Source organism: Taurulus bubalis (assembly GCF_910589615.1).
Source record: "Taurulus bubalis genome assembly, chromosome: 20".
Classification (NCBI taxonomy): Eukaryota; Metazoa; Chordata; class Actinopteri; order Perciformes; family Cottidae; genus Taurulus; species Taurulus bubalis.
In genome coordinates, this window is record NC_136608.1 from 6,650,842 (window position 1) to 6,795,020 (window position 144,179).

A 144,179-nucleotide genomic window follows, 5' to 3' on the forward strand; every position below is an offset into this window, starting at 1 on the left:
TACCTCACACCACTTTAGGAGTACTGCATCCATCTAGCATTGCACTCCCATATAATTGTTTGAGTTGCAATGTACCCTTTTAAAAAAAGGTATGAAAAATGAATGCAGCAGAAAATGTCTTTTCCCGCAATAGTTTACTGTCTCTGCATCAACTAATGAATCCCGAACAACATGTTCCGCACAGTTTTGTTAGTCCAGCACATTGGGCCTAATCGCCTCTCATTGGTTAGTTTGACAGCATGCAATTGGCTAAAAGTCTCACAGGGGCGGAGTCATCCTTTGGTAAAACAGTTCACACTCTAGCATTTCCCTGCTTCCGGTGTTTGAAGCCCTCACTCTGCCCTCCTGTGTAGCTAACAAAGTAGTCCCTGTAAAGGAATTGTTATACTGTCCTATCACGTCGGCATCCATTTGAAATACATTCCATGCATACCTGAACCACTAAATAATAAAAAACTAGCAGTGACTTTCTACTATGTTACTAATAAACTTTCATAAGGTTCGCTATAGTATTGCAATTTACACATAGACATTCTTTATTTAGTGTAAGTCATAATAAACTATTACAATGCTACAGCAACTAGTTTCAAGCAGCGGCGTAAAAAGGTCTCATCATTTCTATCCAACTCCACACCCCCAGACTTTTTTTGATTTTTATAGTCTTTAGCCCCAGCCGATGCTGACTCAAGTGATTTGTCAGATTCACATAGCTTTCTCTTTTTTTTCACATATGCAGCAGTACTCCACAGAACTATTTGTGTGTAACATTGGTGGAGTTCACCAACGGGATGTGACAGAGGAAAAGTGAGGGAAAAGTGAGGGCCTCGCCACCATCATTAGGATCTGGGAAGCAGGAATAGAAATTGTATGGCGATCAACCCAATAGTTGTTGAGATATTTCAGTCTGAACCACAGCGGTGGACTGACCAAAAGGCATTCAGAACTCATCATCTTCTCCAATGCCCATTTATTGCATTTATAATTAAAAAAAGAGTACAATCATGAAATACAGCAGCCTTATTACTCATTCCAATTTCAAAGTGGTTGGAAGGCATTAGAAGTATGAAAGCTGATTTATAATCTCAATAAACACCTGCAAAGCTACTTAGCTTCAAGGGAGTTCCACAATTATTCCATATTAGTAGTGTTGTCGTGACCGTGGCTTTGTCTCATGATATGATCAGCCGGAAGTATTGGTGGATCGTGTTTTGCTTGCTTTACTTCCTCGCATCGATTAAGGATAGACACGTTTCATAGGGCATGAATTAAGAATGTGAGGATCCCGAAGGAAAGACAAAAGAAGGCAGGTGGAAAGTGAGAGGAAAAAGGTATCGAACACCAATGTGCCTGTCGGTAAGGGTATGCATGCAGTGATGTCAACTCTGTAAGGAGAACACTATGGCACACACTCAACCCTGCAAACAGAACATATTTATTCATGCACACTTAGTGGGAGTCCACTATACATAAAGGTGATGATCTCAAAGTGAACCACAGCTTTGCTTATGTGTATTCCAAAACCCAAATATGCGATTCTCTCAAATATATTCTGAGATCAAAAACTATTTAACCATATTTTGAAGTTCCTTAATTTAAGTCTATAACAAAAGACTCTTGCAAAATCTCTGAAGGCAATTTTAGAGGGGGAGAGAGATCGACAAAGAGTGTGATGGGAATACTGCAAAAAAGGAAAACAAGTGACTGGATCAAACTTAACATTAACGCACGAGCACATTTATCAAAGGAAATGTCTGTGATCATCAGAGACATAGTCCTTTTATCATTTAAACTGAGGTTCAGTGCAAACCTCCACCCGTTCTAGTTTGCATTCACAACATCACATCTCCTGTAGTGAGCCTCTTACTACTAATTTAAAAAGCTTTTTTGTACCAGTTTCACAAAGTATCATTCTTTATTTTCTAATGGTAATTTAAGATTTTTTTTTTGCCAAAGCAGTAAAAACTACGGCCTGATTTAAAGCCACGGCAGTCAGGCATCAGCTTCACACCTTCCTTGTTTATAGACGATTAAACTACCACTGGGCCAGGGAGAGAAAATATACTTGAACTAAATGAGTGCTGAGAGAGAAAGAGGGGGATTTGGCTTTCCAGGAAGGTGGGCTTTCTTTGAATTCAGTCTGGGAAATGACAGTTGGCTTTAATGGGTTCATTAAGGAGTTTGCCAGCATTCTGCGCACTGGCATGGCTGCTCAAATTGTCTTCCTTTCAGTGAAATCCAGAGCTTTCCATTTTGGATGAGAGGTGAGGACACTTAGTACGTTTTAGAAGACTACCAGGTGGCATGAACAGGACAAACAGAATCTGCTGCATGATTGAATTGATTAGACACTCTTTGTGATGACAAAGGTGCTTATTAAATCGTGAAAAACGAGAGAGGGCAAGCTCAAATTGCGGCACCGGCATCTTGTACAGGCACTTCCTGTGGCACCGCTCAGTTGCCACAGTGCTGGAGGCACATGCCGCGGTGCCGGAGGGAGATGCCGCTGTTCCGGAAGCTGCCACTACTTTAGAGGCAGCATTTCCGGTGGCACGTCTCAGGTGGCGGGGCACTTACGAGTTGCCCCTTGTGTGCCACTAGTTTTTGAGGCATCTGCCTGTGTTAGAGAGAGCGGTGCCGCAACTTGCTTAAAGTCCTGGAAGGTATATATTATCAGAGCTACCAACTCTCACGGTTTCGCAGTGTGACACAAGCTTTTGCATGTTTTCACACGCACTCACGCCACACAACCAATTTCTCACGGCAAAAAAAAATTCTGATTTTGGACCGAGGTGCGTTCCTTCCAGGCGCGCGTTCGTTCCAGCGCGAGTTCCAGGCGCGCGTTCAACCCAGCTTTTGATCTCCTTCTAATACCTCATTTTTTTTAATTTTATTTATGTGTTGATCTATTGTTTTGCTTTAAAAGGTTACTGTTTAAGCACTTTATTTGTTGCACTTTTTTGTTTGATAATGAAAAATATTTTTCCCTAACTAATCTTGTGTCACTTTTTGCTGAACATAAATCATTAAGTGCTATTAATTAGGCTATATTGTGGTACATAGACAGTCATTGAGGCACAACAATAGTTTTCTGGTTGAATGTTTAGCTCAAGTCTAGAAGGCCGCTCTGGCAGGTATTTGTGGCCACAGCTGTCATTGCTGCAGAATAGATTCAGAAGATGTTTTGGCAACTGCCTGCCACTATTTGTGGCTTCTGGTGAGATGCACATATGCACAGTATAAGGATGTCGTTTTGCATTCATTTGCAAGGTTCTTTATCATTATTTTTAACAAGGCATCCAATACACGTACATTGTCCCTCTTGAACAAATAAAAAGAAAATAAATACAGTTTGTAACAGAAAGGGAAATTTAAGAGAACAGAACAGCCCTTTCCCCCCCTGACAGAGAAAAGAGGGTGGTGCCAAAGAGGCAATCTACACTTCCATAGACTGTATCAGATGATTCATAACAAGGCGATGTTATATTATGTACAGGCAATTTCTTTCACCAGGGCAACTCAAGGTTGTGATTCCATCCACACCGACTGTCCGCTGTACTGTTGAGAGTGTTGGAGGGAGACACTGAGCCCCATTAGAAGCCCATTGGTAGTAATGCGTAAGAAGATTAAAAAGCAAGGCCAATTAAAAAAATAACTTAATAATATCAGAGAAATATTTACTGTTGTTACAGTAAATATAAAAAAAAGTTGTTGTAAACAGTCATAAAAGACAATGACAAATAAGCATATTCAAATGTGGAACATAAACTAATAATGTTTGATTTCATATCATTTACAGGGTGGCAGTGCACATATCATTAATATTACTACTACTAATTATTATTTGTTCTGTTGCAGTAGGATATTATGGATTGTATTAATTATAATAATAAAAACAAGCTTGAAAGTCTTTGTCTGTTGAGTTTAAACCAATGAATAAAAACCTACCTAAAACGTTTATTTCTTCTGATCCAGAGAGATTAAATTAAAAAGAGAGATTACATTAATAAATGCATTATTTAAAGACCAATAAAGACTTTGTACATAACTTGTAAATGCATACCTGGCTTATTTCTCAATTACAGCACAGTCAATTATTTTTTTGGGTCTGATTTAGTAAGGAGTTAAAAAAAATGAATGGCTTGATTCAAATTGACAAAAGAATATCAATTATTATGAAGGCTGTATGACATTATTCACATTACAATACTTAAGTCTAACCAAAAAATGAATAGTCCTACATAATAAATATTAGATTTGGTTGGAGAAATATGAATCATGAGTTAAATTAGACAAAGAGGCAGATATTTGATTCAATAGATATTCAATAGCCAGAATACCAATCTTTAATTTATTTAACCAATATCAAAACAGAAAATGAATGAACGGCTATTCTAATGAATTACATTGCACAGTGGATTTATAAATTCAGAAAAAAAAACCTTTTAAAAGAGAAAAATGAAAGGGAAATGCTACTTACAGTACAACATTGACTACTGACATCCTTAAACTATGCATCTGGGCATCTCACCAGATGCCACAAATAGTTGTTTTTCTTTGTAGAGGTGCCACTAGTTTTTGTGGCAGCTTGCCATTACCATGTGAGGTGCCGGTGCCAGGATTAAGTTGTGGCAATGCCGCAAAGTTGTGGCAAGCTGCCACAAAAACTAGTGGCACCTCTAGTTGCCACTAGTTGTTGTGGCAAGCTGCCACAACAACTAGTGACAACTAGAGGTGCCACAGGAAGTGCCTATACGAGGTGCCGGTGCCACGATTTGAGCTTGCTCCTACTGTGAAAAACACAGAATTCAGTGAAAAATGTAAATAGATTTCATAGGGCCCGACAGAAGGGTCTGTTGTCAATGCGCTTGTGAGCGAGGAGGGGCTGAGTGAATCAATGTGCTGTGCACATCCCTACAATAAAATATGATTTTACCCATTTTCCATTCAACTGTAAAGCAAGGGTTGTGTGTGTGTGTGTGTGTGTGTGTGTGTGTGTGTGTGTGTGTGTGTGTGTGTGAATGTGTGCGTGTCCTTTGCATATCTCGAGAAACGTTCATACAATCTATTTAACCCTTGGTCGGTATATTGCCGGGGAATGAGACTCCAGTTTCGGAGGCTGTGGCGCCCAGAAGGTAACTGGAAACAAAACACTGTCTCATGTTTTGTTGACATAAGTCTTACATTCTGCAGCCGTTTGTGTTTTTTGTCTGTGAACACAAACATATGTTATATTTGGGCATGTTCCTGAAACAAATCCATGCGTTTTATTTTATTTTATTGGGGTGACATTCTCTTGTGGATATACAAAACAAGCATTGGACTAATTGCCTAAACTTTGCCTTACACTGTAGCTTGATTGGGTGCACACAGACAGGCCTCTTCTCTTTGCAAAGGGCAGGCAGAAGAACATGGTGACATTTTAGGGGGCCTTGCAGTCATTCACTCATCCCCGACTCCCTCTGTAAACCAATACTGATCCCAAGCCAGCGCAGTGGCTGACTGAGTGCCTGTCTGGTAGACATGCCGACTGTGTCCAGTGGTGGATTAATGTGGTTACTATTGAATACCCAGGTTAGGAATCGATCTGTCCGTTCGTGGCATGAATGAATAAGGAGGTAGGATTAGTGTGCAAGGGCTGTGTTTGGTGTGTGTGTGTGTGTGTGTGTGTGTGTGTGTGTGTGTGTGTGTGTGTGTGTGTGCGTGAGTAACTGTCTGCAAGTATGTGCTAGTATGTTTCTCGATTTTGTCACGACCTTTAAACCGTGCTTGTCTGTCTAGTTGTGATGTGTGTTGTACATTGATTTTTAATTCACTGCTCTTTCTAGTTTTCATTTGAAATGCACTTCTTCTGCGCTCCGGTTCTTTTTTCATGTCCGTCTCTGTGTTTGCAGCTTTGCCATTTGATTCTCCGTTAATTGTATCTGCGAGCCATGTCTTCGCTGATCACCTGCCTCCATTTGGACGATGGATGGAGGGCTGATTCCAGAACAGGTTTCTTCATTGCCCGATACAGCTCTATTAAATCTCCTCTAATTTCATTTTCCTTGGTGATTTGGCCACATGTCTCCAGCAACACAGGTCTTAAATGAGCTCCAGATTGAATTTGATCAAGGCATATCAGCCTCTGAAGAGATCAGACTTCAGTTCCATGGCAGCAGGTGTGTGTTTTTGATTTGATTGTGACTGTGTGTTGCGTGTTTAATCAGAATATGAAACTCTTCATACATACGGAAAAAATTGGGACATTTTAGAAAAAAAAAATGGAATTTGGTTTAATTCCAGTCCAAATGAGTTGGACTGGAATTAAACCAACAGGAAATATTAACATAATGTTAACATAACATAACTAATTATACTAGTAAATCCAATCATGACTGTGCTTTCCTGTCTTCGACAGGACACTTGTTTTGTGCTGTACCAGCTACTGTCATCTCAGAATGAATTTATTAAAATGTTGTGTTTTGTTTTATCGGGTGATCTGGGAATACGGGTCTCATTTTGTGGTTATATTTAATATTTTATGGATAGAATTGATCTGAAATCAAATGAGCCGTTTGAAAGTTTTGAAACCAAGAAGAACAAAAGTCCCACCTGTTCTATTGAAGTAGAATGTATTATTACTAGTTATTATGCATTTGTTTTCCATTATTGTTCACGACTGTGTTTATTATTTCATTCGAGTCCTTTGTTACTGCTGCTCTCAAGAATTCAATTATTTTATTACAACATTTATAAAGTAATCAGTGATATTGAGGATACGGTTTAATTTGGACTGGCATCATGTGGCTTACATAATTGACAGAGCACAACAAAAACATACTTATTTTAATAATACAACATTTTAAAAGCGATTTTTATTTATCTATTTTTATTTTAATCTATATGTATTTAATTCTTGACATGCACCATATACAGTTTAACTAATCACACACAAAGAATCAGAATCAGAAACATTTATTTGCCATCTATGTTACGCATAAGTGGAATTTGTCTTGGCGGGTGGTGCATACATTAAAACAAACAACAATCAACACAGTGCAATAGAAACATGTTACATTTACAATATAATATCAAATAAAGTGCACAGACAAACAGATAACAGTACAAACAAGTGTACAAGATACACAAAAGATACGGAAAATACACTCCCAGACTGGTCACTCATCAATTTTGGCATAAACGTCCTGCCACCGCCTCTTCCTCTTACTAGCCACTTATCACCTCTGGTCTCTAAATCGGTGCCTTGCGGTTGCTTTCTTCCAGCCTGCTGCCTCAGTGTCTCCATGGGTGGGTCTCTTTGACTAAGACCATGCAGCAGCATGCAGCCGCCGGTGATGGATTGTCCCATTACTCAGCGACTTCCCTGCTGTTTGCGTGTGGTCTAACACAGCATGATGTAGTGGATTGTATTGTATTTGTATGTATATGTGTGTGTGTAGGATATTTTGTATTGTATAGTATGGAATATTGCAACTACGGTAGCACTAATAAGCTATCATTAGCACAGTACATTATGTGTTATTACATTGAAAGACATTTACAAACAGATGGATTTTCTGCTTCTTGTTTTTTTTTTGCTGTATTGTTTGTGTTTGAGGAAGGATTCCAGTTACCCTCTCTTTGATTTTTCACCAAAACAACCCACACACATCGGATGCTCTCCTCCACCCACCTGCCTCCACAGCTCCTTGTATATCAAGTCCTCTCAGCAAACAGTATTCTGCAGCAATCCCCATCACATTTCATGTTAGCGTTCTTATTGAAGAGTCCTAAGAGACATCCCAAATGCTGTTGACTTTCCTGCTGTTCTCCATCTTTTTCCGGCACCATGACTGTGCATTATGATATGCCCTCCCATGAGCACATACGGCCGAGGATAAAGAGCGTGTCGGTCCTGCAAACCTGCGGCCCGGCCCGCCCACACAGAGCGCTTTTTCAAGCACCGTCAAGCAACAAGGCCCTGAGGCAATTATTCTCTTTGTTGCTCTTCCTCAGCATTAAAATCATATTGGGCTCATACCAGTTCACTTTGACTCTGACAGCATGTTGTAAATGTGAGATATATTACCTGATATGGAGCCTGATGTACTGTACTTCATTCATCTTATCCTTCATCCATCACCCTCTCCACCTCCTGACTTCTTTCCATTACAATATTTCCCTGCTTCCCATTATTATCTTATGAGCTTGAATCTAAGACGCAACTCACTCATGATTAATTTTATCCCATCAAGCCTCGATCTACCTTTCATCTCACACACTCACCCAGGAACCAATCACCAATCACCATCTTCTTTATCAATCCAATTAGCGGCACCTGTAGAACACGCTCTCGTCTCTCCTCGTGTGGGTGCAAACATCCAGCTGGGTTTGGATTCCTACCGCTGCCTTTTCTTCGTTCCTGCGGCACACATTAAGTGCTGTTTGCTGTGCTCTGTCATCTTTTGTGAAGCGGGGGAATGAATCTCCAGGGGCACCGCGTTCAGCCTCCATGTAAACCTGCTGCTGGATCCTGTTGGAACGCGCAACAAAGTGTGTTGATTCTGCCTCAAGATGGCATGTTAGAGAAAATAAACGTGCCGACACCACCCATCCTGCTGCTGTTGTTGGACTTGTTGCTGATGGTTTTGACAGATATCCAGCCAGCCAGCCAGTGTTGACATGTTTATGATCTCCACGATGACAATTTAGTTTTCTTCTGTTCACCATGTTCAAATTGGATGGCGTACAAAATGCCATCCAATTTGAACATGGTGAACAGAAGAAAACTAAATTGTCATCGTGGAGATCATAAACATGTCAACACTGTCATTTAAGAAAGAATTGATCCTTTAATAATTCCGTTGGGGAAATTGGTGTTACGGCCTGCCTAGGGGTACACAGGCCTAGCACACATTTAGAGGAAAAATAGCCATGGCAAAGGTGGAACAAGGAAGCGGAACAATAAGCTGGGTTAGGTTATTTAAGTGGCAATAAATATAATTTATTGGCAGCTTATCATTTAACAAAAAGGCACAACTAAAATGGAAGCAAAAGGCATCAGGGTCTCAAAGGCCAAAACAATAAACAAAAACCCCACACTAGCTAGAACACAAAGTCTTTCTTGCCTATTCTAGCCAAAAGGAAAAACAATAGTGGCCTCCCTGTCTCTGTTTAACCCAGCAGTGTGCTGACTTGAGACACCCGGGGAGCAACTAGGGTTCAGTGTCTTGCTCAAGGACGCTTCGACCTGCAAACTATGGGGAGACCGGGGATCGAACCGGCTACCTTGTGGTTTCTGGACGACCACTCTCCCCATAAGCTACAGCCACCATTCATTACCAGCTGTTGAATGTTGTAAGAGGACATTTATTTCATCACTAAACTAAACTAAAAAGATTGTTTCCTTTTTTAAAACAAAAACAAAAAGTATCAGTTGAGGATATTTTCCCAGAGACAAAGTGATCGGAATCCACCTTTAAAGCTTCTACAAGGAGCTTTCATGTTGTGTTGATTTTTATGGTCCCTGTGGACAAAGGCTGTAGTGTTTCCACGCACCAGATTCTCTTTAGAAAAGCTCTAATTGTACTGCAGCAGGATCTGACAGTCCTGGTTCAGATCTCCAGAGCCTCCCTCCGGGCCTCCAGCAGCGTGGTGTCTGTGTTGGCTCCGCGGGGACCGCTGGAGCAGCGAAGCAAAGCTTATCCCGATGCTGTTTAAGTTTGACAAATGCCATCTTTTACCGGCACCATGACTGTGCCAGGCCATGGTGAGTTTGGAAGCGAGGATGGTGGGAGGTTGAATAAAACCATAAATTGACTCTTAAAGATTGAGACCGTGGTCGGTGACTGAGAGCTGTGGAGTAATGATTTGGGAGCTTTTCTACCCATGAGCTGTGCCCAGGAGAATAATTACATTAAAATATAGGCTTTTTTTCTCCCATTCCCACTGTGGGATCCTGGCTCGGGAAAAGCTTCACAGAGTAAGCTCCTCAAGTATTTGGGCAGTGACACACTTTCTTATTATTCTGGATGTGAAATGACAGCATAGCTGCCGACTGCCAGCTTTAATTTCAGGGTATTTTTCTATCATACTGGTTGAAGAGCAGCGCTAAAGTCCTTATTCTCACGTCATCCCTTATTACACTGTGCTTAAAAAAATCAAACAGATTAGGATTGCAATGAATTATCAGGTCTTTTTTTTTTTACTTGGCGGAAATTCTTCATTTGCAGTTACTTATGGGAAAGAAGAGACATCTTTTGAGAGCCAGCACTCATTGCTGATCGAAGACAAGCAAGATGAGACATGGAGACAAAATTAGAGAGGGAGCAGAGAGGGGCAGAAAAGGACAGATAGGCAAAAAAGAGAAACACCTGACAGCTCCAGCTTTTCACTCCAGTTTACCAGCGCGAGGCTTTTGCACCTCGGCAATATTTGCCCCCCAACCCGCTCCCTCCGTGCGTTGTCAGCCTCGAGTCAGTCCCTCTTCACACCCAGAAGCTATTCACAGTCTGACAGGCATGCACAAAGCCAAACTAACACACAGACATACACAGCCACAAATCTAGTACACAAAGTATGCTGTCAGGTACACGTATACACATCCCCTGATGGGTTGCACATACGCATAAAAAACCCACGCAAGACACACTCATAAGGCCAATTGAGGTGGAAGAAGATTCCTATCCGCTGTCCACCCACAGATTGACAAAAGGCTCACCTTGGGACACAAAGCGCGCACACACACACACACACACACACACACACGCACGCACGCACGCACGCACGCACGCACGCACGCACACACACACACACACACAGATGCAGGCTTGTCACTTTAACTCGAATGGAGAAATGTGGATGACAGTCTTCACCTCAAGTCCTCTGCATCGGTATATAAACAAACAAGTGAAGTGAAGTAAGTGACGGTGTTGCATTACAGATAGCCGAGACCAAATCCTGCCTTTAGGAATCAGTATTGCAACGCCAGCTACATGATACAAATGTTTTTTTTTTCTTGCCCAACAATTTATGTTTGTAAATGTCTTGTCCTGATATTAATCTGATATTATCTAGCATATAGCATGATGCTTTTCAGATGCCCCCTGACTGAGCAAGAAGCATGAGAATGTGTTTTTCTGACTGTTTGACATTAAGTCCACTCGAGGAGGTTTTGGCATTTATAAATAAATAATGAACACCACGCCTAATCGATAACAATACATTTCTCAGTTCAGCCAAATCATGTGACGCAGGCGGTGTTATTGATGTAATTACGTCCTCCCATGCGCAGGTTGTGATTCTGTGTATTTTGCCACTCACCATCAAATTCCAAATGTGGACAGGAATAGAGACATTGTACAAATTCTGCATTCATGGTTTATTGTCTGCTTCCCCCTTCTCTCATTTTGCAAAAATAGAAAGAGGAAAGACTTACAGCTTGAAAGAATAATTTATTCTGGGGAAAAAGTAAATTAAAGAACAATGTAATTAAAGATAGGTAGCTAAGACTGATGTAGACCTGAGTGAAATTGAGAATGTGGGGCAGCTATCACCTATATTGGCTAAATACAAACTGAATCAGCCAACTACTAACTAACAGCAGGGCAAGAATACGTCAAATTAAGTGGTATTACATGAAAGTACGGGCCGATCTAGTCAGTTAATACTCATGCCAGTCGATATACCCGCAACACAATAGACATAACAACCACACTGTAACCATCCCATTCAAAAAAGTGTTATCAACAGAATATGTCACACATATTTTCTTAGTGTAGAAAAGGTGAAAATGCTCATTCTGCAGTAAATTTTTTGTAATATGTACTAATAACTAATGTCTATAGTATATTTGTTTACAGTATTATATATTATACTGTTGGAGTAATATTATAGGTGCATTACTGGGTTTGTTGCATTTCACTGCTGTAGACGTTTCAAGATTGTACTAATTTGAACTTGTTTATGGATAGTTTAATCAACAGCAATGCATCATATTATATAAGATCATCATATTTTTGGAGATGCATGGTTTTCACTTGGCAGGAAGGGTACAACACTTTGTAATCTGAAAGGAAAATAATAACTAACGCTGGCAGACAAATGCATTGGAGTAAAAAGTTCAATATCTCTTTCTGAGATGCCGTTGAGTAGAAGTGTAAAGTTGCTTGAATGATGGAAATACTCAAGTGGAAACAACTGAAAAGCATCGACAAGCAAAACTGTTTTTTTATACATTTTTGCTAGTCGTGCTGGTGATGAACTGATGCTGAGGACTTTTGCTGCTTTCTTTCTGATGTACCAGCTCACCTGTTGTATACCAACAAAAGGATAAGTGCCGGAACTGTTTCATTACCTTCTTAATGCTAAGCTTTGCTACCAGCTTTAATAACGCTTCCTGTTTTCGGTTCTTTGACAACAGATAACATGTACAGGAGCGAGATGTTCATGAGCAGACAGACAAGTGCAGCTCAATGACTCACCACAACACTCCATTTAACCAATTTAGCAGGAAGCAAACAGACTGTGTGTGGACAAGCAGTAGCATCCGAATTGTGCCCAAACAAAAAGTAGCTCATTTAACAACCTACCTCTCTGTGTGGAGCTATTATGCACAGACTCAGCACTTCCTCCCATCCGCAGTCATAAGGTCCTCAAAGTTATGACAGGATTGGGAATTTGTGGACGGACACAACATGAATGTCAATAACCCGGCCATGACAAAACTTAACAGCGGCTCCGACAAAACTTTACAGCTCCTGTAAGATCATCTCTCACGCAATGAAAACTCCTGATGGCGGCCATTAATCATTCCAGTAATTACGAGGCAGAAAATAAACAGTGGGGGATGTGCCGCTTCTTTTTTCTTCTGGCATTCACTTAATCTCTTGTCGTCCCTTTGAATATCACATTCACAGGTTTTTGCCTTGGTCACTTCTCCTTGATTCTCGGTCCCTGGTCTTTCTTGCTTTTTCGCTATCACTCACTTATTCCCTCCATCTCCCGCGGTCTCTGTCTCGCCCGTGCATTGTGTCGGTGTTTGAAAGACAGAGAAGACATTGGCAGGTAATTTGGGAGAAGACGGCGCTTCTGTTCTATAGACCGATATGCCAACAGCGATGCTCACCAACTCAACCTTCTCTAATTACTTCGCAGCCAGAAGTAGAGGCGTGTGTGTGTGTTGTGTGTGTGTGTATGTGTGTGTGTGTGAGGGAGTTTTTGTGTGCATCTCTGCCGCATTGTTTGCAGTATGGCATTTTTCATCAGAATAGGAATACGTCTCCGGAGCTCTCTGGCTAGCTTTGAGCTCAGGCAGTAAAACCTATTTGGGAGGTATTATGGACTGAGCAAGAAAGGTACTGTGAATGGTGGAGTAGATAATGGAGCGATTTCCTTGAGCTCTCCTCCGCGTCTTCACATTACATAGCTAATACACACACACACACACACACACACACACACACACACGGCTCTGTGGCATTGCTTGTCCCCTGGATCAAACCAGATTTCCATTCAGTCAGCTGGGAGCCGGCCAATTCCCGCCGCACTCCGCAGTGTGGCTCGGCAGACTGCTTCGCCGTGCATTTACATTTGTTTGGCTGTCAACACATTTTGGTGCAATATAGGAACAGATTGGGCAAGGTCAGGTTTCGTTGCGCTCCAACCGGAAATCACGACAACATAAATGATCACGCCTTTCCAATCTTTGCCACATGATCACATATAAAGCAAAAAAAACACCAAACTACCCATTCCTCCTCCAGGCTTTCATCCCCTGAGTTTACTGTATATTGCTATTCTAGCCGACTGAGATTGTTAGATAGTGCAGACACATATCCCATGTCCCTGGATCTCTTTCGGGGTTATTTTGTATTTAGCCTTCTAGTGGCTGGTCTCGCATGGCTGCACGAGGCTCTTGCTCAACGCCGCGCTGAGAATCCATAAAGCCACCCGGAGGATTCGGGTCTGTCAATTTGTGTTTGTTTTCCCCAAAATACAGATTCCTGCCCCTTATGCTTCTCTTCTACTGTTCTTCGGGTTGAGAGAAAAAGAAAGAGACAGAAAATGAAATGTGCAAAAGTCCGGGCCGAGGAGACTGGAGTTGTAAAGAAGGTCTGCGGAATGAAAGACAAGCTAGGGTGGAGTTTGGCCAAAAAAAAGAGATCCTGGGGTTCGACAGAAAATATGAAAGGGTGTGATGTGGAGGCCAGGGGCCGGGGGAGCGAGGAGAGACTGGGAAGATATTAAAACGCTGGAGGGGCAACAGAATGGAAACGGTCTGAAGGGAATGTACAGTGTTGAGTAACGTGTTGAGATAGTAGGGTTGGAAAAATATTAGGGATTGAAAAGGAATTAAAGGGATTGAAGGAATAGCCGAGCAGGGGAAGTCAGGGAAGTTAGAAGCGTGGTCTCAGATGGGAGATGAGGCCAGGTGGAAGGCTACAGCAGGGCTCTGACCGGAGGAGAGATTAGACCACTGCCTGACTGTCTGGGATTGATCGAATACCCAACAAGGTGGCTGTTTCTGATCGGACATAGACGATTGCCCAATAGCTGAAAGCATGATGGAAAAATGAAATCTTCCTCTACTCCGCATGTAAATCTTTCGCATGGTATTTGTTTATGATCTAATTCAGAAAGTTCTTAACCCATTTAGAAATCAATCATGTTTTCAAAAAGGGATTTGTTTTCTCCGAGACAAAGTGTTGTTACGGTGAAACAATGCCCGTCAGTTAAGCTTCTGTAAGGAGGCACAGTTCCCCTTCTATAAATGGCTTTTATACAAGCTTTAGAATGAGCGTGGCAGATTTAAACCAACGGGAAATTTGCACACAATGGCTTTGATTAGAGGCTGGCTTCACGCTCACCTCCTATTCCCTGACTTCTACATCCAAGCATCGTAAAGCATTGCTTCCAAAAAAAATCCCATATGGGATGATTTCAGATTCCCAGAGAAATATATTCATTACCATGCAAATTAGTTTGGGAGTCGTTGACTTAAAGAATTCGCCATACTTCATTTCAGAGTCTGTAAATGCAATTAATGGGACCTCGTTCACAAGAAAGAGAATTGCCTGCAGATAATTGTCATTGTCGGGATCCTATTAAAAGGTTCTCCCCCCAGTAAAACGTAGCATTGAGAGGAAACGGTAGCCATCGCGTCGCTGCGACAGAGCCCCTTAATGGGATAATAAAACCTCTTTCATCCGCCATGAATAGAGCGATACTCACAACAAAGCAACGCAAAATGATTTCCGTCATGATTTCTGAGAGCACCCCATTCAATTACCATTCTTGAACAATGTATGCAAATAGGTTACCTGCAGCACCCAGCTGCGACGGATGCAGCGTGAAATCCTAATTACCAGGGATTGGGGAGGAGACATGTTGAGGTGGGGGATAGACATAAGGAGACGTATGAAATTAGAGGATGGGAGATTGGCAAACAGAAGGATCCAAAATGTTCAGTGTACGCGAGGGTCGTTGAAACAAGAGGCCATTTTCTAAAAAATGCAGCTTAAAATCGTCGTAAAATAAGTAACAATGTTAAATCCCGAGGAAGAGGCAGCAGCGGAGGATGCGAAGGAGGCTCCATGTTTGAGTGGTCCAACCAGTCCATCACTATGGTGATAATCTGTGATCCGGCATGATAGGGGTCAGAGGCAGGTGATGGGCAAACAGCCCCGAGCAAATACAGATCGAGTCATTGGATGCATGTTGTGTGTGCTCAAGCTCAGCAAATCTTTGCTGTAGAGGGCAAACAACACATGCACTGTGTTTGAAAAAACAAAAAACTGTGGGTTGCAAAGTTGAAAATGCAGCATACAAGTTGAAGCCATGTGTAATGTTTAGGTTATCAACTTTTCTTTTTTTTCCCCACACACATCTTTTTCCATGTTTGTGTCAATCAGTGAGATTTTGTGGTGTTCTGCATATTTCGCCATAGTCGCAAACAGGCATTCTGGATGTATCAAAGAGGGTGGGGTTTGTTTTATTTAAAGGGCTATTTAGGTAGTCGACAAACAAACATGGATGGATGGATTGATCATTTTCTGGAGGTTTCAATAGTTGGGGTCAAGTTGACCCCGAGGATGAAAGATGTTTGTACATTCGAAGGTAACAGGAGGGTCAACAAAGAAAAAACACTAAAATTATGTATCTCATTTTCCTTCTTTTCAATTCGAGCATCATTCCTCTTTCGGAAAGATGACAGGCCGGAAGGCAACACAAGCAAACGCACCTGTTATCCATTTGTAAATAACAGCAGGGAGGCTGGTGCGGGGAACAGGTGGGTCACCATGTTCACCCTGTTTATATTTACCTGGGATCAGCATTCACCCCGGCTGCTGGAAGCAATATTATCCCTTAGATACGTTTCCATTTGTCGAAATGTTCATTTGCTGCAAGAAGAGAAAACAGGCTTGAGGGGTTCACCGGCTGCTGCATGAGGGTCAAGTTGACATTAGAGCGATGCGGGGTCAAGACATTAATCTCATGCGTATAATCATCACAGGCAGCATCATCACCTGAATTGTACATTTTTCTTCTTCTTCTTTCTTTTTTCCCACATGTGGGGGAAGATGCATGCACACCATCACACATGTGTGTACTCATTCCATGTGGGATCACAGGTAATGAGAGATGTCAGCTGAAGGTGCTGTAATAGAATATACTTTGATTGTAGTCACACATCTCCATTTGAGTGGAAATTACACTCTATTATTATTCCATCCCATAGCTGAATGTTCTGTCAGTGATGCTTCGGTTATGGCCAGCTGTCAGAAAATTGTTTCGATTCCACATCGTAAACACATCAAAACATAACATTTTTCACAGATTGAGTTGTGATATTAAATACTGGATTGAAAAATGTTGTTGTAATTAATTTATCACACAGCAATCACACAGCAACAGGGTAATGAATTGCAAATACAAATAAACAATATATAACACTGGTTTTTAACACATTAAGTATAAATAGTATATCAGAAGAGGTGGCTGATGTGAAATATTGGATTTTAATGAGAGTTCATCAATGATTTCATGTTTCTCATATACAAGTGGGGTTTATTTATGAAGATTATCTTTGCCGAACAAAACTTCATATCATAAGTGTTTGTTAGCCACAGAGGTTATTTTCTGCAACAATAAAAAACTACAATGGACAAGTTCAATTTTCGTTTTCAGAGAGAACTTACTTGTTAATTTGACCTTTCACACTTGAACAAACAATGTCAGCTAGTAGACAAAAAAGCCAAGGACATATTATACGTATCTGTAATCCAAACCGTTAATACCACATTGATATTGTTTTCAATGAAAGCCGAAATTACAAGATATCGTCATTGCTGAGAGCCAGAATGAGAAATGTTACTATTATGCTGAATTCCTCTCAGTGGTGAGCAACTGTCTCGCAGATATTCAGAGAGCTGAAAAGGCTTCTCGGTTTCCTCTCTTTCTCTTAATCCATGACAGTAAGAGGAAGCCTGCTGTGGTACCAGAAGAACACTCTGTTCACTTAAATCCCTGAGTGGCAAGCTCAGTTCAAAGCCCTCCTCGTGGCCCAATAACGAGGAAGTAGCTGGTGTCTGGACGGATCAAAGGGAAGACGCTCAGGGAAAGGTCAGGTCTCAGACGCTCCAACACTGAGAAGCTCAGTGCTGCTGCCGCTCCCGACCAGGTTGCTTTATATGTTGGGCCTTCAGTCATCATTGTTCAAAATGAAAGAAAAGAAACAGCAGTGTCTTGGCGCCAAATTGCCTCTTGATAAGATACGATCTGTTATGTAAAAATATACATCAGTCTAAAGGCAAAATGGAGAAAAAAAATCCTGTCCCACCTAATTAAGACCTCATGGAGTCACCTTGTTTGAACACGTGACCTTGTAGATACCGGACGCCCTGACTAATCCATCCTGCTGCTCGTGGACATACACTATTTTAATTAGAGGTGTATGCATTAGAGCAGATATGCTTTCTTAAGCAACTCCTCGGAAATCCTGTGACAGGATTTTAAGTGTATGTCCACTAAAGTAGTCAGTGACAGGGACACAGGCTGTTAGGCTCACTGCAGCCACACAAAGTGCACTTTTCAGATTCCTTACGCAAAGTGTTGTAAAGGAGCTCCTCTGTGTCAAAGCATCTTTTACATGAATCCTCTGGCTTGACTTCTAAGCGTTTAAAGGAAATGAGTGTTGCCAGAATCAGTCAGTTTCCTGCTTTGTTGCTGTAACGTTACACTATACAACTGTGTAAAGTTCTTCCTGTTCCTCCTCTTTTCCTTATTAAGGTTCTACTGACTTGTAATATCCATACGAAATCAATAAAACGTCTTGTTGGCTACTGCCAATAGAGCTGCAGCAGGAGGCTTATCAATGGGAGAGGCATAAACACAAAGATTGAATGAAGATTGAAGGGTTGTTTTAAGATGTTGAGACCCAAAGTGTCCAATATTATATAATAAAGAATACAATAATAAATTATATAATAAAGAATACATTATGAAATAAATAATATTATGAGTTTATAAATACATTGTGTAAAATAAATAAATGAACCAAGGCAATTAAAATGCACTTTCACAAAGTCTGTTTTTATTGGATTGTGGCATTATCTCCCTGTTTCACTTTTGAGAAGCTATTGTCTAGATGACGGGGTTTCAAATTCAGACTAAATTCACAGACCAAATCATAAACTTCAACTTCCTCTAGCTGCATTAATTTATTTATCTGTTCCTAGAGCATTACAGCCTGGCCAGTTGTACGGTTCGTAATTGAGGGTGGAGTGAAGTATAGAGTGAAGTTCAGGAGGTGATCAAAACTATTTTTCATCATCTGGGAAGCGAGAGTATCCTCAGTATTGAGATGTGCTCCTTGCCAACCTGTTGGACTGACAACCCTGTGACCAACAGAAGACCAGAGATGAATACATGGTGATATTACAATATGTTAACCCTGATATGCAAAATAAATAGAGTTACAGCTCTACGGCGGCTGTGGCTCACGGGTAGAGTCACCGGTTCGATCCCTGGTGTCTCCATACGTTTGCATGTCTTAGTGTCCTTGAGCGAGACTCTGAACCTCCAGTTGCTCCCCGGCGCTTCACAGCAGCCAACTGCTCCTAAATTGCTAAGGATGGGTTAAATGCAGAGGCCAAATTCCATGTATGTATGTATATGACGAATGTAATAGAGTTTAAAATATGCATTGCTTCTGCTCACAGCTGGTTAACTTTGCTTTGCATCAGGACTAGAAAAAGATTTTTTTTATAGTCTTGAGGTTGTTAAGTTGGTGGATCATTTCTCTACCAAAGGAATATGTTTATTAGTGAATTATTAAGTGAATAATTATTTTCCGAGCTCTTGCCCTTGGCAGCCTCATCTACATTTTAAAACACCACTTAAACTGCACAGATATTTTACAAATCCATTTGAACTTCAACAGAGGCCAGGCCTCAGCACTAAGCACCAGTGAACACAGAGAGTCAGGAGAACCAGTGCCACAATGCTGATCCATGTAGAGAGGGAATGAGATAATATTTTGTCATGGTTCACAGCCAAAGCTTTGAGTCACCCAGTATCTTTTTGTTCAACTTTGAAGCCACTGAAGGGAGGGGTAACATCCTCCAAAATAGCAATATCCCAGTCATTGTTTTCATGCCTTGTGTGCTTCATTCTCTTTGGAGTTTGAGAAATGTTATGTAAAAGTGAAGGAGGGGGGATAACATATGTAGGCCACAGCTCACGGGTTATATCCGAGCTGATAGCAAATGTCTGCTTTCACTACACATTCACTTTTGCTGTGAATGTGTGAGAGAAAAACAGAAAGACGGATGAATCCGATGCATGTATATATGCTTAATTGCACACTTTGCATTGGAAGAATGTGTGTAGTTGTGTGTGTGTGTGTGTGTCTGTGTGTGTATGTGTGTGTGTGTGCCCGCCAAGGAGGCTTTGGCCTTGCTGTACAGTTAGTGCCACAGTCACTGACACACCACCACGTAGGAGGCACCGTGCCAGTGCTTTCCCACCAGAGCTGTAATTGACTGTCTACAGCGAGTCCACTGCTCTTAAGATCAGCGCCGCAGCAAGGAAATGGTGAGAAGGCAACAAGGGGGAGGGGGAAAGGCACAGCTAATTGGGGGTATGTCCACTTTTCACATTGCTATAGACAAAAGTTACTGACGAGAGCAACAACATACAGATTTAGAGGTTTACAGGGACTGATAAGGACACAAGTGTCTATTTTACTACACCCAGTGGTTTACAAGAGCTCCAGTCTAGTGCACATTGCAACAGCAAGCCTAAGCAGGGGTGACTTGGAGTGTCTATAAAGGAACCGTTTGGAAACGATACCCAAGCTGAAAGGCCATCTCGATTAGCTCCAGTATAGAAGCTCCAGTTTTTGGCTTGATTATTTCGTTTTTTCATGCGTATTTTTTCACCAAAAGATGGTGCGGGCAGAGGCTTAGTGTTAGTATGCATGGCAGCGGGTGTTGAGGTGAATGCACAGAGGCCTCCAGAGCCTCACTGCCAGCAGCCTGAGCCAGCTTCACCTTGACAGGGGCAGCCAGAGCGGAGAGCCGCTCAGTGGCGCTGTCCGTGGTGCTGAGGGTTTAGGCACTGGCGCTGTCCGTGGTGCCACAGTTCCCACTTTGTGTGGGTGATGGGGTTGAGCATATGTACAAACTCTCCGTTAACTGGCGCTGTCCGTGGTGCTGAAAGTACATCGCACTGTTCATTGGGCGTTGTGTCCGTGGCACCAACTCTCCGTGGTCCTGTCTGCGTGGGTTTGTGCGTGGCGCTGTCCGTGGTGCTGAAAACCCAGTCGCTCCACCACTCTGTCCTTTTGGGCTGCTAATTAAGAGCGCTGTCCGTGGCACCAACTCCCCGATGTGCAGCTAATGCAGCTGTCATTCAGAAGTATACGTTTCACAGTACTAGTTAACACACAGTTGGTTATTTAAACATCTAGCTGTTACTGAACAACAGCATTAATTTGGAGTTGTGTATCAGGCCACCCGGTGAGTGCAAGTCCAATAGTTACTCTCTTTTTTGCTTTTTTTTGTTGGCCTCCACCAGCTCCCTAGGGGAATACCTAGCTGAATGCTCCACCTTGTTTTAGGCACCAACTTTGTTCGTCTGTCTAATTCTCTGTAGGTTCATCACTAAAAACCTATCTGAAAAGTTTCCAATGTAGCAAAACTGATCCTTGTGCAGAAACACAAGTTGTAATATGTGTATACCACAATAGCTGTGGATTTTGGTGTAGTGATCATTTTTAACTTTTGGTTTGCTCATTCTATGACGTGTCATGTTTTATGAGATCATCATACAGTATGCGTTTTTTCCAAAAATATTCTTATAAATGTATAGAAGTGAGTATTCCCCTCTGTTGAATGTAGTAGAGAAGGAGCATAGTGGCAAATAAGTAAAGTCAAAGCACCTCAAACCATTTAAGTCATTTTTAATTTTCGTGCAGCAATGGCAACACACACAATAAATACAATTGCTTTTCACACCATGTGTGAATAATGTGTCTCTAATTGAATAATGTCCCGTGTTTAAATATCACTATCAATATCAATTCAAACATCAAACCTGACATATAAAATCAATGAAGCACATTAAGCCGTCATTCACACTGCTTTTATGATGCAAGACGATGCATTTCCTGTACGGCATCTTGCTGTTGTGATATCACTAAAAACCGCGACGTCAACCGGCGTATTGCTGACGTAATATCGATTATTTGAATGTTTCAATTTGGAAGAGAGAAAAAAAAATCACTTGGAGTCGCACAGTGCGCACTTTTCCTCCCGCTCCTTTCTCCCACAGTCGCTCTCTCCATTCTCATCCTACGTTCCCTCACTGGAGCAAGCTGGGATCCCTCATCTACTTCGTTCCCAAACCGAGAGCCTAAATGACTTTTCCCCCTTTTACGATCAGCCCTCCTTCATCCGTCCAGGCGTCCATTGCGCGGATTCTATAGCGCCGCGTTCCTTTTTCTACCCGGACTTCGGGCTGCGCATTCCGGGCTGGTGATGCTGGAGAGAACCGAGGGAACCCACCACAGGTGAAAGGAGGTTTTCGACGCTGCGGTATAGTGATTGAACACTTTGAGAATTAACTCAACGCAGTCTTTTGGCACCAGCGGCGCACGCTTCATTTTACTGAAACATAGGACTAAAATTGAGGTTCACACACTTTTGGGACGACTAAAAAGGCACGTTTACTAACTTGAGTTTCTGGACGATAGAATAATAATAAAAAACACTGCGTTTGTTTCCTAACTGGGATTCCTAAGGAAGATGTGACCTTTTCTTTTGCGCACCGGCAACCCGACTGCACACCTAAGGAGCGAACCGCTGCTTTTCCATCAGTTGCTCCGTCTTGACATGTCTTTTTGTGGGATTACACGCGGAGATATGAGCATTGTGAGAGGCCGAGCTGGATTGTGAGATTATACCACCTTTGCTTTTTTATTCGTCTCCTCGAAGAGGAAGTGCTCCGTTTCTTCAATGGCTTCAGTGTCAAGGGTGGCGAGGCGCAGGGATGCCGGTCGCTGGCCGAGAATGTCGTCAACTTTCTGGGCTGTGGTGCTTCTGACAGCACTGCTGGTTCTCTACTGCGGTAAGTCCATTTTCTGACCACGCACATCGGCATTTGGGTACAAACCACCAGTGCGCAGTGGGTGACCGTGTCGTGGTGGGTGGGGATGTTGGGTGGGGGGTGTGGGGCTACCGTTGGATATCGCTCCCAGCGTATTGATCTCACTAGCATTTATTTTCTGTTTCTTATTAAACAGTTATTGGAGCACACGCACTTACAGCAGTGTGCCCACTCAAAAAAACAACGTACTTCCTTCATCTCCTTTCCTCCTGCCCTCACTCATGCAAACAGACAGGCACGAGAGAGAGAGAGAGAGAGAGAGAGAGAGAGAGAGAGAGAGAGAGAGAGAGAGAGAGAGAGAGAGAGAGAGAGCTTTGATAAGAGGAAAATGTGTCTCATTGTCTGGAGAAAACACTTTCTTTGGACAGGAGTTGGAACTCAAGTGCCCCAGAGGTCTAATTAAGGTCCTATAGTGGCTCCATTTAATTCTCTCTCTCTCTCTTTCTTTCTCTCTCTGTCTCACCAAAAAGGCACGTCTCTGTCCAGAGGGCTGTGCTTTACTGTCAGCATCACTTACTGAGGTCACACGGTCATGCCTCCGTCATATAGTCTCTGGACTAAACACTGCTTGTAAGAAATAAAGAATCCACATGAGACGTATAGTATAAAAAAAAACTGATTTTTAATAAATCTAGTAATAAGCCCCCTAGTTGAACAAACAGTGTCTTAATCCAGTATTCAACTATTGCCTAGGGATAACCTTATTAGGCTAATATATGCAAGCGCACACACACAGTCTCTCTCTCTCTCTCTCTCTCTCTCTCTCTCTGAGGCTACTTCTCTGGCCGAGGATCTCTTTTCATTTCTTGTTCCCTGGCACCCTCACACCTTCTCTCTCTCTCGCTTTCCTTCTCTGACTCACTTTTGAGGAGATATCCAGCTGGCACACTGTGCTCCAGTCTGCTATGTGTGAGAAAAAAAGAAGAAGAAAAAAGGGGAGGATATGTATGTGCAAGAGACATGATAAGCCCATTAAAAAAAAGAGAGAAGAAAACCTACTATTTCATTAGCCGCCGAGCTAATGATTAATATAATCGTCTTGTCTTCGAGCACATTAGCTATGCTGGTGTTGTAGAGAAATTAATAGATTCATTACACTCATTTTCTTTAGTTTTCCTCACAGCCTCTGCATTAGCCCCTGCTCTCTTTCCTTATTCTTTCTTCTCCAATGGACAGATGATTGAGTTTGCTTTGTAATCATACAAGCCACAGGTTAATCAATGGGAGGGGGGGGGGGGGGGGGGGGGGGGTCGGTTTATGAGAGTGATTAAACAGGATATCAACATGTGCAACACTGAGGCTCCAGTCACTAGTTCTTGTAAAGTATTTTCACTTTATTGAGAAACAGTCCAGTAACATTACATTTGTCTTACTATTATTTGTAAATGAGAACTAAGGCCCGAGAGCCTGTTTGGGTTCTCCTCTTTGCTTCTCTTTCGTATCTCTAGTCCCTTTTTCAGAGTTTTCTTTTGTCTCAGCTTGTGGTCTTTAAGGCAGATAAACCTCCAATCATCTGAAATTTCAGCCCAGAGTATTTCCTCTTTTTGCTTTGTCTTTCTTCTCATCCACTTCCAATTTGTTTGACCTTCTACATTTCGGCTGTCTTTCTGTTTTGTCCCTTTTCTTATATTTATCTCACCCTCTCCTCTACTTTGTTCTTGTGTCCTGTAGTGTCTCGGTCAACCATCTGGTCCAGTTTCCCCTTGTTATATTACATACACGTTCTTATTTTACTTAAATTCCAGTGTTTTTTCTTCCATATATCTCCATTAAATTATCAGTTTTCATATTTTATTCTCTTATTTCTCTGTGTTGAACATGTTCTCTCGTTCTCGTTCCCATTTCTTTCACATCCTTTCATTCGTGGGTCTCTTTTCTGGTGGAGGTCTGAGCTGTATGTTATTCTGTCTGAGGTCTCTGCTAGCTCAGCAGTTTTTATTTGCTGCCCCTCTCTCGTCATCTCTGGTCCTCTCTGCTGTTCTCTTCTCCTTTTGATTAGACTTGACATTTTTTTGACTTGTTGAAATAACGTTTACTTTGACATTTTTCTCCCTTTCCCATGAAGGAAATTGACACAGATATTAAACTATTCATGATGTACATCTGTATATGTTAGGGCTGTAACTTTGAGATTATTGATTAGTCTGCTGATCATTTTTTTGATTAATCAATTGGTCCATAAAACATCAAACACAATTGATGCCGCCTGTGATGGCCAGGGAAACATCTTCTAGAGCTCAAGGTGAAGTCATCAATTGTCTTGGTTATGAAACCCAACGACGTTCAGTTCTATAAATTAGGACAAGGACAAGCAGTCAATCCTCTCTTCTTGAGACTGGAATTGTCAAATGTGCCATTCATTTATTCTTCATGAAATGGTTCATTTATACAAAAGAGTACAAGGGATTATTTAAAACATATTGCATGTATATTTCGTATCAATAGAATGCATCATAAGTTGATCGTATCATTAGACAATTAACTCGGAACAGTCAGTTTTAATCAAACATTATTTCCCAATAAATGTCTCTATTTCCTGATGGTAAAATCAGATGACAGTAATCATAGATGATCGGAGAAAAGTTATGGCTATTTGATTGGTCGGGGGATCAGAAGGGGTCCGCCAGTGCAGTTCTACTAGATTTTACTGCATTTTCTTTTACAGTGTTTATAAGTTCATACGCTAATTGTAACCGTTTATTCACCGTTCAGTTAAGCTCCACCCTCTCGTGTCACTTCTCACCAAGATGGCAACAACCAAAATCCAGATTTATGGTTCTTTTTTGGCCATCAATACATCTTTTCTTCAATTCTAATAATATGTCGACACGGAGGAAAACCATAATGGCCAAACTGACTTTACAATGGCTATTTACAAATTCACATATACAGCATCTATACATACATATGCATCGGGAAATAGTCCAGAATATTTACAATATATTATGGGGCTTTTATGCAAATCTGGACTACTTACATGCATTCTTACTAATGTGCCATTATTGTTCTTTTAATGGACTGTAATATACTTTCACTAGTCTGAATGACTCCAGCTGCTGAAGTGAAGTCTGTGTGAGAGAAAAAATACTGCACAAATTAGAGCCATTTTGTACAGAAATGTATACAGCAAAAAATTGTGTACAATATAGCTATTATTTGTACCAAGAGCAGTGTTGCAGTGCTGCTGTGTTGTGTAGCCAAAAGGGGGTGGGGGGATGGAGGGGAGCTCTGTGATTATGGCTATGACTCATATGGTGCCTGTCACCTAGAATCAACATCCAACTTCACACAATCTGCCGTCCTCACTCAGGCCCCTCTGAGAGGGAGCGATTCAAGAGGAGCGATGTGGCGGAGGGAGGGATAGAAGTAGTGGCACAGGAAGAGGTGAGAGCAGGAGGTGGCTTGACATCCTCGCTGATGCCTTGATAAGAAAATGGAGAGGTGTGGGAACAAGAAAGGGAGGAGGCAAGAGGGGAGTAGAGGTAGGGGCGAATGAAACGCACATTTTAGAAGGATGGAAGAGAAAGAAAGCGGTAGTGAAAGGAGACGATCAAAGGAAAGAGAAGCCCCGCTGAGGGTGAGGCACGGTGAGGAGGGAGCAGAAGGGACAGATTGTGGAAGGAGACAAACACAGTGCAGAGAGAGAGAGAAAGCTAAATGGCAGAAGCTCGACAATTTAAGCGCTCAAACCGCGTTGGAAACTCTAATCACTCCAGAATGCCTCAGTACCCTCTGATTACATTACAAAAGACAACACAAATGAAAGCATTGTATTCTGTGCACTATAGCTCCCTCCTCTGGAAGCTCTCAGCCAAGCATTTGTTTGCCGATGTTGCTGTTATGTATTCATGAGACTGTAGCTCTGCATGTGAGCTCGGGGGAAGGCGAAGATAGAGCCACAATGCTAGCTAATCAGTATGCTAATCTAAGCTCGGGACAGCGAAGGAATGTAGCCACGGTCTGGGGTCCTGGTTTGAACCGCAAACAGACACAAAGGGGAACGACAGAGGCATGAGCACTAAGGGATAAGAGGAGAAGGAGGTGGTGGGAGTAATAGAGAAAAAGAGAAGAGGAGAGGTCATGCACCTTAAGTGTAAAAAAATGCTGATTCATTCCAGCCTTTAAAGTACTACAAGTGTATGCATGTACATGCACAGACAGATATAATCACTCAAGGGCAAATACATATTAGAGATATTAATGCACATAACAGAGCAGGCAAACAGGTTACACTGACGCTCACACACACTTATACACACACAAGCACAACTGCATCAAAGCAGTTATTCAGGGGTCGGACACACACACACACACACACATGCATGAGTACGCATCGCACTGCTGTCAGGGACAAAAAGCTCTCTTCCGCTGCTTTTAAGCGTCCCCGCTGTGGTCTCCTGTGTTTCCTTCTGCCCGTTTGTTTATGAATCGTTGTTGTTCTGCGGCTGAATCGATGGATTGTCGGCTGTTGACTGAACCGCAGTCCGGGGGCACGCATGGAGAAAAGATGGTGTGACACACGCCCAGGCATCTCACCTTGTCGCCAGTTGATGCTCCAAAGAAAAATATATGCAATACAGTAAGGTAGTGATATGGCTCAGCCTGATCTGCTTGCGTGCGTGCGCACACACACACACACACACACACACACACACACACGCACACACACACACACACACACACACACACACGATCCGAGATGTCCGATTCACCAGCCGAGAAAAGGGGACTCAGCTGACCTAAAAAAAGAACCAGAAGAACTTGTAGGTGAACACGCGGACACATTTAAATATCTTATCTTATTTTCAGCATAGCCTCGAGCCTCTTTCTCTGCAGGGAGGCTGCCGGAGAGCGTAGCCACTGTCAGGAAGCAGCAGAGAGGGCTGTCGATTGGCCCGGGGCCTTAAATTCATAAAGGGAGTCAACTTGTTGAGTTTTCCACCAAGAAAGCAAAAAGCCACTTTATAGACCCCCAGAAATGGGGCCAGAGCCCGCATACATATTTGAACAGCTTTTTAGAAGACGTCTTTGCAAAATTTAAAGACCATGATGAGTGTCATTTGGGGGGAGGAGGGAGGGTGGTGGTTTGCTGTTATCGCGTAATGAGTGTGCCACAGATGGAAAGCTTCAAGTTCGGTAAGGCAAGGAAGGAATATTAAGAATTGTGCGACTCACGCTATGAAATATTAAGCAGCAATGGGATCTTTTTTCAGTGTGCGCAGGGACCCATTGCCATTAAATGGGAGATGGCAGTATGACCACAGGCGGTGTGTGTTTCTTTGCTGCCTGCACACATGTGCACAACCCGTTGCTGCCTTTGTCCAGAAAATGAGTGAACAGTACAATTTAGAGTTAAGGGAATGCTTGTTGATAGGGATCTTCAAGCATATGGTTGCTGCTCTTGGCCCCTTGTGTGAGGCAGTGGGCATCCATCATCCCATAAGTTTAAAAAATGTGTCGATGTTTGCACACTTTGGACAGAAGAAAGGCAATTACATCAAACCAGGAAGCCGTTTTCATTTTTTTTTTACAGTGACATAGTGCTAAAGTTGACAAGTAGATTGCTTCCTTTCTGAACATGTCCCTTTTCTTACAGCGAACATCTGTTATGCTGCATAAAGAGTTTGCTGTTTCACCTTGAATTCTAGCAAGCCTCATGCTGGCGGTAAGGCTCTATGGATGGCGATGCCAGTCTGTCAGTCTGCTAAACAATCCAGACTGAAATATCTTAACAACTTTGCTGAGAAACAAAGTACAGACATTAACCGTGCCCAAAGAATGCATTTTACTGACTTTGGTTATCCCCTGTACTTTACACTTAACTTTGTGTTTGATGCTAATAAGCATTGGAAATCCCAAATTACTTAGTTCAGTTCACTTCAAAGATTCGTCACTGACTATATAGTGCTAAACGGTAGCGTCAACATCTAATGCACTTCAGTAAGCAAGTGAACACATCACTGCTCATACTGCCACTCCATTGGATTCAGGCTTCAGTACGCTAGCTGCTAGTCCAAGCTGTTAAGTTCTGTTTGATACAAAACTAGCTTAGACGCTGTACATAATAGCTCGGCAGTCTAGTATTTACGACGTCTAATTATTTCTGTGGCTTCCATGGTCTTTTAAAGAGGAAGTAACACACTGTGTATTGTGGCTGAGCTAACAACGATGTGCTTAGACCACAGTGAGGGGGACTTAACTGCTAAAAGCTACTGATTTAGTCACATACTAATTAAGTGTAGCTCATGTATCTTTGTACATGTACTGCACACTTCCAATTATTAGCTAAGCTAAGCTAACTAAGATGATGATTCGTCATGTTAGCATGTAGCTATGCTCAGAGCACTTCTGTGGCTACATATAGCCTCAAAGAGCAGCTAGCATGGTTGCAGACGCTTAGTTTTGTTCATTAATGGACCTACGTTTTATAGAAAATAAGCAGCTACCCGTCATTGTCTAAATCTGAAGAAACAAACAAACTGATTTACATCAAAACATAGAAATCAAACTGAATTATTTGCAACACTGCATTGTTCTCCGCAGCCTCTCACTGAATCAATGAATGCTGGCCTTTTATTTGACGAGCACTAATACACACAACACTTATAAAATGCAGGTTTGCAATCAATTACAGCCTCGGTGCTCTTTGTTTCGATATTACCACTTTGTTTGAGTGTGTTTGTTAAATCTATTGATTGGAGGTAAGCACACAAGGAAAAACTGCTTAATAAAAGAAGGATGTAATGCCATTCATTGTGGTGAAGCATGCGTGTGTGCACACATGTACAGGCCATTCAGTACACAAACACTCCTGGCGAAGAGACAGTGGCAAGTACAGTTTCCTGTATAGTGAATCCTACAAGTTAGCATCATGCCTTGGTTTTACAGTTGTGTTTGCATAGCTTCATCTGTAGTGAAACAGCACACAGCCTGTTTCTCCACAGCTGCTCCACTGTTTCAGGACAGTTAACAGCTACAACAGTTGGTGCACTTGTTTACACTAAGAGGCAGTAAAAGTTGCATTAAAGTCACTTCTCTGTCTCACTTCATCCTCTACCTTCTGTTTTTGCTTCACTCACCGATTCTGTGTTGTCGTCTCCACCTCCACCTCCACTTTGGTAACCAGACACTACTGTGTGAAAAACAACAACCCCTAGATGCCACAATAGCCTACTAATATGCTGTGACATTTACTTAATGTGAGAAAAATTGTGAAGTGTTTGGAGTTTGCAGTAAGGCGAAATATTGCCGTAGCGGCCTCCATGGCTAATTGCACCTTAAATGCACCATGTCCCATCGTGAATTAATTTGGTGTCAATGTGACTTTAATTACCGTTTAAAAGCTGCAAGTACAATATTTACATATCACATTGTTAGTGGTGTATGACTGCGGGACTCAACAGGTCACAGTCAAAGAAAAACATTGTTTGTGTATAACGGCTCGGGCCTTTTCTTATTAAAATGACAGTGCGAACGCATGAATTTCAGATCCAGGAGCCTCATTCGGAGCCTTTGTCAAGTGATAAATGCTACTTTCTTGAGACCAATCCTACAAATTATGAGGGATGACTTAATTAGGTCGGAATCCGGACAGAGTCCTGCGGTGTGCTCCCGCCTCGAGAGGATTCACGGATGTGCACTCGGTTTTGCCTTCGGCCAGTAAGTCCATTCAGAGAGAGATGCTAAAGCTACTCCCCCTTTATTACTGCAAAAAGCAATTGCTTGGAAGAAAATGCCAGAATGGTGCTTTGAATTCCTGGAGGGGCCCATCACTGAGACGCAGCCCACGGAGCTGAGACAGCTAGCATCTGGAGCAAAGACACGGCGGTAAAGTGGAGAGAGAGAGAAAAGGGGGAGGTGGAGAGAGGGGAAAGAGGGACTTGGATGGAAGAGAGGCAATGAGACCGAGAGAGCGGGAGACGGACGGGAGACGGACAGAGATCACAAGGGATGCAGAGAAATGGTGAGTGCGAGACAGAGCAAGGGGTTGACGGGGGAACAGTAGACAGAAAAAAAAGGACAGCGCAGGCAATGAGACAAAAGACAGACAGACGAGGAACACTCAGACGGTCCACCAATTGACAGCCGGTTGGGGAATAAAGTCAGCTAACACAATGAAGCAGTCGGCAGACAGACTCGCCGCGGAGTAGCCGAGAGGCTCTCAGAAGTAGAAACAAATATTACATTAGAAGAGACAGAAGCCATTTGTCACAGTGGGAGGCCTGAGAGGTAGTTAAGCTGCAGAATATCGGGACCGGTGGCCTGGTTGATACATGTCGCCACAAGGAGGAAATTGTGCTGAAGTCAACTCTGTTCAATCAATTGTCTGGTGTCCTTCAATGACTCCGGCACTTAACAAGATAATGCCGGGCGCAAAGTTTCACAAGCCCAACTCTCCAGAACTTGTTATGGGGCCTTGAGGGCCTCCCCTCGTTCCATCTCTCGATCTTTTCCCGCCTCTTTTCATCCTCCCTTCCTGCCAGCTTGTCAGCCGCACCACCTCCACACCAAGGCTCTGTGACACACACGCTGACAGCCACAATCCAATGTTAATGTTTCTGGAAGATAAATCTGCTGGACATTTATTATGGCCTAAATGACAGCTGCACTCTGCTTGCACCCGGATGTCAGAGACGGTTGACATTCGGAAACCGTTTCAAGGATTGTTAGAGGCGGTCGGCCAGTCACTTGGTCAGTCAGTCAGGCAGTATGGTCTTGGCTCTGTGCCACGAGGTGCATTACCTCGCTCTAAATATGAAATGTGCTTCATTAGATAATAGCAGGAGAAGAATGTTCATCGCAACAAAAGCATCTATTTTCTTGTTTTCTCCCTCCCTTTCTCTCTTTCTCCCTCTCTTTCCTTTCCCTTTGGTTCTCCCCAAGTTAAGCTGCTGACAATATCCGTGATTGATATGGAAATTACAATGCGCTTGCCCTCATTTATCTTGCACTAGTGCTTGGTGCTGCTCCAACAACCATTTTGGGATGCAGAAACGATGAACTGATTTGTGGCTGCTGTTGTAGGGAGCAAACAGGGATATACTGTAAAGATTTGATTTGAGACCCCATGTAGCCCAGAGGATGAGGAAGATTTCCTGTTTTAATGGAAAAACAACCACTGTGCCTGTGAACAAGCAGTAACCTCAGTATGTCTAGCGACACATACGGAGTCCCAGAAGCAACAAATGTCACTAATCGAATGAGTCAAATGTAGTATTGAATACATAAATGAATTATACAGTGCAGTTAAATAATGTATAAGTATGTATGTCAGCCTGGAAGATGGATCTTTACATTTCACTTTGTCTCTTTCACGCTTTGTTTGCCAACACAAGACTTTCCATTTTCATTGTTGTTGAAAACAACTGACATAACATAAACATCAGTTCAGTGGTTCCCAACATTCTCCTCTGACGGATGAGATACATTACCCCTTGATTGACACGTGTTCATTTGAACTAATGTTAAATTTTATTTAACGCTGTTAGTCATATGACGGAGGATGTTTTTATGATATTTGTCCTCAATTGTTTAGCTCAGTTTGGTCCATTTGGCATTTGTACGACCACTTTGAGTGGTAAAGCTGGATGTTTCCAGCATTTATCCATTAGTTGAGCTGACTATTTTAGCTATCTATTCATTAACTTCGTTGAACTATTACAACTGTTAATCTATCTAGTTTAGCCATTTATTAATTACTGTCATCTGATTACTTCAAATGTTTATATATTACATTTTGCTTATTTAAACTCTTTACTCTTTACTTTCACCAAACTATTTAAATTGTTTATTCATGACAGTGAGCTTATTATTTCAACCATGTATCCTTTGCTTTTAGCTAACTATTTTAACAATGTATCCATTACAGGTAGCTAACTATCTTCCTTTGATCTAGGATTGCTATTTAGAGTGTTTACTTCTAGCTAACTATTTTAACAAGTTATAAATAACTTTAACAAACTGTTTGATTAATATGTTGTACTATTTTGCTGTAGTTTACTCTCTGAACTCCACTATCTATTCCAACAGGTGGTGATGCAATATAAAGGTAAAAGAGAAAATGTCAGTGTGGTCTTTAGTTTATTACGTCATCACAGCTTGAAAACGAAAGTCCCTTGTGTAAAGTTTCTTTCGTGATGAGGATGTTGGAGGAGAAGTTAAGATTAAACATCCTTGAACTGGATAAGCCTGATCTCACACTGCAGCCGCAGAAAAGCTGAGGCAGAAAACACTGGAGGACGCCGCTGCCTGGAAGGAGACGAGGCAGTCGCAAGAAATAAGTAGCTGAGCTGAAATGTTACAGTTTTAGCTCCTTTCAGAGCTTAAACACACTCCCGCTACAATTTTCTATCTCTGTCTGATGGATGCAGTATGTTTGCTTTTTCTAAATTTAAACTGCACATGCAACAGATTTACAGAAGGAAACGAGTAAACGTTTTCCGCTCCTGTCAGTGGAAGTGTTTCGACAGATCTTGCGTGTAAGCAAACACCCTCAGTGCCTTTAGTCCCACATGTCATCCGACACCACTGGTTCTACTGCTGGCAAAAAAAAGTGACTTTTTGCTTCTTTAAAGTTCGGTATAACACTTTTACATTCTCCTGCCCACTTTTATGTGTTGCCAAACCATCTGGGATGGAAGCGACCTTGCAGTACAACAATCCGACTCAAGTACTGTGTGACCAAGTTTAGCTCGCTTTATGCAGTACAGGCAGCAGGACTACAAACCTGTATACTCTTCTTGACTTGACTTGACTCAGCTGCTGGTGATACAAGTTCCTGTACATAATCGCAGTCCTTGCCACTCCCCGCAAATGCCGAATTACTGCCTGTATGCGAGGGAATGACACAGAATAAAGAAGCTACAGCTTGGGGGATTTGGGGCTTGCCAGACTCTTTCATGTACTGGTACCAGACAGTAGCTCAGCGCTTGTTAGCCTGTTCCAGGCAGCCAGAGTTTAGACTCACTGCTGTAGTTTTGTAGTGTTCATTTTTCAAATTGCATTTTGTAATTGCTACTGTCGTGATGCAACTTACATACGTGTTGGGTTTGGGTCTTGTACGTGTTGTAGAATCAACATGATTGTCATCGTATGATTTGAGGTAACATTCAAATGCTTGAATGTTCCATGTATTCAAAGGTCTGGCGAGGCAACACAACACACACTTCTGGGCACTACAACTGGTTGTTGGTTGGGGGACTGTCATGTAAAAAGATGAAGATGTCCACTCTTTTGCTCATTACCCATCTGACACGAAGGGTTAGCAGTACTTAAAGGGACACAGGAGGAAATGTGAGAGTTGTCAGAGAGCTGCAGTACTGCCATTCCAGTTGATACTCGTGCTGAAACATGCTTCGGTTATGTATGCATGGCAGATCGGAGGCCCTTTTTTTTCTCACGCTCAAGCTATCTCAGTTTCTCTTTCTATACACTATTTCCCGGTCTCCCCAGCGCCTTCCCTTCACACTCTCTCCCCCGAGCCTTTGGCAGTGATAAACCCCTCCATTGTCACAGTGACAGCAGAACATGTGAGTTATGCTTGCTTTTCCAGGGTTGAAGAGCTCATTACTACTTCTCAGCAGGGACCCTATAGGCAACAATATATGTGATGTGCACACAATCAGTGAAATTCATGCAAATGCAGTTTGTTATGAATGACACAGATAACATAGCCTTTGTGTGACGTAACACAATATTTTTTGCTGGTTATCACCATATTTCAAGTGGAAACCTGCATTTTCACAAGACCAAGGAATACTCCTTTTAATAATACTGCCTTTTCCCACATGTTCTGCTCGGTTTCTTTCCATGCATGATATCATCTTGGAATAAAGATTGCATAATTGTTGGAACTTGGTTCCCTTTGTGAAAATGACCCGTGGGACCGATCCAGAAGCCAGACCTCGAGGGGAGAGAGTCCTATAATACGTGGTTTGGTTTAGGTTCCTTCAAAACATGGTGTCACATGCTCAAAGTTAGCGTACATATTTATACATATTTTAACCAAGACCCCTCATCTTTCCCAAAGTGTACAGAATGAAATTTGAGGTACTTTAATTTCATACTGCTTAATACTTCAACTGCATTTACCAGAAAGCTCTAGTTCCAAGTTACTTATTACTTAATTCTAAAAAGAATTTGCATACAATGGAAATGTTGCGGCTTTTGTTCGATATGAACATTTTGTGACTTTGCAGGTGTGTTGATAATAAATTTAATCCAGGCGGCAAAATGTGTGCTTCAAAATGTACTGCTGTTCCAAATTTGAGTATATCAGGAAGCTTGGTTGCACTATAATTGGAAAAATGTTTATACTTTGCGTTAATTGGTCCTTTAAACACTGAAACTCTCTCTGAAAATCTCAGAAATGCATTAAGAGTGTGCACATTTAGCATAAACAGCTGCATATTAACTATGAAGTATTTCCACAGAATATGTATCATGTATCACACACTAATCAACAATACTATTTCTTGTAACTCTCAAATTCTGAATAATTGCCAGAGATAGATTTGAACATAAACCAAATTGTATATCATCGACACACAGGGCTGTGGTGAATGAATCCTGTAGATACTATTGTGGGGGGGATTTCATTTCGATAAAAAATGATCTGTTATCACAGGAAGATGCATGTGTCACCAGCTCCCCAATTAAATCTGAAGCTCTTGGTAGCGAGGGTTGGTTGATGAATCAATCCTACACACTCACGTAAATGTAATTACTTCATTTGTCAACGTCTGGGGAGACCACGCTGAGCTCCCTGCACCCAGAGCCTCCGACGGAGAAACAAATGGAGATAACTCTTGGCCATTTTGCCTTTGTACCTTCATCACCTATAAGGTCTGTCCCGCACAACTTAATCACAGCTATAACCATTCTGAAAAAGGGAAGTTATCATTTCATCAATTACCTTTGGCCCGTGGAGGACATTACAAGCGGGATATGAGTTTCACATCAAAGTAGATACACACACACACACACACACACACACACACACACACACACACTCACACACACAAAAATGATTGCAGTATAGTACCCTCCTGAAGAAGGGCATGCATTATTCAACAACATGCTAACATCAATTAAAGGAGGATCACATAAAATATGAGTTTTTTTTATGTAGGTGGAGATGGGAGGTGGTTGACATCTGTTGTTATGGCTGCTGCTGCGGGAAAATCTTGATTAGGCGATGGGCTTTATTTTTTTGTATTCTAATCCCACACTGCATCGAGAGGACAGATGTTAGCGAGCTAATTAACAAATCCTTGGGCGATGTCGACGTTCGTCTTCGTACTCGGAGGCTGCAGGAGGGGAGGGAGATGCTCCGTTGGATCGCACACAGTCAGCATCCCAGTACGCGAGCATAAATATTACTAGTGCGTCCATGTGTCGCAGAACTAGCGTTCACTCCCTACCTGCTCTACGCCTCCCAATCCCCGGCTTCTGGAGTAACACGCGTGTGCATGTGCAACCGGAGTGAAAGACACAAGGCAGCGAGGAGGTGGGGTGACTGCTTTTCCTTTTCCTGTTGACACACTGTGTCATCACCAGCTATCAGCTGTTGCCATTTTATGTGAGACGAGACAGAGGCATCTGATAAACAAGATAACAGTAAATACTGAATGTTTCAATGTGTTTGCATCAGAGGAGTCTGTAATAATTATGAAGCCATTTTCTCAGCAGTTGTGATGCTACATTTTGACTCCGTTCAGAGAAACTAACCCTCTGACAGTGTTGCTGACGTCACTGGCCTATAGATGTATAACATTGTGTATACATCACCTTTAGATACACATCCAGCAGATACAGAACAACATTATCAATCATTTGGAATCGTGTTTCTGGCCACCTGAGGAATGCAAGTCCAATATTCATTCTTCTTTTAGCTCAGATTTTGGTCGCCACAATCTCCTGTGGGAAATACCTGGCTCTGAATCAGATGCTAGGGACGGGAAGATGGCATATCTGCCTCTGCGGCATCGATTTCGACTTTTAATTTGAATGTGTCTATTGCCAGCCTCCCAAGTGGAAAGGCAGTACTAAATTGCTGGAGTATCTCCCTGTCTCAATGCTTTCAGTTTCATAGTTATATCATTTTTCTTTTAAAGTTGTTTTGTTCTGTTTTTTTGCGAACTCTCCAAATGCGTTTTGAAATCGATTTAATTATTGCCCAAAAATTGATATTAGATTTCATGAAGAACCAGAGCAGAAACACATGTGATACTAGCTTCTACGCATTTCACTTGTTTAACCTACAAATCATGTAGCTTAAAGGGACAGTTCACCCCAAACTGTCCCTTTAACAAAAACAATTCTGTGTCGTTAATACCAACCCACTTATGTCATAAAACACATGTAAGCACACACATTTAAGGTTTTAAAACGGTTTTCTCCCTCTCTTTTAGTGCAGATGGCTTGATTTGCAGTGCCCTCTGGCCTCCAGGGTAAACGCTCGCTTTTAAGCTGCACTTTAGTTGACTCAGCTTTGAGCGTCTGATCGGAGGGCTGAATGTCCACTCGCCCTCACTGGGAAACTGGGGCGGCCCTCGTCAGGGCGGCCGCTCACAGGAGCTCACAAACGGTTAGATTAGTTTGAAGAGCGCTGGCTCGTGGGGCACAAGTACAACATCAACATGGTGTACACGCACAACCAGATGGGTTTGCTGACACCCACTTGCTCTCATGCGCTCTGTTTTTATTGCTGCCTTTTTTACTCTCCGTCCTCCACACAGAGGTGCATTCACACGTTGCCTATTCTTTTGAGGACATTATTCTAAATTGCATTAATATCCTGGAGGATACAATCCAATCCCTTGACCTGAGCCTAACCCCACTTTTCACCCCAGCTGCAGTCTTAATTGTTGTCCTCACAAGCACAGCTAAACGTGACTACAAAGATACACACATTCATGAATGCGGCGTATGCAAATTAGATCGCGGAGAGAGGGTACCAAATAATGAATCATCTCCCCACTATTGCAGGGAGATGAATGGCCAGGAGGGCGGAAATAGAATTTCTCAATTTCATAACCCTCGTTCTTTTGTTGTATTGTCATCTTCTGTAACGAGGTCACTTCAAATCACTCAACACCCGCTGGAAATCAGGGGAAAGCAGTATTTTCAGAGAGAAAAGAGGAGAGAAAAAAGGCAAAATGTAACGGCAGTAATGTCGGGTTCCTGGGGGCCAATCTTAACTGTGTAGATTTAGAAGCAGGCGTGTCGACGCCTTTTAAAAGACTCGTTTAAACCTGTGGAGTCGGGCTCGGATTGAGCTCATTTGAAGTGTGTGAAGGCAGTTCCCTTGTTCTCACTGTCCCGTGCCGACACCCTCCTCCTCCGCCCTCCACCTGCTGCCACGGGAAGGGGCACTAAGTTCTCATCTCTTGGGAAGCACAGAGGGAGATTAACGTGAAGTATTTCTCTCTCCACGGTGGTTCACTTCTGTGGCGCTGCTAATCTAATGCACACATTATTCAGCGAGGCCCCGCATCTATTAAGATAGAGAGAGCACGGGCAGATTTATCGCCCAGGTTTAACTGTATGGCAAAATAGCGCATTAAGCAGATGATATCACGGCGTACATGAAATGATTATGCAGGCTAGTAGGTAGAGGAAAAAAAATAAAAAAAGAGGCTGAGGGGACCTGCTTAATTAAATGCAAGGTCCACTGTTATACATCACTGGTTTTCTTGTGCACAGACCACTTAATGTAAACTGTGAGGAAGGAACCTGTTTTCCTTTTTGCTTCTCCTCTAGTAGTAAAGAACTGATCTGCAGTGTTTTATCCCTCCTCCGCCCACTTCCCCTCCTCCTTCTTCTTCTTCTTCTTCTTCTTCTTCTTCTTCTTCTTCTTCTTCTTCTTCTCTGCTGTATCATCTCCAGAAGCCACTGTGCCCAAAATATGCTTCAAATTTTCTCTCGCTTGCTGGGTTTTCACCAAAATGACTAATCTGTAATATCCTCCTCACCACAAGAGAACATTGCGCTTGAAGTTCATTATAACGTCAGAGAAACAGTCGCTTAATGTTGATAAGTTAACACAGCTCGACCTGGCACTTTATTGACTAAATAACTGGAAAGCCGTGACCTCTGCTTGAGGACACGCACTCGGCCGACCGCTGCAACACTTCTGACGTCCCATCCCGGCTCTAGTACGACAAGACATCTCAACACCGGATGTCACGCTGAACAATGTACCACGCTACTCGGTAAAGCGTACAAGAGGTTCCCTCACGGGCATGCAACATTTAGGCCCTGTTTGGGGAAAGACGGATTTGAGCATGATGCAGAAAGCTTTGAATAAGCCATAGGTTTCTCCTCTGTTCTTTTTTTTTTTTATCAGGGTAAGCACACAAACCCTGGGATAATTCAGGAAGAATTGAATGCTCACTCTGTTTTTCCGTCCTGCTCCTCTGAGCTCCCCGAAGCTTCTTTATTGAATAGCCTGAGATGTTGCAAAGAGGAAAAGTGGGAAGGGACCACCAGTGCTGCCAAAGACGGAACGGTGGCTCCTGGGTAAAGCAGTCAAAGGATCAGCGTCTGGTAGTGCTGGAAGTAATGGAGTCCATATTCACCATTATTATAGATACATGCTTTGCTCTTTATGTACATAGAGGTACATCCTTTCTCCTCGTTCCTTTTCGAATGTGAAATATGCCATTGGAAGTGTGTGCATTTCAAGAATTTCAGTGTTCAGACTTTATTAGCATTGTCCTCATGACTCGGTCCCACAAGACACAGTTACATATACAAACAACAAAAAAGCAAAAAATGAATACATTTTTACCACATTATATCATATTCTGTATTTGTTGAAATATCATATTCACTTTACACTCAAATGAAGCACTACCTACTAGCAGCACTATGTTTCCCTCAGCATTTTGAGAGACTGTGACGGGACCTCAGACCCTCCGGTGGGGGCTCTTCCCGAAAAGACACTATTCATGTAATGAGCAGAAATTGACATTTGTTGCTGGCTTTTGTAGGAAAACTATTTTTCTTAAGATGTTATACAAACCGGTGTATGAGGTGTATATGTATTCAGGTGAATATACACAAATTCTGCATACTTTATTCCATTTCTGCCAATAGAGCCCCGATACCTATACCATGGACCTTTATGTAGTGCTCAGATGTTAGTACTCACTTTAAAGCAGTTAGGGTTGGTTTAACAACGTGGTTTAGGAGAATACACCTACATCTTAGTGCTTCAGAAAGCTGTGGTGTGTGTGATGTTACTAAAATGTGAGCCACAATATTTTATTGGTTGCATCATAACAAAAAAAAGAAGCAAAATGAGAAGCCGATCTAAAGCAGACGCCCCAGCTGTGAAGAGCACTTTGAGCCAACGGGAGACCTTGTGTTTCCTTTTTCCGCTCGTACAAGTCAGCCACTTGTGAGTCCTTAGCTGGTCTATAGCTGCGTACACACACACACACACACACTTTTTATGCCTTCAAGAAACACGCACACTTGTGAACATAAAAATGCAAACACACTTGATTGTGTTGAATCAAAAACACATAACTGGCATCCTTGAGATAGTGTAGGTGGTATATATATATATATATATATATATATATATATATATATATATATATATATATATATATATTGTAGGGGTGTTTCTAAGTCACTGCATTCAGCTCCTCATAGGCTTTGCCTCAACTGAGTGGGAGTGAGGTTTTAAAAACAGGGTTATGATGAAACGCAAATTATCTAATGCACCCATGATGGTGCGTTGCCATGGGAATAAACAGGCCGACTTTGTTAAATTTGAAGCTGCAGTTTCATATGCGCTGCCCTCAGAGCTTTATATATGTGGAAGTGAACAACAGGAAGCCACTAAAGCTTGTTTTGTTTTTGTATTTGTTTTTTACTTGTTCATCCTCATTGCATCACCATACCAAGCATATCTCTTCTACTATACATTTCTTACCTCAAGTTTCTTCTATTTTCTTCACTTCCTTATTTCTGTGTCAACCTCTCTCCTGCTGCTTAACTGCAGCATTAACAGCAGCTGATAGCATCTTTGAAGTGCTTTATGTTCCCGCGAGGCTTCTGGCCCCAAACAACTTGGTCCATTTTGCTTAGTCATGCAGACACAATCTGTGTCCAAAATATGGGTTTCTGTGACAGGAAGCAATTTTGACGATTTAAATCGAGAGGAAATGTGCACAGAGGTCAATTACAGTTGTGTTTTTTGTCTATTCTTTCTCTATTTATCCCTTTGTTCAAATCAGTGGCGGCGAGTGAAGTGTAGAGGGAAGAGATGAAGGTGATGGTGAGGAAGATGAGAGAAGAGGAAAGTAGAGGATGGTGGAACATGTGAAAGACAGTGGACGTCTGCAATAGCTGCAATGTCTATGTTGTATTCGGAAAATGCCGATAATTGACGTTATAAAAATAATTTGGTCTACCATTTATACTCCTCATCAAAGTTTAATATTTTAATTGAAAACTGATGTAAATGAGCAGGTAGTCAGGAAGCATGTTGCTCAGGTGAGGAAAAGAGAAACTAAAAAATCTTCCTTAAACCCTTTGCATTTCCTTTTGAGACAGCCCCTAACATAGCCCTTTAAGAACCTCACCCTGACCCCTAATCCTATTTATTGTTTGAGTTGTGTTTAGAGGTTGTACATGGGGATTATATATTATTGTAGCCCTGGTTTTTATGTTTAATTTAATACCTAACATGTTTTTTTCTTGATTTGTACCTTGTGACCTGATATAAAAGTGTCCCCTAATTAGGGCCCTAAGGCTCAACAGGTTTAAGCGTCTCAGTTTCCCATCTACGTATTTCCAAGCTTTACAATCAGGCTTTGAGATAAAAAAAAAGAACCCCGTGAGCAACACCAGTGCAATGTAGGAACGGTAACTCAAATTCACCATCCCATTGGTCATAAATGGTACTGTTCTCCTTACGTATTCTGAGGTATCCATGGTGGACACATTAATATCTCGGCCATTGCGAGTCAGAGTTGGACTTGTGACCTTCCAAGTGGTGCAGTTTGACAAAGCCGGCCAAACACAAAGACCAGCATGGTCGATGTCAGTGTCCCCGAGATAATACAGGAGCTAAAGGTACGAGAGGGAAAGGACAGAGGAGGACGGGGCAGGAGAGGACAAGAAATGGAAAAAGGCTTCCTCTAATGGATTTCTACCTTGAAATTGTCATTGCCTGCTTTGCATATTCATGATTGTGAGAGGACAGGTAGAAAAGCAATAGACAGGATTCAGAATAATTCCCAATTGACCCCCCTGGCAGTGAAATTGTAATAATTCTGAAACAATCTAATATTCAAAGGTATATTAACTGAGTAGGTCTGCTGTCTCTCTTATGGTGGCTGATTATTGGAGTGAATGATCGACCCTGCTTAACTGCGGTCTTGCATAACTTTAATTAAATGGAATTGTAGTTTATTGTATATTATTTTGAGCATGCAGCTGGTTTTGTTTGCCAACAATACACTGACATACACATCTCACCGCCAACTCTAGGCAAGGCAATTTTACTGTTATAGCACCTTTCAACAACAAGGCCATTCAAAGTGCTTTACATAAGACAGAGAGGCATTAATAACTGATATAAAGGAAACACAAGGCAATATAAAAGTTGTATATGAATTCAATTTGAAAAAAAAGGACGTATGAAATGAATCAGAACATTTGAATTATACAAGCCGAGCAGTGCAGTGAAAGATATTCATCTTATTTTCAGAATTTTGGATGTTAGAGAAAGTGAAATAGGGCCCCTGTCCGGGGCGTCTTGTCTTCGTGGTGATTTAAATGTTGGAGATTCAAGCAGCGGCGGTGCCGTTTAGCTGCATCCATTAACATCACATCCAGTTCCTTAATCTCGGATCTCTGCTCGCTGGAGATGTCCCTAAGAGGGGAGGTGTGAGGAGACTGATGAGCCAAAATTTTGCCGACCTTGCCGGCCTTATCGGTCTCATCAGCCCGGGTGGGAGAGAGAGGTCTTTTCTCATTTTGTCATCTTGGTTATCAGTGAGGTTGGTGTTGTGGACTGTGCTCGCTTGGGGTGGAGGCGGACGACGTGGCAGTGACCAGCGGTGAATTTAATCCAAGCTGCCCGTTGGTGAACTTTATGAAAAATAACGTATCTTATATAATTCATCATATTTGTTCAAACTGCCACTATATCTGTACATTAGCACACGAGACACACGGTCTGTGAAAAAAAAAAAAACAGGTTCCTCTGCCTCCTTCCTTAGTGGCATTTGCAAGATTCTAGCGTGCTCCAAGAAAAACCACCAATCAGAGCAAAGGAGTCTCTAACGCAGCTGTCAATCACTGCTGGCGAAGCTCCTGAGCGCCAAACGAACTGTCAAAATAAGCAGCGCTGATCAAATATGAATCAAGATTCTGTAGAAGAGTGGTTGTTTTTCTTTGGGCGCGGGGCAATCTTGCAAATGCCATTCGGAGCACTAAAAGGAACCTTATTGTTATCCGTCGCACGTCCTATTGTCAGGATATACTGACAGTTTGAGAAAATATGACAAAGAAAGTTCATTTTATTAACATTACCAACTGCAGCTTTAACCAGTTTATCAATGAATGAGAGGGGGCAGTGAAGGGGAATAAGGATGAGATTGACCCATGAGCTGATTATCAAAACGCTGACACCACGGCCACCCGTGTCAGGGTGCATCATCTCAGGCCGGGCCCATCGGTGCCGCAGGCTGAAACCGTAATCAGTAAATCAGTACTCTTGTTTGCCTTTTACTCCCCATGAGAATGTGTCGATTCCCATGTCCACTCTTATTTGCAGCCATCTCCACGTGTGTCTCATTGAGATTTATTCATGTTATTAACCTTTTTTTTCTAGTGGTGATATTGGGGTCAACTGTGGTAGTTTATGCCAACCTTTGTGCTGTCCGGGGTCGATGTCGGCCGAGCTGAAACCATAAATTTCACCCTCCTTCGGAGTAAAGTCTCGCTCTTGCGTCTTTGGGTTTTCGACCCAGATTCTATCCGAGCAGCAGGACATCCCATTCACAGCAAATTACTTCACTGGTTTTGTTCCAGTGAGTATTGGGAAAGTATTATCCATTTAAGTCTGGTCGAGTTCTGATGCTCTAACTCAGCGATCCCCAACCTTTTTTTTGCGCGTGAGACAATATTTTCAAGGACCGGCCTTCACAGTGTAGGCGATAAATATGACGTAATTAAATTATACGACCGGCATAAAAACAAACATAAAGTGCATACAAATACAACTCATCATTACGCCGAATTAGTGGGAGGAGCCCTGAGCTTGTTTCTCTGCTACGAGCCGGTCCCATCTTGGGGTGACGGGAGACAACGACACCTGACGTGTGTTTGTGTCCAGTCTACTCCGTAACTTTAAACCCGCTTCACAAAGACAGGATGTTGGAAATGGAAGCAGGGATTCAGAGCTTGTTGGCGATCTCAGGATATTCTGCCTTGATTTTAATCCAGAACTCCGGCAGAATTGAAGCGTTGGGGTAACGTATCACGTGACCTCTTGACCTCTTGACGCACAGATGGATGTATCCTTTAATTTTTCAAAATAAAACATTATTCCGACCTTGATAATCATAAGGCCCGGTACCAAAGGACCCACAGACCGGTGGGGACCGCTGCTCTAAACTCAGCGGCAGACGACTTCTCCAGAACAAACGTCCTGGTCTCTTGTGCGACTCTGATCTAATAAGCAGGGAGGCATGATGCAGTCAGGGGCGCTGCTCTGCTCTTTAGTCCACTAAGTTACTGTTTGGAACGGCACTAAAGATTTGGGTAGCAGAAGGCAATTCAAAGTAGATAATCATAACTCAAGAGTGATTTAGCTGCTATAAGAAACCTCTTTAAATGGGTAGTTTGACATTACTGGGTCATATTATTAATATGCTCCACAGGGGGCCTCATTGCCTCATTGTATTCTTCTTTTCAAATACTTCTGTAATTCAATGCTGTTTCTTATTTGGTGGCAAAAAGCTGTTTATTAGTGTCTAAAATGTGGGGCGCGTTTTACAAATGTTTTTCTTGAATATGTAATCGTGCTAAAATCAGGTAAAAAGTACCTGTACACTTGTTTTATGATATTTGACTTTAGAGGGTCTGGAGCAAAAATGTTAGCCAAAAGTAATTGAACCTGTATTTTTAAAGAAGTCAAAACAGTTTGACACATTTATGTCACATCAACATCATTCCCCGGCCTCATCAAACCTCTCCTCAAACCAGGGCTCTCAGCAGGAAGCTGTCAAGCAAATCACCGAGGAGTACAAAGTGCATTGAAGAACCTCAACAGATCAATTTCCTTTGTGATCAGCCGAGCTTGATGAGATAAAAGTGCTTCAAAACGTTTTAAAGGCAAAGCTGTTTCCCTCTGCGTCTCCCCAGTCTGCCACTTTGAAGGCTTTGGGCTTTTTTCCCCTCTTTCTTCTCTATTGTTGACTACACCGAGGGTGTGGAAGTGGGCTTCTCGTTTTGCAAGCACAGCATGAAGCAGCAGGAGGACACCAGGCAAAATGCATACAGTCATTGTATCAGACACAAGAACTGATGTCATATCTGAAATTGTCATTGTTAAACATTTAGAAACACATCCAGTCTACCGTTTGTTCCTTTTGTTTCTCCGGTCGAGGTCTTAAATCAAAGCGCTAAACCCGTCCAGCAATATTATCCTCGCAGACATATTATGCCTGTGAAGAGGGAAAAGGCGCGATTGTGCCGTCAGAATGTGGTTCAGGGTTTAAACCTGCATGGGTGGTGGCAGTCTGCTGTGGTGTTAGCCACCGGTCCTGCCAAGCGAGGCCCCGCCACATAAACAGGATTTCTCCCTTGGCGGGCAGGCCGGCGCGGCGGGCACCCGCGGCCCTTTGAAGTCTCCCCATGGGAGAGGCTTGGGATCTGATCCCTCCGATCACACACACTTGCCAGGACACAAATATTCACATATTCACATTCGTGCATGCATTGCACATCTGCAAAACACATAATCTGCCACCAAAAAAATATGAGAAAAATAGGATCTACCATGCAAACACACACAAACAGCTACACATGGGCCAGACTTTACATATCTGGAGCCACTGCTGATAAAAGGGCAAGCAGGAAGCTCCCAGGGTGCACCTGGCTCTGTGTTGATAAAGGAGGAGGTCGCGACTCCCAGCATGCATTCTGGATTGAGCCAAGAAAAAAGGATGAGGTTGACTGACAGTGGGGAAGTTTTTTTTTAAACTATTTTATTACCACTACCTTTCCACTACATGACCCATTAAAAATGTCAACATATTATATCAGTTGCATTTTATTGAAATACTTAAAAAACACATTTTCGCACTTCAAGTGGTATCTAGCCAGATATCTTTGGTGTTATGTGCCTAGTCTGTTGAAATATCAGTCTCTGGGATTACCACACATTATTGGTCTATGGAGTTTTTATTATTTTTTATTATTTTCCCTGTGATTGACAGCGGGATAGCAGAGATTTTATGACTTTTCCGACTGCATATTCTATGGCAACCTTCACATATTCATGAACTTCAGTCATCAAACTGACCACTATAAGGTAATGATTATTAAAATGACATTGTTTTGTCTTTTCTTTCTTATTCATATTACCATTTTATTAGCATTTGGAAAAAATCATTAAATAAATATCAAAATAACATTTCCACAATTTACAAAAAATGATTTTAAACACTTCTCAGATGGCAGTAGCCTACTGTACAAATTAAATTACTCGACTGTGTGTAATTCTAAATGCATAATATTACAGTACAGTACTATATATAAAATACTGTTTACTGTCGGCCGGCTCAAGGGGGCGTTATCCATCCTCATGTTGAGTGGGCTTCACCCAGGTGCTCTCCGTCTGCTCATTGGCTTTCTGTCTCCATCACTTGCAGCCTGCCTGTGTCTTTTTTCCTTTAGACACTTAGTAGCCTGAGGAACCTCAGGTTTCACTGCTGCCTCTCGGTGTCTCGCTTTTGGTAGTTTGTCAAAAGCTTTGAGGAGATTACGTTTTTCATTGAGAGCAAATAACTTTTTTTCCCCCCGTCATGATTTCAATATCGCCAGCCGGAAGCAGACGGGTTCCCATGACGCAAAGCATCCGTGTCATCCTTCTATCTACCATTTTATTCATATATTCCATTGCTTTTGTGAACCTAAGACCTTCGGTAAACCAATTTCAAGCACCAAAACAGTTTGTCCACAAGTTATGTTTTCACAAGAGAATTTTTTTTTTACACTTGTGCCTTAGGACAATGGTGCCTCATTATATAGAGAGCTGAGATTGTTCTGCACATTTTGATATAACACATGGGTATCTCATATGCAAAAGGTGAATTACAAAAATTATGTAAAAATAGGGAAAATTACCTCAGACCTCAGGGGGTTAAAGTAAAACAAATAAAAAATAGAATGATGATAGTTTTTTTTCCCACATTTTGAGTATAACAATTAATACAAATTAACACTCTTAGCCGACTACTTTATATCAGCAAATTTTTTAAGAAGCATTTTTATAGTAAATGATTCTGTCCCAAGCTCTTTGATCCATATGAGCGGTTGATCACTATAAGCAGTTTTGAATGTGTTTTACATTGAATTACATTTTTGAATCCCGATAATGAGGAAAACCTTTTAGGGAAAACCCAGTCTCTGATGTCAAAGTCAGCACTAAAACACAACCCAGCATCCACCCTGGGCTTCGTTCCATGACCTCTGTAAAGTTTGAGAATGTTACACTTGGATTGATCGTTGCCATTGAACAGAGAAAGCAATCACTTTCCAGTTAAAATGCACTTGGAAAAAGAACTTGTGGTATATGATCGTAATTTTAAGGAGAGTTATGGAGGCTCACCCACTTGCATCTGCAAACTGATCTCGGCTCAAATTCAAGCCCCTTTCAGCTCAAATGTGGCAAATAAATTGTTGAAATAGTTTGATTAATTGTCCCTCTCTGTCAAGTGTTTTCCTACATGATTTAAATACTTCTCGGCCTCTGAATTTGCAAATTGACAATTATAATTATTGGATTTTGCCTGGAGGGGGAGAGAGATAGAGAGCTAATGATTTGAGCTCATTTTACTGGGATTAATTTAATTTATATTTTGAAGATTGTGTGTACTAATTGATTAGCTTTAATCTATCTAAATGTGGGAGTCTGCCCATGGCAGTGTGGATTATGTCATGACGCTGGGGTTATTTGACAACACGCTTCCTTTTTAAACGCCTTGTAGCGCTCATCTGCCCACAAACTGATAGCTGTTTGTTATATGCAGCCGTGGTCGACACTGAGATTGATTACACCGCGAGCGGTTGACAACATTAAGAGAGAGGGGAAGACGGAGACACAACTAAAGACAGAGCTTGGTGGGAAATACAATTGAAAAGTGCAAGAGAGTTAATCAGAAAGATAAAGGGAGCGAGTGAGAAGGGGGGCCAAGGCATCTAGAGAGAATCAATGAAGAGAGAGAGAGGCTATCAAAAGCTTTGAGATTTGAAAGGGACTTCTTCAAAATTGCTCTTCTCAAACCCGCCTCCAGCCGCCACTTTTCCTCCTGTTGACTGTGGTGCGCTCCATCAGCCAGCGGCTTGGCAGCAGCATTGGTAATTGAGTTGCCTATTATCGATCAGCTGGTGGCAGCCCTCCTTCATTCTATCTGTCACCATTAGCTCTGTGAGCGAGGGGCAGTATGAAGGGGAGCGTGGGGTTTGGATGGAGAGGTACGAGCCATCAGAGGAGAAAGTGGAAAGCCAGAAATCAAGCGTAGGTAGTAGAATGAAAAAGTAGAGCATGATCAGAAGTGCCTTTATTGGGACTGTCGGAAAAAATGATTGGCCTGGTGGGGAGGGCTGAACCGTATGTTTCACTTTCTTTCTTTTTTTAAAGCGAGGCTCTCCCAAGCGTTATTAATGTTTTTTTAAGAAAAAAAGGTAAAACTGCAACAACCTCCTTGTAATATATACAAAAAATACACGACACATGTAGAAACTACATTGATATAATATTGTGGTATTCTAAGAGAAAATGTATGTATAAAATGTATGTATAAAATAATGGACTGTATGCTTGGGAGATGATTATATAGGTTCTGCTTATTCACAAATGAGATCTTAAAAAACAAAAACGTAACATTATGGTCTTATTTAGGTAATTGTGATGAGTCGCGGGGAACATGAAAGCCCTATTTTTGACATAGCTAGGCCTGTTTGATCTATTTTATATAACACAACCCACAAGGGAGTTAAATAAAATATAAATATGGGATAATAAAACACAAAAACAAACTCCCCTGAACAAACAAATACCATAACTAGAGACGATCTTGTTTTGGGATCACGTCAGCTGTGATGCCACAACGTTAAAGGGGGAGAGGCAAAAAAGTCCCCACTTCCTCCCTGTGCCCTCGTGAGAACCACACCCAACTTCAAACTTGACCTTCATTTTGATCTCAACTACACACCTGTAAACATTTGTGAAGCCAAATTGGACCAGGGGCGTAAAGTGTGTGACTGCATCTTGCACAGATGTGGCGCTATCACGGTGACAACATCTCCACATACTTTACGAGCAGTTTCATTTATTTTTTGGACTATTTTACCATCTCCTCAAACTCACTTTCTCACCTATACTCTCTTTTTCTTTCCCTCCCCCTCTTTCATTCTTTCCTCTCCTCTTCTGGCACTCAACAACCTGTCTCTATCTTCGCCTACCTTGTCAAGTGATTGAGAGGCATGGTGGGAAGGCGGGAACGGGAAGAGAGGAGGGGGCTGTAATAAACCCAAAGATGAATCAGGGACCTGGCAGTCAATCTCTCTCTCTCTCTCTCTCTCTCTCTCTCTCTCTCTCTCTCTCTCTCTTCATATTACATCTCCTCCAAGCACAGAGGGGTGTGGTGATGAGTTTGGCAGAGGTAAGAACTGCTGAGGACTCTCAAATCCTTTTTTTAAGGCCCTCCACCGTTAAACACATGTAAATAGACGTGTTTTGTAAGCAGTCCAGATGACAGGCGGCAGATGTTTACCCCGGGGCTCAGTAAATCACTGGTTAGTTACTCTTATTATGGACCCTCCTCAGTCCCCCAGAGGAATAACCTGTCAGGCTGAAAGGCAAGCTTGTGGTATGGATTATAAATAACAGTCAGTTGGTTACTGCTCGTTGATGGCCAAGCAAGGAAACTGTAAAGTTGCTTCAAGAAAAAGAGTTACAGTGAAGCTAAAGGTTTAGATGTGACATATTGACTGATACATTCCAACAAATGTCAAATGTGTGCGCTTAGCAGCCCTGTCTCCTTTAAAATACATTATATCCCAATAATTTGTGTCATGTTTTGGAGGAAACCTCAGTACTGTCTGGATCGCTGTCAATGGGATTTCTAATCCAGTAAGTGTGACATTTGTATAATGCAGGGAAGTCATGGAGAGGAGGACGTGTACGGAAACCCAGAGTGGCCATTACGAGGTTAATACATTGTAATTTCAAATGTCCAATTACAATTAATATAAAAGACATAATCACATGACGAAAGAAAACTAATCGAATAATACAATTTAAAATAAAATAATTTGTCTTAATGAAAAGTGGAAATGGGAAAATGATACTGTGACATGTAACAATAACATTTATTGATATTGGGCATACTTTTAAACATATGTTGCATTTATTTTCACAATCTAATGCATAGATTATATGTTTTGTCTGCAATTAATTAATATTATTATGTATTTTTTTAAATTGTATTCATTCACCTAATATTGTGCACTTGCATACTTGGAAAGGGGCCAAAACAAGGGACTTTAACACACTTAAGTATTTGGCTACGGTTAGAGGAAGATTGTTTTCAGTATTTATCTTTTCAATATTTAATGTAGACCGTAAAATTTTCACAATTGCCAAAGCATAATGACATGAATCATGTTTTAGTTGCAGTGTATGAAAACTGGAAAGGGAAAAGCTGAAATAGTGCTTTTCTCCTCATTATGTTGCTTAAACCACAATTTCCCGACAGCATTGTGCTTGCTACAAAAGGTATTTTCATTTGCTGTGTGTGCATGTCATTTTAAGGAGACAAATTTTGTGTATAAACAGTATACTCCACAATACGTGCGCTTCTTTCTGTCTTTGACACGAGATCCTTAAAGCAGTCAGTGCTTTCCTTCGTTCTGCTCGATGGGAGGTTGCACATACTGCCCATGTGGGTGCGAATGCGTCAATGTGTCTATGCGCATGTGTGTGTGTGTGTGTGTGTGTGTGTGTGTGTGTGTGGCAGCCAAGCATGCAGTCAGGCATCACGCTGCCACTGTATCAAACAACAGCAGTGGATGCCAGACACACTTCCGCTCCTCACATGAAAGGAGGCAGGATGGAAACGGTTGTGGTTCGGGGGAGAAAATGGGGGGTGTTGGTCGGGGGGAAGCGGGAGGGGGGGGGGGGGGGGGGGGGGGGGGGGGGGAGGATGTCCGAGCGGCCCGAGCAGGCTGCCAGGCACCCAACTTCCCTACACAGATGGAGCCCAACACTGACCAGCATCCGCCAAGTAGTCCACCGTCTGTGTGTGTGTCTGTCTGTGTGTGGAAGATGTTGTTGGGATTGTTAAGGTGTTTGGGCTAATGTGTGTTTATGAGTTTGTGTACGTGATTAATAGATTTTCCTTGCGATGTTTCCGTGTGTGCGTGCAGGATTTGCAGGGGTCTTGGTGGCGGGAGGGGTTATTTAAACTGTACAGTAGGAAGGAGGAGGTGGTTGGAATGCAAATGCTCTTTTTTAAAGAGAAAACTCAGGCCTCAGCTCATTTTTATGCATTTTCATTTTTCCGCTTACTTCGCTCGAATCAATCAATAAATAAGGCAAACGTAGGGGAAATAAATAAAAAGAAGAAGAAGAAGAAAAGGCGCATTTGCGGGCAGAACATTGTTGGTGGATAAATATGTAAATGCTCAGTGCTGCTGTGAAACATTGCCGACGCCCTCCAAGCATTTTGGGCCTACTTTAGATGCAAACACATGAGTGATCAGAGGCAGGGCCTCGCTTGATAGCGCTCCTCTGGAGGAACTTTTTATGACATGAACCCTCTTTTTTACTCTCTCTCTTCTTGATCAGCTTGCCCCTCTCACTTTCAATTAATCAACCTCTCTCTCTCTCTCTCTTTCAGTCATCCTCTCTCTCTCAATCTGTTCCTCTTCACCTCTTTCATACATTTAATTAACAAACCACACTTTTTTTAGCCTGCAGGCTCCAGTCACACTAACAGTATGTTGTTGTCATCACTCCTGCGGTTCATGTAAAACCTGCACCTGCCTGCACTGTGAGAGGAGGCGTGTGTGTGTGTGTGTGTGTGTGTGTGCCATATATCTAAAGAAACATTTAACTCCGTTTTGACTCCTCCATGGATCAGTCCCTGCAGTGAAAGCAAAGCCAGACATGTGTGCCCTTGGCGACTACAGAAGGAGATGATTATCAGGGATTGAGGCGATGTGTTTGTGTGTGTGTCCATAAATACTGTATATATGTATACTGTGTGTGTGTGTGTGTGTGTGTGTGTGTGTGTGTGTGTGTGTGTGTGTGTGTGTGTGTGTAGGAGAGATGTGATAATGAATATGTTAGAGGCTGTCTTTGACTCATGCAAGAGGCAACCTTGTGTGCCGCTGCGCCCGTACATCTGGGCCAAGGCACTGATCTATACATTCCTGTGTGTGATAATTCCCTCACACACTCTCTCTCTTACACACACATACACACAGAGGGAGATACAGGTTGCAGGGGAGGCAGGCCAGCAAGCAAGCATGTGGCACTTGCCAACAACCCGCAAAACTAATCTCATATCTACTTTTGCTGCTCGGAGATTGTTTGTGTGACGGCCCTAAGGAGAGCCGAGGAGGCAGAGAGGGGATAAAATCAAATCTAGCTCTTGTCACCGACTCAATTCTCTAAGAGATCTGTGTGTGTTTCCCTGTGTGTGTGTGTGTGTGTGTGTGTGTGTGTGTGTGTGTGTGTGTTAAAGCGACAAAAAGTGGATGTGGGAATAGAAATGCATGTGTGTGCTGCTCCCAGTCCTCACATTACTTCAGAGGGAATTAAGGTTTTCACTGGTATGCCAAAGTTACAGAAGATTGTAAATGAGGCTGCTGCTCGAAATGAGTGTCATCCATTCTCCACTCCAGCTCTATTTGCCCTTCAACGAAAGAGCCTCTGGAGCCTATGACAATGGTCTTTCTGTGTAATGCTGGAACTTCGATATATACAGTGCAGGTGGTGCCGTACCCTCTGTGCCGTGGAATAAGAGATGAAGATGGAGCCCTCGCATCTCTATAGCCGGGGATAATGGGATTCCAGGCCATATTTTCACGGTGTAAAGAGACAAAGCCCGGTTGGAATCTGGGTTGATCCCCTGTCTTTCTAGTGCTGTCAGAGGGAGTTTGGGCCCTCAAGAGGCCAGAGGATGGTGCTCTATCTTTACGGTGTTTGTCTTCGTTCTCATACTCCCTCACTCTCTTCTGTCTCCGTGTCCATCTGTTTCTCCTTTCCCTCTCTCGTAGCTTTCTCTCTTGTTGGCCCGCTCATGTTCTCTCCTTATTGCCAGTTACTCATCATCTGACTCAACGTATCGTCACAGAAAGTCATCTTATTGAAAGCTATTTATTTACCCTGCGTTCTCCCACGTATGTCCAGCAAAAACAACTGATGGAAATCAATGTGCAAGCCCCGTCAGTGCAGAACCTGCTTAGGCAACAAAATGACTTGGTTAGGATTTGGAAAAGATTGTGGTCTGTGTTCAAATTGTGAGGTACTAGTTAGGCACTAGTTGGGTACATAATAATAATAATACGTAAGAAACGTACAGTAAAGTCAACGTTGACTTTTGGTTTCACACAGGACACAACTCTGTGGACATCTTGTGATTGTTTGCTCTCTATATTAAATCCCCTGTACCTGTACTTGCTGTGTTTGCAGGTGCTTGTGTGTACCACATGTGTTGAGCTGGCAGGTGAACTGCTGCAAACAAGTGGCCTAACATGGGTAAATAAAGCTGTGTCAACTAGTACACCATGCTGTATGGTTATAATGGAGACCTGGAATGGTAAAACAAACAATAGCAACAGTTATTTGTAGTACATCGGCTAAACTCATGGAGAGTTATCACCCGCCTGCAGTTCCTCCTCTTTAGCGTCTTTCAGCTCATTGTTTTGGTTTTACGGCTCGTGACTGTACTGTTACTCTAACCAACCCGGTTTTCCAGAAGAAGAAGAAAGCTGTTTTCAATCGCGGCACTCTAATAAACCAGTGCACCAATGAAGCTGGTGAACAAAGCGGAGCTGCTAAAGAGACAGGTATTTCCCTCGGGGGTTGGTAGAGACCAAAGCAGAGCTAAAAGAGTTAATATTGGAGTCGCATTCAGCTGGTGGTCTGAAGCATGACACCACATGAATGACAATGTTGCACAGTAGCTATTGATTGGAAAATGAACCAACTGTTTGCTAACAATTCTGCCGTGTCATCTTAAAACATGGACAACAAAATATATGTTAATGTTGGTTTTGAGTAACTGTTTCCTAGTAAATCGGCTAAAACAAAGCTACATTACAGGTTGCAGAGTACATAAATTAGCCAGCATATACACTCAGCATATACCCGTATTTTGTTTTGTACTATTGTATTATATGCAGTACGTTGCATGAATCCTTTTCTACCCCAAAAAATCAAGGGCGACTGGTTTGAAAGCAGACAACATACAGTTTTCATCTCAGCGTTTAATATCAAGCTTGCCGCGTGTTCTTTTATCTCTGAACAATCCTCGGCCGCTACACTGATGGTTGTGTCTACAGTGAAGAACAGCAACAAAGCAACGAGGTGCTATGTGGAGCCAGTAATGTGCGTCCATCAGCTGCCTGTGGTGACAGACGGTCTGTGTGAGTGGCTCGACTTTCTGTGAATCATCTCACCCTCCATGTTACTCCCCGTCGTCCTCATGCCCCAAAAAAACAAACAAATGTTTTTCTATGTCGGACCCCTTCTTCTTTATTTTTTTTCTTCCTTTTTGTCTCCTGCTCTTGTTCCATTTCACCTCCCTATTTCTATTTTCTCTCGACATGCCCTACATGCCTCACATCTAATAATCACGTTTCTTTTCAATTGCTTTTCCTTTTTTTTCTCCTTCTGGATGAATGCAGGGGGATTCAAGGTTACAGCAATCGAGAGAGAGGAGCCCCCCCCTCACACACACACACACACACACACACACACACACTTTATTTTCCTCTTTTTTTTTTTTACCAGACAATGCTGCTACCAAATATTATCATCATCTACTCTATTTTCACGATTGAATTGTGTTTCGGCCGGAGAGGCCACAGCCTCCCCTGCTCCGAAGCCATTGCTGCTTTTCAATTTCTGTTGTATTGCTTTTCATTCCACAGCAGGTACAATACAAAGAGCCCTCTGAGCATCATTTATTTAGAAAGGGCTTTAAGCTGCATTGAAATAGATATGAAGTGTGCAGTAAATGACCCACCAAACATAAAGAATAGTGTGATAAAGTGTCATCACCCGGCTATTACATGCTCAATATGCACATGCTTTAGAGCTCATGTGCAGTATAGTTACATATTGCCACTAACAAAGTGACATTTTAATCAACAAATCAGAATGCAAAGCAATGTCCTGTGCGAATGCAAGGTGCCTATAGACATTATGGAAATAATACTTCGACATTTTGTGAAATATGCTGAGCGAAAGATGCCAAGAGTGAGGCGAGATCGATACCCCTCTCACGTCCGGACAATAAAAATGAAGCGATAGTCAGCAGGTGTTTAGCTTAGCTTGGCACAAAGACGCGAAACAAAGGAGAAACAGCAAGCATGGCTGTGTCTGAAAGCAATGCTCTGCCTTCCAGCACACTAATGCTCAAAATGTAACGTGAAAACAAAGCAAGGGCACTCCAGGAAGTCACTGCACCCTGCCAAGAAGTAGTCCGCCCCGTAAAAAAAAGAAGGAAAACACCAATTTACAAAAAACAACATACAAAGTGTTTTTGAGCATTAGTGGTGATGATAAGCTATACCTTTGGATGTTGAGTTAATGTTTTATGTCTAGCTCATTGTTGTTGCTCTCAATGGGGAAAGGTGCATGTTATCAGCCGGATCAGTGTCTCTTCAACGTTTCTCTCCGACCTCCATTCTCACTTCCATATATTTGACTTCCTGCCTTGTGTGCTCACCCGCTCGCCGCTCTCAGAGGAGCTCGTCTGTATGCTAAGAGCTCATACAGGAGGCCAAACATTCTCTTTTTTCACATTTTCTCTGCAGTTCCAGATGTTGACCAAATGTAACACCAGGTAGGATGTTCCCTACGTAGAAGTTTGCGAAGAAAATTGAGAGTCGGGTCAATTAACGGTGTTTGTCGATTCCGAATAAAATAGAAACTGTGGTTCATTTAATGTTGATAGGATATGGATTTTCAATTACTTCTTAACAGATTGACTATGACATCCTCATTGCAAAAGTTGATCAATATTCAAATGATGAAGTCAGCTTTCTTCCTGAATTGCTCTTATTGAACGTGCGCTGAAGTCAGCCGTGCTGAGATGTTGACGCCGGTGTGAGGCACTATGGTGGAATATATATTCAAGGAAATATATTAGTGATGGCAAGTCTTTTGAGCTATAAAAGTAAAACAAAAGGAAAAATGTAGATAATGTTTGTTTTGCCATTTGACTTGACACTAGTTGGAAAACAGTGTAATTTAATTGATATATGGAGCATCATATAATGTTTTCCATCTTCCCAAAAGTTACATTTTTAAGCATATTTATGCCATGTTGCCAGTAAGGAAATAAGACATTTAAAGTCTGTAGGATACCTAAATATTAGTTATTACGTAATTTTCTGACCAGTTAAGGCTGTAATATATTAAATGAAAGGGTAGATTAGTGGGAAGGAGCACAGACTACTTTTCTTTGTTTAGCATAGATTGTAATCTTTATTCCCCATATACAAAAATAATAATAAAACTTAAAAATGAGGTAAAAGCAAGCAAGGGTTAGTGGCAAGAGCTAATAGACTGGGTTGGTTGTGTTTAAAGTTTAGTTTATTAGTTTCTTCTTGCCTCGTCATTGTGGTTGAGTTTGATTTTATTTCTGTATTTATTTATTTATTGCACATTTCGACACATACTTTGTCCTCTGGGTACCTCTTTGTCTCCTTGGGACAAAGGAAGCGGTAGATACACTTGTGTTTGAAGTTGCCGAGACTTTCACGGTAAATATTTAATTGACAAACGCTGTTGCCTTTATTTGTCTTTTGTCCACTGAGAAGATAAAGAGAGTGCTGCACAGCCAGGGATTTATTTCTTAGCCCTTTTTTTTCTGTTTAGACATTTTATTGTTATCTGTACAGAGTTTTCTTATTTTCAAAAAAGTATGCTAAATGTAGCACATTCTCTAAAGACTCATTGAAATGAAAAAGCATTTCAAGGCAACAATCTTAAAACACTTTGACTTCATTTCTTGAATTTGAATTTGTCCTTCACTCATGTCACCTTAAGTTGGGGTAACTCCTTAATTTACTTGTTCACAACTTTACATTTTTAATAAGTGTTTTTATCCTCTGAATTAAAGATACTCCTATCTGTACATTAAACTCACTTGGACGTTATAATTATGAATAGAGCTTGATCTCTGAGTAAATATATTTTACCATTAGTGTATCAGTGTCTGTTCCAGCAGCATCTGATCTGTGGGGTGTCAACAGTCCCATCTGGATCAGCTGCTGCAAAGTATGACACCAGGAACCAGAATTAAAATGACGGCATGTAGTTGTTGTCAACATCTGTCGTTATCAATGCTTGCATTATTTTATTTGATGATCAGAAAGAAATCCTATGACTCTTGAAGGAACATGTATAAAGACACCTAACATGACGCCATCTTGTAACCCGCTTCTAATTTGGAAAAAGAATTGTTGCCATTGACCCTTCTGCAAACGGTTAGAAAAAAGGTATTCTTTGTATACCATGTATCTCTCAATAACAGGCATCACTTGCTCTGCTAGAGAGGAAAACGTCCACATGAAGAATACATTCAATGTGTCTGTGCTTCGCAGGAACGTGCAATGCCAACATTTTTTCCGGGGCTTCCCAAATACATACTGAAAAGGGCGATTGCAGTGTTGTTTGGCTCCCTCAGTGACACGGTCAGCAGTGGGAGCTGCAGCAGTGACTGTGACACCGCAGCTCATGGAGACCACTCAGGGACTTTATAACCCTTAGAGCCAAATTGCTGCATTTTGCATCAAAACTCACACTCCCTCTCCGAGGCATATCTTAGCTGAATCTGCACAGCGAGAGGTCCACTCTCTGGGGATATCATCTCTTGTATCCATTTTGAATAAATGTCCATACATCTGCAGACATTATAGAAAACAAATGCTCCCTATAACTCCAGAACTCGCCATGGGCAGTTTTGCTTTTTTTTTTTGGTTTGGTTTCTTCAGTATCAAAGTAAAGCATTGAAAGTATATATCAATGCCATGAATTCCCTTCGTTGCGAAAGCAGTTGCTTGCACACTTGCGCGGTACTTGGCAGGTGAAAATGGATGAAAAGGAAATTAATAATTAATGCAAGAGTCAACTTCATACAGCCTATAATGCCAACTACTCACGGCTAATGGCATGAGACCAGGTGAGCTTCAATGCAGAGGGATGAAGGATGAATGAAGATGAGGCAAATGGAGAGTAAATGGATGGGAAGCTCATGGGTAGAGAGAGTCTTTGTGGATGCTTCTTTATTTATTTTTTCTGACTACAGGAAATGTAAGAAGCTTAGTGAGAGACTCAAGAGGATGAGACTATCTCGTGTTTGTCAGCTCATATATTGCATTTCCTATGACAAAACCTAATTAAAAGTGCTGTGTGTGTGTGTACGCAGTTAATAATGAATAGTATTATAACGTTGTTGCTGAAGTCAGTGTGAGTGCCACTGAAGAAAAAAGAGCAGGATTTGTATGCTTTTAAAATGTTTAGATTGAAATGAATATCCAAGTAGGGGAAAATGACTTTGCTTTAAATTGTTGACACATATGGTGGACATTGTGAGAAAAATATGCAGCTGAATGCCATGCTGCTCATGATGATCACTCGTTTATTTGACAGAACAAAAAGAAACTTGGCTGACAAACCTTGATCGACACCTCCCTAATGTACATGTTCTTTCAACTTCTTCAACCTTTTTTAGATTAGGTGCAGCACATGCTCCCTGAGAATAGAATTAGCCATCTGTCTTTTTTTGGGGGGGCTAATAATAAGCCCTTCATAGAAATAAAAGAGCCATAAATGACACTGGTATGTGTTCTTTATAGCTCATATGTTTCTATATTAAGATTTCCGCTCATCACTTTGCGTTATATAAGGTGTGAAATTAGACATATTCACTGAAAACACACCAAACTTTACGATGTGGACAATTACCTGACGTCCCAGTTCACAAATATTTCCTCAATACAAAGGCATGAATGTGACAGATGTCTTAGGTGACATGTTTTTGATGGATTATTTCCTGGCAGGCCCTTTGTTTCTGTCCTGTGGGTGTCAGGTGATTGACAGTAAGCAAAAAGAAACACAATGCAACTTAATTTGAGCACAAGGAAGGACTGATTAAACACAACGGCTTACAAAGCCAAATTGGCGCTTTGTGCGCATTGTGATGGATTACATATCTCAGGTAATTTTTGCAGCTGTGGTGAAGCTGCGTTTGACATTGAGAAGTGTGACTGACAGCAAAAAGCCTCTCCTGAAGGAAGATTGATTCATGGCATCGCCTACGTGTGCACATTCTTCTGCAGATGATGTTTTTGTCTTTGTTGTTATTCTTTTGCGCGTGTCTGTTAATGTCGGGTTGCTATCATCGGGTTACTATTATAGACACACGTCAAAAATCTTATTCTTGACACCTCAGGTATTGCATTCAAAAGACAAACTCTTCAACTGGCTTACTTTTGTGTTGTAGCCGATACTTGATGTTCCTATAATGGAAATATTTAAGATGCTTAAAGCTGCTCGAATCAATATTCTTACAGTAACAGTAGATCAAATGACAAAGTGTGATGGCTTTAAGTGATGAACCCACGGGGAATTATCACCCGACTCAGCGATTTCCCTCAGGGCGTATCAGTGTCTTTGATTTTCCAACCTGCAGCTTGTGTTTGTGTTTTTTTTTGCTTCACTCTCACAGCTCTCAGCGTCCTTTCCAGAAAACAGCATTTTGTATCTGCTGGATGTGCAAATAGGCAATATCATGTCAGCAAGTTTGCTTTATTAACTTTAAATGTGATAATACGTCGCGTTGGGATCATAGCTTGTTTCTGCTGCCCTCACGTGGCCAATTAGTGGCCTGATATCAGTACAATGCAACAGCAAACACAGCACAACACTGTACAGCACAATGCGACCCAATGACATACTTTACAACTTGCAATATTCCATTTTATATTAAAACATGAATATATACTGGTTATACGTTGAGTTGCATTGTATCAAGGAAGTTATTGAACTTCATAAGACACGTTTTAGTGTGGAGAAGTATAGTGTAGTGTGATTACAAAACATTAGCATCCTTAATAAAGTTAAAGAAGTGAGTATTCAAATTATTTATAGTGTTATATCTGTCTACTAATCCTGCTGGATTGTTGTGTACTGACCTTCTATAGTCCTGCTGTGAAACTAGGATTCTTCACTGAGTAATTCCATGATGAAATGTGTATTCAATTATCTGACTATTGGGATCTTAAAATACTTTATACAGTATCATCCCAGAGGCAGCCGTTGTTTCACGACAGGCAGCCGGCTGGTGTTCATCTACCCAAACAATAATGGCTCCCTCCACCTGTCAGAAGACAAGGCGGGTCACAAGGGAAGCCATATTGGTGGCTGCCACCTCCATTTTTATCTCTGATTAAACGGTAAGAATCGTTGTGTTTGACACAATGCTGGACATGAGCCGTATGTTCCAGTTTTTCCCTCTGATTAAGCCCTACTTCAGATTTATCGGCCATGGGAAATAATGGGAAACATAGCGAATGTAGAAGTTTTAGGCCATTACTCATGGCTTTTATTGGCATGGGCTCTGTCTGGCACACAGCCAGTGACCTGCACAGAGGACAAAGCAAGTAACGCCTCTCCTGGCTCCTGGCAAGGAAAAGCAGTGGTGAGGGGGTGGCGGTACAGAGGAGGAGAAAGTGATAGAGGAGACGTGGCAGCACTGTAGGTGGGTGGTGTGAGGATAGAGGGGAAGGAAATGGTTTAATAATTTATCTAAATAAATAAATAAAATAGCATTTCACAGTGCTCCAAAAGATCTCAATTTTCTTTTTTTTGTTATCCGCTTGTACTATAAAAAAGGGGTTAGGAAGAAATGCAAGCAAACATCTTACAGGGATTTCTAATGGTGTCTAGACGGAATAGTCGGTCCCTAAGGCAGCGCGGCAAAAATGAGCCTCTGTGTATTTTTAAAACTACAATCCAGAGTTGAACGCAGGATGTAAAACACTAAAGGAAATGTATTTTACATTTAACCTGTCACATCATTTTACAAGTAACATAAAGGGTTTGCTTCAACGGCTCACAAAACATACGTATACTTATTGTTTTGTCAGCTTTATACGTCCCTGACTTTTCCTCAGAGAATTGCTTGTACACATGATTTTGAACTGATGACATGTCGCAGAGCACCCGAGGGTCAAAGCATGCTATGTCCTGTTTAAAACCTCTTTAGCCCCAGATCAACAAAATTGCGAATGGTTTGCATACCCATATTAAATACTGATTATCTCCTCAACCACAAGGGCTATTAGAATAATTTCAAAATCTATAATATACAGAAAACATATGTGAGATTAGTTAAGAGGTTAATATATGTGTTACTGGTTTATTGGTTTATGACAGTATACAAAAAATTCCCCGAAAAAAATAATTCCAGGATGGATTTCCTCTTTTTAATTATACATATCATCACTCTTTTTCTACTATAAAATAGCACTATGTGTTAACAGTATCTCTGCAAAGTTTGACTTTGATTAAGTGAAGTTAAATATCTTTAGTAATTAATTTAGTGCACATTTTGCGAGCCATAATGTTAGACCCTAACTTTCTTCCTGGACCTTGAACGCTCCTTGCACCTCAACAGCTGTGCTCTGCAGGAGCAGACACATGGTTGGCCGGGTGGAATATTGTTTCATCCATAAGTAAGTAATTTTTCACTTTTTGGGCTGATTTAAATGACTTAAGTAAATACGTCATCATTCAACATCCATGGAAAATCCCATTCTCGACTTTTTTGCTGCTTTATCTTTGTTGGAAATGCATAGTGACACTTGACCTATAAGAGAAAAAGCATAGGCACGTCAAAGGAGCCATATTCCAGCAGCATTCGCCTTGTTTTCTCCCCACACTCGACTTCACAATATATCCTAAGCCACGGGTGGACTGCTCGTGGAGGCCGTTGCGTGCCGAGTGAAGCGAATGTTCATCCGCAAATTTCGACTTTATAAATAGGCCGAACTTAACAGAAACGCCTAATTGCTGGTTGGCGTAGAAGCTGCAGAGCTGCATTATTTCCATGTTCTAAATATTTCCACAGCATTACACAAATTGCTGCTGTCACCTTAAATTGGTGTGAAAAAATGACGTTCCTAACTTTGTGCATATGGTTTGGGTGCTTTGGGACTTTTTTTGCAGGTTCAAGTGCATCAGTCGATATGTCAGAAGTGCTTAAGGGTGGAAACCTTGTGAATCTTTGTAATTGGTTCCACTGGCATACCAAACTGTATCATCCCTGTCTTGCTGTTTCCAACTGTTTTCCTAATTTGGCTTCATGCACATGCACAGAGTTATTTTTGGTTCACCGCTCCTCCAGTGAATACAGAAGTATACATGTAGGCTCAGCAGATGATAATGTTCGACGCGCACACAGACACAGACACACACTATACAGTCGTCCCTTCCCAAATCCTTGTCGAGGTCAAGTCTCTGTTAATTACTTTCCATGCAGTAAACGGATGGATCACAGCATTAGAGAGGAGGAGGAGGCTGGGAGGTGTCAGGAAGGAGATAAAAAAAGGCCCTCTCCATCACACACACACACACACACACACACACACACACACACACACACACACACACACACACACACACACACACAGTGGCATCCAAACAAACATAGACATCCACACACACGCACAGTCTGGCACGCATGCCAGCCAGCAGAGACTGTTATCAGCTAATTAGTGCTGGTGGCTGCAGGGGCAAACCTTATTGACACTGCAATGACAGTTTCTTCTCGTTTGAGCGCCGTCAGTCTTCCAAGCACGTCACTCTGATTCAATTATGAACACACGGACGACGGACAGAACTCACAAGTAGCACATGGAGGAAATGCTGCTTTTGAAATATGGCCTTATGGGTTATTGCAAAGTGACCATGTCTCTTCCAACTGACTGCCTTGATGGATGAATAAGCCCACGTCATGTGAGAATGAACATACAACGGAAACAATGGCTCTGTTAGCGCTCAGCGGGAGGGCGGATTACACACGCTATTGTTTTACCACTCAATATTGGTTCTCCTCCAGTGCCATTGCTTTCACTTAGAATCAAGATATCCTCTTTTAAAATCAACGAGAACCGAGCAGAAGAGGCTTTTGAAGAATTTGCAACGGCATCAATTCTTTATGTTTGTAATATGATGAAATGTTAGCCTCCATGTGTAATAGGTTTCAGGGGGTGTTGAATATTCTTGGAAAATGAGCCTCAGGCTCGGCTGCCCAAAGACAATTGCTTGTCTCAATAACCAGGAGGCCAATGGAGGTGCAGCATTTCATCAGCTCACTTTTCATTTTGTGTGCAACATTTTGGGATGAGGTGTAGGAAATCCACCCCAAATCAGACTTTTTTTTAAATTTATTTGAGCTTTCTTGAATGAAAGTTTAATTTAATGCAATGTGATTTACACTTGCACATGAAGCACTCTAGCTACATTTGACTCGAGGATCACCTGCAGCCCGCTGCTGGCTCTCTATTCTTTATCAGCGGAACCATCCTTTCACAGCAGCACTATCTCCTGCTTTGTATCTGGAGGAGATTATTTGGGGGAGTTATGACGTAACCAGAAGCTAAGCAGAGAAAAAGAAAAAAAAACAGTCGATCTCTGTATGAGGAACACACACAGGGATGAAATGGAGAGGGAGGGGAGAGATATACCGGCATTCACGTCTGCAACTGTTTTGGTCCTCAAAATCTGATGGGAGAAGAAACTGGAGAGAGACGCTGCGCAGCCAGGTCTTTGCTCAGGTTGATTTGATTTGCCTTCAAAGAAGAGTTAAGTGGGGGATTGCCAAAAATAGTGATTTGGAACAAAAATGGTTTGAAGAGGCATGACGCGCGCATGAAGAACAGGACAGGGATTGTCCCGGATACACAGACATACAACTGGCAGGTCTCGTGCGTAAATGGCAAGAGTTGCATTTGACTGAATCAAAAGGAAAAGAGGGGGGGGGGGGGCCGCGACAGGGAGAGAGAGAGAGAGAGTAAGAGAGAGAGAGAGAGAGAGAGAGAGAGAGACAGGGGGAACCTGACGGAACAACGGAGTAATATAGTGGAGAACCGGAGAGAGAGGGAGGGAATACGAGAGAGAGAGAGAGAGACAGAGAGAGAGAGAGAGACTGACTGCAAGGCGACTTGGTCGACAGTGGTTGCCTCTGCCTCCCCAGCAGTGGGAGAGATGTGCGTAACATGCAGCGGAGAGCGGTGATCATCATCTGCGCGCCGCATCGCCGTGGACCGCCGTGCGCACACGAAGACCGAGCAGCACCCAGGGGCGCAGCCAGCTCTGCCGAACCCGTCGCGCGCGAGACGCCGGCACAGCCGACGACCGACTCTTGAAGGAAACCGAAAGGGGGAGAAGTGTTGTGAGGGAAGATGTCAGCCCGCCAGACCTCGATTTGGGGTTAATCGCCTCTCCTGTTTGGAGCCACTCTAACGCATCAAGAGTGCATATTTTTTTTTGTGTGTTGTTGTTTTTATACGGAATCCCAGCTCTCTTTATCACATCCAAGTCGGACTATATCAAGTGAGGATTTCACATTTAAAAAAAAGGGATGAATGCTTAATTCCCTGGCCAGCAGAATATGAGTCAGCGCGTGTCTGAGAGCTGAGGTGGAGCGCGTCTCTCCCGCTGTCTCGGTCCGCCACAGAGCTTCCTACGCCAGGATGCAGCTGCTCAGAGTCGCGTGGGCACTGACCGGAGCAGCGATCTGCTGCTTTCTGCTTCTCCTCATCCACTCCCGCCTGCTCAAAGAAGGTAATCACTCCCAACTCCAAACCAGATCGCATGCCACTTTTACGCGGATTTGAATGCGCCATCGCGTTGCATGTATAGTTCACGTGAAGTTTCCCGCAACAACATTTCCAATGCGGAGAGTGTCCGTCCGGCGCAATCGTATTAAAACATCACATTTGTTTCTATTCGTCTCTGTAAATAAATAAAAAAGCAAATCCAAACAACACGCGGATTGATGTGCACGAGGCACATTTGTGATTCTCCTCACCCGCAATTTTCCTTATCAACAAGTCATCGATCAGAGGATGATCGATTCATCCATTTTGATCAGTCAGGAGAAATGTGTTCAAGCTGTACAGGAGAAGAAGAAGAAAAAACTATCAAAACCAGGAGCTCACTGCTTGCATGGAATACTGATTTGATGTAAACGTTTTCAATAGATGGCACTAGAGTCTAGCTTTAGGGTAACATTGAGGTCAAGCGCTTCTAATGTCGTTCCATTTACCTTCTTTTGTGCTTTCTGTCCCATTTATGTGGAAGCTGGCATTAAATATCAATCCCGATCATCATTCATAAACATCACAGCCAGGCTCAAGGGGGCTTCACTGTGTGTCGCAATCGTGCCCATGCTGTATGTATGTATGTATGTATGTATGTATGTATGTATGTATGTATGTATGACACAGCCTGCGGACATGGCTGCATTGTGGTTGCGCTGTTCTCAGGGGACATTATTTGAGCTGCATTTACTGGCATTCAGCAGAATGAATGACGTGGGATTGAATCACTCTGACGATCACCAGAAACCAAATCATGATGCTTTAGTGTGCAACACACCTTTAATCCAACCAATAATTTAATGCAGTGGATGTGCATCATACACCTGCTGGGAGAGCTTCACACAGCTCAAACTCCTTATCAAAGTCAAATGGTGTCACCCAAGGAGCTGCTGTACTGTATGAACCTGGTAAAAAAAAGAAATGCACTTAATATCCCCTTTTTACATGTATACCCCCGGGCGAGCAGAGTCTGTTTGGCACTTAGGAACTGTCATGGGTTTCCTTTGTGGCGCTCTCTGAGAAGCGTGGCTTGGAATGGCCTGCCATCCCCTCCATGCCTCCGGCCCTGGGCAAATATTCAGGTCAAGCAGTGGCAAACACTCTCTCCTCACTGTGGTGAATACTGCTGGGTAGGAGAATGTCCAGCCATACTGAGAAGGGGGGAGGAAAACAAAAAAAACCTAGTCTGTCAGCCAAAATGGGAGAAAAGAGAGAAGTTCAGGATTTTTGTGCTGGCACATGTCCTAAAGCCTTCCTTTGGAGTTTTAATTTACTCTGGCATGCTAGCCTTTTGCACAGAGGTCAACAAGAGGATTGTGTGGCCACCTAACTAAAAGGAAAAAAGTGCTGCTCATGTTGATGTTAATGCAAGAGTCTCTCATTAGATTCAGGCCATCAGCATTGTGGAGCTTGTTGACTGGCAAGGCAATATTTTTGACCTTGACTGCGGAGGTCTTCGGCTGTATCATGTTGTGCTTTTACGCCGAGGTGTTTTTTTTCCCCTAAGCCTGCATTTTCCTCCGCTTTCATACTTGACTCAGAATAGCTGCTGGTCCTTTGGGTGGCGAGAAGATGCAATCAAAGTTCATTATGGCTAATAAGGTCCTTTTTCTTCCTCAAATCTCCTCGTCAGAGAAGGAGGGAGAGAGGCACAAAGGAGGGTTCAGAATGTGCTCACTTTAGGCTTCAAGAATGGCCAAGGTCAAAGCCAGCTGTGAGGGCTAATAATACGAACAGATAAAATGAATTCAAAGACTGCATTAGCGACAATCTTTTGGGGATGAGAGTAATGAAAGGCATGCACAAGGGGCCTTAAAGAGAACAGACCCCTTTTAATCTTCTCTCACATATTCCTTTAAAAGAACACTGGGGTTATGCAACACAAGCCTCTCCAAATTGGAACAACAGAACAAAAAGGGAGAGGAATGAAGTATTTTTAGTCTCTCCTCTATCAAACCACACATTGATCGGCTGCATATGTGTTTACATGCCTGTGTATTATTCTCGGTGGTGTAAATGTGCATGCAGGTGGTATGTTACCGAAAGGCACATTCCTTTTAGTATTATATTATCATGCCACTAAAGATGGAAGTGCAAGCCAGCAACAGATGACGGATGGAGATTTTGTCAAGGGGAAAGCTCCTGAAGGAACAATACATCACCCATCGGTAGATGCTAGAATTTGCCAACCAAACGTCCCACTCTGCCTCAGATTGGCTTACCGTGATATACGTATTGCACTCGTCATGTTAAACCATAAGCACATTTGGTAGGTACGTTCTGGCATCCCCCCCGACAGATAACGCGGCAGCGAGCGTATGTTTGGGAGTCGTACACCTCATTGTGTCAGAGCTCTCTTGGATAATGTGACACGGGACCTTGCGCAATAAGAAATGTGAGGGTGGACCGGGAATATGGGAGAGCTATTAAAATATTATGCATAGGGAATGTGGATGAATTTTGCGTTATGAATTTCTCACACTGTCCACTTCAATAATTCAGCCAATGGAGCAAATCCCATTTTGCTCTTCATTGGCCAAGATATTTGTCACATGGCAATAGAGAGTCTGACAGCTTCATGGAATAGTTTCGTGGTATGCGGAATTCTCTGCCGAATCCAGGGCAATCTTTTCTTAGCACAGGATGAGGTAAAATAATGAAGTGTGTCATTCCAAAAAACAAGCTAACTATGATTTTCTCACTGCTCAGCCGGTTTCAAACTTCAGTAGCGTATGTGAAAATCAGCATGAGGCAAGATTAAAATATTTCTTTCTATGTCAGAATATTAGAACACTTTTCTCTCAATTATCTCCTGGAGTGCATTTCAAGGCTCTCAGCTATAGAGGAGAAACAGTGAACCATTTGCAATGAATGATCTGTATCTGCTTCTGGATATGGTTGAAGTGAGGCCATTACCAATGGACATGTTGTGTGTAGAAAATAGTAGTTTTCTTTTGGAAAAGGTCTTTCTAGTATCTGAGAATACGGGCTTAAAAAGACACATTTTGATTTAAAGTGGGTTTCAAATAAGCCTGCACTTTCAGACATGTGGTATTGTGAACAGAGTCCCTGGTAAATCCCGCTACTAAACTCCTTTTAACTGTACCCAATTTGCTAGTAGACACCATCGCTGTTTCACACTTCAAAGAGAGGCAAATTGCCTAAAACGTCTGTGTTGCAATGACAAGTTTAATCGGAGTACCGTTGCATATTTCTTTTTATTCATTCATAAAGGATTGTGTCTGAACACCACAGTGGCCTCGTAACGTCCTCTACCTCCCAGTCATCAGGCCACCAGTCTGCCTGACGACTGCAGTTATTGATCCGCAGGTAAAAACCACAGAGTGAGCCATAATGGGCCAAAGTGACAGAGATGTGTGTGTTCGTACACAAAATCTGTTTCATTTACCACAGAATTAAGTCCAGGGGATTCTCTGGTATGGATTAGAATGGTATTCTGTGGCGCGTCAGCTCTGCTCGGAGCAGCCGCAGGCAGATTTGGGTCAAGCAGTGGCAAACGCTCGGTGTCGTGCACGTACGTGGCCCGCGGAGGAAGGGAAACCCCGTCACCTCCTGTCTGCACCTCCAGAAAGGAAGTCACCTCCTGTCTGCACTCCCAAGTAGCTGCTGTCCGTCACTATTTTCTTGGGTAGCCTGGGTTTTTCCTGAAAAACTGAAATTTCTATCGCCTTTCGGTTGTGTAATATCAGAGAATATTGTCAGATGGTTATGTCAGGTGCAGGCCCTCAAGATGTGACCCCATTACCTGCCTCGATTCCTAAAGCCTCAACTCAATGGAACTAGTTCAGCATCTGCAAATTCATAGCACGAGTTGCCCAACAGTCGATGGTTATGTAAGAAACAACCCAACTGTTGTTTAAACTAACAGTTGTTATTGCTGTCCTCTTCATGCTCCACTGTCTTGTTCTCCGGTTGTCTTTTTTTTTCTTATTGAAGAGATTTTGGTCCGACTATTCAATTTCATTGTGCCATCTGTGGAGGTGTCATTTTGCTGGCAGAATATTAATTATGTCTGAAGCAGAATGTTGTTGCACTTTGGGCACAGTTGTTAAAAGACGTACTTGTTTGCCAAGCATCACCTGCATCCAAGATTTCATTTAATTGTTAGTTGTTTAATTACAGTCAAGGCCAAAGCGAGCTGCAGTACGAACACTGAGTTAGAGAGTTGACTCATTCAGTATTTCCTCCTTTTTAAGCATCTATTATTAATCTGAGGAAAGGAGGGATTTTAGGGAATTTAGCCCAGAAGCACAGCTTTAGGCTCAAGTGACATAAAGATAATATGCATGTATTTAATGCCGCAGTAATGCTCCTTCAGCAGACAGAAGCAATGTCACAATCGCCGTGTTTTACTTGGCAAATCCTCAAGGATGTCAAATCCCTGCAGCATGTACACAAAGGTAAGCAGAGCATTCCTCCGCACGTAATCTGCTGTAAAGTGATTTAAATTGAGCACAATTTATCTTTAACGGTCACTATCAGCTGTTATCCATAAGGGCAATGCACATTAGGATAAAGCACATTAATCAATCGCCAAATAGATTCATTACTTAAAGGGTTTGTCAATTAATTCACTTTGATGATTCAATCAGTGGTTGGTTTTTCTAGGTAATCTAACCGTTGTCCAAACGCCCCCCCCCCCCCCCACCCCACACTCACACTAGTGTGTTCAGGGGCATTTTTGTGTGAGTGAAATCTTCAATAGTTAGTCATTGCACTGTTTTCACAGTTCCTATTGATTGTGGGACAGTAAAAAAGTGTGTACTATTGCACCCAGTTTTCCTAAAGTCCTATTGATTGCGCTTTGGCATTGCCGTGGGACAATATAAAAAAGGCAGTGGTTGGAGTTTAATGAAACGCTGGCTGTGAGGATCACCTCTCCAGGTTCCGGTTTTTACTGGGTAGTGTCATTGGCCTTTGGAAATAGTGATGTCAGAAAGACATCGACCTAACATACTTCATTCCTGCCCTTCCACCCATGAAGTGCCATCTAAAACTCCCCGAGGCCCTACCAATCCAAGCTTGAAGACACAGAATTGAGCTACTCCGTAAAAACCTTGAATCAGCAAGGACACTCGACGCTTCGCCTTCCAATCCTCGGGCGCATTAACGTAATACAGATGCTGCTGATAAAATGTGTAACACATGCAGTAAATTGTGGCACAAGATCAGCGAGCTATCGCAGATTTTTGATCGTCCTGGATGTGCAATGTGGGGAAGTGCGTTAAGGATTGAGTGATTTTAATAACAGCAGCTGTATCTTTAATTAAAGCCTTGTGCAGTAGCCGGGGAATGTGTCCTGGTCACTGCGATAGAGCTTGGCTCTATTAATTAGTCATGTACACACACATATACACGAGATTGGATGGAGGAGGAGGAGTGTTTTGGCACACGACACGACACACACATACACCGAGGAGCAAGACAAGTGAAAGGAGGGCCCGTAGTTGGAGATCTTCGGGACGAGCGAGACCATTTGTCAATCGGCTTGTCAGCTAGTGGGAGAAAGATCCTCTCAGATCAGCGGTTTCCTCCAAGGAAGGGCGGATTCCTCTGGGCCCGTTCTTGCAACATTGGCAACACGTCCATCATGACCATCTCTCAAAGAGATCGGCCCTCCCCTCGGGTGATCTGACCCAAGCCGACGGTGAATTTGAGATATACAAGCTTCAGAGAGTGCTGATTTAAGGGATCTGAGCCTCTGTGCATTCTATTCATAAACCAACTCACCATACTATTGATTCTGTGACCTAGCAGGGCGCTTGAGTGTGATGCATCCACACATTCTCGAGGAAATGATGGGTGAGAAGTGTGCTTACCCTTCTGAGGTTTCAATTTGTGATTTCCCGCTCTTGTCAAAGGTAGGGAGAGGTCATCCCGCCGTTCGATCAATCGCCGTGTGTCAGTTCATCTGGCTGATCAATACCTACTTAAGAAGTTTGATCTTCTTTGAGCGTGCGCTCACAGTCATCTGAACGGATTTAGACACAGGGTTTTTCCGTCTTGACAAAAGCTGGGCCCTGGGCATTGTGACACAAATGTGGTGTCTGTGATAACAGGCTTGGTCATGCTTTATGGATCCGGTGCATTCGGAGCGTTTTTTCCATTCCATCCGATAGAAATGTAGGTTTAATCTTACATTAGGTTGGCTATAGTGCATTAGCGTTTTGTGTCAAAGGGGCTGAATATTAGCGATGCTATGCTTCTCTACCGAAACCAATTGCATGTTACTCTTTAGAAAACTAATGGAGGCTTTATCGATTCGAACAAGGCCAGCCACTTGCTTTGTTTCGGCTGTCAGATTGTGTCTAAAGCAATTTCATAAAGATCATTATTTTCTTTCTCAGGATGTCTTGCAGCTAAACAAGATCCCCCCTTTGCTCGTTCCTGCCTTTTGTACTGCTTACAGCGGCGGCTCTTATGGCCCAATTGAAAATGAATTAGAATAGAATGACACATAATGAAAATCGCTAAAAAACATTGGCACGTCACATCCCCTTAGCTTGTTGCACCCTTGAATAGATTGCTTGTGGGGTTCCAATTCCTATTCTCGTCCCAACGCAGTGAGAGAAAATGGGTTTAGCTCACTGTAAAGGACAAGCCAAAACATTATGGGTCATAACGAGCGGTGCCACCCGTTTATCTTCTAATGCCATTATAGCGTGCAGAGGTGGAGAGGTGCTGACATGGATGTTAGTCATGCAACAAAGCGAGATAACCGGACGCGTTTGCTGCACTTATGGTGATCATCATCGGCATAATTGACGTGGCTGGCGAGCATCGCAGTGTCAGATCGTAATCCGACAGGTTGCTCGAATAACATTATTCAAATGATTGCATGTTTTATCTTGTGTACCTCTTCCTCCTCCTCCTCCTCCTTTGGTTTTGTTATGAAGTTGTGTTGGTAGTTTGAGAGCAGAATCTGTGGCGCATGAAATATCAAACACAGAACCATAACCTGCTATCACTCCAGGGTTGATTGATTGGGTCTTGTAGTACACAGACTGGGATGAACTCAAAGTAAATTAATTTAATGTACGCACACACTTTTGAGTTAGGCTCTGTCGAGCCGTTGCTGTGCTTATGCCTCGAAATGCAACGGCAGCTTGAGTTTGAGCATTGCTTCCCATCTCTCTCCCTGCACCTGTTAACAGCCATTTTCTTTCAGTAACACTGTTGCTACATATAGTTTTATGCTTATGTTTACAGCTCTGTCGATACAACAGCGGGAAAGGGACGGGGGTCGGGACAGCTGGCGATTCTGCTTCATCATAATCATTATGGTCCATTCCACATGGGGGAGAGGAACTTCATTATTGTACCTGCAGGGACTGTTAGCACCAAACTCATGAATACAGAAAGCTTTCTTCTGTTGTTTGGTGTGTTGTTTCTTTACAGAGCTGCTGCTAGGGAATTTTTTAAAGCCACATTCTTCACTTAAAAGTAATATGTATCGTATACAAACTGGGTACACAATAATTGACAAGTTATGCCAGATTCACAGCGATGGCTGTCTGTTTGAGCTTGAATGGAGTTACATATACAGGGGGCAGGTGGGACAAACCTGGTGTTCCATCATGTGAGAAGTAATGCAGTGAAGTCGTTTCTGCCTTGATGTGATCTGACTCGCACATTGTTTCCTTTTCATAACGTTGACTTAGCTAGTCTCCTCTGCCCTTCCAGTGTAATCCATATTTTTCAGAGGTTATTATCGCCAAGAAATTCACAGTAAAGGCATGAATCAGATGTACCCTGGATAGCATTTCACCACGCAGTGTGAAACACGCACAAAAAAGAAGTGGAAGAAAAAAACCCTACATTTTAATAATGATATGTATTCAGCAAATGAAATATGCCAGGCTTGCACATTTGCCTTGCTGAACAGACAATAAATTATACCTTGTGCACTGCCACATAAGCCCAAGGATAATACCACATCCAATGAGTTGAAAGGAAATGGGGCTTGTGGGGATGCAGGAAACAGAATGCCCTTGCTTTAATCAAACAGCAGAAAGAGGAAACATTGACATGTAGGTCCTGTTGGTGCGATTTACCTCCCGCATGCGCCTCTGAGCTCTACATCTGCACGCCGAGGTGGGCATGTAAACACGCAGCCTCGCTCCTTGTGCGGATAAACGTGGCGGCCACAGACAACAGGTGTAGCGAAACACAAAAGGCAGACGTATGCGAAGACACACACTCCGTCAAATATACACCGGAGCTTGACAGACTGTGGGCACAATCTGGTGTCTGCTTTTGAACGTCGCAAAGCAAATTCCTGTAGCTCCTAGTTGGAGTTATCAAACAGATTACTTGAGTGTGTGTGTGTGTGTGTGTGTGATAAGTTTCGACATGTGTAGATGTGCAGACGCAGACACAGAGGCAGCCATGTATACACACGGCCACAAAAGGGTCAATGGCATACACACACACACACTGAGTGCGGTAGGTTCTTACGGGACTCTGGAGAGGATGAAATATTGCTGCAGAGGCCACACACATACCCACAGTCGACATCAGAGCACACGGCACAAAAATAACACACGCACACATTGAGGGTTCACTGAAGCCATCTTGTCAAAGATGGAGATGTACGTGAGTAGAAAAAACATGCCATGTCTTCCACATGTCAGCAGCTTGATAACCTGACACGTAGCATGCCTAAGTACACACACACACACACACACACACACACACACACAGACGAACGCACCACACCCACACAATGTTTTCATCGTCTGTCATTTGGTTGCCACACATTGACAGATACAGTACATTCCAGTTATCCTCTGAGGACTTGACATAATTGCCTAGTCTCTGACACACGCACACAGACACGCACACACACAACATATAATACACACCCCCCCAGACAAAGAGGCAGGACTGACATCATGGAGGCAGGGCAGAAGTAAAACCGGTGACATCTCACCCTTAATGGTGTCTGATAGGTAAACAGAGCATAGCCACCCACCTGCCTTTTGGCCCAGGTGGAACCACTTGAGCAAATTGCCTCCTTAATTGATGGACTTGAACTGGTTGCTGTCTGCTATAGCTTGCGCGTGTGTGTGTGTGTGAGTGTGTGTGTGTGTGTGTGTGTGTGAGGTTTCTGCCGTTGCCTGTGGCTAGGGGGGCAGTAATAGTGGAAAGAGAAATCTGTCAGCTGGTAATGAAATAATTGCCACAAACGGTTACACATGCAGGCTCCCGTGCGCGCGCACACACACACACACACACACACACACACACACACACACACACACACACACACACACACACACACACAGACGCAATTGCACTTTGTAATGCACATAAAGCACACACACGTGCACGGGCGCAGACTTTCCATATGTTTGCGCTCTCCTGCGTGCACCCCACACACACGCAGCTTTGACCATGAGTATAGATAACAGTGTAGTGAAGGCGCTTGATGCACCATTTCCTCTGGTTGTAGCTGCAATTGAACTGAATGGGACGAGGGAAAGAAGGAAAGGCCACTTTATCTATCTATCTATCTATATACATATATATATATATATATATATATATATATATATATATATATATATTCATGCTGCTGACGTATAGAAGAAGTAGCAGATGCTTTTATACATATATTTTTATACATATCCTGGAAGGAGTAAAAAAGTGCATGAGAGTAGAATGATTACGGAGGAGGAGGTGGGAGAGAGACGGAGAGAGTCACAGGTTGTTGCCAATGGGTTGCTTCCTGAAATAAATTATTTTTGGCAAATGGTTCCCATGGTAACGTCAGACTGGCATTGGTTGTGCTAGTAACATGCACCAGCGCTGAAAGGGAGAGAGAGAGAGAGAATCCAAATACTGTGTACATTTTCCATCCATGTAAGATTATATGTGACTACACTTTTTGGGATTAACTAGCAGTATGATTATCAGGAGCAGCAGCAGTTTACAGAACATGGAAAATAGTCCATGTGCTTTACTTTCAAACTGTGGTGGTAGCAATAATATAATACAAGGAATAAAATCCTGCATTGAAAATGTCACTTTAGTGAAAGTACATGAGTAGTCATAGCAAGATGTACTTAAAGTAAGTCACAATTTAGAAAATAAGGTGATATGATTGTTTCACTATTATATATCATGATGCTTTAATGTATACTTTTACTGTTGCAGTTGAGCTGGAGCTAATTTCTACTATTTTATAATACTGTTTGTTTAGTTTGAAGTAGTTCAACCTAAAGCAGTGCATCGTATTCTATAAGATAATCATGTTTTGCCTATAAAAATGTAAAGTAACGGAAGCTGTACCATAAATGTAGCTACAACTACGAAAGTACAACATTTCTCTCTGATGTGATGTCATCATCATATATAGTAGTGAATAAAGTGCACATGTCTAAGAGTTGTACTCCTGAACAGTACTTGAGTCAGTGTACTAAGTTATATTCCTAAACTGAAATCAACAGATTTCAGTTTCACAAATATTCTCCGTCAAAATTTCCAAAAACATTTGATATGAATAAAAATGTAATTGTAAAGAACAAAACTATATTATATTAAGTTGCATCTTGTATAGATTTTTTTTGTGTATGAATCCCAGTCAAACAATATCTCCATTGTTCTTAATGCATTGTTATCTGGGTGTTTGTCCAGAGCTCCCATTGGTTAAAACGTCTAGCTTTTCTGGGGTCAAAGGTGCAACAGTTAATGATGCATTGCTCCTGCTGCCGGTCTGCTGCCTCATTATTTGAACAGTCAAGCTAAGTACCATGCAAATGTTTTATTTTTCAAACCGTTCTACATTATTTTGAATGCACAAGTTGTGACACTACTTCTTTAAAGTTCTCTTTTTTTGTGTCGTTTTATCATTAATCTCTGGCAGATTTGTCACGTTTTCCCGAATCACTAATAAAGCCTTCCACCATGACATTACTTACTCTGCTTTAAAAGCTAATATATAAATAGTTGCCTTAATGAATTCTCGTTCAAGATGAGGTCACATTTTGCTGTTCGTGAGGATGCAGCAGTTTCAGCTGAGAGCCGGTTGCATTTACTCAACGTCCTCAAAATAGCTCCATAATGGTGCTGCGCAAGTACATGTGTCTTGTAGTGTAGCCCTCTGGAACTGAGAGGAGATAGAGGAGAGGACACAGTGAGAGAGTGGTGTGTGTGTGTGTGTGTGTGTGTAAAATAAGTCTGGTAGATGCAGATGTGTGGAAACTGCGGCAGTGAAAGCCTCCGTAGGGGGCTTATACGGTTGTGTAACGTGCGTGTGTGTGTATGTTTATGTGTGTGTGTGTGTGTGTGTGTGTGTGGAGGCAGGTGTTCCTCCATGCTTCCTTGCATATATGCATGCCCATATGCAGTTGTGTGTCATTGCAGACTCCAGTAAATGTGTGCAGTCCTATTGTGTGTGTGTGTGTGTGTGTGTGTGTGTGTGTGTGTGTGTGTGTGTGTGTGTGTGTGTGTGTGTGCGGGGGCTTAGAAGCCTGCTACACACCCAGTCAATAATTAGCACAGACAGCAGGGGGAGGACGATGAGAGAAAACAAAAGGGAAAAAAGTGTAAGAGAAATAAGAAATAACAAGAGCAGCAAGTGTAGCTGAGTCGTGTCGTGTCCCCCCCTCCCCCCACATAGATGACACACACACACACACACACACACCCACACCCTCTGGTTAGCGTGGAAATCCAGATAAGGATGTTTCCACTCTTATTCTGCTAACAGGGCTCTGCATTGGCTCTGACAGAGCCTGAATACCAATTACACTGCCCTGGCACCTCCTCCACTAGAGATAGAGACAGAAATAGGGTTGTGGGAGCCAGACAGAGCGACGGGGGTGGTGGGCTGGACAGAGAGGGACAGAGTGAGAGATGGATGCAAGGAAAGGGGTGGACGGAGCGGATTCTTTAAACTACATAGAATAACCACAAGTGGTAGCGGGCGGAGAGGGGAAGGAAAGAGACAACTGTGCAGAATGAGGGACTTCATGTTGCGTTTGGGTGAGAAGAAAGGAAGAAAAAGAAGAGAACTGGCACTTAACTCTATCAACACTGCCTCTGTCCACCACCTTTCGTTCTCTTACGTGAGCTTGACAAAGTGTGTGTGTGTGTGTGTCCCGTCCTTTACTGTCCAGGACCATTTTCTATTACGTTACTTTCGTTACTATCTCAAAGCGACAGCTGACCATCGGCAGTAAGTCACCGTAATAATAGCGGAGGCCTGATGATAGCTCTGGTGTTGAAGCCAATGAATAATTTATCATTTATGCCGCGCCGCAGTGAGCGCATCGTCTCCTTTAAAGCACACTGACTGTCGGCTCTAGCCCCTGGCTTTATTACGAATGCACACACTTGTGGACACGCACACACACACATTATTTGAATGCAGGCACACACATATTAAAAGGAGAACTTCCTCTACATACTTGACATGCTTGCATCTTCTTTTTCCAGCTTCGCCCATTTCTCCTTCTCTTTTGTTATGCGAAGTGCTGTCGCCATAGCACAGAGCGGGGCTGTTTCCTCTGGAGGCAGCTCCCAGTGTGTGTGTGTGTGTGTGTGTGTGTGTGTGTGTGTGTTGCAAGAAGCTTAGCGAGGGGATGGGAATTCAGGTTGTAACGAACTATTAAGAAAAAAAATGGACGTAGATGTGCTCAAGTCCTCCGAGACGAGCCGCGATGAAGGAGGCCGTGCACTCTTTAACTCGCAAAGCCACTGACATTGTGTCACTACTTGCTGTGATACACAATGCCTTCCTGTATCCCTCCCTCCTCTCCCGCCTCAGTCTCTCAGTGGCAGCAGCAGTATTTTTTTCTCCCTCTTTTCATTCCAGGAGTCAATTTACCTTTGTGACTGGCACAAAGACTTTGTTAGCTTTGAAAGGCAGCAACCCTGCCGAGCCATCAGCGCTCGCTTATCCAGTTATTGTGGAATAACGTGTGTGTGTGTGTGTGCAGGGCACGTCTTCTCTGCTGCATTGGAAGTTATTGTCCAATGTATTTGAGTGTGTTTTATTGAATGAAATTATGTGTTTTTCTAACGCGGCGACTTAATGTCGACATGTGGGATTAAGTTGAACAGTTTGCTCTGTGCAGCTAAATGATTTCCCTGTCACTCTGTATTCTTTTTATAGAGCCAAATGGAGCCTCCAGGCGATGACTAACAGACGTGAGATTTTAGTCACACAATCCAACTTGAAAAGGACATTTCAGTGAAAATGATGCCCTTGTGTGTCAGTAGGGTGAAGACGTTGAAACCATCATGCTAGAATGCAGTTCTCAACCTTTTTTCAGTGATGGACCAAGTACCCCCTAACCAGCGCAAAGGATTCTGGGTTGAAAAAACAATGTTATCCACAGCTCTGTGTCCATCAGTGTCAGATTTAATATAGACTATATACAATTCAGTTTAAGAACTTACACTTATAGTATTTAATATTTATTAAATAGCTATTTTTAAATGATTTCCATCATTGACCCCGGTCCCCAGGTCAGATTTTGGCAACGTATTGGATGATTGGATCATTCAATCCTTGTTATTATCTTCAACTGGGAGGTGTGTGGTGGCATTTGTGTGTTTTTTGGTGACTGTTATCGCTAGAAAAGCTCCGGTGGGCGCATCCTGTCTATTAGTCGCGGGTTCGTGGTGGCCCGGGACAATTCACAAAAGTGTTTTCGGTGTAATTCATGGAAGCAGAGAAGCAAGCAGGGGAGGAAGGGGCGGTGTGCAAACACTCACAGAAAAAGCACAGACGTACGGCGAAGGACACCGATGGGACTCGGTCGGGACCAGAAACTTAATAGCTAAAACCAGACTCCAGTGTTATTCCCCCAACTCCTGGTTTCACGTCTACGAGCATAACTTATCTTGCATCACTTCCATGTTTGTTCAGCAGTTTCTAAAAAGTTTTTTTTTGAAAGTCAAATTTTTTAATTCCTCTGACATTTTTCCGAGGGGCGGGTGGGGGGGTGCTCACATCAGCTGCCTCTAACGAGGTTGCATAAGCTAATAAAATTATTTCGCAGTGACTCACATGCATGAGAAATGAAGTTGAGCAGTCTTTCCGAGTTTAATTAGCTCCGTCAAATATTTCGCAGTTGTTGGTTGCCCTATGGAGTATAACCTTAAACTATTTAGCATGGGTGAATATCAAGGTGACGACATATCTGTCACGCTCCTTGTCATATTCCCAAAGCATCCTCTTCTTTCCAAGTGACCCAACCTGCTCAGTTGTGATGCATTGAAGGTATTTTTCAGTTACCGCAGCACTTTAGCTACCCAGAAAATTATAATTGTACGCAACAAAACCGTCTCTTTAAAATGAAATTGTATCCCGGAGGTTCCAGCATGGTGTCCATGCCAATCTGCAGCTTTTTAAAACTATTTTCGTATTTTCCTACATGTGTCTCTTCTTCTTCCTCCTGGCTTTCCTGCACCTGAAGCGCCAGATTGTGATATCTCTGCAAACACGGGGTGGGCAGTAAGGTGTGTTATCACTGTTGACACACTTTTAAGGGGAGCCACACATGCACAAATGACACACACACACATACAGGTACTGCAATGCACAGATAAAAAAAAAGATTGTGACACTCCTCAGTGTATCTCGGGGGCAGAGGAGAAACAAACCACACAGTCACACCCAGAAAATGACAGAAATACCATTTCATATCATATCCCGCTGACACTTCAGCTCCGCTTGCTTTTAGTTGAATGTGTTCTATACCCGGTTTTAGACATGTATACGTTTGCTTCTGTTGCGCCGTGTGCATTCTGTTCATCATACCAGTAGCCAGGTTATCTCCTCCTTTATCATTATCTCCTACACTAGCTCATAAATCTGTGTGCTGATAGCGCTAGCTCCAGCGTCCTAATGCATATTCATAACACCGCTACCTAAATATTCATGAGCAAATGTCTGGCCAAACAGCCTCCCCTGCCAGAATAGTGAAATATAAGACACAGTTTGCCTTTTTATGTGCTTGTTTTCGCTGCTGTTTGTGGCAATGGGTGGGGAGTTTTGGAGGAGATGATGTATTTGCATGTCTGAAGGAGAATTATGGGAGCAGAAGTTTCCCTCCGACTACGCAGACGACTTCGCCGGGATAGTTCCCACTTTTTTTTTTATTGTCCAGGGGCTTGTAGTTGAGGGTGAAAAATGAGCAGAGTAACAACTTTTGATAGGTTTATTTTGCAGAGATAGCGCACGTACATCACGCCTCCGACAATAAATGACATATTACTGTGCAAATTAGAGATGAGTCCGGACATTTTTCTTTTTTTTACAATCAAAACAAAACAGTAAACTTTATGTATTTTCAGTTGAAACGAAGTGCCCCTCTGATACCTCTCCGTTTTTATTGAACAGTGTTGCTGTAAGCCAAATCTACTTCGGGAATCTAACCTCTTTTCAATGCTTTCTGTTACTGCCCCTTCATACTGCATGCACGTTCCAATTGCAAACGTCTCTCTGTTACATCTGATTTCTTGCAAAAACAGTGAACTCCAATGTAATGTGAGTATTGACCCTGTGCTCTCTGATTCTTAGACGGTGGAAATTAGACAAAGGAGAACGCCATGTGTCGGAGATGTTATCGGATAAATAAAACATAACTAAGACCGGGTGAAAGTGTTTTTGCTGTCATTTACCCACCTTATTATTCTCCGGATGAATAACTCAATAACAGATGTAGAGAATGCGAGGCGATGAATGCCTGGTAGTCATACACAAATACCATAGAGTCATTCATAGCACACAACCATCTGAATGTGATGTTTACAATAACATTTCAGCCTTACCCCTGAGGTCTGAGGTCATTTTCTCGATTTTACATAATTTCACCTTTTTATTAAAGGCATGTGTTGTATATCAAAAATGTGCAGAACAATCTCAGCTCTCTATATAATGAGGCACTATTGTCCTAAGGCACAGTATAAAGAGATAATATGGCCGTAAAGCTGAACAAATTTAAGCTAGATTTTTCAAATTCTGCAAACTGCAGTGTTTTTTTGCAGTGTACCTACAAAGGCCTGCGATTCACTGGTTAGTTTCACGGTGAAAGGCGGAGCTCGACACAAACAGGCTCAGAGCTCGCTGTGTGAATCACGTACGATCTCACGAAAACAAGGACGCGGAAGGGAAGAGTCTGCAGAGTCCGGTAAAATTTGAACCATATTTATGTGCCGTTTTATCGCGGAGATGTTAATTGAAACATTGCGTAAACATCGTACCACGTGGATCCGCGGTAGCAGACCCTATAGACTTAAAGCAATACTCACATTTGCGACTTAAACATTTGGAGTAATGATCGGTACAAAGAGTGAGTGAGCACTTTCTGCATTGGCCAGGGAGACAACTTTGAGCAATTCAGATTGACCTCAGAGTGTTGTAGTCCTGGAGACATCAAAAACTACAACACTATTGGTCATCTAACCTTCTACTTCAGCTCATCCTCGTGGTTACAACACAGAGGGCATCGTGGGTATTGATAAATGAGCGCCTTTTAGCAAACCTGATGATTCAAGCTTAGCCGAACAAAATGGCTGGGCTTATGAAATTGGGGTAACTGCTAAGTAACTCAATTATGTGTGCTATGCAAAAAAATAAAAGGCCTGGAGGGAATTCCTCTATTAATGGCCTCATCCCTACTGAAGCTTAATATGCCGTGAGCTTTCTATTTCTTGCACTTTCCTTTTACCTTGGCCTCCAACATCAAGCATAATATCTACTACACACTGATTTACCATTGTTTTTAATTCATTGGGTGTGATTACATTGCTGCAACAACGGCTATACGGCATCAATTCAGCTTTAAACAAGTGGCTGTAAATCCACAAGGAGTTCTGCTGGGAAAACTACATCGTCCTCACTACCTCATTGCGGGCTCGTGATACCACAGTAAGTGCTTTGCTGCAGCGTTGGTTGCTAAGGTGTCAGCACAGTAATCACTTCTCTAAGTAACAGGTGGTGGGATGGAACACGATCCCAATTAAATGTGCAATGACCAGTCCAAAGATGGACCTTAGGTTATTTGCAAGTGAGAGACTCAAGACAATTAGTCACATTCCCAGTTAACGGAGACATATGAGATTAAAGTACCGCTACACTTAAAACATTTGTATTGCTTATACTCACTTGTACGTTTGAGTCTGTGTAGAGTATTAATCCAGTCGCCAGAAAAAAATGTTGCCATTGTATGTTTCTGCAAACAGATTCTTGGGATGTGCTGAATGTGGACATGTCTTTACCCAAAACAAATGTCATGAATGTTTCATATAAACCTTGCATTACGCTTGCAGAAACGCTAAACTAAATGTTTAGGCAACAACACTATTGTGTTACAATATTAAATGTATTACAACTGTAACAATGTAACTTGCGTAAATAGAACCATATTTAGCTGACTTTCTTACATTATGTAAAAGCGTAAGGTTCAGCAATATGACATACATCAATGTAAAAAAAACGCTATGTTAAACAACATGACGTAACAACTTTAATGTGTTTAAAAAAACAGTTTTAAAAAGTGTTGGTTTTACACAGGACACGAACATCCGCCTCCTGGGTGAAAGTCATGTGTTCTTTTGTCTCGTCCTCCGCTCCTCCCATGTGTCATTCGTGGAAATTCTTGCTTCTTATACACGTTTGACATACATCTCATACAATGTAGCCTTCAATAAGAGGAGCTCGCTGTACTACGGCACTTTCTCTAATCAAATGCAACTGAGTCCACATGCAACGTATCCGTGGTTTGCCGAAACGTATAAAGCAAACGTGTTTTCCTGACGACTGTCCTGAGAGTTTTCACATTCATCTCATGCCCCTGTGCTCACCTTAAATATGAGCTGTTACATGAGTGCAATTTAAATAAGTGTGAGTATGCACCTTCAAAATCAATATGCATATTCTTAGATAATCTCGAGAGAACTACCTGTGGGCTGGTAGGAGATCAGCAAATCTACAAAAGCTTGTGAGAGGATGAAATGTGACCTTCCTGTGAAAGGTTCTTACGACTACCCACAATGTCTAATTTTGCTCTTGCACCAGAAGCACAGAAATGCAGCACTTCTTCCAAAATGAAGATTTTGGAAATTGTTGTATGACAAACTACCATACCATACAGACAGCTTGTCCATAAATCTGACATCCCTGCCCCCTCAGCGGGCATCGTACGGACTGGAAGGATTCCTCTGTGGAACATTTTGAAATGGAGAGAAAATGCAGAGGAACAAATACCACGCTTCCTCTTTTTGGCATCTTTCAATCAGACGGCATCCCTGAGTATGCGGTAATTCAGTTTCCAACAAGCCAAAATCTGTCGCAGCCACCGACACGCAGCTCTGAGGGAGCGGAGCATGCTCGAGTGTGTGTGTGTGTGTGTGTGTGTGTGTGTGTGTGCGTATATGACTGCAATCCACCCTTAACAATAGTCTGACATGAGATGAGCTATGTGCTTCATGCTCTGGGTAGTTGTTTCATTGTCAGTCAGCTGTCAGCGGCGTTATTGCGGTGATTAGGAAAAGGCCTTTTGTTCAGATGAGAGAATCATCTATATTCAGCTCATCTGGAAGATAGAGCAGAGGTGGAGAGCAGAGAAGTAAGGACTGATTATGGTTATTTTTTTACTGGTTTTCTGTCTCTCTTTGCTCTCCTCTCTTCCTCCCTCACTTTGTCCCTCTCACCTCTCTTTGCTCAATCACTCCCTTATTTTCCCTTTGATACCTTTATTTTCTTCCATCTGTCCCGCTGTCCATCATCTCTTTTTTTTCTTCTCTCCTGCTCTTTTGTTCAGCCACAGTGACATTCCACACATGGAAACACAAATTAAAAACCTTGAAGTCTGAAGGAAGTGACAGCTACATGCTTTGTCACTGCCACCGTCTCGGCTTTTATTTTACTTAACTTTGCGCAACGGTAATTGGGTGAGCTGCTAATAAGACATAGTTGGGTTTCCTTGTGGTTTGACTATTTTCCAGCATTAAGACATCTGGTTATTGATTGTTTGCCAAACCCCGGCCCCCTTAATTAGCGTTCTTACGCCTGTTTAGCGCTCCATTGCTGTGTGGCACATGGGCAGTTTATAATGCTAACAGAAATTCTCAGTAACTTGATTTCAAATGGAACAAACAAACGCAAACTTCTCATTTCTAGCTAGTGATCGTAAAACGTCTGAACAATCTAATTAAATACAGATGTTGCTGGCCTTGCCATAGCTAGCTAGCTAATACAACTAGCATTAGCCCCGTCTTTGGCTTGATATTTTGTTTTCAGCTGACTTTTTTAAACAATAATCTTTGTATATTGTGCACTTGCATGAGACTGTGCTAAAAGAATGACGCTGCATCACTGAAAAATAGAAAAATAATATACCTTTTAATATACCTATAGCATGACTTGTTCGTATTTGACAGCATTTCATGTCTCGCGATGGGACTATTGCGCATGCGCACATCTCAATGTGGATGCTGAAACCATTTATGGTACAGCCCTAATACAGATGCCACGCAGAATATTCAAAGCATTTTAAAAATAGCAGGCCTCTCTACATCTAATGCTGGCCCTTAGTTTCATTGCCTATAAATGCAGGCCTCTTGCTGGAACGGCTCACCTGAAAAGCAGCCAAAAGAAGAGACCCATCAGCGGGAGTGGAGGTTCTGATGGGTCTCCTCTCTCTGTTTTCATCTCCGCTAGCCTATTCCAAGTTGTGCTTACAGCTTCTTTCTGCCTCTGGGACACAAGAATATAAACTTTTAACCTAGTGTGTCTGCCAATTTCCTCCACATAACGGCACATTCTGTCCATCACCGGGACTGCTTCAGACGGGCATCTTGTGGGTTCTGGCAGCGTTGTTACTCCTGTTTTTTTGTAAGGTCAGTCACCTGATAGACTATTTTAAATGCGTTACGCTGAGCCTGTATAATTCTCCAGTGCTTCCTCTGCTTGCACAGATGTGTTTTTTTTTCTTTTTCTTGTAAAAATGGGGTGGCCACTCTTCCGTTCACTGTGTTATTGCACTATATTACAGACCTCTGCTCTGCCTCTTTCTACAACTGCAGTTTCAGTAAATTAGAAATGCCTTTGCATCCACATTGCCTGCTGGAGCTGTTTTCATCTTTGTGGGAAAGAAGTACAGCGTTGCCTCCTCATATATTGACTCTCTGCCTTTAAATAATTAAACAGACAACCGTTATCCCCTAACTCTGCCTGCTTGGGTCACCATCCTCAGCACACTGGGTTTTCACAGACTGCCCTGGGCTCAGTGAAAAGGCAATGAGGGAGGAAATAGTCTTGAATACACGGACCTGACTTTTTACTTTCAAGCATTTGTGAATGTTTCCAAAAGAGAAGCACTTTGAAAGCTATTCTCGAGCAAAAATGTAATAATGAAAAAAAAAGAAATTCACAATCATCAATGAATCCGGTCCAACAGTAAATTAAATCTGCAGATGCGAGGAAAAAAAGGCCTTTTTGTACTTGCTTCAAGGACAGAAGACACACACAATCTGAATTTGCGCAGCAGCTGTTTTGCTGATTTGAATTTGTTTTTTAGGATCCTCGTTATGAAGGCGACAGCCGTCTTACAACGGCAATATTTCGAGGAAGTGACTGATTGGTGCAATTCTAACACACTTCTCCAACCTGCCTCGTCTCACCTCTAAAGTCGACAGCAGAACCTGCCAGCGGGGCAACTCCTGCGCCGCAGACGCTTGAGTTCTAGGATGAAGAGTTCATTTTGAAATGATGAGATTTCAGCAGCGTGGTTACGGCAATAAGACGATCTCTAAATCCTATAAAAGAGTGCCTTATTGCTCAAGATAACTGTAACTACAACTCAACCCAAACCGCACTCATCGCACTGATCTTATTATATGCAGCCTGCAATGTTCCCCTTTGGCATATAGAATGAAATGGATCGAGCCCTGAAATTGGCATTGACATGTACTTAAGCTGAATAATACCTTGAAGAGAAACCCCATCATTGTGCTGAGGGCTTCATGACAGTTTGGTGCCTGTGAGTTCAGGTGTCGTAGATAATGTTTTTTTTGGGGATGTGTTCAGGTTTGTTTATGCAGAGGACAAACCGCAACAAATAGGAAAAGCGCAAAAAAAAAGAAGAGGAGAGCAGAGATGGGGACACATGTCGACAGAAAGACGGACAGATCAGAAGGCAGATATGACCGGGAGAGGCAGGCAGAAGTTGTGTGTGTGTGTGTGTGTGTGTGTGTGTGTGTGTGTGTGTGTGTGTGTGTGTGTGTGTGTGTGTGTCTTTATGCCCCAGCTGAGCCTCGGCAGAGCAGCAGCACAGAGGCCAAGTTAAATGGGGAGGGGAGATTAAAGGCAGTGCCGGGGCCTGCAGCCTCTGTATTCAATCACCGCTCTCCCACACACCTCAGCCTGCATGCTGATCAAGCTGCAGTGAAAGGAGCCATGCACCCTGCCGCCGCCATACACAAGCGCACACACTACACACTTGTGCCGGCGTGATATCAGATTTTGAGAGAGAATATCAGATTAATGTCTTAACATCATGTTAATAATATGAAATATCAATCTTTTCTATAAAACTCTTAGGTGTGTGTGACTCGAAACAGATGTATTTATTGTTCAGTGTAAAATTATACCTGCAGCATTACAACACTAGATGAATGTGTCTTTGAGAATTGAAGGTCTATATACTGGAATACATTGTTTTTTACACCGAATTTCATGCTATAAATGAAGTTTGATTGTAAAAACTGACATGATTCTGCAATAATTCTTCTTACATAGTACTCTCACTGCTACAGTGACAGGGGAGGAATATCTATTGCATGATTACTTTGGACTTATAATGATTTGGACCATCGCTCATTGACATTTCATTGTAGGATCAGGGCGAACTTTTGCATTGGATTGAAAGCGGCTTCCTGTTGAACCATCAGCATGGTTTTACATTTACAGCATTTGCACGAACATTTGTTCATTTAATCTAAACAATATCTCGACAAACAGGGAGCCTGAAAACTGCTATTTTGCAATGAAAGGGTAATTGGCATAGCAACAGCTACAGGTGGAAAGTTTGTCCATTTATATTATTGAAATATACTTCCAGAGGTTGTGCATAGGTATTAATTAGGCCAGAAAATAGGAAATACCTACTAAAAGAAAAGAAAATCCTGGAAAATGGTATCAGATTGTGGAAAAGAATTCCCAGGAAATACTGGGTCTCAATTTCCGGTATCAAACCATCGCGTCTATGTCTCTCGCTCAGGTCGTGTCGTGCATCAATTATATACCTACATAGCTTTTGTTTCATTTTGAATCATACTTCGAGAAACTGTGCACTGGAATTGTGCAAGATCACAAAATATGAATCCGTCTACCAAGAAAGATGAGAAAATGCCTGAGCCTTCTTTCAAGTGGCTCCATTTCATCTTGGCTACCCACCATCTCTGCCAGCACGAGAAACCTTCAGGAGAAAACACGAGCAGCTCGACCCGACCAATGCTGTGGACTCCACGTCCGCGGACCTCGCAGCCCCGAGCTGCAGTTCCATTTCTGAAGAGTTGCACCTCGGCTCTGCCAGAGCCTCCAGCAGAGCTGCAGAGCCTCCATGACACCCCGATGCAGAAAGTCCATTACTCCTTCTATCTGACTGTGACTTGTGAGGTTCGCTGTGCTTCCTGCTGGCCACCACCGTAGCGACGCATTCTTCTTCACGTCACGTTTCTCTCAGAATCCAAAATATCCCCGCAACAATGAGTAAACCTTTTTTAGTAAGTCGGGATAAAGACTTTGCTTTCGGAAGAAAATAAAAAGCTTTGTTCGACTGATATTTTGTTGGCGAAGAGCCTGAGAGGTTGTAAATTGTGAATGTCCCGCCCCCTGCTGTGTGTCTCTGTGAGCCAGGGAGAATAAATGAAAGCGAAAGCAGGAAAACAACAATTTGAGAAAAAAAAGAAGCTTAAATGCAAAGAAAGAAACTTAAAAGTGAAATGGCAACTGCAGTTAAGCGAGCGATCGCCGAGACGTGCATGAAATAATCTGTGCATATGGTTCACCCAAGTAAGTTCACAAACACACACACACACGCACACACACATTTGCAGATGCTTCATTCTAGATTTTCCCACACTGGCCAGGAGCCTATGACGCTGTTATATAACATTATTGGCATTTGCTTAATTGCAGTAGTGCCGTGGTATTACATGCGCGTATGCACATAAGCTTTTCAGTGTAACCACGGGTTACCAGGGTCATTCGTTTCCCTTTTTTCTGCCACCGTTTTAATTGACGATCATTCATTGTTTCACGCCAACACCCTGTTATTAAGCAGAGTTCATTATTCTAAAACACTAAGGCTGGGGAATAGAGGGTGCCTCATGGGAAAGCACCATTCTTTATGCGCTTCACACAAGGTCACAGAAGGAAAAAGGGGCATATAGCTTCATTATGAAAACCCTATTAAGCTACACGGGGGACCCGGCGGAAATTATTTTAATGACGAGTCAAAGCCGCCCAGAGCTTCCATTGCGTGAATGCAGTGGAATGAAAGTAAGAGCATCCTACAACCTGAGTTAGATGGAAAGGGCCGTTGTCACTGATTCATCTTTAGATTATGTTTGCAAGCAATGGATTAATTGCTTATACAAGGGAATCTCAAAAAGCAGCAAAAGGGTCCATTGCTCAACTGTGTCTTTATATACATCCATGTGTCTTTATATACATGCATTCACTGTTAATTAAGGAAGATACCAACTGACAAAAAAAATAGGTTGTATAGAAATCTGAGCCATCGCTCTGTAAAACTGTAGTCTACTTAAGCACAATACCAGTCCACGGCAAAGAAATATCATTTCAAGTGCAAAAGAGCCGCATGACTCACCAGATCGTCCTGTTCCATGCATATGTTTTTCTGCAATTGACTGATTAAAGCAGCTATTTTTTTCTCTTTTGCACAGCCAGAGAGAATTTACATGTTTTGCTTTCCATTGCTTGTTGTAGCTGCACAGTTTCTTATTTTTTTGCATGTTTATACATATTTGCAGATGCCAAACCAGACGAACATTATACAACTTCTTTTGCAGGAATTGGTGCATTTACTCTCCACCTACAACTGAATGAGCATTAGGAGGCTAGTGATTGGATGACAGCTGTCACTTGTTGCATGCTAAATCTGCTAATTAGTGTTTAACACACTCTAGTTTTGTCAGTATTTGGCATAAACTGCAGTATTAAATGAAAATAGAAGCTCTGTGTCATCCTGTGCTTTAAAATGGCCTTTTAAGAACATGATAGAAGCACAGAATTATTCCCAAGTAACATGTAAATGGGAGGTGGAAGAAATGTAGTTGCATGGCAACACCTAGCGTATGTATGTATACGTGGTGCGTACGCGTATTTGTGGAAGATGACTGAGGTCACTCTTGTGCTTATATTTTGCCTTTATATGGTGCATTTGTGCCGTCTATTCTTTTTTAACTGCATGTTTATGTTTCAGTGTGTGCATGTGTGATAGTGCTTCTCTGTGCTTGCTCAAGCATTTTAGGAAAAAAAGGGCCAGGAAAGGAAAATCAAATCACTTTTCAGAGTGGCTCCAAAAAGCTCAGACGAGCTTGCTTTCCCCAAAATAGATCGGCCAGACCCCGGTTCTCTCTCTCTCTCTCTCTCTCTCTCTCTCTCTCTCCCTCCTCATGATGAGACAGTGCTCCCAATGAGAATTTCTCTGATTCATGGCAGCATAGGGAGGGTATTAATAATTTCAAGGCTGGCTTTATGATGAGTTTTTGGTCACTCTATCAGTGTTGGTGCGGAGAAATGAATGTCTAAGTCGCGGCAGTGAGAGGTTTCATCCTTTCTCACGCAATCTACGGCATGATTGAAGATGGTGGAACATTTTTTTAAGCTTTCTTTTTCATTTAATCATAGTTTTTTTGGCCTTGTTTAAACAGAAATATCAGACAATCAATATCGCAGTTGTACCTGCCAGTTTATTCAATATGCAGCCGGAACAATGCAGCAGCCGGTCCAGCCAGCTTTGTTAAAAGACTAAAAATATGGAAATAAAGACTTCCAGGTCTGACATTGCTTTGATTATTTTCTCTCAGAGCCATGAGTTATACATGAAGCGTTCGCTGAAAATCACTGCTCCCGACCAAAAAATAATCTAGCACAAAGCTTTTTTTTTGTTTTTACATTTGATATTATGTATGCCTAACACAGACAAGCAACAATATTGTCCTGTCATTGTTAATTAGTGAGGTCAAGAGTTGTTAGTAGGCCGATTGTGTAACCTTCAGGCAGAGCCCGGCTAGCGGTTCAGTCTGCATGCTGGCTCAGCTAACTAGCTGCTGCCTCGAGCTTCAAATTGAAAGGACAGATACTAAATCTTCTCATCTAACGGCAAGAAATAATGATATTTCCCAGAATGTCGAACTGCCCTTTTCAAAACTATCAACTACGGATGTTGCAGGAAATATCAACAACTGAAACCACTGTTCTCCCTGATCATGATTCATCAAATGCGACCTGTTCAGAATCTCTTCAAATCATTTCTATTCATCCTAGAAAATTGTTCTGAACCGGAACATCACCTGAGTCGACGACATCTTTAAACATGTTTTCAATTACAGTCAAGGTCCAGACTTCCAAATGAATTGCAGTCTGTTTAAGTGGCCTCCTTCATTGTTTCTGGACCTCAATCAACTCCCGCTGGTGGTTTTGGAGATGCCATTCAGGCCTTCATCATCCGACCACTCTTTTACCTAAAGCTGTAATTGCGTCTGCTCCACTCTCCTTTTTTCCGTTGCACCACATGCTGTTCAGCTGGCTCTTTCAGCCTCTGATTAGGGCTGTTGAAAGGATTCATTTAGAAACTAGCCCGCCAGGCCTCAGGATAGAGGGATGGCATCAAGGTTCTACTAATGCAGCGGTTGGATCCAAAAACGCCATTTCAGACTCATAATCTTGGCGCCGGACTCTCCTCTCTCATCCCCAACAGCTGTAGCGTGCTGGAGTGATATAGCATTTTAGTCTGGCAACGTCTAACATGCGCACACAACCTCACTGCAGTCGAACAGATGTAATGCTAGTTTCCAACTACATCGAGCTGCCATGTAGTGATTCTGGGTCAAGTGGAGAATATGAGGAAAAGAACATTTTTGTTTGCAAAGCTTAAGCCATTACATATATTGTTTAGATATTTTAGGGAAAGAGCATGTCTTGGCGTTAGTATCCTTATAATTAATATTTCCTCACAGCCAAACACACACAAGTCATTTAGCTCCCCAGAGACACCATGACAACATTGTTTGCTTAATACACAAATCAATAAGTTATGTTTCAGCATTTAGTGTTCTTCACCTTACGCTGCATGTTGTTAGCCCTGGCAGCAAGATCGTAGTGCTCTAAGGACGTTTTAGCTAACGTAACAGGTTTGTGGAAGGAAAAGAGGAACAATAAATACATATTTAAAAGTATGTTTTGGCATTACGTGATGGACCCTGTATGAAATTTGCTTCAAAGTTCAGTGTTCTTACTCGTGGCTTCAGATGAACGAGGAAAAGTGTGCATGCCAGCGTGCTAACCATTTCCTAAATGGTTAGCTAACGTTGATGTACTATAATCAAGAGCAATACAGTGTGTGGGATTAAGAATGAGCTCTATCTTCCCCCTCAATGTTAGCTGAAGGAACAGTTAATGGGATCAAACGTTTTTCGCATTTCAGTGCTGTTAAGCTAATAATGTTACTGGTTATCTCAAATTAAACCCTGAAGCTTCCTTTTTTATACTCAAAGACATTATAAAAAAAAAAGAATGCATGACAAGACTGTATTTTCTTAAGTGATTTACAGTATATTTGTTGAATGAAACCAACAATAATCAGATGTCTAAAATGTGACAGTGTATGTTAATCAATAGACTGATTTAAAACTAAATCAAAACACTGTCTGGTATTTTGACTGAACAAGTATTTACTTTTGCTTTAAGTGCAATACATATCATGTATTGCTTAGAACCTACTGTGTTGATTTACCATCAGCAATGATTTCTGAGCTAAGTTTTGGCTTACATTTCATATGTATGCCGCTACAAGCATTACATAAGAATGAGGGTTGGTTAAAAACTCATATTGCAGCAGGTTTAATGACAGAATGTATTTTGTGTCAAATTTAGAAGGACACTCAGAAATACTTAGCTGCTTCTTGTGCAGCACAGTATGCAATCCCAGCGTGACTCCAGAACACTGCGGATTTTGAAAGGATAAAAAACACAGAAAAAAATGCACCTTCCCCCCAACTGAGGCTAAGCCACGCATTTATAGATACCAAACATTTGATTTAACAGATTGAGACTCTTCAGAAGCAGCTTTTAGTAGCATTGGGATGTCTTGAGCAGCAAAAACAAGAATAATAAAAAAGAAAAAAAATGAAAAAGTGCTCTTTAAAAAAAACATGCTCTCATGCCTTAAGGGTAAGAGATTAAAAAAAAGAAAGACAAAATGTCAGCTCTATCTGGGTTATAGAAGTATAACTGGACATTTGTCAAATTGGTGCACATAGCTGAGCAATTGTAATGTGCTGAGGAGCGCGAGGAAGAATAATAAAGCACAGGAGCATGTCAATAACATTATGTTGTATTAAGCCATACGCTCTGCCACATGAATCCATCTTCTGCCACAGTCGGAGCTTTCATTTCACTCTAGAGTGGCCACACATACATTTTAATCAGCCATTTGGCTGGCCAAGCTGTCAGCTGCTCGACAACAGAAGCTGATAAGGGTGATGATAAATCATAGCGCTACTGGTACAAGCTTTGGGTTTGTTTCTGAGAACACCTGCCAGTTTTAGATTTTTCCCACTATTCACGAGGCTATTCCAGGAATGAGGATTACTGTTTCCTCTCTTTACAGTCCAATTTCTTCACGGCATGACTGTGAAGAGATAGGTCCCCATCTTGCATCTTTTGTGTAACATACTATGCAATTTTTATTCCGTGCAAAAATACAGAAGTTATTTTTTGGGACCAAATGCTTCGTCTGTCATGCTGTCTGGAAACCGCCTTGTTTGAGCAGTGAATCATGTAATAGTTTCTAACCCTTTCTGCAGATCCCTCAACACCAACAGAAAGAGGAATACTTTCTTGTGTTGTGGAGGTTCGGCTCGGTTCAGTTCGTATTTTTTTTGTGCTTTGTTTAATGGTGGCAATGTACGTGGTATCCCTGGCAAGGCGCTCTGGAGGCTGAGCCTCGGGGACGCTTGGAGCAATTTGCTTTAGAAAAGAAGGAATCGACTCCTGCTTTATTGGGACGCTGAGACCAGCATGTCCTCAAGTTCTCTCACATAATATTTGGTAGGACTGCGAAACACCTAGAAGGCTTGCAGCTGAAACCAACTTGTTTAAATCTCAAACAATTTTTAGCAATTCTCTAAGGACCTTTTTTTCTCTCTCATCCCAAATACTCAATATTTATTTTGAGCATAAGAATGGCACAACACATTTGTCCTGTTTGGGGAACTTGAGCTGAGAGTCAAGACAAAATAAAACTTCAGTGAATATAACTTATTATTAAAAACTAGCTTTTTGGCTCTAAGGATGACAATGTCCGTCTGCCGGTCGGCTGATCGGTCAACCCCTTTGGTCGTGACTAAAATATCTCAACAACATTTGTATAGATTGTGAAATTGAGTTCATGCATGCATGGTCCTCAGTGGATGACTGCTACTGACTTTGGTGATCCCATGTATTTTACTCTGAGATCACAAGGAGGTCGGATTGGATGGCTCTACTGGACTTGGCAGATACACGTTGTACATATGTCCATGATTCTGATGGGGGATGTGGTTCAGATAGTCATGTTCCCTTCAGGATGAATTGTAATAACTTTGGTGAACCCCTAACTGTCTAAGCTAGAACGGCTGTAGACGCTTTGTACAAGTTGTGCTTGTTGCACAAACGATTTCCCACTTATAATAATTGTGACACGACTCAGGTATGATCTGTCATGTGCTTTGCAAAGTTGTCTCACAGTTTTAACAACAATTTGAACATTTGGAGTTTCAACATTTGGAAGACGCAGTGATTTACAGCATAGCTAGCATTATGAATACACTCATCGTGGATGTCACCTGCTGAAATAATTCAATTAAACCTCTCCTATGAACCTGTGCACGCAATGCCATTAGAGATGCATATGATGTGTTTTCACAAGGCGGAGCACAATTATTTTATTTTAAAAATGGCTTTTCAAATTAGGAGATGTTGTATCAGTCGGTGCAGCTGTATAGAAGACAGCATACATTGCAAGGCAACAACATGAAAATGAAATTAATTCAGTTTCTCTGCAGCTACAGCTGTGACAGTATAAGCCAGGCCCCTGTTTGTTGTTGTTCTTTCTTGACTCGATGGAGCTCATTAATTGCCAACATTTCATCAGAGAATCACAACGTCAAATCAGCCAGTCTTTGAGCTTGTTGACTTCACACATAGTACCTCGGCGCCGCAGCGATCCGCGCGATTACATAAAACATCCGAAAAAAAAGTCTTTTCGGCTTCTTTGCAATGGAAGAGTTCCAAAGGAGAAGGAACTGACAAAGAGAGGAAGCAGGAAGAAGGCAGCGAGGAGACGATCAGAGATGGTGGGTGGGGTGGGATGCAGGAAGTCAAAACACATGCACACATGAACAGATTCACACACACAAGCACACGGGCGCTTACATGACAAGTCATTATCCGGCATCAGATAGAGAAGACAGAGGAGTTGCAGAAGGGAGTTGAGTGTGAAAGCATGAAGGAGAAAAGAGCGAGCAACGTAAAGGAAGAAAAGGGGGACGGAGGAAGAGGAGGAGAGCGGTGGAACGTTGTGGTGAAGAAGGGGGATTTGGTCTTGATCTCCCAAGTGCATGACAGATTGGATTTAGTAGCATGCATTCCTGAGCAAAGACATTACGTGGAGACGTTTCTCAGGATCCCACCCCTCCTTCTTCTTCTTAGTGCGGTTGTGTCATGGTCACACACATTATGCTACTATGCTACTTTCACATTTTGTTCCTTAATATAATACCCGATAGACGCAGTCGAAGCAGGGTATTATAATACATTATTATAATAATAATAAAGACTGTTTTTATACATATGCACACCTTTTTAGTGGCTACGTACTGTATGCACACAGACATTTTCTCCGTCTGTAGCACAGTGTGTGGATGAATCCTGATAGATCCCTATTACCCTGGGTGTGACCCCTCACAGCTCAGTTCATTAAGCCAGCCACCCAAGTGTTCGGGACTCGAGTCCAGATTTAATCACAACTTCCACTCTCTTGCCAATCACAATTAGATCCTGATAAGCCTCTCCAGGATGGCACCCGGGGGCCTCCGCACACAGGCAAAGGTTAATTTGCGAGCAGCAAGGGGCCGGCTATGAGGCCGAAGGTCACCTGATTGAATACATGGTGCATGTGTGTGTAAGATGGGGGGGTGGGCGCTTGGCAGCAATTACAAAGTTCATCAGTATTCATGTGTTTCATTCATGCCTAATGGGTTCTTTACCTTCAAAGAGGTGCGCTGATAGGATGTGGCCCTTAATGAGAAAAAGCTTGTGGGTAGTCTTTAGGAAGCTGAAATTAAAAAGTAATTTCCTCATTGTCTTTTTAAGTCCCTTCACACATGTAGTCACATTTGCAAGTTGCTCAATGCCACCGCAGTGTGTGAGGAATTGAGGGTCTATTAAACTTTATAGAACTTGTTGTCTCGTCTGGCCTTAATGGGAGCATTTCAAAATGGTTTCCTGACGGCATATCCACTATGGTTAAAGTCAGTTTGTGTGTTTTTGTTTGTATTCATTGTATCATGTATCAAGTGAGACTACTTTCTGAAAGATGAAATAAGAAAATCCTCATCCCAGATAGTGATTTTAATTCATTTTATCAATACCGATTTCCATTATCAATTCTTCTTAACGATCCGATTATTTATCATGTACTGATGAATTGGTGGAAAAAGAGTAAATAAGGGAAAGGCTCAAGTTTGACTGTTTTAACCACCATGTCGGTGTGAACCATCAAATATTCAACATGTTATCCTTCTCCTTTGTTATTGTCATTTTGAGTGTCTATTTGCATAATTTCAATATAATTCAAATAAGGAATCAAATGATTGTATTTTTATTGAAATATTTGCTCTGATAAATAGTGGATCTTGTCATTTGTAATTTAATGATGTATTATGAGCTTCTTAGTGGTAGTTTAAGGAAGTTAAAAAAAGTAATTATTACCTCCATTGTATTGGATAAATAGAGTATCTATCTATCTATCTATCTATCTATCTATCTATCTATCTATCTATCTATCTATCTATCAGACATGCTGTGCCTATTACTGTGGTTTATATGTTAAAAATAAGAACAAATGCAATAGATAATGTAGCTTCCATCAACTTGTATTCAAGGGACCACATTTGGTAATGTTTGTGCTGTCCTGATCGAGCTCCCAAAGCATTATGAATAAAATAATAGAGATGCACGACTGAACATGTGACAGAATACAAATTTAACAGAAGACACAGACTAATTTATTGTGCCCTGTTTATGATTGCATCTCTCTGACCTCGCCTCCTTTGGTGCAATGTCATTTCCAGGCCAGCTGGCAGCGGGGACATGTGAGATTGTGACGCTGGACAGGGACAGCAGCCAACCACGGCGGACCATCGCCAGGCAGACGGCCCGCTGCGCCTGTAAGAAGGGCCAGATCGCTGGAACTACAAGAGCCAGACCCGCCTGTGTGGACGGTAAGAGGAGGAGGGGCAATGGGGGGGATCCCGGATTAGCTGGCTGGCTTTAAACGGCCACTTCAGTGAAAACTACTCAAACATGAGTATGTTTTCCCCCGAGGCATGTCTGATTTTAACATCGCAGTTGAAGCACACATGAGTTTAGTGTGAAATAGGGTCAATAACGTGGTGAAGCGCGTCATCGGGGCTGTTAGGGTTTGGCTGTTTTGTAAGATGGGGCTCAGGGTGGATAAACCTACAATGTGGAGCAAAGGATCACAGGCTGTCTTTGTGATGTTAGTAAACCTCCAACAAATCAATTTACAGTTGAATCATTTTTATAAAGTGGCTGGAGGGGGTCTCTAAATCCCCCACCAACAGATGGGCTCGTATGTCATGGAGTAGTGACACTATTTATGGTAATAGTCTGCTTTCAGGGCTTTTGTATTATCGTTGCTAGAGCTTAAATAATGCATCCATTAATCAATTAGTTGATTGACAGGAAATTAGTTGCAGCTGTTTTCGCAATCAAGTCTTTTGACATGTTTCTTTTGACATGTTTCACTGTTTTCCGATATTTTATCGACCAATTTAATGAATAGTTAATTGGGAAAACAAGTGTAACACATTTGCAGATAATAAAGCCACAACTTGTGATTCCATTTTCATTTGCAATGCAAATTTACACAAAGAAGCAATTTCATCATTCACCTGTTTGATCATAATTAGATTTATTGAGCTCCATCTACACAAGAGGAAGAGGCCATGAAGTAAATTTACCATCAGCGTTTTTCTTTTTGTTCCTTGGATACACCACATATACTCCTGTATGAAATGTAAATCATGTATCTCTAAAAATGTTATCTTTTCACAATGTCAGAAAATATGCCCTGTTTACAGCTGCGTGACATTAATGTTTTCAGAAAAGTTAACATGCATTTAAACGACTCATGTAGTTTCAAGTAAACTTTCATTGTTAAGTTTGATTAAGGAATTCAAACCTCAAATTTGGAGATAAGTGGTTTTAAGTTGACATTTTTTTGTGCACTGTGGAGCGAAAGCATCTGAACTAGGTGTATCCATGGCTTCCTCACATATATCTAGTGGGGAAGAAGCTATTTCTTGAGCCTTTAAGTCATTTTTCTAGTCACCATTCTGCCTCCATGGCAGCGCACAGAATCTCCAGAAGGGGTTGAACGATGCTGTGGCTCTGGGTTTTCCTACATTTCTTTAGGACATCTTCATTGCCATCCCGCTGCCTCTTCGGGTGCTCGTCACCGAGTCTATCTTTCACATGATATGGCCTCTAGCCCTGGCTGGTAGGGGAGCTTATTTGCACAGGTGAAGGCAGAATAAACAGCTCAGATTGGCAGTGAACGGCACCTTTGGAGGCCTTGTTTTGCCGGTGCCTTCACAGTTGTGTCTCCGATAGGAGGAGCTTCCTATCCTCACTGCTCTGTTTGACTGCTTTTGCCTGCTGATCATATGATGAAAAGTCTTTGTGTAAGTAGACTTACACCTTTTTGTGTGGTAGGCACAGATGAACACGACATTTGACGAGAGATTTTCTCCAAATTCAATTTCTTCCTTTGGCCAAACGGCTTCACACTGAGATTTGTGCACTCTGGCTTAGCCCTATAGAGAACAATCTGATATTGTAGACATGGCTGCATGCCCACCTGCACTGTGGAGTCACTTCGCTGTCCTTACGCATGCCTCAGTTGCCTGTGAGTATTTTGTATGGATGCTGCATAAATCCACAGTATCCGGATGATATCAGGAGGTATTTGTCACATCTTAGGCTCCATGGAGAACTGTGACATTTTGTGTGGGCCCGATACTCCTCTTTTTCTGAGGAGAGCTTAAGCTTAGCTGACTTTTACACAGGTGGGTGGCAGTTGTTGACATTTGCAGTGTGTTCAACTACCAGATACAAAAATATATAAGTTGAATGAACTTGACAATTATACAATAGTTATTTTTTTCTATATATAGATGTGTGTGTATATACGTACAGACTAATGTGAACAACATATAGTACTGTCATGAACTTGAGTTTATTTGTGCACATTTCATTCTAAAAAGCCATTCCAGATGCTTGACATAATGCATTGAAAACATAAAACAAATGCAGCATAAAACATTAAAATGCAAATAAAACCATTTCAAAGAAATTGAAAAGATAAAACAGAGAAATAGATAATGGACAGGTTATAATGATAATGCTAATTTGGACTCTGGGAAGCATTATCAGACTACCAGATGACCTGAGAGGCCAAGAGGGTTTAAATGGAGGAGACAGAGAACTGGTCCTATAATTAAAACGTTTTCTTTTCTTTTAAAAAAAAATAACTTAACTAAAAAACACAAGAAAATAAGGAACTCTGAATCTCATATGCAAGTTTATTTTAAAAACAACATTTGCTCATACAGTAATTTGTATTTATTTCTATTTTGAAGTAGTGGCTTGCCGCTTGTTTGCACTGCTGCCTTCAGCTGGGAAGCACTGGGATTGAATTTCGACCCGTGTGAGCTCTACTGGGTTTACCCCGAGTGCTCCTAATCACTCCCACAGCTCAAAGACATACATGTCGATTGGAGACTGTACAGTTGATCACTCATAGGTGTGAATTAATTAGGACGACTAATTGACACTGTGTGTGTGTGTGTGTGTGTGTGTGTGTGTGTGTGTGTGTGTGTGTGTGTGTGTGTGTGTGTGTGCTGCATATATAAGCTATGCAGTTATACAGTGACTATCAACCTCTTTTAAGGAGAATTTATAATGTAATGTGAAAATAATACATTTTAAAAATTAATATGTAGCCAATCATGTCACAATCTGTCATGGAATTTCCAAAAATGCATCCATGCATAAACATACGCATGTCCACAGAGGCACTAGTGTGTGTGCATTTTTTATGTCAGATAGTCATTTACCATTTCCTTCCTTATAGTCACATTGTTCCCATAAAAAAAACATACCCACACACTTTTTTATTGCTGTTAATATTACAATATCCCACAGCTTGATATTATTGCCATGCAAATCTGAGACTCGTGTCTCCACAAATGCAATCATATTTGTTTATTCAGACTGAGGCTGTGCTCACTTTGGGGACATCATAAGAGAGCCAGAGCCGGAGAGAAAGCTGACATAAAAGACCCCAAACGCCACAAATGGGATTTCAATCAGTTTTAATCTACTTGAGTCCTTGAGGTCTGGCTCTCTGTTGTAATATGCCTTCGCCTCGGCCGACGCGATCCGTGTCCTTCATGCTTCAGCCTCTGCGTCCCATGTATGCGGGATAATCCACAGCGCCATCAGCGGACTCACCTGGCTTCCAGGACAGCATGTGGTAATGAAAACAGAGAGAGAGCTGTAGTGCCGTTGATCCTGAAGAGTCACTGTTTGTTGTTGTGCATTTCCCATCTTCCAGTTGCCCTTTGTGTGCTTATTGCTTTGAGGAGGTAAAAATGGCAGATAAGCTGTCGACATGATAAGCTTTGTGCAGCTACGCTGTTTGATGTGCGTGTCCAAAAGGAGAGTAGCTTGAAAAAAAGACAACAACACCTTCACCAATCACATCTCCGCAGCATGAAATGTTGTCTTTTTCTGACCCTTTCTTTTTCTTACTTCTCTTCTCTTTCTTTCACTCACACTCTTCATTTTTTTCATCTGTTTGAACTGTTTGTCTTCGATGGCTGGACCCATTTGAGGCCTATATGCCAGCCTAGTACACCCTCTCTGATGTGAAACGTCATGCTCTTGGCCCTTTTTACCTCTGTGCTTGATGACTTCTAAGAGCACTGATATTGATGGTTATTAGGACGGTAAGAGGCTATTAGAGAGACAGAGGGTAACCTACGTCCGCTGGCTGTAGGAAAGGGATCTCCAGAGACACAGAGGAGCTGGTTCAGGGTCAGTGGTCGCTGGCAGTGATAGCTCAGTGGGGAGTCCCCGGCGGAGGTGAAGGTGTTTGTGTTCAAACTCCTCTTGCTGGGATGCTGACATTGATGAACGCGTTAAAAGGTGAGCCGTTTTGAGGGGCTTAAGGCATACAAAAAAGTGTGAGTGCTCATTTGTGTGTCAAAAGGAGAAATAATGATACACTAACACATACTGGTAGAAAACAACTAAGTGCATTAATCTTAAAGTCTTAACTCCCTGAGGTCTGAGGTCATTTTCTCGATTTGAGAACAATTTTGATCATTTCTTAGATTCACCTTTTAAAGGCACTTATATATACCCATGTGTTGTATATCAAAACTTGCAGAACAATCTCAGCTCTCTATATAATGAGGCACCATTGTCCTAAGGCACAAGTGTAAAGAGAAAATCTGTCCCTAAAGCTGTTAAAGCGCGTTCAGTGCTGCCCACTCATCCACTGTCCAGAAGGGGAAACCGGACATCGTTCATGTGCACATGCCATCCACTGCAATGATACGAAGCCTGTTGAAAATCAAAGTACATTACAATACAGTACTTTAAGTACATTTCTGTCTTCTGTATACTTTAGAACATTTCAAAGACAAATATTGTACTTTTTACGACATGTATTTGCCAGCTTTAGCTACTATGTTAAATAAGAGTTTCTATACAAAACACATGATTTGCTTCTAAAATATATTTGAGTCTGCAAGAGATCCTTAAACTTAAATACATTTAAATCAATTAACTAGTTGGTCACTTGGGAGCAGCAGAAACATGTTGTGACATATAATCATCTTGTCAGCGTTTATTTACAGTCAGCCGACGATCAATTATCTAGAATTTGAATGTAATCCAATATTCACTCTTTTAGCTTTGTTTTTGGTTTCCACCAACTCCTGATGGAAATATCTGGCTCTAAATGCTCCACTATGTTTAGCAGCAAGTCCCTAAATTTAGCAGCTAGTCTCTACATTCAGCAGGTAATGCACAGTGGGTTTTCTAAGATCTTGTTTTGCTTTTGAAAACGACGCTATCAGAGCAGAGTAAGTGAACCAAAAGAGTAAGATTGTGGGCTAGAAAACAAAAGCAATGAGCTGAAAGATGCCAAGACACCCTGCAGATTCAGGATAGTATTTTCTGTAGGTTAATAAATATCACCATGTTCACATAGTCACTTTTTTTCACATTGTCATGTGATACATAGTTAATGTACAACTATCAGTTATAGCTGCTTTAAAGTAAAACATTCTGAAATTGCAGAAATACGGTTTTTATCTTTTTTCAATGCAGTCTCAAGGGCAGTTTAATTTTTCATAATTATTGAGCAGCAACCTCTTTCCACAGACTCCTTTTTCTGGCTTTTTTTTTTTTTTTTACAAATGACTGACTTATTCAAAGAAATTCAAAGAAAATATGATTTTTGGTTGTAATTTTATTAAGAAATGTCTTCATGAGATTTAGTTTTTCTGCAGATGAACCTGAAGAGAATAATTTCCTCGACCAACTACAACATACAAGGTCACTTACACATCAATGCATCAGTCATATCCGTCCTATAATATGTATTTATGTACAAAACACCATCAAAGGAGCCTTTGGTCATTATGATGAATACTTTCACATTTGATGATTTGATTTGACGGTTTTGCTACTTTTACTGAATTAAATATCGAGTACATTGTCATATCTGTAAACCTGCATCTCAAGCTATGCAAATGTCCCTCATCCCGTTTGATGCTCATCCCTGGGTAGCTAGCTTGCGTATGAGGAATTGCTCCAGTGATGAAGACAACAGTATGCGTCAGGATCCGTCTCTGGGCTATTAGACAGTACCAGAGCTCCAATCACACTGCATCAGCCCACTGGTTTGATTTGATCCAGGAAGGAGAAGAGGGGAGCGCGGTCTGTTGGGGAATTGTGTCATGTCAGCTCCGGCAGCCCGTTAGCGAGCTAGCCACTACCGCAGCGCTGTCCTGTCCAGAGGGACCGGGACAGGGACACATTGTCCAGTGGTGAATCTGTAATGTCGCTTTCTCTTTCTTTTGGCCTTTTTCTCTTTTAAAATGTGCGACGTGTTCTGAAGAGCGATGACCATGGGCTCGGACTTGTCAAAGAGCGGGGAGGGCAGGCAGATGGGGGCCGCAGCCTGAGGAGGGTTGCTTCTCCTTGGGTGTGCTGGTTTGGAGGCTGTAGCCTCTAAACTGGAGCGGGACGCAAATCACATGGTGCCTTTTTATATACAGGTCACACCCAGGATACACAATGCGTGTTCATTTTGCATCTTGTTTTTTTCTCATTCACACTGGCGCTGTGCACAGAATACCATTTTTCCACTCGAGAACTCTCCAATTTATAATTCAGGATTGCTTAAATATCCAACCTGGCATAGTAATAGATATCTCAGTTGCAGTTTAATTGCTTTTTCTTGTGTTTGAAAACATGAACCCTTTCCTGATGACTTCTAACTAGCTCGCTGCCATTTTCTTTGTTTTTTAATTTCTCCGCATATCAAAAATAATTTTGTAAAATGTGCAATTGTGTTAAAAATAGTAATTTTGTTTTGGCATCAGTCTGTTGTAAATTGAGTGTGAAGTCATCCATTAGCATCCTGCCTCCTGTGATGTTGGGATATGCTTTTAACAAATTACATGAATTAAAATAACTGCATTTATCTTGTATTAGAGAAAGATAAGAAGAAGAAAAAATGACAACATATGACATAGAAGGCAAAATAACAAAAATAAAACAATTTTGGCTGCAAGTGACTGATTTTAGTGTCAGTATAAATGATACTTACGCCTGCGACAGCTCAGATCTGATAGGACACTGGGACACTAAACATGATGGTATACATTAAAAATAACAACTTTAAGAAGGAATGACTCTATTTTCTATTCCCTTTGTGAATTAGGTCAGAGAATAAAGTGTCAGAGTGAGATGAAGTAAAGTTGGGCCGTGCTTCCAGGCAGTGATTTTTAAAGATTACATTTTCACTGCCGGGTTTTATAATTTAAGAACTTTCAGAACTCCAAGAACTACATTTATATTGCGTTCGTCAAAAGCCTGAATTTGTTTCACTCTATTTTATGATCAGCAACTTTTTACATGTACGCTTTTTCCACCATTTCCAGTGGTGGGCATTTAATTAAAAACATTAACAGGGATTTAATGATATTTATAGCAAGAAATTAATTACAGTTTAGTTACGTTGCTTCTTTTTCTACATCATAGGACACAAGCAAGCAATTTGGCAACATTCCCTAACTGTTTCTGTTATTTGTGTTAATGTAGAAGGAGCTCTTAGAAACTGTTTTTCAGAGCTCTTCTCTCCTTCCCCTCACAATCCCTGAACATTATTGAGGCAGATTGCTCCAACTGTCAAGCCATTGCCTTTACACGGTGTTCAAGAGAACAAGAACCAAAGTTCCAAGCGAGTGACTGCGTATGCAGATGCGTTTTCTTTTTATTCTTTTCACATTCTTTCCCACTTTTTTTAGGGGAAATATTCATGCGGCGCTCTCCCTCCAGAGTGACTGATATCAAAACAGCTTCTTTGTGGGTTTACACGCACAGAAATACTGAGCTGGTTTGTGTTTTTGCAGGATGACACGCAGAAATATAATACAAAGAAAGCCTGTGTTTTCCCCGCAGGGTGAAATAGCTGACGAGTGGTGTGCATTAGCATAAAAATAATGTAAAGTGTCTGCAGAGTTACAGTAAGTTTTCCATCTATTAACCCTGCGTTATGTTGCTATATCGACCTCCTACCTGCCTCAATAATGAAAATCTATGTCACTGTTCTTTAAAAGTATCATTACATTATAATGTATAACATTACATATGAATACACTGAATGTATACTACTGAAGACTTTCAATCAAACACCAAATCAAAGACATTGAGGTTACATTTATTTTGACATTCTCTTTCATATACATCATAAGAGGTTATGTAATCCTCAGAACTGTCTCCACTCTGCCAGCACAGACTTTAAATGGCTGATAACTGCTGAGCTAACATACTTCATCATGTCTTACTTTGATCCACGCAGTCATTTTGCCGAAAACAGATTGCTGCCATTACTTTTTCTTTCAACTGATGGACGTTAATGCAGTTAAAGATGAATAAGTTGTCCGCTGGATATGCGTCTGCAGGAGTAATTCCATATGCATACATTGACTGTAAATATTTAATATGCCAGATGATATAGCTCACACAGATGCCATAATGCATTCAGGCGAGCCGTTATGCTTTTTCTTAATGAAGCGGCATTATCCACACATCCCTTCTGCCCGGAAAACCGTTGCACTCCGCGTTCATAAATCTGTGGGCGCGAGCTGATGAAGTGGACGCAGGTGTTCCAGGGTTCTGAGTTGATGATAACGTCAGAGGTTATTGATGCCCCATTGTTGTGCGTCTTGCTCTCTGTGTTTTATTATAATTAATCCGGGTCGAATTAGAACGAGGCCAGTAAAGTTCTCTTGAGAAGTGCTTGATAAGCACATGTTAAGATAATGAAAAAAACAGTTAAAAATGCTACCTGCTCCTGCTTCTATCATGCTTGTTCTGAAGCAGGAAGCTGTTGTGAGTCACTGGCGATTTTGCTCTGAAGAGGGTTGGGGGGTACATAATTTATGTATAATTCTTGCCGCATTCTACGCTGATTTAATGCCAAATCATTCAGCTGAAGATCAACTCTGCACTAAGTGTTCATGAAGAGGGATGTTGGCTCGGTAGATTGACTTCATGTGCTACGTCTGGCTTTCAAATGAGCCTTCAAGCCCTCGTGTTGAAGTATTACGGAGCTCTTCATAGAGCGGGATTCTCAGCAAGGCCGGCGCACCAATCACTTGGTAAACCCATCAGAGTCATCCCAACATCTCGGCCGCATAAATCCTCAGGAGCTAATATGTCTCAGCTCAACCGTCACTCACTCCCGCCTTGTCTCCTACATCCTCAACATGGACATAAATGCACTTATACGTGATACTTGAAGAGGACACAGAAAGAATAAGGCAGCTTCTCTCCTATGCTTTTATCCTCTCCATGCCTTTCTTCCTCCCTCTTTATATCTTCATCTTTGACACCTCGTCAGCAGTCTAAGCCAGCGAGGAGGCGAGGAGGCGGGCCTTAACCATTTGGCTGTGCTCACCGCAGTGCGCCTGCCGCCTGTCCTCCCCGCTTCCCACAGGTCCGCTTGCAGGCGCTGCCGTGGTTGATGGTCCGTGCTTTCAGCCTCTCCACCTCGCTGGTCTAATTGGAAGAGAAAAGTTCCTCCGCCCGTGAACGCATGTCCAAGTGGCTATGTCTGCTCGCAAAGCTACGGGCTATGAACAATTAATTAATAATTACTGCTTCTACAGACCCGCTCAGGGCCGAGGCTACAGTTTAGAGCAGGAGGAGAACGTCAAGTGAGTCTGTAGTCTGAGTATTGCTGAAACATTGTGATTGCATAATACTTAAGCTGTTTCTCTGCCAGATCTCTTTTTCTTTATCTTCGTGACCAGTTGCATTGCCTGTAAATCCAACGGTGCGGAGACTAATGGCGTTTGGGCTCATTTAGGTTTCACTCTTTTCTCAAATCATAGCGGCGTTTGTTGCTCAAGCAACATCCCAGTTATTTTTATCTTTTCATACAACGTGCTGTGGCTGTTGCTGCACATCATTTATTTTTGTGTGCGTAAAGGATTTATGAATAGATAAATGAGTGTTGAATAAACATTATTACACAGTAAACACAAATACAATGAAATAATACACATATTATACATTCAGAACTGACTGTAGAGTAAGTATAAGTAATAATAATTTGAATTCAAAATACTTTAGAATATTTCATGAATCATTTTTTATATTAATAAATATGTTTTATTGCCCAGCCTATAACCTTAAGCTGTATTACAAATGTATGTATGTCCCAGTGTAAAGAAAAACAGCTTGAATAAAATTCACGATGAAATATTTAGATCTTCTACTATAAAATGCATAAATCACTGACAAAAGACAGTTCATATTTAATATTAGAGAAATCTGAATAAATACTAATTGAATAGTCAATTTTGTCTTCTTTTACTAGCTTTTGATTTTGAAATTTCTTTTGTTATCAATACAACTTCCTGTTGGCATCTGCACTGATTTTGAATGAAAAAGAACAGCACACATGAAGAAAAAAATAATCAAATCAAATAGTAAGGAATAATTATTTAAGAAAGTCAAAAGGAAATCCTGAGAATATCTAATGAAATGAATTATGTTGTTGCTAGTAGCCTCTGTTATGCAGGTCACGCCAAGTAATGATGAAATAGTGATTACTTTTGACTATTTTGGGTCAGTCAGCATGGTTTCCATCTTTTTCCAATGGTATTGGATACAAAAATAGATTGATAATGTAAATATACTTGAGGCAAATTTAATTAAAGTACAAACTGAAAATAAACAGGGGACAAAAACTATGTTGCCATCTTCAGTTTTCCAATAATTTCCCTGATTCACTTCAGGGGAAAATCATCATCAAGGATGCCTGAAAATGCTCCAATCTATCAGTGCCATACATCGACGTAAATATTTCCCCCCCTCCAAACATGGAGTTGCGATATGTAAGTAGACAGCTTGTTCTTCACTAATTCTCTGTATTTGTCTAAATGTCGGTCTGCGACAACTTCGGTGGAACACGTCCACGCTGGATCGTGAGGTGCCTTTTATTGCGAGTTCTCGATGGAAGCTCGGGCGAGGTGGGCCAACGATCACTTGAGTCCTCTTGCCATTTGATTTCTTCTGTCGACAGAGGGCCTGCCAAGGAGGGCTGCGAATGTTCACTCATTCACTCGCGCTTTCACAGCTCTGAACCAGCCCACACGGGCCCATCTGGCGCCGAGAGAGAGTGCTTTCCCTTTTTAACCCCCGTCTCTCATGAGGTGCTCGTTCCATATGATGGGTGTCGGAGCCCAGCAGAGTACATCTCCGTCACTATCCTGCATCCACTTATCTTCCTTTCATCTCTTCTTTTTGATTATAGATACTTTCTTTTCTACTTGTTTTTTGGTTTATGAGCCCAAAGGAATTCAGAAGGTCAGGGCCCCGTTTTTCATCGAAGCATATGGACGAACGAACGTATGGATGGATGCAGGGGACACAACGTATATATACGCAACAAGATATTATAGCTCAGCCGGGAGTCAAGGATCTGTACTAGCTTTGACTGCCAGGGTAGTGAGGGGAAAGTCAATAGGAGAACAGGGCACTGGTCTTTATTTGTACCATGTCAAAACAATTACCCGTTGCCTTATAGCCGATCAAGCTATTCGAGCTATGGTAGACTGTAATTTGAGTGGTCTTCAGGGTTTAGAAAGGTGAGCCTGTGATGGGAGACTTTGGCCAATCACAGGTCCTTTTAGTTGTTCTTTAAATGCAGATGTCAGACGATTCAATGGCCGAACATCCCGCGGAAAAAGCTGCTATTCCAAAATTGGCAACAACTGCTCTGCAAAGCAGCTCAAAAATATGAAGTGGTAATGCACTTACCAAAGATTACAGATATTGAGAGCAGATCGCAGTATGTCAACTCAGAGAGCTTTACAGGCCCAAAGGTTTGCAAAGAATATAGGGAGGTATTACCGTAGCTAGCTAACGTACTTTGGATCACAACCACAATTAGGATTATGTTTGAAATGAATGACTAGTCCTCGAACAGTGTATGAAGTGTGTTGCTCGTCTGGGGGTAAGTGCTTAGTACAGAGATAGAAGAGCTGCATCATAAGGGCCGTATTTCCCAATTTTTCTTCTTCCATTTCCATAATACTGGCGAACACTACCACTCAAACTACGATATGCTAAAAGGGTTATTATGATTATTTTGCCCAATGTCGCCAAGAATAAACTGCCTATCCTAGCTTTAAGCTCATGTTGCCTACGTTTCAGCACACTCGGAAGTGCCCTTTAATAATGCTAACAAACAAGCTCAGCTGCATTGTTTTTACATATTTTTCTATGTTGCTGAAACATGAAGGGATTTGTTTGTGTGTGATGTTGCAGTAGGATGTAATTTGGTGGTCTGTAGATGTAAATATAACACGGTTGTGATTATTCTTTATCTTCCTCATTAAAGCAGCAGAGGAACAGCTGCACCAGTACACTGGGCAACTAAAGAAGGGAGGCACTCTATTGTGACTGAAATGATAAAATGCATAATTAGGTAGTCAATGTTGTGCTCCATCTCTCTCTCTCTTCCCCTCGCTCTGTCTTGTGCTGATAGGTGCGACTCTGTGTTTCCTCTCCATTTTCAGAAATGATGTTGTTCATTATTGCAACGCAATTTCAGGGCAGCGGCCCTCTCTCTTTCTTGCTGCCGCATTTTGTCTTTGGTAATTTACCTTTATTATCTGGCTTAGCAATTTCATCTGAACATGGGTTCATTCAATAATGTATGCGCCTTGTTGTTGTGTGCCGTACCCAAACCCCACCTGTAATAGCTGTGCAGCTGGGTTCACTAAGCCGAAAGGGATGCACCAGCTGAATGGGGAAGACGGAAGGACGATGGTGGAAAAGGGACTAAAAGTAAGAGAACGAAAGGTTCTGAAGACCTCTGAAAAATGGGGATACATCAAATTAAATTCATGAATTGAAGTTATTGTTGTTGCACAATGTGTTAAATGTCCAATCCAATTATTACAATGTGAACAAACAATTATTTTCAGACAGAAAGTAATGTAGATGGTGGCAAGGTCTTGCATTTTGACAGTCTTATTAACTGTTGGGAATAGCTACTCTTTACTGTATGCACCTGCTGCAGTTTACTGGACTGCCATGATGGCTTCAGGTGTTAACTATCTCATTGTGAATTTATGCTAGAGGGACAGACTGATGAAAGACTCTGAAGAATGATCTGCGTTCTTGGTTTATTGACTAGGTGCTAGCACCAGGTGGGTGACTGAATACTCTACTTTGTACCTGCCATGCAGCTAAGCTGAGCTTGTCTTTTCTGAGACAGTTAGCCGAGCCAGATTAATTAGTTTGTGGACTTCTTTGCTCTAGCTTATCTTATTAAACCGAGCTCTCCTTAGTTGAAGCATCGAGCATATGTGTAACTATGACAGCTTTGCAGATGGTGCAGGTGTTTTGTTAGTCTTGCTCAACTGTCTGGCACATAAACAAATATATACGACTTTCCATCACGTTAAAGTTATCCATTGTTTTGCAGGGTGAAAAAATAAAATAAAAATCTAATCACCTCCATCCAGAGTCACTGCACTAAAATGAATGTTTTAATATTAAAATATGCAGTTTTAGAGACAACCAGTGGAGACTCCAGGAAGTTACTGGTCCATACCAAATCTAAATTTGCAGTTGTATACTTCTGTAAGGATTACACAAACAAAATTAACTAAGATAAACTTCAAATTAAGATAACCAGTGGGGCTTCACAGTTGCCGGTGGCTATATTTTTGTTACCTTTGGACGGACCCAGTCGGCTTCACGTCTTAATGCTAAGCTAGGCTAATCGGTTGGTGTCTCCAGCTACATATTTAACATATGAGAGTGGTCTCAATCTTCTCTCGGTCAAACAACCACAATCCCTTTGATATGCTTGTGTGCGTTGTGTGAGTCTGCTTCGGTTTGTGCGTGCCCTGTGTCCTTATCTGTGCTGTGTGTTTGTGTGCGAGTGTGTGTGTGCGTGTGTGTGTGTGTGTGTGTGTGTACTGTCCTGAAACACAACTGCAGTCACCCTCCGCTCTCATCTAATTGTTCTGCAAAGCCCCGCGAGGAGGATTGTGGTCACAGTTGTCTTTGTCCTTGGGTTGGAGCACCACTGGCTCACCTTGCCAGTAATAAAAAAAAAAAAAACATGCCTTCTGTTAAGTGCGCACGCACATACATATTGTGTGTGTGTGTGTGTGTGTGTGTGTGTGTGTGTGTGTGTGTGTGTGTGTGTGTGTGTACATGCATGAGTGTGTCCCTCAGTAGGAGGACGGACATCATTATCCCCACCCTTCACACTATCCTATCCAGGGGAACCTTTTAATCTTCCTATAAAAAAAATAGAATAAAATCAGATGAATTAAGTAAAATAGAACCCCCCACCACCACACACACACACACACACACACACACACACACACACACACACACACACACACACACACACACACACCATCTCTCTTGCTCCCTGTGCGCTGGGGCAATTTTTATAAGAGCCGGTTATGGGACATCACATGGCCAAAATAATATTAGTATGGTGGGGACAGGCATGTGAAGGCAAGATGAATCTGGGATAAAAATAAAGACAAATGAATACAAATGGTGTCTCCTTCACCTAGAGGGGGGAATAAATCATATGTGGACTAATGTGGTGTGTTCTCTCTATGTCGCCGTCACACACAAACACGCACACACACGCACACACACTCTCTCTCTCTCTCTCTCTCTCTCAGTTTTTTGTTCTTCATTCTCCGACTCACTTAATCAGATTAAGTGAGCTAGGAAGTGTCCTTCTGTGCTAATAGTCCGCTCAGAGAGGTGAGAGGGAAAGCTATATACTCTGTGCAGGTATCACAATGTCCCTGTGGAGAAGTGCAGCGGACGCTAACTCACTCATGTAAGTGGGATGCCTCTATGTGATGCGTCAAGTGTGTTTGTTTGCCCGATTTATTGTGCCTTCATGCTTACTTACGTGGTCCGCTGGTAACTAAAGAGCACACGCGCACAAATAAACTACTCGAATGTCTGCTGAAGTGCTCTCCTGCTGTAGTGCTAGTGTGAGTAATTCAGTGCTTTTTAAATTAATTTAAACCGCACTTTTCATTTTAGAAACCGGGCTGCCATTTTACCCCAGCCTTCTACTGAAAGCGGTGTATTCAGTCATAGTGTGTGTATTAAGGGATGTTAACATTGCAATAGTGCAAGTATGTTGTCCAGATTCAGTTGACTGTATACACCTGAATGAACCCTTTAAAGCTATAGAGCGCAGATCTTTTGTCAGAATATCTTCTTGCCCGAAGTCTAGCTCGCAATATGGGAAGGTTAACTGCCATCTAAGCTTTTATTTAAGCTACATTCATGTGGTTTAGTTTGGTTAGCCAGTTTGGTTTAGATTATATTTATAATGCTTTAATATGCTGTAAACACTGATAGGGAGATATACACATCACAAAAGAATAATACATTTAGCTCTGTGACTTTAAATGATAAAATCAAGTTTATTATAGTGACTGGTTTGAATGACAAGAAAGGTTCTGTTCATCAATTCTATGATTTCCTGTGAGGATTGCCGAAAGGCAGAGTGCCGTAACAACATGTTTTAAGTATTATGTCAGATCTTAATCAGCCTAAACATGTATAAAACATGTTTTCTCATTGTCACTCCTCCTGTATTTACTGCTCTGTGCTTTTATAGTATTAACTGTGCTCCACATGTTCACTGCTTGGCACGTGCTTGCCAAGTTGTTTGTTCCCTTTTGTCGCAAGTAATCCATCCAGTAATCCACATGATTCTCCATGTCCGTCTGCGTGTGTTTGATTAATTCCATCAACTCCTTTCAGTTGTCCCTCTTGATGTTAATGTGGATTAAAGATCTCCCGACACCACTTTGAACACGCAAACATGGAGATGAGCCAACACATGGAAACTAGAGCGGAAACAGCTGTGAGGCTATGCGAGGACATGCTTGAAAGTCGGTCCACAGACAGGTAGAGGAGAGGCTACTGCGAAGAAGAGGGAACTGGACAATGACACGTTTTATGAATGGATGATTTATAAGAAGACAGTGTGTATTTGTCATGGCAATTGCCTGGATTCAACAAGGTTGTGACTTGTAATGAATGGGACAACGTGGGCTCTAAGTAGGGCCCATGTGAGCCATAATGGCCCCTTGGTCTCCTATTTTGTGTCCACTTACAAATGTAGGCTAATGAGCCTAAGTTAAGTTACCTCAAGGGCGAAACTCGATCTCAGGACGATTTATTTTACCACTAAATACCATCCAAACCAGTTTGCTAATGGTTGTGTGCCGTCTATTGGCATTTAAAATCTTCCAACATAGTACACATTGTGTTGTCATCAAGCAGTCGAAGCAAAAGTCTTAAGCACACAATTGACAATTCCAGGTCCAGCCCCAGTTGTTAACCACATTCGATCCATATAGACATGTTCAACATATGGAGGTATTGGAGATAACCCACTGTACACATTTCTATCTCAAAAGAGCTGACCATAATAGCTAGAACCAGTGTTACCGCACTGGTTGGCATAACCATTATGAGTCGAACATATTGTTCACATCAAAGGTTGCAAACTGTGAGCCAAAGTTTTGAAACATGTTTTCTTTGAACCCATAAAATACTGCAACTGCTACCCTTTTCCCTCACTGAAAAATGGATAAACTCTGGTGTAATGGGACTAGGCTAGACTGATTTGAGGGTGCAGAGGGCACGTCCCGATTGATAGATGGAAGAGGAAGCGGTAAAGCCTCACACCAGGTGATTGTGTGTTGCATGCACACCCGCGGGCAAGCAAACCTTGCTCCCCGCAAATCTTTCTGAGTCTTAACTGAAGCCAGAGGTTTGATCCCAAAGGGAACACCACTTTGTATGAGCACTTACCGTGGATACAGCACTTTAAAGGCCAGGGCTGTTGAAATGGGTTGTGTACCCAAATGGATTTTTGCCAAATACTGTTTTCATATTCTCTGTTCAAAGACATTCATTCCATGGTGTGATTGATTTAAACATGTGAATGGTTTATATATCAGGGCATCATCCACAGTCCTACCATTCAAAGGATTTCAGGATCATTTTGCATTATGCAACACAAGGTTGCATAATGACATAATGTTATATATGCATATATATATATATATATATATATATATATATATATATATATATATATATATATATATATATATATATATATATAAATGCAATTGTTGCCCATTTGCTTCACAAGAAGAGAAACATTTTTTTTTACAAACAAAACAAAAATAGTAGAGGCAGCAAAACCAATCCTCCGACAAAAATGGCCGACAAAAATGTAACATCAGGAAAAGAATGTCCATCATCTTTGACTTTGTTTTAGCACCAAGCAACATTGATGGTAACACATTGTGTGTGCTCTCGTCCCACCGGAGTCCTCCGCTCTGTGCATCAAGTGCAATTTGATCGGGTATGCAACGATGGAGCCAGGTCTCTGTAACAATATGGGCACAACTTCCAGCCTCCTGTTTCTGGGTTAACCTGCATTTTCTAGCCAGGAGCAGATCGGTGGTGGAATAGCCTTAGGCCCTAGTTGGGTTAGCTTAGCTTCCATCTCGGTTCCCTTTCCTTTTCCTCCTGGGGCTCAAGGTCTACTCCGCTTTCAGTGGCGTTTGGTCTGGCGGGTGTGGCTGGGTGGACAGCCGTGGGCTCAAGGTCCACTCCCCACTAATTAAACCAATCCCCACGCTTCCATGCGTTATATGCCATGAGAAAAACACATTGAATACTAACTGACATATTTCTCTGCAGCCATTCTGAACATTTTCATGCATGTATGCAGGAGAGCAGCCATTTTAAATATCAGGGTCAGGATACAATGTCCTGCTGGTTTTAATTCTACAGTACCTGTCCTATCAGGCATCATTAACTGAGATGTCAGGTGAATACAGTTAACGTTAATAGGCTGAAGATCAGCAGTATTCTTCTGTGTCTTGAAGGCCAGGATTGAGAGCCATAATTGCCATAAAATTGAGCCAATTTCCCTTGAAATTGTAGTTGATGCCACTTATTAAAAAAACTGTGTTAGGAAGGCTGCCAATTTTCTAGGCAATGATCTATTTTACTATATTACTTTCCAAATCTGTATGTGGTAATGAATACTTGATGTCAATCGCTAAAAATGAAGGCGTACAAAATAATTTAGAAAAGGCAATTGCTGAAGAAAATGCGGTGCAAATGATGAGTTATGTAAACATGGCGCTAAACTGGATTGCTGGCTTTAAGAATTGGAATGATACCAATAATGTATGGAGATGTGGAAGAGTTTAATGTTTGTTGAAAATATAACACCAAACTGGATTACTGGCTTCAGGCTCACATGGCCAAATGTGTAAGTCTGTTTGCTTCCATAGGAACTACATTACATGAAAGAGCACACATGCTACATTTTGATGCTACAATTATACATGAATGTTGTACATTTAGGGAATGAGAGCAAGTTAAATATAATGTAAATAATGTTTTTCAGTGCTGATCTCCACTCTAGTATTGATGTCTCTTTGGTCTGGCGCTGAACACTCCACACACATAAATATAAAAATAAAAGAGGATTATTTTAACTAAGCTTTAAGGAACGTTAATGGGATTTAAAAGTTCATACCCACAATGTATAAAGGGTGTGCAACATTTTAAAGTAATAATAAGTAGAAGACATGTTATATTTCTGAATGTATAGAGGTATAAATTATGAAAGTATACTCAAAATTGTTCTTTAGTGCCCAAACAATGCAATGTAGAAATAATAAAGAGTGGATATGGTGCTTCCAGGATTCACATTCAGTCATTGCCAAAGATAAAATTCCAAGTTTCATTGTGAACAGAATTATGTCGTTCTTGCTATTTGTTGAGCAAATTTGCCAAGGTGACAGTTATCTTTCTATTCGTTTTAAAAATGTCCTCAGCATTCCAACAAGCTCTTATAAAGCAGCACCATCTCAATAGGTCTGAAAATGGTTGAATAGGGAATCACACTCACAAATCAGCTGTCAACCTCAACAGCTACAAGACAGCACAGACAAAGTATTCACCAACCCGAGTGCAATTAGAAAATGGATCAATAACTCTTGCATCTCCTCTTATCTAACCATGCCGACTATTCTACAGCTACGAGTAACACACACACACACACACACACACACACACACACACACACACACACACACACACACACACACACAAACACACACACACACACACCTATTCTTGTACTTATATCCTTACAAGGACCCACTATTGACGATTTTCGTTGTATATATCCTTGCCATACCTTTTTATCACCACTGCATGCTTAATTTATGTTTCACATAAAAGACATTCAGTTTGATGATCTGAAAATAAATAATGATCCTCACAAGAACAGAAAGTACAGCAATACACTATATTTTATTATATGGAGTCCAGCTGTGCAGGATGATGCAAATGAGTCAGCCAATTGTCCAACCCCTTCATCATTGGCACTAATTACACTCATTAATATTAACAGGCTTATTTGCATACTGACAGAATGTATCTTATTAATGAGCCACGTATGCATGTTGGAGGCGGCAGAGAGGATAAAATACGAAGGTCACTGAAACTGATTACTAAAGAAGTTTATTCAAGCAGGTGTGTATTTATTGAACAACTAATGTTCAAGGATCCACTCTCGGAAGCAAAATGAACCTGCTCCAATGTTCTGTGTTGAGTGAAACATATGCATATATATATATATATATATATATATATATATATATATATATATATACAGAAAGAAAAGGAAGTTAAAGGTTAGCTCACCAGATCATAAAATAGCCCTGCAAGTAATAAGTACGTCACCAGGCTTCCAGCTCAAACTATGCTGCATGGATGGAAAAATGCTACTTTGTATCAAATTAGTGGTCACAATACTCACCTGTGTGTTTGTGTCCTATGTGAAGTCAATGCAGACCTATTTCATGTTACATTATACGTTGCTTACATAAATCTAGCCTACACTTTTTTTTTCCTGAACCTAATCAAGTAGCGTTGTTGCCAAAACCCAACCAAGTTGTTCTTTCATTTTTTATAAATATGTGAAAATATATTGACGTGCAAAACTGACGCTAGAGGGGTGCATCGAGCATCGCGGTGCGAAGCATCGGGCCGCCGGCCAAGCTGCCGTATTTGAAGTTCGCCGTGATAATGTGTTTAAACCGCAAAAAAAGATTGTGATCAAACGTGAAAATGCACGTGTTATATTTTGAAAAACTGTTGCCATACTGTAAGATTCTGAAATTGAATCCACCAGGAACGTACAGCGCAGCTAGTGTGCGTGAGGCAGTTTGTGTCTGATTTGGCTACGTGTGCATGCGGATGTGCATAAAAAGTGTGATTCCTGCGTGGGGACGAGATCATCTCCAGAGACGGGACAAAGTCAATATGGAGAGTCACACAGAGCCCACTGGGAGCAGGCCACCAGAGGCCGGATGTATAGGGAGGGATGAAGATAGAGAGGGAAGGAGAATAGATTTTACAGAGAGAGAGAGAGAGAGAGAGAGAGAGAGAGAGAGAGAGAGAGATAATGCAAGGACGAGCAGGACAAAACATGTGTTGTTCCAGTGCACACAGCTGTTGGTTTGCACGGAGCTCGGCTCATGCTCAGGTACGGCAGTGATAAATGATCCTTTGCTGTTGAGTTGCTTTTCATTTAATCAAGCATTTGAAGTCTTCTTTTTATCAAACGAACTTCTGTTACCAGTTGGGAACCAACTTTTTGGAAGAATATCATCACAATATTTATGTGTTTAAAAAAAAAAGTAGTTTTACATTATGAAATACAGCTTTTTAGGGTTGTGTCGTATAAGTGATAATAATTTGTATCTGTCCGTCAATCTCTGAGGTGGGTTGCACAGATGTGTTCCAAGTTGCATTAATTACTGTGTTCACGTAACAATGTATGAACAATTGTAATTAAACGGAGAACAGTTTCACCAAAGTATTCCTTGGCTGTGGAATCACAGAAAGCATTTAAATCCCAGGGGTTGTTTCATCTCACTATAATGGTCTGAATTGCTCAGTCTCTTTGGATGTTTAACACTTGATGCACAGTGCTTGTGTCTGAAGAGCACCACAAGTATTGTTGGCTTACCGTTGCACGTCACTATCATATTCATATGATGCTTGACCTCCGCCCCCAACGAGCTCTTATGACAGATACACAGGTGCTCAGAACGGAGTCAAGAGTGGCGTCTCGTTTATTTTTTTACACGCATGTCACATTTCCCAACCGGGGAGAGAGGAAGGGAAATTAGAGAGAGGAAAGATATCCATCTCAGAAATTGTGATAAAAGTTGCACGCCCTCAGGAAAAAAAAGAATGAAAAGAGGGAGTGAAGAGAGAGACACCAGGCCTCCCTTGTACCTACATTCTCCCAAGGTGCCGAGTTGTTGGGCTGCCTTTAAATTTGTCCAGGGACAAAGCGGTACAAGGTATAATCCACCTGCCAGTCCCGTTCAGCATCAGCACCACTCTGGCAGGAACATTCTGCCCCCCACTTAAACACAAAATACCATCAGTGCGGAACAGTAGAACCCATTCTCTTCTTCACTCTTTCTCCTCCTCCTCCTCCTCCTCCTCCTCCTACCTGGATTACAAATGCATCACAGGAAAAGCGACGTGGGTGGTGTTGTAGAGAGACAGGAGCGGGAGACCAACTCGGAGGCGGAACACGGATAGAAAGATGCTTTCGAGGCAGAGCGAATATTAGTGACAGCGGAAAAGAGATGAGCGAGGAAAGAAGATAAGACGTAGGGAACGAAATGAGTAAGAAAAGGGAGTGTTTTTTTTCTTCTTCAAAACCTTGCCCACCCTGCTCGCTTGCAGGGAGGCCCCAGGAGAGAGTTGAGATTGATCGGTTCATTTGGTTTGGAAAAGTGGATCTCTCCGCCCAAAAAACTTGTTTCCTTCCAAACCAAATGACAAATGAGCCTATCGATTTGTTGTTTACAATCCGGGGTGCACAATGCGCCCACATGATGGACCTCATAATGGCTGGGTCTCCGAGGGTTACCGTTGGCCCTAGGTGCTTACTGACAGCTCTCCGGGCCTCCGAACGCCCACCGCAGTACTCTATGCGGAGCCCTGTTGTTATGTCAAGCACTCACACACTCGGCTCCACGCACAATGACAAACAGAGGGGATTCTGATGGAAAGGTCCCTCGTGAAAAACAGGTCTAGGAAGAAGAGAGGCACAAACACTTGTGGCCTCTGTCGGTAATATCCCCTCTGCTTTCTTGCTCTGCTCTCAGAAACCAAATACAGCGAAATTACACGCCGCACATGTTTTTGCCGTTTTCATTGAACGCAAGAAAGATGTCAGGATCACAACATCCTCCATGTCTGCCGGGCCGCTGTGTCCAAAGGCAGACGGGCGGATATACTGTAAAGGTGTCAGGCAATCAACAGCAGAGCCACGGGCAGACTTCCTGTGCCGAGCCGCACAACAAGCCGGAGGTTATTGTTTCCCTCGACCTTTGCTATTGATCCACACTGATCCTTGGAAATGTCGAGGTTAAAAACTCCAAGCCTCAGCCACACTTACTGAATACAGCCCCCCCCTCACACACACACACACACACACACACACACACACACGACAAAAGCATACACACATGCACACAGAGAGGGTTTTTTATGTAAATTAGTTGTGGAATGTAATTATAAGAAAACATTATTGTGTGTCGAGTACATCTAATTACTATTGGTGTATTGCATGATGTCTGCGGGTATGAAATAATTTATAAGCCTCGTAATTATCAGTCTATTCTTCCATGTCTTCATAACACTGTTCATTACCATCAATCGGCTCCTGCAAATGAGATTATTTTATTGGCTGTTTTATACAGGACTGTGTGAAATAGTCCTGTTTTGTGTTCCTACCACACACACACACACACACACACACACACACACACACACACACACACACACACACACACACACACGACATCACCTCATTTGTATGTGGGTCTCTCAATAGGGTATTATATGGAGTGTTGAGCTGAGCCAAAGGTAATGTGTCAGTAAGAGCTAATATTCAGAAAATGCAAATGAATAGAGGAAATCTAATGAAATAATTTTATTTCATTTGGGAGATCACAGCAACAACCATGTAGTAGTGACAGAAGTGCTCATATGCTGTACTTAAGTAAAAGTACAGCAATGTAAAAACTACTCCATTGCAAGTCATGCGTTACAATTTTGACTTAAAAGTAAGGAATTTTCAGCAAAATGTACTTAAATTACCAAAAATAAAAAAAATAGAAAAATAGACCTGATGAATTGTATGATATTATTAAATTACTATTACGCATTGGGCAATATGTCATTATGTGTTATTGCTGTAGCTGGTGAAGGTGGAGCAAATATAACAACTTTTGTTTCACCAAATACCTCAATATCGATATTGTAGGGATGACATTACATTTCATTTCATTGGTGCTTTCGCAAAAACTATTCACACAATAAGATTTTTCATAGATAATCTCCATAATATGCATGTAATGACTTAGTGGTTAAAGGCAAACAATAGAACGGCTAGAACAATCTGGTAAATTCAGAAAATGACTTTAAAACTAAGAAAAAACATACTCCATATTACGATATCCAAAATGTAAGACGATATCTAATCTCATAACAAAACATTATTGTAATACATATTAGTTGCCGAGCCTTACTTTCCTTTTCGCTCGACACCACACGAGCAACATTACCTGCAGCACCAAGACAATGCCGTGTGCCGTATGAGGTACAAATGTAGGGGGAAAGTTCCCAAGTTAATCTAAACTTGGCAGTTTGATGCAAAAAAAAAAAAACAGAAAGAAAATAAAAGATAGAATCAAGAGTAAAGGCAGATTGGCCAGATTTTGATCTGTAACTCAGCACTTTTCTGGCAAGGAGGGAGGCTGAGGAATTGTGTCGGAGTGAGAACTAGATTGCTTCCTGATGCGGCTGCCATGACAGCATGGGAGGAAATGACATCAGACATCACTGGAGAGGTGCAGCGAAGAAGAGAGGAGCGAGGGAGAGCGAGGAAAAGGGGAGGTGGAGGATGGATACTGAGCCCAGCCGAGCAGTTCTCTAAACACATAACTGATGTTCCTTGCGGTGCAACTGGAGTCCCGCCTCATTTATTGTCTCAATAAAGCTCGTCTGACGGCCTCTGCATCGGTTATCAGTCACAGAACCGTCTTAACTGGGTCAAGACCGCTGGGGTGGGGGTGGGGAGAGAGAGGGGGGGGGTCAACTCAACCTCTCTCGCCCTCTCTTTCTCTCTCTTTCTCTGGAGCAGCGGTGGTGGCAGAAAGCACAGCTGGGGCCCCGTTATCGCTCACACTTAATGGAGAGAGGTCTTGGAAATTCAGAGCACCAGGACGGATGTATTTGGAGCGTTTATCCTTTGAAATGCACACATGCGTCCACAATACAGGACACCTGGCGCGCACTCTGGTGCTCGAGTCTCTTTTTGAGCTACTGCGTTGTGTCAGGTCAACTTCTAAACTTCTTAATATGTGTTTTAATGGTATAGTAATATATATTTTTAATAGTTGAAATGTTAGGAGTCACTTTAATGGCGAAGAAATTATGTTCCTTCACAAGTCCTTGAATGCTGCTCTTTCTCAAATGAGAACACGTATAAGTGCTTTTCTTCCTTGACCTTTCCCATGCGAGCATCTGTTGAAATAAATAAATAACAGGGAAAGGGGAGGAAAAGGCAGGTGCAATTTTGAAAGTACTTAGAATGACAAAGCCTGATTAGTCTTTGGTATTAGAGGAAGAAAAGGGTGTTGAAAAAGGAAATGAATAATCAGAAAAAGTACACTCAGACGCAGCAATAAATCAGACAACAGCTGGAGTGCTGTGGAAATGTTTTATTTTTACACACAGTCAGTTTGGGATAATGAAAAAATAATAAAAATAATACTACAACCAATACTACTATTTAACTACCATCTAATTAAAGTACATATATTCAAAAGGAGCATTCACCAATTAGCAATATGTCATCAAATAAATGGAAAATGTTCTCTATACAAAAAAAGGCAACATCCAAACAGTGGTTTTGATGTAAACATTACTTTAATACCAAAATGCAATAAATAAAGTTCAGCAGCAACTGTTTTATTACTCACAACATTATCTTCTGCATGATGAGCTTTTGTTGAGCCTTTTTTCTTGATGACATTTAGACGCATTGCTGCTCCTATTATTTTTCTAAATCAAAGCTGAAGATTATTATGTGCCCGAACTTCTTTAAAAGAAAAAATAAATCTAACCAAGATAATTATCTAAAGTGGGGAAGTGTTTGGACTCAAAACATCACATATTCCATTACTATTTTATTTTCATTTCTTGCTCTAATTATTAAATTACCATTCACTGTGGCAAGCTGAATAGTAAATGAGTTCTTAGCTAGTGGCAAATAAAGAGGAACTTTTGCAGATCCCTGCTCACGCTGCCCAGCCTGCAGTCACAGGGAACATGACACCACAAGCTTCAGGCAGAGTGAGAAGCTTGGAACAATGTTTGGGATTATCTATAATACATATGTTCTATGAATATTTTACACACTGAATCATTTTTGGGCATCTAGCTGGCAGTTTTAATGGGAACAATTTGCAGTAAGACACGATTTTCTGCAGGTGTAGAAGTGATCCGATGCAACGCTGGAAGAAGTATTCAGATCCTTAAAGGTATAAATCTCAAAGTTGACCCCTCCTCCACCCGGGGTCAACGACAAAACAAGCGCACACACCCTCACCGTGGTTACCATAGTATCACATGCGGCAGCGGCGGGGAAAGCCAAACCCCAGCTTCTCTCTCGTTTTGGATGGAGCTCTGGCTGCTTGGCATTGTGCCTCTGTGACCGCCGTATTTGTAGGTTCCTCTCGGATGCGTGCTTGCGCATGCATGAGGCCGACACACTTATTGCCCAAAAGGCTGATGGCCAGAAACGTCACGCACACAATGAACTGGGAAGAATAATAAAACACAGGCGGAAGGCCAGTGTCTCTGCAGATTTAGCCGCCACCCACCATACACTTATTGCTGGTCATGAGTGAATCGCGATGATCCAGGGGGATTATTTTTGCTAGTTTGTGAGTCTATACATTGTTTTTTAGAAAAATCCTGCATAGTATACGATGTACAACTTTATTTCAGAGGAGGGGGGGGGGTCTTATAAAGCCGAAGGGTCGTCTTTTTTTTTTAAAGCAAAGAAGGGTATTTTAACCCGAAATTGGAAGAGCATCCTCATCCTGCATGATTAAAAACAGGATAATGGTTTCAAAAGATGGCTGCTCAGTTGCAGAAGACAAGAATTCAGATTCAGGGATTTATTTTTGCCGCATTACAGTAAATTAGCTCTTAGAACGAATATGTTATTCTTGTGAATACATTTGGATCTTTACGCATATTAGGTCTACCGAAAGAAAAGAAAAACAGACAAGATGAAGGGCATTGGAATATTCATCATTTTGTAACGTTTTTAATTATCTGCTTTTTTCTTTTCTTTCTCCTTGCCTCTTTACATTATTATTATGACACAAGATGAACCAAATCAGTTATATAATAATAGATGTAAGGGCTGAGTGTGGTTCTTGTTTCTCAAGGTGGAGGGGGACGCTCTACAGATAATAATTTATCATGTTGGTAAGGGCCTTTCTTTTTTAACAAATTGAAATAAACTGAAATATTTCTATTCATGTGATTTTCTTCTGCAGTGTATTTTACATTTCGTATTTATCTTTCTATACAGACGTTGTTCCTTTTGCAAATTCCTGCTATGTGTCTGTCCGTACACTCCAACAACAGTCATGCACACACGTGGATACATAAACAGGGACACATTCACTGCTGAGTACTCACAAAAAACAAATGACCCAAAAATAATAAGCAATAACCAGATTGGAGTGAAACCGAATAGTCCTTCATAAGCTGCCTTACACATAACAGCAATGATTACACTCTTATCTGCTCTGGGAACTGTACTGAGTTGAATTATCATTCATGCTGTACTGCTGTTTTGCTTAATGGAATTTGTTTAGCAGGCTTTGTAAGGGAGCAAACAGGGAATAAACAGATTTATGGGGCGCTCTGCCAAGTAAAAGGTTATGCATAATTTAAAGCGGATTAGTTTGGATGTAGAGGTCAATAAGGCTAAATAGACAAGAATCATCAACATCCAGAAAGGGAAAGGGGTGTCTTGAGGGTCCGGGCGTCCACCAGACTCTTTATTAACAGACCCTAAAGCTCGCTCACATGCATCCAGGAGCATGCATTAGCTTTCATTAACACACACACACACACACACACAAACACACACACCTTACTCTCATACATCAGTACGCACACGAGCAGTTAACCGCAGGAATACTATAGGAACTAATTATGTCAGTGTGTTTATTCCTGTTTGCAGCCAGAAGGCATTGTTCTACTTTAATCCAAAGTATGTCACCGTGTCATTTATCATCAACTTCAACGGAGTCACCGTCGTTACTGTCGGCCACATCGTGATCGCGACTGTCATCGCGGCCCATCATTACGGCGCCGTGCCATCACGCCGCCGTGCATGTCCATTTGTCAAATGTTCACGGCTTGTTTACTCAGCTGCTGATAGTGGCAGAATAAGCAAACAGTGTTTTTTTCGTCGTCGTTGTTGTTGTTGTTGTTTTTGCTGTTTGTGTTAAGTTGCCTCTGTCAGATAGCGGTTCAGTCTCGGCACATCACGCAAAGAGGCTGAGATAGAAGAAGAAAAAAAGAACTGAAGACAGAATTGATATGGCTGTATAGTTTTCACTTTTCACCAATTGTTTATTCGCCGAGGAATTTGACTCACAATAAACATAGAATAACACAATAGATAGGGTCAATGCATTTTGTGCATTTTTTTGGCCCAAAACTTAAATTCTGTGCCTGTGTGACTGCGAGTGATGTATATGCTCGCCTGTGTGTGTTAGGGCGGTTATAAGCGTATACCTCAGTGTGTATAAATGTCTGCTTTGTGCATATCTGTTGTGTAGGTGTGTATTCATGTGCTTGTGACAGACGATCACACTGTGGGGGACACGGAGTACATGTGAATGTTTCAGTGTATTTCCACACTGCTTTCTCCCGACTCGCTCGGCTTCCAATTATCAATTTTGGCAGAAAAAAAGGTCGTTTTGGCCCTTGTTTCAATGTTTTTTGGCGTGTATTATCTGGGTTTCCGAGCCCTCTAACTTTCTTATTTTTGTTTCTCTATGTAATCTGTTTCTTAACAAATCAGGATCACATGGTTGAAAAATATCAAATGCAATGCATAAACTTTTCTACGCAGGTAAACGTGTGTCTTCGAGCATGCCTCCGGGTGCCAGGGGTTTACCATTTACCGCCGGTGTACCGGTGTCTCTGTAGACGCCGGTGTGAAATGATCTCTTTCCCACAGACTCCTGTTCGCGTTGACATTTCCTCCTCTGGCTTACAGCGCCTTTGGGCTCTCCTTCTTTGTCGGGTGGACACACACGTGCATGCGTGTGCGTATACGTCCACAAATCAGAGGGTTGCTGTTGGCGTTCAGCTGTGAGGAAATGTCAGAGTACATCTGCGAATGAACGATATCAGCGGTACCTAGTGGCCTGTACACACACACACACACACACACACACACACACACAGAAGAAAAACAAGCCCAGAGCAATGGTACGCCACAGAACCTGCCAGTTGTGCACCACAGTACGGTAACACCTAGCATGAATAGTATGCATAAATAGGGGCATTGTAGCGTGAAGCAGCAATGTGGCAAATGGACTTTTGGTTTTTCATATTAATGTATTCATCAATCTGTATACATATCAAAATATATTATAATTTTAAGTCAGATAAACTGGTGGGCAATAATCAAATGGGTCACTTGACCCTTCACTTCAAGGTGAACGGAGATGCGTTCAATGGTACCGAGGAGTCTCCCCTTTACACTTTATGCTAATGCTATGCAGTGTGGGGCAAAAATAAATCACACAGATTTTTGCACGCAGTATAAATGTTATTTTTGCCTGTTTTAACACGGTGTATTTGAATATGTCTGCATACTGGAGTCTGTAAACAGTCTTGGAATTGCATAAATTGGGTATGACCGGAGGGCTGAGACTCATGTGGATCTAATGAGCCCAATTGTATTCATATGTGAGGATGTTAGTCCCCATTACTGTAAAATAATGACCTGTTGTGACCTCTATGATAATCACAGCCTCATAAAACTTTAGTCACAAACCGGAGACCGAGACAATTAGGGGTATCTGAGTAGTTTCCATAACGGAAGTGATCACAAGATAAACGTGCCTCTTACAAAAATCTGCAAAAGCCAAACGTTGTTGATGCCAAACCACAGAACGGCTTTTTCTAGCTTTTTTCTTTTTATTGCTGTCTTAATGTGGTATTTGGAGTGAACTTATTTTATTTTTATCAATTCTCAAGATATATACCATAGTTAAATTTAGCAGCAAGCCTGTGTTATGAATGATATCAAACCAAAAATTGCTGCAGCACCTTATGGGACACAATAAAGCATGGCAATGGCCGTGATATACTTCCATCATAATGTTCTATGCCCTCTTACACTATTCCACTATATATATATATATATATATATATATATATATATATATATATATATATATATATATATATATATACTGCGGACCTGTTCTCAACATAGCCTTGCAAAAAAAGGGGTTAACAATTAAGATACAACTTAGTAATTATTGAGCTTTAGAGGTGCTGATTGGCAGATTGTCTACCTTTGGACAGAGCCTCCCTATAGCGTTTCTCTGTTCCCAGTGTTTATGCCAAGACAGGCTTAGTTTCTCCTGCGTCTAGCTTGCTAATCTTATCAATTTATCCTCTGCAAGAATGTGAACCTTTCCTTTAAGGAATTTGATCCAGTGCCACCATCAGGAGTAATGGCCTGAAACATTAGTCTTGATGGAATAAGGCAAACTGATGAGACACATTTTTGCATTTTCATTTAACAAGGATGAAGGAAGGAAGGAAGGAACGAAGAGAGGGAAATCAAGAGAGCCAGATAGGGAGCTATAATGTGTTGCAGACTTTAACTTTAATTTGACAACAGAACTCTAATTCCAGTCTTGTCTATAAAGTGAACCCAGTTGTAAAGCATTGCCGTCTTTTCCCATTAAAGATCATTTAGCACATCAAACAGTTTAGAGGAAGCAGTTATCTTTTTTTTCCGGAAGATTTGGGCAGTGAAAATCCAAATGAAAGCACCTGTTTGCTTTTTCTTTCTTTATTCAACATGTTTGAAATAGCATAGATGTATGAAGGTAATACATGTACTCTTGTGTGTTCATACCATAAATGTTATTGATATTCATTTTGTTGAAAAGATGATTAGTTGACTCTTTCTTACACAGGCCTACATGCATATGCACAGACACAGGGCTGAGGTCTGGAAATGTCAGTCAGCAAGCTATCTCATTATTTCTGCCTCTTAAAGTTTCATGAGTGCAGAGGAGCTATTTGGGACACAAATTCACTTCACCCCCCCAAAAAAACCTCAGGCTTTTTAAGAAGGGCCTTGACAGCTTTTAATGTGCAGATACTCATCAAGGCCGCCAAACGGGTGGAATAATCTTATGAAAATCAGGCGACGCAATAGAGTGGAAAGGGAACAGGCATGGGGAAACGGGAAAAGAGAGGTGAAGAAAGACACACAGAGGAGGGGAGACGAGATGAAGAGGGGAAAGAATAGAAATAGAGGGCAGACATGAAAGTGCGGAAGGAGAAAATAGTGGTCGTGAGGGAGAGGGAGAGATAGGAGGAAACAAGACAAGTGAAAATTAGCTGAGATGAGCTGAGAGGGAAGCGGATAGAGAGCTGGTGGCTAATTACAAAGCACAGGGATTTATTTCTTTGCATTCTGTTTTTTTTCTTCTCTCACATTCCCCCTGAGCCTGCTCCTAATTCCTGCCAGGCGTGATTCAGGTTTAAGGGAACGTCTGCCTACCAAGGCCAGATAGTACAGTTAATTATCCACATAGATCCACTGTAAAAGGAGACATGGGAGGGGATTTCCGTGATGAAAGAAAATCGTTGATTCCTAATGGCACTCAGTTGAGCTTTTTCAAGCTGCCTTTTGTTTGACTTTGTTGCGTGACATGTCCGCAAAGAGATTATGCTGTGTGTCTGCATCGCTGTGGGGGTGTTTTCATATGTACAGTGGTTGCACATGTGTGTTTGCGTGTGTGTGTGTGTGCATTTGAGTTACTTAGCTGGCATCCTTATTGCCACCAATTTAAATTGAGTGCCAAGCAGAATAAAAGCAGCGAGAAATAGAGGGCAAGAGTGCTTTTTGTGTGTTCGTGTGTGTCCTGCAGGGGAATGTGCACACTTGAAGTAAGAAGAACTACACAGGGGGAACATTGTGACAGATTCATAGCACTCATTTGTGAAACGAAGACACAGTGAATTTGTTAAAAGGCTATTTGACTCGCCATTACTGGGTGGTGGGGAAGGCCCGAGAAGCACGTTGGTGCATTAGAGAGGCGATGGTGGGCTGAAGTGCCAGGGAATTGACAAACAGTCGAAAAGAAAATGCACATGAATGCTAATGAGTTTGCGTTTTGAGCGTGCGTGAGAGCTCCATTTTGAAACCAGCTCATAGTGAAGCAGGAGCGATGGTGATTCACTTCTGTCAGACAGCAGACAACAGAATCGCACAGGCATACGCTCAGTGTTTTCAACTTATGGGACACAGCCCATGTACGAATCCTGTAGTCATGAATGAAATGCACATATAAAGTATTGATAACTCTTTCGACACATTATTCAATTCAATCCAATTCAGTTTATTTTGTATAATTACAAATTTGCCTCGGAGGGTGTTACAATCTGTACATATACGACATCCCTGTCCCAGGACCTCACACCGGATCAGGAAAAAATCCCCCCAAAAAAACTGAAAAAAAACTTTCACAGAGAAAAAAGGAAGAAACCTTCAAAAGAGCAACAGATGAGGATCCTCTGAATGATCATCCACACACATGTGTTGAGATATGAACATTTTTTGGAGGCTTTTGAAACAAAAAATGCAATAAATGTGTCGTCCTACCGTATGTGTTGTCCGACATCTGCTGCCCTTTACGCTCTGCTGACTCTGCGACCTGCCGGGGTCGTATCTGATCTGTACACTTTGTAATTATCTTAGCACATCTTCTTATCTTAGCATCATCTCTTGAACACTGCTGCACTGCATTTATTACACCAGATCTGATCTCTCTTTAGGTCTACTTCCTCTGTTTCTCGTCTATGTTCTTATTATCCTCCTGCCTGCAATGTCTGCAAACACACACACACACACACACACACACACACACACACACACACACACACACACACACATACACACACACACACACACTCTCACACACACACATACATCTTTCTCCTGCCATCTCAGGCTTGGCATGGCATTAGACAGTATTTATTAGGCCAAGATGCTGGCTGTTGACATGAGTGTCATCTACCATTTGCTGGGAAGATAAGTGTCCCGTGGAGGGTGTAATAATGTTCTCTCCCCTCTGCGCCTTATCTCCTGCTGATGAAACCACAACTGATACCTTCCCATACACACAGCATCAAACCTGCGTGTGTGTTTATTTCCGTCCACGGCCTGCCTGTGCTCACCGGTGTGTTAGCACTTGGCTGCCTGCATGTGTGGGTGCGTATTTAAGGGATGTTTTTTTCTTCCACGTTGACCTTGAATCTTATAAGTTTCAAGTCCCTGCCCTCACACCGGCTCAGGAGTGATACGGTCGAACGGTAACAGATAGTGTCACTATCAGAAGATGCTGCTGGGAGATGAGTTGAGCTAGTGACGCAAATCCGAATGGGAAGAATAAGGGCTGTGCCTTAACTTGTCTAAACTGTTTAGTGCTCATATGGTAAATCACAGTAATTGGATCGGTCACCTTTTTATACACACTATCTGGCTATAATGTCCAAAGCATGGGAAACAAACATACCATTGATACAGTGTACAGAGAAATTGTGAGAATCAATTAGTTATTAGTTACAAATATATGTTTTTGGAGTATGTTGTACACATTTGGTTATTACCTTGATCTAAGAACCACCATAGCTGAATAATAAATCCCCACTATTCCAAAAATAGTGTTAAATACATGGATTTAATTTCTCACTAGAGCAGTTAGCTGTTATATTCATATTCAGTCATGTAATTTAGCCGTGATTTGTTTGAAATTAGTTTTAGGAAATACTGCGCATATAGATGGATCGCAAAAAAAGTGGATTTTGCTGCAGAAGTAGTTTGTGAAGTTTCTTTGGATTTTGATACTTTTATTTGACTTTGAAACTGAGTCCTTGTAATCCTTTGTAACGTCTATAAATCCACATTAACTACAGCTGACCACATCGGCAACGGAGCAAGCTTAAAAGATTTAGAAGCTGACCTTCAAGTCCTCAGGTGTTAGTGTTTGATACCTAAAAGATGGGGTTCCTTTTAAAACGTGATGTTTTACAATGACCAAGTCAAGATAGTGTGCTAACAATAGCTTTAGATAGTAAAAAAAATGTTGGCCTCTTGGCATAATACATAGTTGTTATTGCTAACATGTCAGTGAACCGTTTCCTATTAACACTTCAAGCAGATATGGAGCTTCTTTAGCATCACGTGGAACTGTGTTCTTGTACTAATTGGTCCAATATCCTCCTCTCTTTTGGCTCTGTTTTGGTCTCCACCAACTAAAACAAAACTACGTGGCTCCTAAACTTCTAAAGGCACCACTCATGTCCAGCTAATCACTAACTTGATTGACCGCTGTTTAGTGCACAGTGTGTTGATGAAAACAGCTGCCTGGTGCCACTGGAAATGACAATGTCAAGAGTGGTGTCTAGTTGCAAGCTAAAAATAACAAAAAAGTTGAACGGTGCTAAAGTGTTGCTCGATAATCATTTGTGGAGCAGCTTTCACACTACTCAAAGTCATTTAGTCCAAAAAATCAGTCCTGTCAATATGTGATGTCTGTCACATCTTAAGTCATTCATCCGACACCCCTTTGTCCAGTTAGGTCTCCAGCACTTTATCCTGAAGCTTCCTTCATCATGGACTTGTAGATGTAGACAACAATAATGTAAAATAGTTGTAGTCATATCTGTGGATCAGTAGTGTTCAAGGTAAAGCAGTAAAGCAGACAGACGGTTACCACGTAAAAGATTAAGACCTGAGTCATATCCAATAAAGCCGTTTCACTGTTATTTCAGTCAAAAATGACATATCTAACACACATGCAGAGTGGAGCACACACACATGATAGCATCCATTCCCTCATTACTATTATTTACCTGACGCCTCAATACATCTTCATCAGCTGAGGGTCACCCCACTGGATGGTAATTTAGAAGCGAAACAAAAGCGGTTAGTGAATAGTGAAGTGACCTTGCTGACAATGTGATAAATTCACAGTAATGGATTAAATAAGAAAAGGAAGGAAAAAAACTCTTGACAAAACTCGGGCTATTACGTCTGACAGGTTTTTTCTCCCTTTCACCTCGACGAATGGTGTGTTTTCAGTATGTCCTCTAATTTTCTCTTCTGCTTTCCTGCTTCCCTTCTCCTTTCACAAAGCCGGCGTTGCATCATCTTCCCTACTCGACTCTTACTGTTGCTGAGGTGCAGCTGGCTGTAGATGCAGATTCAGAAAACACTTTCTTGTCCTTCACATTTACATAAAATGGAAATTCGTCTTTGGCACTGGCATACTTCCCACAACACATTAGCACAAACCACACAAAAGATAGATGTCAAATATTAATGAATAAATATGTGATCAAATGTTGAAAAGAAAATAGGTTCTTTAAAAGGGAAAAGATGAGGGCCAGAGAAGTCATCACGCATGTGGGTGTTGGAGGGGAAGTGCTGAGATGCTTGTTGAAAAAGGTTACAGTGAATGCAATAAAGGGTCTCTTGAACTTGACGTAAAGTGTGTAGCATGAAGGCAGCTACTGGTGGGCTAACCCAGAGGACTGGCTGGTGTCACCGAAATACTCAATTGTTTTTTTGATTGCAGATTGGTACGGCAGTCTCAGTAGAACCTCTTCTATCTACATTAAGTCTGTATTCTTGACACAGCTCTTTGTGAGCTTTGGGGTGTAAGAAGGATGACGATGTCTTGCCAGTTGGAGGCTCCGTTTATGTCCTGCTGCCAACCGGTATAACATCATCAGCATGCATTATGAGGGGGAGATCACTGCTTTTTATAAAGCACGCCATATATATGTGTAAGTAGGAAAGCAGGTGAAAGAGAATGGAGGGACAAGCTAGTCAGAGAAAGGTGTTAAGGCTCGTGGAAGAAGTATTGCCGAACCACATCCGATGGTAAATGCTTCTCATAGTGGTCTCAAATGCTTTTCATAGCCTCAAATGGATACACTTGAAGTTAGGGTGAGAGAGTGGTGAGACTCAACTGTTCAAATGAGGATAACCGTGCACCTTTTTGGACAACCTTTCTTTGAAAGCAAAATCGTCTGTGCACCTGGAAAGTGCCGAAAGTGGTGTCACGAATGAAAAAAAGCGATTTTGGGAGAGAATTATTTGTATTATTTCGCAACTGCCCATTTAGCCTATAGCTCCAGGAAGTGGCCACGCCTTTCAACCTGTTGGTTTGGGAGAGTTTCTGACATTGTCAACTCTGGTATTTTAATGTTAGAAAGGCTTCAGGCCCGGTTTGTCTTGAAGTGTTCCGAACTCTTTAGGCATGCAAACTCTGGGGCGTAACAAACATGGACCAGATAGGGGCTGACATGACGGGTAAATGCTCATTATTGTATTATTATTATTTCCCAGAAATGCACAGCCAATGTTTGGCTTAACCAGTAAACCGAATGGAGTTCACAGCATTAACTTTTGACATCTATCTGTTAGGAACTGGCTAAGGGATGAAATAAAGGAAATAAAATACTGCTGACAACACTTAATATTAATAGTTTTCAGATTTTGTATCTATTTGAAATTGCATTCTTCCGGAAGTGTAACTTTGTCCCTGAAGAGAAAATATTGAAGTCACACGTGTTAGATTGTTTTTTTGCGGCTAGCCTTGAGGCAAACTAGCAAACTAATAATTCAACCTCCAGTAGCATGTCAGCAAAATGCACTCAACAATAATAATGCTTTACATTGGTGTCAATTTCCAGCCCCCTCTTTACTGTGCTGACACAGTGCTCATAGTATACTTTCAATATTTAATAAAGTAGTGCTTGAGAAGGTATACATATTTCATGGATTGATTGATATATAGATATTGTTTATGTTGAACAGACATTAGCATTCGGCACAGCGTTCACTGATGATCTACATTTGAGATTTTGACAGCTACTGAAGGTGTCCTGAGAGCAAATTTATAGATATGGAACCGAGCGCAATTCCTTTGTGCTTTATATAGAGCCAGCGTCCTATGGCCGCCATGGCAAAGACAATATGATGTATGTGTGCCCTGTAATTCATTCTGGTTTTCACTGTTATCCATTAGAGAATGCAATTTCCCATCCATAAATGCATACGGATACAAGCATAACTATGTATCTCTCTTTCTTTATCTTGCACATATTCTGTAATGGTCAAGAATGTTATCTAGGTCTGCTTGTTCTTTACTTTGTCTTCATCCTTCCTCTCTTTCTTTATCTCAGTTCATCTCTTTTCCTTTTCTGTCTTCCTGATATACATACCCAGACACAAGGCAGCGATTAGACACTTGTTCTTGAAGGGGGTCTTTGTACACCAAGAAGCACTGGAAGGATTGTTCTATATAATTTACTTTGCGCCTTTATTCTCTCTGTTCGTCTAGTGCTGATATGTTATTATAGAGGCACCCATGTAAATGTATGATCCTTTGACGTCTTTTTTGTTCATATGCTCATTGATGATTCATTCTGCCCCTCACATTTCATCTCGCTGCAGAAACAGGTAGCTGCATAAATGATGTCAGATTTTATTCTAAAATTATTATTATAAAATATATCTTAGTAGGACTATATGAGTCCACCAACATCACATCATTTTCTTTTTTTTTATCTCTCTCTGTGAGAGGAAGCTCATGCTCAAATGCAAAATAGGAATCGCATGACAGTGTGAATCCTCCACACACCAAAACCCACGTGTAGAAACTGAAATACAGCAGACAAGCTTCGTACTAAAAAAGTACAAATTACAACATGTTACCGCAAAGCCTTTTGGAATGCATTAAATGTCAGATCTTTAAACCTGTCGGAGTATTTTATATTTTAAAATGTTGCAGAATGCAAGCAGCGCTGTAAACTTGCTCAAAATCATTTGTGATGTTTGATTTTATTTACCTGAATGATCGCAGCCCTCTCCATCGCTCTCCATCTGACTGATTCTCTCCATCTTTCCCTCATCTTTCCCTGTCATCCCCTGCTGCCATATCTCTCAATTGTCTCTTTACTTCATTGCTCTTCATCTACCTGCATTCCTCATCTCTCTTCAAATCTGCCCCTCTACATCGCTCCATCTTTTTCACTCCATTTAAATGTATTTCAACATTTTTCGCAAATCGCCCCTTTTCCATCATTTTCCATCGTGTTAAATCTTCGCCCGTATCTGTCTTACTCCATCTGTCGCCCCTCAGCCCACTCTCTATTTTAATCGTCACATCTCTGCATCAACCTGTCTCGCTTCTCTTCATCTGTTTATTCCTGCTATTTTCCCTCACCTCTCTAATCGCCCTCTTTCTCTCTTTCCCTGTGTTCTCTGCAGCTGGTATTGTTCGGAAAAAGCAGTGGTGTGAGATGGTGCCATGTTTGGAGGACGAAGGCTGTGACCTGTTAGTCAATAAATCGGGCTGGACTTGTACACAGCCCGGAGGCCGAGTGAAAACCACCACGGTGAGTTCCCTTTGAGCACCCCCAGGTTACACAAACCACTCTCAAACCAGTAGGTGTGTGCACAACGTGTGGACTTACTGCACCAGTGGCTCTGAGAACAACATGACCGTTAGGGGTTGAAAATAAAGCATTTGCATAGAAAATCAATTGAGGTGTAAATCAAAAACTGAGGGCAAATTTAATGTTGTTTCTTATACTGATTGAACAGTTTTGCTTGCCAAACATTCCTGTTTAGAGGCCATTTTCACAAACGTAATCATTTTACAGGACAATAAACACGCTTGAGTATTGAGTCCCATAAAAAGCTCTTATCTACAGGCGTTAAGTGTAAAAGCTTGCTTTAATGTGCTGTTTCCGGCTACCGATTGTGTGGATAATTGTGTGGTGGTGTTTGGGTTGTGATTATTTTCTTTACAACATTTTCATTCACAAACGCCTGACATTACAATTTGTACCGAGAAACGGCAAAATGTTGGGAAATTATACAAGTTTCAAGATATAGATGCTAAAATAATACACATTCTGCTTTTGCTGGTTAGATGATGTACCTTTTCATGGATGAAAGAAACACTCTGCATTTTTACAATTAAATATATAAAATCATAAGCAATAAAAAGCACCTTTACTTAAATCAATAAACTCATTTGTTTTGCTGCTAACACCTCACTTGGTCATGTGTGACCAGTAGTGTATGGTGGCTCATGCTAGCAATATTTAAATAGATCTTGCTGTGCTGACATCACTGAGTAAAGTTCCTGACTACTGATTATCACTTTTTTAAGTGGATTTGGCAGAGCAGAAACAAAGCAAATCAGCATTCATTTGGATGAATGTTCTGAAACACTATCAATAGCTTGAAGAAACGTTTCTGTCTGCTGTTTTTGTGGGTGGTAAACATGAAACGCTAAAATTCCCCATTGAACTGAGGAGAACTACAGCCAGTAAGTGTACACACATTTATTTGACCCATTGGTCACATGCAAGTATTGCAAGTACATGCAAACTCTAAACAAGCTCCTCAGAAGATTCTTGGATAATACAAGAAAATTGAATATTCATTCTTTCTGATTGCACACTTTGAGCATCATCTGCAACTGTTGCCATATCACTGCACTCTGGAACAGCTTGCACATTGTCGGGTCACAACTCCATTGATAATAGCCTGAAAATCAGTGAAGCATTCACTTCAAAATGCCTCGAAAATGTTCCTCTCCCGCCCTCCTCGTCTTCAGCTCGTCTCCAAGCAAACTGTACGCGGTTTGTTTACTTCCTCGTCACCCGCAATTAGCTTAAATTAGGGACGTTCTTAATGTTAATGATGGCAGCAGATGGGGAACCACCACTTGTATTTGCTAAGATGCCGCCCAGTCATTCAACCGCCCGTCCTTCAAATCCTCCTCTTCACTTCACCCTCAGCTCAAACTCACGCACACGCACACGCACACACACACACACACACACACACACACACACATACCAGGCCTTACATCCTTCCACTGATTTACAAGAGACGTAAAACCCTGTTGCTCTTCAGCCTGTATGCGTCTTTGCGGCAATTAAAAAGATCTCCATGAAGAAACATGTGACACAACACAAACACACAGACACACACACATACACACACAACACGGCTGCCCTATCTGTGAATGTCAATGGGTGACCACTCAGGACCGGTGGGGCATCATTAATGCATCTGTCATGATTTAGTCATCAACTGACTAACTTGTTTATGCCTTTCTGCTTAAAGACAAACACATACGCAGACACACACCCTAAATGCTGAACCCAGATGATATGGTGTGTTATCAGCTGCTGTCTCTGTGCTCTTACCGTGTGATAAGTCTCTCAGCGGGCACACACCTGAATATACCTGGTTGTGGGGACTGAGGTGACAGCCATGACATGTTCCACCTACAATGTAATTTGTTATCTAGGCAGGCAGATACACACACACATATACACACACACACACTCACTCACTCATAGGCAACATATAGCTGGATCCATGTGTTATGTTTGACAGATTAAGCGCTAGCGTGCGTGCTGGAGGGGGGTTGAGTGTGTACATGCAGCGGTCACTGTTTAATTTGAGGCTAATAGATGCGTTGCATGTGCATTCTTACGTGTATGTTAACACGCTATTAATGTTTTTATGTTCAGAGTTATGGATATGTGTCCTTGCTTTCAAAGTGTGGCCCTGTAAGCCTTGGCCTGAAGCATTTTTCATATCCTGCTTATGACGTCAGTCAACGTGCCTCTCATCGGCTTATGCTGACAATATGTGAGACGTGACAGGTATTTCTTGCTTGCTTCATTGGCTACTTTCAGCTCGGTGACAGCTAGTCAAATGGCTGGACAGCTATGTGCACTCATCGGTGCCTGTCCGTGTGTGTGTGTGTGTGTGTGTGTGTGTGTGTGCTATTAAGCAGCTTTCACTGTCAAGGATTCTAATAACTTGCAACAAGCAGTCTCGGGGTCATTGTTTAAAATTCCACTCAAGATATTCATTCATGTGATGGATGAACTGGCCTCGTGTAACGCTCCCTTTAATCTCCGGGGTTGAGGAACGTCTCGAAGATTTGACTTCACAACCATGCGTGTAACCTACAATTGCCTGAAATGCATTAAAGGTTAAGGCTGATTCTCCAAAGCAAAAATTACAGAAACCTCTTGTTATCTGCTGACCCAAGGGAGAAATGGCAAAAACAAAACAAACAATTTACTCCTCAGCCTCCCTCTGGTTAACGTTGAACAAATGGCCTCTTCCCCGAGGCTCTTCAAGGTTAAACCCAAACTGCAGCCGCCCCGATATCGCCTCAGGACGACTGCTGGGTGAGCACAGTCCGGTGAGCATGTCAGGTGTTTGTGTGAAAACATCAATGCAGACAAACAGACATGTCCCTCGGGGCATTTGACTAAGCCGAGTCAATCTGACTCAGAACCCATAAAGGGCTATTTTGGACAAATGTCAGGAGGCGGTTTGCGTGTGTATTGGTCAAATGTTTGAGAATGTGTGTTTCCTCTGTCAAACAGAAGGAGACGGTTGTTCAGGATGACACCGCAGACCTTTTCTACCTTCAGTCTGCTCGTATGAGTTGCGAGGCAGATTGATGGACGCTGTGCGCTTCCTCTCAACCTCTCAGCGGCCACTCTTGATGTGGCTCGGTTTTAAAAATAACTTCCTCGCATACTTGTTTTTCCGCTGCTTGACTCCGAGGAGCTTGTTCACTTTCACCCGTTATCTCTTTTTCTTTTTTCTTTTTTCATGATCTTTCTCTCTTCCTCCTTGTCCCTGTGTCCGTGCATTCATCTTAGTCCGACCCTGCGTTGCAGAGTACACGTTGTTCCTGTCAATAAGAACAACAATATGGATTTTCCCGAGCGGCCGGCTCCAGAAAAAAACATATGAAGATTGATATGTACGTCGCTTATTTGTCGACAGTGACGTTTTGAGCGAGGTTACTTTTATTAGCAGTGCGCGCACGCACAACTGCAGTTGAAAAGGACACACATCACACAGAGGTGCACTTGTGAAGCCGTAGCACATCATTTATTTCAGTATCAAGAGTCTTGCCAATACAGTGACAAGTTTCTACTCTAAATGATTGACCTAACAGAAAATTGAATTCCTCAGATGAACCATATCGAGCTCCACGACTATAAACGAGCTTCTTGGGTTCACTTAGCTGTATTAATGAAACAATAAAATGCACGTGGACACCTCAACTGCATGTCCATCAGTGACCACTTCATTTTATTTTCTTGTTTTACCTGAGTACATAAAAGCAAATGTCTGTCAAGAAGCGTGCTTTATAGCAACCCTCATGGCCATAAAAATGAAGCATAATCAGTGGCCGGAGAGATGTGTCAAAACATAACAGTTCTTCAAATGTTCTGCCAATTTTCACTGAGCCGCGCCCCTGAATAGCGATTATTCAACCACAGTAATGGCGTCCGAGCTGCAAAACAATTTGTAGCGCAAACTAAATAGTGTGCCGTTTCATAAAACTACAGCGTTACGACAATATTCACGCGTTGAATGAAGTAACACGGCCGCGTTATGGTCACAGCGTCCCAATGACGCCAATACGCCACATTCCCTGGAAAGCTCATCCGCAATAAATCACCAGATAGAGAAACTCTTTCACGCAGCAACCAGGGGTTAAATCCCACTCCCAATATACTTCCCTCCCTCCGTGACACTAAATTATTTGAATTTACATTTTATCACTCAGTCACCACAGTCAAAATGCGGCCTTTGCTGCCTATCCAGGCGCTCTCTTTTGGCAAAGCGATGTGTAGTCTCAGCAGTCATCTCCTATACCTCCATCTCTGTGAAAGGCTTACCGCCGTCTCCCTCCAGAGAGGAGGAAGCTCCGCATTGTGCCCTCCACCATTTTAGACTGGCAGATGAAACGGCGCAGGGAGCTATCTCTCTCCGCATGTGCCGATGCGGGGAGCTCGGCGAGAAAGAGGCAGAGTGAGTGCGCCATTAGAGGGAGAAAAAAAGCGAAATCACCTCGGGTTATCTGGCGGCTTTTGTGACAGCCCGATAAGACGAACAATTTAAAAGAGAGACAGAAAAAAAAGCAGTGTGAGGGAAGAAGAAAGCCGTGTGAGTGAAAGACAGAGAAAGAGATTTGGGCCAGTCAGACGTACGGCATCGTGAAACATTGTTTAAGTCAGTTGGTGCGCGTCAAGCAGCGGCTGGTGTTGTTTAGCCTTTCAGTGCTTGTTAAGTCTGTTCATTAGTGTTTTTTTTCTTTCTCTCTCACAAAGTTATAACGGCACAAACTCCAACTGCAGGGGAGTCGTCAAGGTTATTTTTTCACTGCTGCCATGCTACAATACACAGTAAAGCCAATGCTTGCAATTGATTTACACAAAGCAAAAATAAGAGCATTTGTTATCCTGAAATGCATCGTCTTGTGTACCGTACTCTCCGTATTATGTAATGATACGACACACAACCATTGTTGGAAACCGTGACAATTTAAATGACGAAAGGTTTTTATTTTTTCCCATTTGTGCCTAGACCAACAGTCCAGACACATTGAATATTTTTGTGCAGGGCTCAGAGTCAACAGTTTTTGAAAAAAAAACACACACTATAACAAGAAAGAGAAAAAATATAAGATATGAAAACACTATACATACGGCGGTATATGTATAAAGGTGGTCGTATCTACAAGAAGATCCTTCAACCTGAGACTAAGTCTTACTCATATGTTTTATTAGGTCAGTCCTGATTGGGGTAATTAAGCTGTGAACAGAATTGGCACCTCGTGAGAAAAAGACTGTGAATCGAGGCTTTTTCAGAGAGGAGAAAGATATAAGGAATTGGAAACATGAGTTGAATGTTTGATACCGGGAGCTTATGTGTCATCCATCGTGTCCACACTCTGTAAGTGGTAGAGGGAAAAATCCAACATGCAGTCTGTATTTTCATGGAAATAAAGGCTGAAATAAAGCTCACATAAACAAAATCATTCTGTAGAGGGTGCATTTTACAGATGACATTACCGAGGCCAGTCTGTGTCTCTCTGTGGCCAGTTAGTAAACAAGTAACAGACATTTGGGGCTCGGCCTGTGCCTCTGTGGACGGATCTCTATTTCGATGGGGTTATGTTGCAGTCTAGCACCTTATTTACTTTTAAATTACCAAAAAAACCCTTCGTGAATCAATGTACTTTTATTAATCATAGAATGCCTTTACACTGTCAGCTGGGGTCGGCCTCCAGCCACCCCGTGGCCCTGAATCGTATTCAGGTTTTGTATTTCAGCATATATACATCTGCTAGCATGTTGAAAGAGAATTTAAAAGGTCTTTTGTTTGGGGTTTGTTACCAGGTGCCTCCCTCCGATATCCCCCACTTCCTTTCTGTTTCTTCATCTCTTCCTCCCCGTCTCTCTTGGGATCCGTTTCAGGCTGGACCTGATGGAATCCCCCAAAGCCCCCCCACCTCCACACCACCCCGGTTCTGGGTCGGTACCGGCCTCAGTAATTGATCCCTCTGGGCCCTCCCGGCACATCCAACAGTGGTTTGAACAGAATCACCGCTAAGAAGAAAGCTGCTTGGCCACCCCAGACAGGCCGAGGGAGAAAGAAAAGGAGACCCTGTTGCTGCTAACCATTGGCTGTGTCTACCAGCTTTTTTCTTGAGGGAGCCAAGTCAGCATCATCTCGGCTTGGAAAATACCAAATCCTCCATTTTGGGAAGCTGAGGCTGTTAGTAAGAGAGGCGGAAAGACAACTAAAACAAGATAGTCTGCCTTCTTTAGTTTCTTATCAACAGCCCAAAATCTCTGCTAGCCAATGAAAGCACATGGCCCAGTTTCAGAATTTCAGCCTTTTCCATGTGGCCTAAAAAGGTATTTGATGTCACAAAGCAGGAAGTTATTACTGGCTTGTGCACTGCAAGCTGCGCCCAGTTCGCAGAGCTGAAGGTTTCTTCCAACAAACAGGCTACAACAAATGCACAGTGTAGCATGCTAACATGCCAACAAGTACTAATTAGCACTAAACTCAAAGTACAATTGAGGTTGATGGGAATGTCACTTTGCATGTATTTGGTCATCGCATTAGACAAATTAAACCTTCTACCTCATGATAACGGATAGGAAATGCCAGGGGCTTACCAAAGTTGTTAAGATTCATCAACTAGAAATCATAAATGTGCCAATTCATCCAATAGTTAAGACATAGTTTAGTCTAGACCAAAGGAGAACATTTGTGTTTCAATGAGGCATACTCATAAAGGGTAAATATGTTGTAAAAAGGTATGATTTATGTCATTGACATCGTGTTTCATTGCATTGCTTAACTACTATTTGATCAAACAAAAACCCTGGAAAAGCACAAGGACTCTTTGTTCTTGTCTTCCGTGTGAGCTACTATCATACAGAATAAGACTCTGGTTTACTCCCACACTTCTATATGAAATATGCACTCAAAAGTTACCTTGAGACACACTGGCATCGAACAGCTCATCGGGTTTGAACTAAGCCAAGCTGGCACATTTTCAAGACCTTTTTAGCGATACAAATTGATAATGGCGGTGGTGCGGATGACGTTTCTGTGACTGTATCTAAATCAAGAAGAAAATGTCAAATGTAAAATAAAACACTGCATCCATCCTCATCATGAGCTTGATAACCATACCATCACCTTCCCTCTCTCCCTCTCTCCCTCTAGGCTCTATGACGCGACAAGAGTCCCCCTCGACACTCTTGCACTATGGAGAGCATTGATGACCCATTGACGGACAGCCAAAAACCATCTGCCAGCATTACCCAACCACCACCACCGACATCACAACAACTCCACCCGACCCCTGGTCCGGCAAAGGCAGGAAGCAACACACGCAGCTACAGAGCACCAAGAGCCTCATGGAGGCAGCAAGGTACGCTCTCACACTTTGATTTGTGACTCATAATATTAATTTTGAAAAGGGAGATTAGTTTTGTTATGCATAGCCAAATGTATATCTTAATACAACGTTATTTTATTAGAAATAATATTAAAAGCAACCATATGTCTAGAAGGTCATCTTATATACTGCACATACATGTATGTGTATGCGTATATGTGTGGGTGTTGATTAATTGGGTAGAGACAGAGAAAGACAATACCTTACAAATTGATATAATGAAGATTTTATTACGGCAACACCAGCATTTACAGATATAGTGGGGTCAGGAGCAAAAATAATCTTTAATTAAAATGAAGGATTTTAAACATGAGGGCTTAACTATGTAAACAACTTAACTGATGGTATTATAATATTATAACAGAATTTAAGATTGCAGGTGTTTTTCTGTTGTTAGCTGTAGTATCTTGGAGTTGTTATATGATATGATACAAGCAAAGAAGGTAAATAACACTTTAAAGAAGGTGCCCACCGTAAAGTCCTCCATAATAACATCCAGGAGATCGCAAAACTCTGGTAGTTTTTTATATTTTCAGAATCTGATGAAAATTAACAATTATTTCAACCACTATTCTAGCTTTATATTAGTCCACAATCACATCATCATCCCGCTTGAGCAGAAAATGCAAACAGGAATCAGGAAGATACATTTAAAACAACAACGTGATTCAACGCGTCTTTATGTGGCTCACTAATCTTTCGTCAGGTCCCAAGTGTGTGTAAGCACAGACAATCCATGTGTGCAGCAATACCAGTAAAACCCGTGACTTTATCTCCAGCTTGTTTTGCTCTGCTTTATTGGTATGCCTTGTATATTGTCTTTAAAGTATTATGTCAGATGGCGTCTGTGCGCTAAAATAAAACAAGGCGCCAGACAGATATTAATGCGTGTGATTGGAAAACAGGGAGCAGCCATGTAGTGAATTTAGCGTGCAGTGCAATAAAAGAGATGAGGCCAAAGTCATAAAAATGCCAGGTCTTATAGAGTTTCTAAAAACCAGGCTCCTCTCTATCAATAATGTCAGCATTTATGATTCGCTTTCTAGAAATAAATCTGATCCAGCTGCTTTACAGGCCAGACAGCAAGTCTTCAGCAGATTTAAAAGAATTATAAATAGACACAAAGTGGAATGCATGTTGTGAACTGAGATCCTCTCACAGGGCATCATATAGAAGATTATTGTTTATTTAGTCACGGACAAGGCTGTCTAAGATCAGACTGAAACATGTCATCCCATAATGTGCTCTATAAATGGTAACAATTCCATATTGTCTACAATCATCTGATCCTAGGCATGGAATTCAATACAGTATCTTATTACATGAGCAGATATAATCTATACATTACACTAGTGCATTGAGGGAAATGGGGGAACATTTCAGTGACATTTAGTTATTCCTTTCTGGTAGGAGTGCAATGTTGAATTTATTTTAATGTCACCTCTTGAGAAATAAAGTTCTGGTCATATTGTAGAATCCAGATAGTAAAATGTGTTTGCTTTGATGTTCTGAAATGCAGAATGAAAGGGTTGATGATGACATAACACCAGATAGCTTTGAACTCTCTCTTAATGTGTAATGGGGCCTAGTGTCTGGAGGCCTGTGCATACATGTTCACGTATTTTGATCTCAGCGGCTGCTTCAGGCATTATCCAACTTCACAGCATGTAATGAGCGATTTCCCATCCCTTATTAACCTGTGGATCATTCCTAACCTACAAGTTCACTTATGAATATTCATCAGGTGGGCTATTGTGCAAGCGTGCACGCCCCGATCCAAAAGGAAGAGTGCTCGGCTGCACAAGGCTGAACATTAAACAGCGAGGGGCAGGAACAAGTATTAGAAACAGGTAGTTGATGCAAAAAAGCAGAGGCACTTCAGAATGACAGATGAGCAGAAAAGGCTTTATTCCATTAGCTGATGTTTCGGCACCACCTCGGCCTCTTCGGAGTGTAACAAAAAAGCTTTTCAGCGAATGAACAAATCATCCGATCAATCATACATCAATTCATCAACCGCATTCTCCTGAGATTCTGCATTATTCACATCCATCAGAGTCTTAATAAAGAGTTTGGAGAGGCAAAGGAAGATCAATTTTGCCATTCACACGATCCCCGTGGGTCACAGCGCCGTGACATTTTGAAGTCAGCGAGAGTTCATGCAAAAAAGGAAATGTCAGGCCGAGGCCTTGTGTTTGGGTGCATTTGCTTTAACTCCCAGCTGGCTAGCGATTCATATGTATTGTGTATCGTTTCCTTTAGCCCCAACAGATCAGAATTGTTTCCTTTAGCCCCAACAGATGTGGATAGATGCACCTTCATATGAAAGCCAGCATGCTCATTTATACATCAAAGCA